Source organism: Protopterus annectens, chromosome 12.part0 (assembly GCF_019279795.1).
Source record: "Protopterus annectens isolate FY-2018-M chromosome 12.part0, PAN1.0, whole genome shotgun sequence".
Classification (NCBI taxonomy): Eukaryota; Metazoa; Chordata; order Ceratodontiformes; family Protopteridae; genus Protopterus; species Protopterus annectens.
The window spans coordinates 215531347-215675525 of record NC_056746.1 but is presented as its reverse complement, the minus strand read 5'-3'; positions in this window follow the sequence as shown (position 1 = coordinate 215675525).

Genomic DNA, 144179 nt, shown 5'->3' with positions numbered 1-144179 from the left:
AGTTCCTATATATTATTAGTGCCACTGGCATATTTCACCGCTAATGTACCACATATGTCATATGTCAAATAGCAACTCATAATCCTTATGATATTACAGGATTTATCTACAGTGTTATAACTGTAAGGTTGGAAAATATAACAAGCAAAGTAAACTTTAAACATGCTATAACTCAATTGTTTCATACTTATTACTGTCAACCCTTCTACATACACGGGAAAGGATAACCTTATATGACCACCGACCATTTTCCTTCTTTTTTCTCTTCATCCTTCTTTTCTCCATTTTTTAATAAATATTTATTTCTATTGTGGCTTCTTTGAATTTAGTGAGGGAACTCAATATCATATTATAGATAATATAGAACATTCAAACCGAGAACATGCCCGATATAGAGACATATTCTCAACTCAAGTGGTCCACGCCATATATTTATAACATTGCAGTCAGAAATATACTAATGAATAAGCAATAACCAGCAGCTTCGCAGCATGTGTGTGTCTTTAACAAGTACATACCTATAAGATATAAAAAAAAATAGATAGCAAGCTCGTCTTTATTAATCAAAAAATGCATATAGCTTGGTATTTACTTTCATAGACAGAAAATAGACTTGTTATTTATATGCATATCATGTACCAACAGCAATATATTGGTAAATGCCTATGTTATTCAATTCATATTTTAATACTTGTCATATTTAAAAAAAACATGACATATATAGATACTATAAACATGATTAATATGAGATATAGCTGACAATGGCTTTAGCATTTGTGATGATATATAATATATATTCAGTATTATAAATAAAAGTACATTGCATGTCTATTTGTAATCTAAGGTTCAAGGCTGATCAATTTAAACATACAAGACAATTTCTTTAGCCTTGGTCATATGATGGGAGTTACTGTCTCTCTACACAACCATTCATTTTCAGTGAGGATGTTCAATATTAGTATAACTTGCCTTTAATAAAAGCATACTTATAATTAGCAGTTCTTTTCTATGTATATATAATAATATCATAAGCAAGTCTATGAGATTTTATTCTTGCTCATTACTGCTTAATGACTGTGCTACTCGACCAATTTAATATTTGCAGAGTATCTTAATAATTAAACAGCAACTCCTTTTTACCTTTAAAATGCCTAATAACAAATAGCCACATTCATGAACCATAATTGACTTACTGTCCTTAAGGTTGAGTACACTAGCTGCAATGTGTTTACAAATATGTTGTATAGTTCCAGTCAAAGACTTAAATATATTAAATTTTCATAAAGTTAAGTTAAATTATAGTAATTTACTTGGGTGATGTTATTAGAAAAGATTGTAGTAAAGTCCGTATGTGTTAACTATTTATACAGTTTCCTCCAAGTGATATACTTCTTTTTAAGCCTTGTGTGCTGTTTATGTATACAATTTGAAATGAATAACAAATGTTACAATATAATAAAATATCATGCATGTGTTGATACCTTCTAAATTTGTTAGGTACTTCAGTGTACTTTCAATATTTGTTAAACTGTAAAAGCACTTTGCCATCTCATAAATATTGTGCTTGTTACTTTAAGTAGCTTAAGAGCTTAAACAACACCCATATTGCCTTGTTTCAGTGCTGACATCACTCACTGTTTACTTTTGTTTTGTGCTGTTCGTACATTTGTAGAGGATTTAACACACACTAATGGATTCTAACTGAAGAACCTCCACTCTAGGGATGGTAAAATAAGAGTTCCCAGCTCGTGACCATGGTGGGAAGCCAACAACAAAGTAAGTGAAGCTTTTAGAGTTTTTTAAACTGAACAAAAGCTCATTAAACTGCTGTTAGTTTTCTTAACATTAAGGGCAGATATACAAGCCAAACAGTTGTTTGTTAGTCAAAAAGGCACTTTTAGCATCAAAGAATAGATAGATAGATAACTACTTTTCAAGGCACTTTTTGACAGTTATTACTATTAGCTTTTATATATTTATTATGTGAATTAAATGCAACAGTTTAGATATTTCATGCAGCTTAGTGTAAATAATATAAAAATAATCATGTTCATTTAAGCACACCACAATAATATGTCAGTGTAAATGCATCATATTCTATACTAGCAGTAAAAGGCAGGTAATTTATAAATTAATTATCTAAATATCATTTAGAGTTAGAGAAATCATGACTGTAAGTATTTACACTGTAGTAAAGAAAGATATGTTACCTTGCTTTCTTTAGGGTTGTTTCCTTTAGTTATAAAATGTCCTGTTTATCCTGTATTTATATTGCTTCAAAGACTGACACATATGTAAAGCATGAATGCTTTTAAAGAAGAATTTTTTTACCTTACAGAGCAAATAGAAAACAATAATGTTTGTGCTTTTCATGTGTCTTTTAGCTTCTTCTTCTTCTTCTTATCAGCAGTGCTCCGTTCATTTTTTTCTGCATGTCTCTTTACCCCAAAGGAGCTCCAATCCATTTCTTCCACTTTATCCAAGGTTTTATTAGCTGAAAGATAAGAGACTGTTGCTTGTAGAGTGTCAAAAGTTTTAGGACGTTTAGTAAACAATATTTTTATTCTTGCAGGGAACAGCAGGTGCACTTTAAGTTGTCTTTTTCTCAATTCCTTTATCAGAGGGAGACATTCTTTTCTTGCAGTTATAACTCCAGCAGAATAATCATTATCAAGTCTGATTATGTTGTCTTTGTATTTAACTGGAGAAGTTGACTATGCTGTCTTTAAAATAAGTTCCTTGTCCTGTGATGAAAAAAACTTTACTATTATTAATCTCGGGTGATTTTTTTATTTGATGGTTGATGAAGCAGCTCTTAAGGATCTATGGGCTCTCTCAATTCCATAAGAAAGAGCTTCAGGCAATTTTAAAACTTCTGGTAACCAGATAGTAAGGAAAGTCACCATGTTATCTCCCTCTGTTTTCTCTGGCAGCCCATAGATGCGAAGGTTATTTCATCTGGACCTATTGTCTAGATCCTCTATTTTATTTTGTAATGAAGCATTTTGTTTTGATAAAAAATGTAGCTGAAGATCTTGTTCTGAGAGTCTGCCCTCAGTGTCATTTAGGGATCTCTCTATGTCAGCTATTTGAGACTTCTGTTGCATCATTATTTCTTGTAGTTGCTGTATTTCTTTTGTAGATCTCTCTTCAAAAGTGTCCAGTTTGGTATTCATTTTGTCAAATTTTACTGATAAGTATTGTATAGCATTTAATAAAGACTGTATCTCCTTTCTCATCATCTGGTCCTGTGTGGTATTCTTAGAAAAGCTCATTTCCAGTAGATTCAGATACCTTCCTTCTTGTTTTTTGACAGGAAAAATAATGATTAAAGCCAAATTTTTTACAATGTAGACTTCTAGTGAAATTAGTGGAAGTAATTCAGCGAAATAGGTTTGTCTACAATATCTAGTTTTTAAAATTTCCTGTCAGAAATATCTTTTGAGTGCAGAGCTGAGAAAAGATGCTGCCAACCAGTCTACATCCTAGCCACACCCCCCCCCCATTGAGGGCTCTTGATAGGTGAAACATTCCCTTTAGATATGGATATGTTACAAAAATGTTTTTATGAATGGCCTTCATACCTGTTGTATGTATATGTACATGAAATGTATTAATTTGTTCCAAATGGATTTTTAACTGTATGCATATTTTATTTATATGTTTTAATATACATATATATATATATATATATATATATATATATATTTTTTTTGTAAAGCATCTTAAAAGCATTTTTATATATGCACATATTTACGTATTTATTCTTGTGTTTATAATATATAGTTAGGGTGTTGACATTTGCACAATGAGTTTTTATATGTGTTTTTATATTTTGATATTATAACTGTTTTGTGCTGACACAGTCATGTGTAGTGTTTCAGACTTGGGAGTGATTTTCATTAATCCAGGAAGTGATGTCATGAAAGATTTCCTATTTAAAACAGTTTACTTCCTTAATTTCCTTGTATTTGATGAAGTTCTTGCTTTAATTTTTGGAACAAAAGCACTTGATTGTCTGAATAAAGAAAGCATCCTTGTACTGAATTGGACGTGTTGGCTTGATTTAAAGCACACATTGGATTATTTCAGGGCTCACTGGCTCTCATTGCCTGCATACTGCTTGTGCGAAGGTTTGCTATCCTTGTTGCTTTACATGGTTTCCTGGCCAGCAACACTACTGCCAGCCATGAAACTGCACTCGTTTACATTTAAACGTGATGTGTGGCATGAATGTGTAATTAGCGATACTGCTCACCACACATCGCCATGCATACATATAAACTCAGTGCAGGCTTTGCACAAAACCTACACGGAGTTTACTGAACCCATTAAATATGTATTTACTATTCTTATATTTGAAATAAAATTATAACAAGCATTTTATTTTCAGACATCACGTTTCTATGTACATTATTTACTACGTATATGCAGTGTTTGTTGGTTTGCAAGTGATTTGACTTTAAGAATGTCTTATAATTTTCGTAGTTAATTAGTCATATGACTGCTTCAGGCTTATTTATTCACTGAGTGTGTTTGCACTACATTTTGATGAAGTCTCTGTGTTTTGAGACAACAGCACTCAATGAATGGTTTGCGGTTTTAAAATAAACAGTTTGTAGTTTTATATTCGGCTGGCATTTTTGGCTCCTTATTCTCCAGAATTTTGTGTTTGTTATTGGCTAAAGACCTGTCTACCCCATAGTGCATTTTTTAATTAAATGTCAGATTATTAAAGCTTCCAACATAACAAAATAGCATAAGGATAACATAAAGGAGCCTTAACAACAACAAAAAAACCTCCACTCCTCATAAGTACTACTTATTCTGGAAAACATTGATATATGCATCGTCACAGAAGCCTGCTTTAAGGCCAATGAAAGCACTCCATCATGCAGGGTTTCAATGCCTACCACACACTCAGACCCACCACCGTTTGATGCAGACACTAAATGTGGTGGTGTATCCTTATTCTTAAAATAAATTTTACCCCCAAACTCATTATACAAGATAATATCCTGGAACTTCTCTAACTTACTATCAGTAAAACCCCTTATTGTATCATGGCTTAATGTAGGACCTTCAATGTTCCCATCGGTCCATGCAGTCTTCCTAAGCAGTATGGAGTCTATATGCACTAAGCTAACACCATTCTCCTAGGAGACTTCAACTAATCCCCCATCAACTGGAAGACTTATACATCCTCAAACATGTATGAACTGAAATTTCTGGATTTCATTAATACAAACTCTCTGGAATAGCTAGTCAGAATCCCAACCAGAGATGATAAAATCCTGAACTTGGTCCATATTAATACTGGATAGTTTGCCCCGTCCACCACCTCCGAATGGTAACCTCCTCATGGTTAAACTAGATCACAAATTAGTAACAGTCATCATAAGACTGGAGCCAGAAGCATCTTCCAGTACCTCAGTATTCACAGATTATGCTAATAGTCTACTAAAACTGATTAATGACCTAGTTAAATTCAAACCCCCAATCCAACTTGAAAGCCTTGCTGCTTATGCAGAATCCTTTACTGCCATGTTCTATGCACATGTAAATAGCTGCATAGACACAGCTGTCCCCCTTACAGGTTCATAGGTTCATAGGTATATGTTAGGCTAATGATCATCAGGGCCTTTATAAGTCTAGTTAGTTTAGGCATAGTTACTGTCTGGCTCTGTCTATCAGAGACACGGAGGCCAGACCAGGGGTGAATTTCTGATTTGCCATCCATTGGTTAAGGTTATGCTTAAATAGAGCTAGGGATGAATCTGCTTCACATGGATGGATAGCCTGTTCCAGAACATGGGGATCCTCTGAGAGACATATCTGTCTTGCCAACATGCCCTATAAAAGGTCCATCAGAGTTGGAGCTGAGCATGCCTTGTATGCCAGGCATATATTGTCTATCAGTAATCTGTAGGAAACTGATTACAGAGATAGGGCTTTAATGTGATCCATATAGGACAATGTTTTATAACCTGGATTCTCCTGGTAAGGAACCTTTGTGGGTATTCCAGCAGTTGCATATGTCTGGTCAGGTACATGCTGAAGGGAGCATTGTATTCTTACTAACTTGGCCACACATTGGTCAAAGTCCAGATTACTGTCTACCTGACTACTGGTTCAACTAGCCTGGGTTGTCATTTTCCCAGAAGGCACTATAATCCATTTCTTGGCATTGATTATTAATCTGTGATTTTGGCACAAGTTATTTGTCTGTGTTAGACCCTCTTGTGAGATATTTGTGTCATGTAGGGACTCTTGGATAGGTCCTGATTTGTGGCCACCTGTGAACTTGGTCAGACATAGGTCCTTGACATTAACCTTTACCTTTGAGAATTAGATACCAAATAGGAGTGATCCCAGTGAAGCACCATGAGTTACCCCATTGATCACCGGTCTCCCAGTGGAGGTGGCCTCAACAATCCAGACTTCCTGGGGCCTATCTGTGAGCCATTTGACAATCCAGTGACTTATGTAGGGATTTATGTCCAGTTTGGTGAGTTTGGCAATTATATCTGAGTGGGATATTGTACTGAATGGCTTAGTTAGGTCAATGTAGGCAGTATGCATCATTTTACCCTCATTCATTGCCTTGGTGACCTTCTCAAAGAGGTTCTTCAGGTTTAGCTGTCATGACGTTTCCTTGACAAAGTCAGACTGGGTTGGGTCCAGTGTCTGAAGGTTGCCTATGTCTTTTTTGATCATTTCCATGATAACTTGCTCCATAATTTTGCATGTTAGACTGGTGAGACTAATGGGTCTGTAGTTTCTGAGGTAGGTTGACGATCCACCCTTATGAAGTGGGATAATTATTGCAGTCTTCCATTCTCATGGTACAAATCCTGTTTTGAGGTTACAATTGAAAAGGGACTCAAGTGGTCCTGATAGGTCATGTTTCAAGTTATTTAGGAGACACCCTGGGATACTGTTAGGAATTACTGAGGCTATATTTTTTGGCTTTAGCAAGTGCCACAAGCTCAGTGAAGGTGGCACCAATGACCACCAGTTTGGCGCACTGCTGTGTGCTGCCTTTGAGGTTACAGACATAGCTATGGAAGGCCTTGTGATTGTCTTTGGGTCTATATTACATAATTGAAAAGTCATTTTGGTGACCAGCACTTACATCAAAAATGCCATACATCGAACTGTTCATAGTGAGACTGCAGTACAGTGAAGGTCGGAAAATTTGCCTTTTCCACACTGTAGTGCAATCTTGAAGTTGGTATATATAACTAGTGGGGGGTGTGGGGGGCTGAGCGAATTAGATGAACAGCATTTTTGATGCAAGTGCCATTTGGTGAACTGACTTTTCAATGATGTAATATAATTGAATATTATATTATATAATACAATTATATTGTAGTATAGCCCCATTGTCATTAGCCTATGCAGCTATATTGACATGATAACTGGTCTTCTTGGATTTAATTTGTCCTCTTAGTTTCCTGTTTAGTTTAATTAGAAGACTGTTACCATTATGAGTTGCTTCTCCTGATTTTAGCCATGACTTTTTTTCCTTTTGTTATAAACCCTATTAATGTTAGGATTCTACCAGTGTGGTTTGTTTTTAGAGTTCATTTTGGACTTACTTCTAGTAGGTACAGCAGCCTCTATACAGCCATTTACATGGTTATACAGTGTCTCTGTGAACAATTCCTCATAGATTGCTGTGAACTCGTGGTTAGGAGGGACACTGAATTTTGATAGATTATCACTAAGTAGGATACAGTTTGCTTTGGAATAGTTCTTAACAGTTTCAGGATTTGCTGGGATTACCAAGTTGATTTTTATTTCAAAGGAGACAGCTTTGTGGTCCAACCTCTCCACTGATGATGTTTCACTGTGGAGTGTGCAACACTGTTCCATATTGGTGAGTATCAGGTCCACTATGTTTTGAACCTCTGATGGGTGTGCACACTATCTGGTCAAGGGTATTTGCATTAATAATGTCCAGAAATCTTTGTTCCTATGAGTTTGAGGCAGTGTACATTTCCAGTATGTAGAGGAATAGCTGAAGTCTCCCATGAATAGGGTATTTGGTTTGCTGGTGAGTTTCTTCAGTAGGCCTAGGTACAAGCAATGGGATTCTTGGGACATCCAGGGTGACCTTTAGTTTGCTAGGATATGGTATGGGACTTTGTCTATGGTAATTTGTACATGGATAAATTCCAGGGCATCATCCTGTTTAACCAAACTAGAGGTGTCCTTGTTGCTAATGTAGATTGAAACTCCTCCACCTTTTGTCCCTGTCTGTGCAGCTGATGGTCTAAATGTGTGGAAGTTACTGAAGCCTTGCACTGCCAGAGTACTTTTTGTCGATTTAAATCATGTTACAGTAATGGCATAAATGTATATCCTCTCCAGATTGTGGAGTGTTTGTAAAGTATAGAGTTTCTTGTTTAGACTCCTAGCACTGAACAGTAACTCCATTAGGTTTCTTTGGGTTTTATTTGCTGTGTTAGTAGGTTTGTCAATTTGGCAGTGCCTGGAAAAGGCTCTAAGGAGGGGGGGTGGATACAATTTTAGCCAATATTCTGAAGCCTAAGAGGGTAGAGGAGCAGACCATCCTTTGCCAAGCAATGTGGTTTATTAACCATGTCCTCCAATGCTGACAAATATTGAATCCCCCTGGAAAGACACCAGAATACTATTATTGAAGTCAATCATCTTTTGTTCCTACTGTGGCATCATCTTTGCTGAAATTAGAATGCTCAAAACAAGGCACATACTTGCCTGAGACACATATTCAGAGATATCAATGATGTGTCTCTTTATGTATTCCAGGGAGGTATGACTCAGGTCATTGACACCCACATGGACTGTGATAAAATCATACTGGTACAAGTGGTGCAGTGACTTGAGTGTGTGCATAACTTGGCTGATCCTGGTTCCAGATAAGCAACTAACTCTTATATTTTTACTTTATTTATTTATTTATTTATTATTTATTTATCCTTTGTTCTCCGGGCTAGCTCTACTAGGCTAGTAACCTTTTTTTCAGGGGAGGCCCAAGGTAGTATTTATACTACTGGGAAAATTTGATCAGGGCATCAGGGAACTTCTCCTACTTGATTTTGTTTCAAGTGGGACCCATTTTGAAGAGGCTCTTCCAGTTTCCATTCCAGGCACAGAGGGGGCCCATAGAAACAGGGAGGCAGATGTAGAGGGAAGGAGATAATGGAGTGGTGAGAGAAATGGAGGAGAAAGCAAATATCAGGACTGGAGAATGTTTGAGGATTCTTAAGAGATGCTTCAAAGAAATCTGTTTCATGGAGATGAGTCAGCAAATGATGGATGTACATATAATTACAACCCTCCATTCGGGAGGGTTGCAGGATGATTTACTTTAAGAAATGGTGATTAAGAATGAGACAGAAAATGAAGGAGACATTTTGGGGGGGGATTGTGGAGAAAATGCAAAAGAAGAATGCATAGAAAATCCTTAAGAATAGAGGTGACATGAAAAAGAAAACACATGCAGAGAAAGTAAATGAAGGCAAAAGGGGAGTAGCAGAACAGAAAGCAGGAGAAAATTATAAACAGAAGTGCATGCTAGACAAAGAAATGGACAAGGGTGAAGTGTGGGAAAATTTAATAACTCATTTGAGTGTAAAAGCAGATGAGGTAAGAGTATTTATTCTTACTAACAAAGATACATTTTGTGACATTATACATGAGACTTTTTTTAATGCAAAATTTTCTTGGAGAATATGGAAAAAAAGAAGGACTGTAACCCATGGAATCTTTATGTAATAAAAGCATTTAACACGGAAACAAAAAAGAAAATTCATGTACAGTTTCAAACAAAGGTGGAAAGGGAGACTTTGAAAGGACATTTGAAAACTTGATGTAAAGATGTACTGGGCATTGCAAAACTTTATGATAAAAGGGGTTTATGAATTGGTGGATGGGATTGTAATATTGTGTTAAAATAGAAAGAGAAAAAAATACATATACCAAGCAAATGTGGAGGGGAATAAGGGTATCATAAAATATTGGGGAACAACCCAAAACATGTTTTTTTGTGGTGAAGAATGACATTTGATAAGTAACTGTGAGAAAAGAAAGTGTTATATTTGTGGAAATGGGACATGATACAAAACTATGAATTGAAATGTTATAAATGTAACAAAATTGGACATTTATGGTTGGGTTGCAAAAATGAAGATAAGAGTGAGGGAAAAGAAAAAGAAAGAAGAAAATGAACAAACAGAAGAAATTTTATAGGTAGTAGAATTAGAAGAAAAAAAATAGATGAGAAAAATAATACAGGACATAGAAGAAGGTTCTGAAATAAGTGATGAGGAAGACATACATTTGGAGGTAGTAAAAAAATAATTCTGTTGGTAAAAGAGTAAAAGACAGAAAAAAGAAAATTTAAAGGGATAAGTACAAAAGAAAAAGAAAGAAAGGAAATGAATGAAAAAGAACCTTTAAAGCTAATGATTGGGGCAGTATAATGGTTAAGGTGTTTGACTCATAAACACAAGGTACAGTGTTTGATTCTCACCTCTAGGAAATAAATTGGATAGGCTTAGACTGCCTTTCTAAGAAAACAAGCCTACAAATTAGCTATGAATTTATGAAACTATGGAAAAGAGACTATGGAAATGTTAAAGTGCTTTCTGTAAATGTGAATTGTATTAAGAATATAGAAAAAAGAATACGGATTTTGGAAGTGGTGCGATACATGTGATGTAGCTGTAATTATATTAGAATACACACGGTTTTTAACAAATGAAAGTTTACAAATAGAGAAACAATGGGGGGAAGATAATTTGGAATTTGGGAAATGAGAGATGTTCTGGAATAGAAATATTCTGCAGAAGTACAGTAAAGATATTAGATGTATCTTTAACAAAAATGGGAAGATTAACCTTTGTAGATTTAAAATGGAAAGAGCAAGTATATAGAATTATAAGATTGAATGCTTATACTAATTGTAGACAAAGGGAAAGTTTAGTTAATCAGATTTTAGACTATGCAGTGATAAATATGAATATTATAACAACAGGAGACATTAATTGTGATTTAAGAGGCAAGCTTAAAAAGAAAGGAAATTAGATAAGAAAAATGTTAGAAGTTATAAGATGTGGTAAGTTAAACTTTTGGGACAAAAATTCATGGACTTACAAACATAGTATATATAGAACTGAAATAGTTTATTTTATAGTATCAAAAGGTTTAATTATAAAAGAAGGAGTTGCAATTGAAATAGGATGTTCTGATCATCTTGCAATATGGCTAGAGATAAAGGAAAACAAGGAATATATAAAAATAGGCAATGGAATAAAAAGGATAAATGAGAAAGCATGGAATGAAGAAGAAAAGAGATCAGTAATATAGTTATGGAAAATTTTTATTACTATGAAAATATTTTATAAAAATTCATATGAATGGTCAATATTTTAGGAAAAATATAATAAAAATATTTTACAGTGGCATTATGATGTGAAACAGTAGAGAAATAAAAATGTAAAAGAACATATAACAGTCACTGGAAAATTGAGAACATAATGATAGAAAGTACTTTGACAAAGAAAAAGAATTATATGAAAGAAATAAGGAAAAATACAAGAATTGTTATATAAGCAAATATATTTTAACAAGGAAAAAGAAAAGCATCAATTTTAGTAAAGGAATATAGTAGCAGAGAAGTAAAAAAATGTAAAAGAAGAAATAGAAAGAACTCAAGAAAAGATTATAAATAGTGTAATTCAATATGTACAACAAATGTTTAAAGAAGAAAGAAGGTAGTGAAAAAAGCATAAAAAGTATAAAAGTTAATAGAAGTAGAGAATAAAGAGTTGGCAAATGAGATTTCTTTAAATGATAGGAGACCTTAATAAGACATTTGATACAGCTATACATGAAATCTTGTGGGTAATAATGAAAGCATTTAAGTAAGAAAGTTAGAAAAATATCTATGTCATAGTATAGTAATAATAATGTAAAAATACTTGTAAATATCTGGTTAAACCAAGAGGTACATAGGAAGAGTGATGTAAGACAGGGATGTCCAATGAACTACGCACTCTTTGCATTAGCTATGAATGTGATAGTATGTGAAATAAATTACATAATGAAGGAAGCAGATTATATCACACCTGAAGGGCTAAGAATTCCAGTTCTGTTAAGATATGCAGATGACATTATAATAATTGCAAAAACAAAATGTTGATAAAAGAAATAATAATTTGTACAAATGAGTGTCTAGAGGTGAAAGGGATGGCTTTAAATTAAGAGTAAAGCTTTAGCTGATGTAGTAAAAATTGGGGTAAACATTTTTCAGTGAATGAGATTTATGTGTTAGGTATAAAATTTGGGAATAAATATGTGAATAGAATTCAGTGGGAACAAAATAAAACAAAAGAAGAAATAAAAAAAAAATCTGTCTTTTCTGGAGAACATATAAATTATCATTCAGAAAAAAGGCTTATTTCATAAATTCAGCACTGCTATGAAAAATGTAGTGCTTAGCAAGTGCATTTATTTTACCAACAGTATTTGAAAATTAATTATTGCAGACAAGGAATTCTAGATTAAACCTGGTAAAAAGATGAGTTTTATATATAAATAAAGAGGAGGGAGGTTTAATATTAATTAACCAAGTGGTATGCTGCTTCCTTAAATTTGTACAAAGTGTTACAGTGGAAAAATGAAAAAGATGAGATATTACTAGTAAAATTGTATAAGTATGATACATTTTGGGGTATGATAAAAAGAGTAAAAGAAAAAATAGTGTATAAATGAGGAAATAAAATACTACCAAGAAAAAATATTTTTATGGAAAATAAAAACTGATGACATAGAAAAAGATAGAAAGGTATGGTATAAGAATGTAATGATAAAATGTTACTATGTAAAAACCATGGGAAAAACCTAACAAATGAAAATGTTAAAGGTATAAAAATAAAGAAGCAAATGGTGTAATCAAACATAGAATGCCAAGAATTTTTGTGGAGAATGATAATAAATAAATTACTACTAAAATGAAATATATCATATAAAAAGAAAAGTGATCTAATGTGTTTATATTGTCAAGAAGAATATATTATGGAACATGTGCTTTTGAAATGTAAACGAGTAAACAGAGTTATGGGGAAAACTGTAAACAAGATTGTTTTGAGGATATAAAAGAAGTTGATAAAATAAACATGTATATGATTAAATATGGGTAGTGTAAAAACAAAAGTAAAGAATGTGTTAAAAGAATAGATACAAGTTATTTTATGTCATCTGGGTTATATGGAATGAAATAATAAATTAAATTATATTTAATTGTAAATGGATTTTAGCAACAATATTAAGAAAAATCAGATGGTGGTTACAGAAAACAGAGTGAGGGTCCAATGGGGATGAAAATTTAATATGATTATAATGAAAATTATGAATATGTATAAATATATTTGTATATGTACATATTTGTACATTTGTAAATATTTGTAAATATGTTGTAAATAAGAGTTCTTTTTGTATATAAGTAAAGGACCCCTATTCTTTTCCATAGTTGTCATGGGATCTTTTACATTCACCTCAGCTACCACCAACTTAAGCAGATGGGGACTTGGTTTAAAGTCTCTTCCAAAGGTTTGCCTCTTATGTGTGCAGCACCCCATGTTATGCTGCACTGTAGTGTCAACAATTGATCTATCTTCTCCTTGTTCAGTCTGGTGTGTGGGGCATCTGTTTGTTGTACAATGGTGTCCCCTATGACAAGAGTCCTGGATAATGTGTTTATTGCCTTATGGACTTTGATCTTAGGACTCCACTGGGTATAAGTGTATGTGTGATGTTTAGTGTTTTTGGTGAATGCATTAGAGATTGCTGGAGATAGGCATTATCATTTATATGCTTAAGATATCTTTGAGGGTTGGGAAAATTTATTTTTAGTACCTCAGCATAAGTTGGTCTATGTGTGTGGTAGACACTATGTCTGGTGGATGTAGTAAGTGTGTTCTTGACAATTTTGTTTGTATGTAAGATTTTTGCCTCCAGTGAAATTGTGTATCTTCATCTCTCACATACTGTGGTTATTTATTTAAGGATTAAATAGTTGTCCGTGAACAACTGCTACTTTGTCCCTGGATGCCTATATCTACCAAGTTGGCTATGGAGACATCAGGAAATTGTAAATCTATGTTGGCCAAACCTGTATTTGGATGGGCTACTGTAGGCTATCGACTGGATTATACAGAGGTCTCCTTGGGTATTCTCTGAGGTTTGGTACTAGACTAGCTTAGATTGTGCTAAGATTTGCTAGTAGTGCTGCTTAATATGCAAACTAGCTGCTCTAAGCATTTCTCCACTCAATGGCTTTGCTTTAGCCACACTAAGTTACAGGTTTCAGTTCTAAGGGTAGTTTTATGAATAAAATTTACTCAAGAATAGTACTAGTTTGCTGGGTGGGCACTTAGTATTATGGATATATGGAAAACAACCGACTGGAAAAGTACTTAAATAGCTTACACAACACACAATAGCAATGAAAGTGGGAAGGAAGGAAGGGACTTTGGAAGTCAGATTACCATAAGAGCCAGAAGCTAGAGACACAACCTTTTAAAACTACAACAGGAAAAGGCTGGGAGAAATGAGAAACAAAAATTGAGCTGCAATTGAAGCAGACTTCCTTGAGAGATCCAATCAAATGAAGCCAATATAGGAGCTCTAGTCCTATGGTTAGAATTTCAGAAACTTAAGCTTAATGCCTCAATAGGGTTTGGGGCAGATACAAAGTACATGGGAAGAAAACAGTAGCAAATTAAACAGAAAGTAAATCCAATGTCAGCTTTCAAAATAAGCCCATGTAATGGTACCCAAATGTAAAGGATCTTTAATAAAAGAAAAAAAAACTCATTGCATTCCGAAATAAGTTTAACTCTCATGATGCTAAAAATGTTCTTGCTCAGCTTAACAGAGAACTCCAGAACCTGATCAAATCAACCAAAGCCAGATATAAGGTAAAAATAGCCATTCATGCAAAGAATTGCTACAAAGCTTTCTTTAACTATGTTAGAAAACTCAGAAACAATGCCCACTATTGTAAAAAAATAATAATAAATAATATAATTTATTCAGGCCTGGAGGACATAGCCAATCTACTAGTGGACATATTTAGCTCAAATGTTACTTTCTATCTTCTCCTATACTCCCAGATCACATACTTGTATATGCACACTCCTCTCTCAAATCTCACAAGAACAATCCTTCTATGAGATCGGATAACATGCTGCCTACTGGCCAGCCTGAAACAGGACTTGACAGATCCCCTATAAAGGTTATTCAGTATCAACCTCCAAACAGGTTTCATGCTGGATAAATGGAGGGCAACAACAGTCATCTTCTTGCACACAGGTGGGGTGTCAATGGTCACTGGTAATTATAAACCCATAAGCATGGCCAGCTTCATCTGTAAGGCTATGGCAAAGATCATTATGGACTTAATAAATAGGGACAAAGGTACCCAGGCCACTTTATATTCATCAAAGGCAGATCCTGACTACTTAACCTGGTCAACTTCTTTGAGAAGGTTACTGGAACAAGGGATGAGGGCCAGTCAGTACATAATATGTGACCTCACAAAGTTGTTTGATACCTTCCCATACACAAGTATTGCAGATGAATTCTCCCTGCCAAATGTAACTCCCTATGTAACATGCTGGATAGCTAACTGGCTCAGAAAGAGAACCCAGGAAATTAGGGTGGGTAGTTCAATGTCCTCTGAAAGACCTGTCAGTAGTGGTGAACCCTAGTGTTCAGTCCTTAGGCTACTCCTCATAAACATTTACTTCTCAGAGGTAAAAAAAATGTTAAGTGTTTATGGCTGACCAAGTCTGCAGATGAAGATGACTGTAAACTTTGTGCCATCATTAACTTCTCAGAAGGCAGCAAGATCCTCTAAGAAGTCCTTTAAAAATAGCTGGTATCAAAATCATGTTCTAATATAAATAAATGTATAGTAGCATCCTTCATCAAGCATGATGTCCCTTGTAAATATCACATGAGCTCCCCTCTGAAATTTGGTTTTGTAGTCTGGAATATGGGAACCTATATAGACAATGAACAGTCATTTGATCATCATTATAAGGAAGGTCTTTCTTGTTTCATGGCTTATATCTATAGGTATGGTGTCCAGGTTCATGAATGTAATCATTCCACTGCACTCTGCTCTTGTTAGGTCAATCATGGAGTATAATGCCCATTTTAGTATGTACTGTCCAGGCACTTGTCACATCTGGAAAAAGCACAATACATTTTCACTAAATAAATCAAGGCCCTAAATCATACATACTTTGTAGACCACCTCAAAGCCTTGTCCCTCTTTCTTGGTATCATATAGGCTGCTAAGAGGTACCCTCTGCCTTGCATATATAGCCTCAACAGATGCTTCTTTCTGACCTATTACACATTCACAAGCTCCATGATTATCTGAACAACTGCTCAAGGGATCTCAATCTTTTCTGCAACATAAATAAGGCATGTTGGAGGGATAGGTACGTATTATAGAGAATACTGCTTTTATGGAACTATCTTTCACCCCCCAAAAAGCAAAGTTCTTTTCTTACTCTATTCAGATCTAAGTTGAATAAATGTATGGGAAACCACAAATTCACAACACGTTTAACACCCGTGTCTCTCGTGGATAGGGGCTACAAGCAAATGTCCCAACATATCATTTTTCTGCCGGCATCTAGCACACAGAAAACAAAAGGAATGAAAATCTACCATAACAATGTAAGGCTAGGCTTCTTAAGAGCCTCACAGATCAATAGCCTAGTAAGTACCTATGGATTTATAAACCTATGATCCTACGGTAACATTTGAAAACATAAGAAAATTAGACAATATGCAGCAATATAAATTATTTGTGTTAGTGCTCATGCAAGGGAAAGGAGGAAGTATATGGAAGGCATCATGGGAAAGAAAAAGGTGAAGAAAGAGATGTTAGCATTAAAGACAGAAAAGGCAGGGGCCTTTACCAGAGAAGATGCTATTGGGGAAGCCAAAAAGGGAAGATGTAAAAAACTTGTCAAATGGGTGGAAAAACTGGTGAAAAGTTGAAGAAAATGAATGACACTTGATTAGGGGGAGTTGTAAAAGGAAAATGTAATCTCCGGTGGCACTACAGGGGTTGGTCCTGTAATATGCTTTTGCTAAACGTATATCTGTCTGACATTAGAATGAGGCTGGAAAACAGGATTAGGATATTTGCAAATGACACCAAATTGTCAGGAGTTGTAGATCATGGTGATGCCAGATTAAAATGTGATTGAAGCAGTCTACCAGGCTTCAATGATAGATGGTAGATGAGGTTTAACATCAACAAGTGTAAAGTAGTCCATTTGGGAAGCAGTAGCCCAGAATTAGTATACAAGATAGAAGTCAGCTATCTGTAAAGAAGGCTTTGGATTAATTGTTATTCTGACAAAGAGGCTCCAGGAACAGAATGTTAAAACACAACCAAACCAGCACAATGATGATCTGCATTAAAAGATGGATAGACCTCATGACAGGGAGGTGACTGGTTGATTTGAAGCTAAAGAACTGTCAGGTTTGGAGACCATACTGAGAAAGGGGAGGCCACTGATATGTTCAGAGGATTTGAAGAAATTATATATATGGATAGACCAAGTATTCTGAGGTTATAATAATTTCAGATGGTGCTAAGAGATACCAATCAATTTAGAGACATTATATGAATCCATGTGTCTGAATCTTGCCAGTGAAAAAGTGATTTTAGTGACTCTTGACATATGATCTTTGTTTACTGTTATTCTCAATAATGTGGGCATATAATGTATTAAACATCATTTTAGTTGTAATAGCACTTAATCTATAGTGAAGATAAATTTGATATGTATGTTGATTGAGTTGATTCTTGTAAACAATATATTTACTTTTGAGAATTGTTACGATCTACAGAAAATGGGTGTAGCTATGAGCACTTTTTGCGCCAATAGCTATGCCAATATGGTGTTGGCCCAATGGGAGACAGAGCACATCTTGAACAATACTGATTACATGGCACACATTCTATATTATAAAATATTTCTTGATGATGTGTTTCTTTTGTGGTCAGGATCTGCACCTGAGTTGATGGATTTTTTAAAATTACATCAGTTTATCCATATACTTTTCACAGTTTACAATGGAATCATGTAGTAATGAGAGTGATTTTTGGGTGTTAGGGTAACTAGAACTTGTAATGGTCAATTTTCCTGCAGTCTTTTTATGAAGAACTGTAGGAGGAATCATATCTTGCACTGCAGGAGTATGCATCCAGAGTTTGTTTTTGACAATATTATGAAAGGACAGCACTATAAAATTTGTAGGCTGAATTGTGATGTTCTGAGATTTCAGAGAACCCTAATGAAATTTCAAAAAGAGTTGAAACAGAGGGGTTATTCAGATAGAGAAATCAGCAGGAATGTCTCCCCTTGTGTCTATGAAAGGAGAAGGAAAGCTAAATCATATTTTTCAGCCAGTGATACTGATGCTCCTTATCTGAGTTTGAAGGCTGATATGCGTAATGTTGGTATTCCACTTTTTTCTTTGACAAATGCCAGTGAGATCTGTGAAATATTTAAAAACATTGGCCAATATTGATGGCTGATGAAAGCATCACATGTATAGTTGGATTTAAACTGAGCTTTTTCTTTAAAACAAAAGGTCTTTGAAGCATCTATTATGCTCTAGGAATAGTTTGCCTAGGAGTGACACACTCTTGAAATCAGAGTGAGACAGCACTTTTAGCTGTAGATCTTGTAATATGTGTCAATATATTGACAGAACTGACACTTTTGCACATCTCTTTCAGGACAGGGAGTTTAAAGTGTCACATTATGCAAGTTGTTCGAGTTGCAATCTGTTTTAGGTGCAAGACATGCCACTATTTTTATATTGGGAAAGCCAATAGATCCCTTAGGGATCACATTAGAGAACATATTTGTGTGATTAATAGGGATGCCAATAGTAATGCCTTAGCTAAGCATATTATTTTGTGTGGATCTAAACATTCTTTTGTTTTTATGGTGCTTCATCTTGTTTATGAGGATCTAAGATTGGGAGATCTAATTAACAGGACTGAGGAAGCTGAGCTTAGGTGGCTATTGAAGCTACAAGTGGATAAGAGTTATGGACTTAATGAAATGGTTCCCTTAAAAGTGCATCTTATGATGTGAGGTTTAGTTAGATGATACATTGTGGCAGTATTGTATCTGCACTTTAAATCCTGAATGTGCTTTGATTTGTCATGTGACCATTCTTTCTTCCAGGACTGGCTAATTAATCAGATTAATTTTTTTGGAAGAGATGTATTTTTATCAATGAAGTTGATGTCATGTGTAGGTTTTATTGATTGTGATTGGTTGCTACATGTTTTCTATCTAAACGTGTGCAATTTGTTTTTAATGATCTGAAGAATGGCTGACAGTGGCGCAGAAGCGCTTATCAACAATAAATTTATTGGTTTATCTTCTAGCCATGCTGTGCAGTCTCTGGTCATGTTTATTGTGTTTTAGTTGTAAAATCATACTCACTTTGGTTATAATGCTGGGACAGTGTATGCTTATACATATATTCTACAGGATATACTCATGCTAATGCACTATTATTGTCTGCGATATTGCATGATATTTCAGATGGGCTATTACAGGGGTGATACTGTATATTGCACACCTTCTGCACTAGGACTGCAGGACATATATACCACTTTTTACTCTCATCTACATAGAAATGCATATTGACTCTAGGAATGCATGCCATACACGTTCTTATCTTCAAAGACTGTACAAGGTGACACTGGTGTGCTTACAAACCTTCAGGCTCCATTGCTGCACATTGTGCATGAGATGAGTTATATACATCTTTACATAAATGTAATTTTGAGACACCATTCTTCAGGGTACAGTTCTGTAGTCATCCATAAGATCAATAGCTGTGATGCCCACCTTTGCATCCATATCATGTCATTTCAGTTGCATTGCACAATACATGGTTAAGTCAACAGTGCTTACATGAATGTGGAAAGTGTTTCTTAGGTACTTTACTTCATAGTGTTATTAGATGCATCTTGCAGTTATCTTCATAGACTGTTATATTGGTCATGTGCCCATCACAGGTGGATAAGGGTAAGTTAGATTTTGGTAACTTTGTCATTACCATTACAATTACAAATACAAAACTGTTAGCAATACTATCATAACACTCTGGACAAACTGTTCAGTGTCCTATGTACTTACAACTCAGATGTATGCAGTTTTGCAGTTTCTTTTTTTTTAACTGCTTACTGAACAAATGTATCATGTTGCCTTTTTCCCCAGGCAGGCATTTTGCATTACCCATTCTTGTTAATGTGTCCACTTGAGATTCAGCTACTAGCTGGCAGTGATATGGGAGGACATGTGTGCGATGGCATATTTGTTATGACAGTGTGATGACAGACTGGGAGGGGGACTCATTTATTAAATTAAAGATTGTTTATTCATTGTTCAGTCAGGAAAGAGGCAGATTGTTTATTCATTAATCAGTCAGGATTGAGGGAAGGGAATCAGTAATTGCTTTGGGGTCACTAGACCACATGAAATAAAACAATATTATGAAGTCATGTTGTACAAAAATAAGGGTCTATATTAATTTATCAAAGGTTAATTTCTGTGAACCTTTCTGCATTGACCAGAAACCACTGAATGTTCACTTCAGCGAATGCTCAGATCCGCAAAAGATTTACATAGGGAAAGGTGGCAGTTGGCCAACAGCAGAATTTGCCCGTTTCCCCACTGCAGTTCGATCTCGGAGTTGATATATATAGTTAGGGGGGTATGAGGGGGCGCAGTCCCCCACTTGGATGTGTTTGACATACTGTGGTGTGTGTTACAGTTGTAGTTTTCGACAACTGCTTCCTTTCCCTGTTTAAATGTTTTTTTGATGTGAATGTTCACTGAAGTGAACTTTCAGTGGTTTTGGGATAATGAAGAAAGGTTTGCAGAAATAAACCTTCAATAAATTGATATAGACCCCAAAACAGATGCTAAGCCACCAGGGAATACCTTTCAAAACATTAAATGGGGATGACAGTGATTGACTGAACTAGAAGGATAAACTGCCACAAGTAGTCACAGACAAGGGACTTAGTGTATGCCACATAGTTCTGGTATGCAAATTAATTTTCTAAATGTAAATTAATGCCCAGCATCTACAATGTGCATATCTAGCATGCATTCTTGGTGAGTTAATTTATATAATGATGCCTAATTGTGCAGATGGGGATATTCATGCCTTACCCCAACTACAGTATTACTCTGTCCACAGATAAATGGTGGGTACTGGTCTTCTGAAACAGATTGGCTGTCCTTATACATGTGCATTGCATAACAGTTATAGCTTGCTAGGACACATGCCAGAAGGAATATCAATCATCTGTTTTGTGCCATTTAGCTGTCTGACTACATCTCAGACTGTTTTAAAATTATATATTGTCCCTGTCAGGCCTGTAGCATAAATTGCATGCAGATAATAAGAATCCTGTTGCTCTTGGGGAACATGCAACCATGCTTTTCTAAAATGTTTAGAATATATTAGGATTATGGGATTGAATCACAACATAAGGCCTGGAAGGTACCAGTTATAGTTTCTTGTGTACTGAGTGCCCACATAGCTGGTTTGTAAATTACCCGCATAAGTGCTTGCATTTTCTTTCTTTCTTTCTTTGCTTCAAACTTCTCCATGCTCAAAATTTGCATTTATTATTCTTCATAGTTAAATCTGTCACTCGTCCTCAAGCCTGTATTGTGAGATTTATACCCAATATCCCAATATCTAGCTTTTTTGTCTACTTTCCTCAGTTTCTTTCCATCTGTACTGCCTCATTTTCAATGCTGAGCCTTGCTTCCCATGTCTACCTGCCTGTCTTCTCCTTTATTCCTTTCCAGGCACTCTCCTGCCAGATGCCTGCACATCTGTGAGTGCATCTTGCTTTATCTGAAATATGTCTGACAGAATTAAGAAATATAGTCACATGCTTTCATGTGCATTCCAGAGAAGAAGAAACAGAAGTATAATATTCAATAAGGATTAAGAAAAAATCTATCAAGGCTCATTTATCTGAACTACAGCAAAATGTATGAATCAACTATGATTTTCCAGTCTTGTATGAGTGGGCACCTATCTTCTGTGCCTCTGTTTTGGGAACTGGCCTCCAATACAACCAACACTATGTAGCCTGCTCTGACGCTGTATCACCATAGGGAAAGTGACATGTGTACAGCAGATATGTAGAGACCAGTGATTACCTATTTACCTGTATTTCTTTCTACCAGTTTTTTAAAGTCCCATTTTGATTCAGTCAGTTTACCTGAACAGGATCACATGACTAAACATTGATGACAGATCACGTCTTCCATAAAGACCAAGCCTATGCAGGTGAAACTGGACATGGTGAATAATGCTTGTAAAAATAATGAGATCCAAATTGGACTCAAAAGCTGATGATAAACTGAGAGTGAAGCAAATTTTGAGAACACGAAACATGACTGCTGGCATTCCTCTTAAACTTTAAGTGCAGAAACTCTGGACAAAGCAAAAGATAATTGGGGTGGGGAACAAAAGCCCCAAAATATGGATGATTTTAAGACTTTGTTCTTATAAACTTAAAAAAAAAATGCTAAAATAACTTCTTTTCTGAAGAATATGTCTAAAACTCAAATGTCTGTCATTATTTAGTGACTTGAATCCTTAGTGAATTGTCAGAAAAACACATATTTTATGACGAATAAACTAAAAATAGAAGCAAAAATCTGGACAGCTGAGAGGTATGCCTGCTGGACAAAAGGTACTATGAGATAAAACCAAGTACAGTAACAATTTAAGTGTCAGGAAGAACTGGATTTGAACGTCTGAAAACCAGAAAAAAACTCAGCTGCAGAAGTAGGTTTTTAGTTAATCTGACAAAGCAACTGATGATAGCACATGCTTTTTTAGGCAACACTTTACTGTTTGTTTCAGTCCATATTTAACACCAGAGACATTAAGTGAGCATTCTATGAATTGGAATTGCCTGACTTCCTTATGTTTCATATCATACTAGGCAACAGAAGAAGAATGTTGCTACTCAAAACAGTGATTTAGAACTGTTTACATGCAGACCTCTCAACTAATCGGGGACAAATTTCAACAGAATTAGGGACAAGTCATGAAAAAATCAGGGACAATCAGGGGCACTTTTAAAATATTAGTGCTATTAACTTGAAACATTGACAGAATCAGAGCATATGAATTAATACACATTTTCTGAAGTAAAAGAGGTCTATAACTCTTAATTATTGTCATTATTCATTAAGTGTAATTCACCACCTTTCCTCCAAAAGTCACTAGTTTTAGGAGGGATTAAGAGGGACAAAGCCAAAATTTGAGTCAAAATCGGGGACATCCCTGAAAATCAGTGACAGTTGAGAGGTATGTTTACATGCAATGGGGTATGAGATTATTACAACCATTATTTCCTTATGGCAGTTATATAGCAAAATGTTTGTAGTAATATATATGGACAAAAACAGTACTCTGGCACACACACACATACACAAGCTTTATAATGATATAAAAAATAATGTGATGCCATGCATGAATAAAACATAGTGAAATGAAGTGTTAGAATTAAACTCATCTGTCTCTGCTCAGTCACCTAGCCTTGTTGGCCTTTCATATGCGAACTGCACACTGGATTACAGGCTCAAGGTAATCTGGCAAAAATGATACTACTGTATTAGCAGTCACAAGAGATTGCTTTATGAGTAAACCTAACTACAACATACTATGGTGTTTAGTGGGATGATGATCACTTCTACTCTTTTCCGAAGATATAAGATGTTTATGCACCTGATATCAGAACCTGTGAAAATCTGGGTGTCTAATACATCTTTACAGAATTCACCAATGGGATACAAACCCTGGAAACATCCATCTCCATGTCTAATCAGGCTGCTGTGCATTGTGGGTAGTCTGGGAATTTGAATACTTCAACTTAAACTTTAAATTTATTAAGGTGCTTTAACTCAAAACACTGTTACACAAAGTAAAACATTAAAATGCAATAAATGAAACAGATCAAACAATTATTGGTTAGATTCATTTAAGGTTTAGTTCCAAAACTGTATTATTATTTATTTTATTTTATTTGTTTGTTTGTCTTTTGATAACCGGGAAAGTCTGATAGAGCCAATGGCCCATTTTAAGTGGTGGATGAAGGGAAGAAAAGCTCCACAACAGATCTAAAATATTTTAACAGTAGTTGAGTAATTATATACAAGGGGAAAAAGCCCCACAACAGATTAAATATTTTACAATGAGTTGGTTAGAAAGGCTCCACAAATACACACATAAAAAATGTTATAGTGGCTGATAAGCAATTATATACAAGAGGAGAAAATTCCCACAACAGATAAAAACACAAACAGATTGAAATACATTTACAAAAATATTAGAAATATATTATGCACCACAAGTTGCAATACACACTGCAGAAGTGGATAGCCTATGCCAAGCAAACTAATGCATAGTTCTTCAAAATATTGACTATATTTCTAATAATGTATGGAGGTGAAAAATAATATAGTATTCTTCTGCCAAAATAGGCAGAGGAATAGAATGAGATGAGGAGGAGTAATGAGCAGGAGGGAAAATTAAGGGCAGGGAGAAAACAATTGTTTATTATTAGAAAGATGAGTATGTTATGGAAGGATACAGGAGATGAAAATTTAGCAACAGGGACAGTCTATGGTGAACAACTCGTATCAGGAACTTCGAGATTCATCTCAGGAAAAGGGATATTTACTGGAACGTCCTCAGGAATTAGAGTATTGAACAACTCACTCTGAGATAAAGAGTCTTTCTCACAGGCTAGGTGCTGTGGTACAGGCTTGGACACCGGCATAAAACGTTTCCAATTCCGCCTAAACTTTACTCCTTGTAATTGCACAATGTACAATCTCGGCTCTGGCAAATACTCTTCACGACTCCAATCTGATCATAACCTTTGCACGTTTTCATTCTCATTATCTCTCTTTCACGTAACGGATTTAGTGGTTTGCTGGACTTATCGTAATAAGACTTCTGGGATAGCCGCTTCTTTAACTGATGGGCTTTCACTGATCTGTTATTCGTAGCACTGGGAACCAATAATCTACTGTTGATTGGTAAGGTAGTTCTCATTTGTCTCGAAAGAAGTCTCTTGGCAGGTGAACCAAGATTTTTATCACGGGGAATATTTCTGAGATTCAAGAGACTCAGGAAAATATCACTATTGTCTCATTTTGACTTCTTTAGTAATTATTTTGCACTTTGAACTGCAAGTTCTGCCAAACCATTTGACTGCAGGTCCTCAGGACTACTTGTAACATGGATAACGTTCCACTCTTCAGCGAATCTTTTGAATTGCTGGCTTGTAAACTGCGTACCATTGTCAGAAATAACTTTGTGCGGACTACTATGGATTGCAAAATGATGCTTCATTTTAGTAATGAAAGCACTGGACGCTAGATTAGGAAGTAGATCAATCTCACACCAAATGGAATAAGAGTCTACTAACACCAAGTAATGTTGACCATTACATTTGAAAATGTCATTGGCTACTGTTGATCAAAGTAGTTCAGGAATCTGGTTTACCTGAAGTGGTTCCTTCTGTTGATGTGGAATTTGCACTACTACATACAGAACAAGATGAAAGTACCCTTGTGACATAGAAGACCAAAACACTAATCCTCTCACCCTCCTTTTAGTAAAATCAGTTCCTGGGTGGCCACTATGCAAGACAGCAATATACTCTTGTTGCAAGGACTTTGGAACAATTACTTTTGGACCTTTCATGATAATACTATTGTCAGACAAAATCTCATCTCTGTAAGGAAAATAAGGTTGCACCTCTTGAGGTAAACTAGATTGCTTTGATGGCCATCTTTGATTGATACAGTTGTTGAGCTTCTGTAAAACTGGATCTGAGGCTGTATGATTTCTAAGCTCATCAAGATTTGTGGAAGAAAAATCTCACACTTCTATGACCTCAAAATTGAGTTTCACATTCTCATGCTCTTCAGTGGTATTCCTGGGTGATCTGGATAAAGTATCAGGAAGATAAAGAAGTTTGCCTTTTGTGTAGACAAGCTTGAAATTGTACTTCTGCAGTCTCAACATCATACACTGCAATCTTGCTAGAGCTGAATGCATAGGCTTTCTCAAAATAGTGACTAGAGGTTGGTGGTCTGTTCGATCTGGATAGGTCTACCATAAATATAATCATGGAACTTTGAACATGAAACATGATTGCCAAGAGTTCTTTCTCTATCTGAGCATACTGTATTTCAATTTGGGTTAGAGATCTGGATGCATAGGCAACAGGTTGACCTTCTTGAAGAATGACAACACCAAGACCAAATTTCGTAGCATCACAGGAAAGAATAACTGGTTTGTCAACATCATAGTATCTGAGAGTTGGCGGACTGGCAATTCTCTGTTTCAGGGCATCAAATGCTCTTTGGTGTTGTTAAAACCATGACCAGGATACATCTTTATGTGTCAGCTCTCTAAGTGGTGCTGCTAGTTGGCTCAAATCTGGAATGAACTTGCCCAAGAAAGCATTGTTGGGCTTGAACATTGTCTGGAGCTGGCATCTCAAGAATAGCTGTTTGCTTGGAAGGGTCTGGTCATAAGCCTGAACTAGTAAACAAATGACCAACATAAGTGACCTCTCGTAATCTGAACTTGCACTGGTCAGGATTGAGTTTAAGATTCACTTGAGGTCTTTCCAGAACTTTCTTGAGGTTTCTGTCATGCTCATCTTCACCATTACCTCCTACTAAAATATCATCTGCTATAATAGCACAAGGATACCCAGAAAAAAATTGCTCCATTGCACATTGAAAGATTATACAGGCAGCATTTATTCCAAATGGTTTTCTCAAAAATATTTACCTGCCAAATGGAGTACTGAACGTAATTAGCAATGAAGATTTCTTATCGAACAAAATTTACCAAAATGAACTCTTTGCATTTAAGACAGAAAAAAAGCAGTGACATTTGGCATCAGGGCTGCAGCTTCTTCAACTGTATGCATTGGATAATAAGGTCTTTTAAGTGCCTTGTTAAAATGTTGTGGATCAATACATATTCTGATATCATCTGAGCTTTTCTTATGAGTTACCACCATGGAAGATACCCATTAAGTTGGTTCATCTACTGGACAAATCACACCTTGTCACATCATTTTATCTAGCTCAGCTTTGACTCTGTTCTGCATAGCTACTGGAACTTTCCGGGATGGAATAACAACTGGGCTGACATCTGGGTCTAACTTCATGGAGTACACAACTGGACGCTTGCCTAGTTTGTCTTTGAAAAGATCAACATAGGTAGAGAAAATATACCGGGTGAAATTAGAGTAGTGGTCTTTTAAAATAACATGATGGAGTTCCTTATTAAATGAAAGCAGTCCCATTTTCAAACTGTCTAATAATGGCTAGATGTGCCTTTTGACCACGTAAAATAACACATCTTAGCTTCTCCCAGCAGAGCAACATGAAAGTACTACTGAGCCTTCAGTTTGAATCTCTTCACCACCATAAGCAACAAACTTCGCAGACTTTGCCAACTCAAGCTTCTCACCAGCACATAGTCTAGCAAATGTTTCTATAGACATAACACTGCACTTTGAACCTGTGTAAACTTTGACCTCTGTGAGTTTTCCATTTATCTGAACAGTACAAAATACTTCATTCTTGCCCACAAATCTACTGCATTGACTGTTTCATTTCATTAAGCACTGACACACCATCAACATAAAAAGTAGGGTCATGGCTCTCTAAATGATCAGCTTGTCTCTTGGAATGTTCCCTTTTAATAAAAGAAGTGTGCCTTCTGATTTACAAAAACCTTTTGAAATGATTCCACTTATTGCACTTGTAACATTGCTAAACATTTTTCATTTAACTGAAACAGTTTCATTAAGACCTGGAGGCAAATAAGCTGCAGGAAGCTTAAGCAACGTATATACGAGCACCAGTATGCTATCTGTAGGGGAGACAAGACCAACGCATTAGCTAGGCACATTAATGAATTCCTAGACCACAGTTTCAAGTTCACTATATTAAAACAAATGGGGTTAGATGAGAGAGGAGGGTCATGGCAAATTAAACTTGAAATGGAAGAACTGTTTTGGCAAATCAAGACTGCAGCTTATTTGCCTCCAGGTCTTAATGAAACTGTTTCAGTTAAATGCTTCCTTAAATTTCTAGCCCTAAAAAGATAATTTTTATACTAGTATCGTTTGAGAGCATGACTTTTTGATTGTGTATTTCTTTATTTAGTGAGATTTAGGTTCACTTGCTCTCACAATGTTTTTAACTAGTGTTTGTTTTTTTTTCATTATTGTATTGTTTATTGTAGTTTAATATTTATTTTTCTTTTGATACACACATGGAATAATCAAAGGCATTCTGAATAGGGTACTGTTGCAATGTTTTCTCAACATGGTTTTTAACAGTGTTCATAACATCGGTACTGTTCATGTTTCCATTTAAAAATCGGTGTTTTTACTTTAAAGTATTACACGTTTTGTATTAATTGATTTATTGGCACGTAGTCTCATTATAAAACTACACCCAAGTGTCTCTTGTTTGTCTGATGAAGGAAGAGTATTGTCTGTTCCGAAAGCGCTTACAACGTTAAATTTTTATTCGGCTCCAGTTTGACTTGGTTTTTCTTGGTTTTACTAATTTGTGAAGTTTTTCATTTTTCGTTTCTATATATGGCGATTTTCCCCTCCCCTGCAAAGACAGCAGGTGTATACACAAATGAACGCTCCCTTTCTATGGCTTCTGAACCAGCTAAATTAAGCAGAATAAATGCCTTTGTATGGTCATCTTTATCAGAAAATGCAGCTTGTATAAAAATATCGTACTCTTGCTCACTCTCCAGCTTTCTGCAATATTATTATCAAACATAAGTGGAGTTGGTTTTCGAAATCCATCAGGCATGCCAACAAATTATGTCCAAACTCACTGAAAAATGTGGCCATTGTAATTATGTATGAACAAGCACACACAGCAGCTTGTAATAACATTCAAATGTACAATGAACACTTTGAAATACTGTACTTGGCAAAATATGCTCTGTAATGTCTGTATTTTGTGAAATAACTACTGCAATATTGCAGAAGCATGCAAACACTTATACACTTCAGACAACTTGAATAGCTTTGATTAATGTGAAAAAGTAGTGCTTAGCAAAAAAATGTGGTTGCTTCCCTTATTTTATTCATTTTATGCGATTCAGACTTTATTTCAAACATTTTTAGTAATTATTTTGAATATTTCTGTTAATATATCATAATATCGGATATTTCTGTTACTTGGAAATTCATTTAGAGCAATCGGAATGCCTTGTTTCATATTTTGCAGATAAAAGTAGCTTGAGCAAGAATTTTAATACCTGAAATTTGTTTCTGGCCTGTTTTGCAAGTTATACTTGCAGTAGGGATGATTCACTCCTATACATTCTTCCAATGTTAACTGAGTGCCTCTCAGTCTCGAACTGAAGAATCTGGATTTCCCTTTGGCCACATGTCCTTTTTAGATATGCCACTTCTGGCACCATGTCACTCGTCCCTCTCTAGTATAGATGATGAACAGGTGGGGTAGTTCATTTATATGCTTTACTACAAAGAAACACATCAGGATGGATAGCAGCATTACAAAATATAAACAAACTGATTAACTGACAGACTACACAGACATACATGCTTACATCTCAACAGCGTACTACAAAATGACAGTCAGGCTCACACGTGCTCAGTATTTATATACTTGTGGAAGCCCCTAGAAGCTTCTTAAAGTGGTACACACACACACACACACACACACACACACACACACACACACACACACACACACACACACACACTGATCTATAGTAAGTGTTGGCTGAAGGGGTAGAAGAGCATACATTAGTAGTACTGTATCATTAAAGTGAGAGCTTCTTTTGATTACTTCCTGCTAAGATATGGAAGTGTTAGCAAATTTAGAGTGAGAAAGGAATAGTTATAGTGGTGAGGTGGTCATGCATCTGTTTTGTGGCTTGTGCATGTAAATAAATAAATAAAATAAATAAATAAGCTGTTCTGAACAGGGGTAATATACTGATAATGACACGTACTAGTTAGTCACCTGGCAGCAGAATTCTGTACCAATTGTAAGTGATCTAACTCAGTGTTTGGAGGTTTGTAGTGCAGGACATCACAGCAGTTCAGTCTAGAAGAGACATGCCTGATCTCTGAGAGGTCATCCTGAGATACAAGATGCTCAATCACTGAGATGTTTTGCATATGGAAACATGGTGATTTCACAACAGTTCATACTTGGTCCCATGCCCACAGTGCAGAAAACCATCTAGATTATGCACCTTATTACCCCCATATAAGATAAAATTAGGAAGCGGGAGAGCAGAAGAATCTTTCAAGGAAGCGTAAACCACCATAGCCTCTGTTCTGACTTATTGATAAGGTAACTGAAAGAAGCATAAGATGTGAAATCAGAAGTCTTTTATTTATTTATTTACATTTGTTGACCGGGCTAGTCTAACTGGATACATGTCCATTTTCAGTAGAGGCCCGGGGAGAAAAGCTCCAAGCATAGACAGAAAAACATTATTATATAATATTAATATAAAAAAGCTATTATCAAGTACAGATAATAACAGTATTGGAATATTTGTGAGAGAAAAAAACAAAAATATTCCCTTCTGAAAGAGTAATACATTTTAAAAAAGTTATAACAGGATATTTTTTTTAGGTAGGAAACATACTACAGTTAGTACAGGTAGGAAACATACTACAGCAAAAAGGACATTGTAAAATTTGAGCAGTATAGTACACTTGAGAAGTGAAGTAGAAGGGAGAGCAGGAATGAGTAAGTGGGAAATCAGTCAGAGTTTGTGCAGGGGCAAAGCCAATGAGTTTTAAAATGTTCTTTGAGATGTTTTTTAAAAAGATGTGTGGAAGAGAGAGTAGAAAGTTCACTTGGAAGCTGGTTCCAGGCTTTACAACACTGTGTTGGTGAAAAGTGAGTCTCCAGCTTTGTTTTTAGATTTAATAGTGGAAACTAGAAGCTTATTGGCTGAGCGAAGTCATAGAGTAAATATATATCCCCTTCACCTTGCACTATTTTGTGCCCAACTAGAATACCAGAACAGTACATGAGACAGAAAGATGTGGCTTTGGTTTAATGTCACATACAAAGGTTTTTCCTGCCTTTGGTAAGTAGGACTGGGTACTAGAGGCAGTTGTTCAGAGCCTTGGCCACTTTTTGACATGCATCGTACTCTTGGTGTTCCCATAATACTTTACATACAAAGAGTGGTGGTGCCACTCCAGAACCAAGAAGAGTTCCCTAAATGGATGCCCAGTATTTTCACTTAACTCACCTACATTTTTTACCACATAGCTGTACAAAAAAAAAAGACACACAGTGATTTATTACATGTCTTGAACCTAACTTTAGCAGCAGATTGGAAATGCTTAACCTGCAATTGCCCATAACTTTTGTATCATTAATCAAAATGGTCACTTATTCCTTACCATCCAGACTAAAATACATGCAATGTACTATTTGTAAACTGTCTTCAATCCAAAAGATACGTTTTTGTAATATTAATAAAATTGATATGTTAGTTTCTGTTTTTGACATTATCTCCTTCTCTAACTGGTAAATAAAAAATTGATATGCTACATAAAAATGCACACCTCAGTTCAATACAACATACGTAGTCCTTTTAATGCAAATAGAATAGTATTTAAAGGAAAACTCCACCTTCTCCTACAGTTTAACTCAACTTGTAGGCTGCTTTTCTCCCTACAGTGTGATTCCAGTACTATGTAGGCACCTGAAACCCGCTTATACTTTATAAAACTTTCATTTCCTCACTTTGGTATCAAAGGAGGGGAAAGACCACCCACTTCTTTTTTAAGTTTAACATCTTCTCATATTAGTTGCAGAGGAGTTTGCATACAACTGCATAACATACCACAGACACAGAAAATTTTGCAGTCAGGAGCTCGGGCTGCTGTAAACAAGATAGGGAGGTGTGAAACTGTTTTCCATTGGCTTTATTGCAGAGAGGAAGGGAACTTACACTGATTCACAGTGCTTCCAATATAGCCATGCGTTTCATAGCAAAACAGAGCAATTTGATTAGTCAATGTTTCAAAGGCAGTCGTCACCTCTTTTGACAAATTTACATAACAACATCACAGTATTGAAATGTTAAGCTTTAAACTTTAAATGTTTGTTGTTTATACTACTTTACATATTAAAATGACTTGAATGTAGCATCAGACATGACTGTGACATTTAGAGAAAAGTCATGAAATATTTTTTCTTGTAATTCTTGTAAAGTATCAGCACATTTACCAAAGTGTAGGGGGAGGGTCTGTCAATTCATCTTGAACTACAAAAAGATACTTTGAACAAAGGCCTTCAATTTAGCAACTGTTTTGGTTGCAGCTGTGTAATTCCTTAGTATAATGTAAAACAATGCCTGAGACATACACAAATGAGGGCCATTCAAGAAATAAAAGAAGCAGTCCTGTTACAGACAGTATATAAGATGACAGTGACTGACACTAATTCCATTTTATCTCAATGGAATGAGAATACATCATTACTTCCTTATGTCTAGCATGACTCATATAAAGCAAATTTGAAATGGATTATGAGAAAGAGAAAGGCTTGAAGAAAAATAAGATCATGTTGATATATCAAGCCCCATTCACAGCCATTTTGCAGAAAACATATTACAATTCTGTAAGAAGCAGTCAGAGTGATTTTGAGATGTTAAAATAACTCAGAAAACAGAGACAGAGTGAAACAAATATTGTTTTTGTTCTAAGCTGGAGTTTCTTTTAATTAGTAGAAAGGAAGAAATAAAGGTGATTTCACAATGGGATGTGGCAGTACACAATGTTTAATCTGATGCAGATTTTGTCTTTACCACTTCTACCTTTCTAAATGATTTCACACACACACACACACACACACACACACACACACACACACACACACACACACACACACACACACACACACACACGTGCATATATGTTTCTAGTATAAGAAGGTCCTGCCAAAAGAATATGAAATTGTCAGTGAACTGACATATTAGAATGTTGATGAATCCTTACCTTGTACTTCTTTAGGACAAATGGTATTGCAAAACAGTTCTTGTAAATAAAAAAATAAATGTATAAATAAATAAAACTACATGATGACACAGTCAAAAGTCATAAATATGCAGCCAAGTGAAGAAAAATAGCTGCATAGTCATCCTGTCATACAGAAAAAGAGGAAGGATGACCTCATGTGTCTCAGATCTCATGCCTGCAGTATGATGTAAGAACAAGCATGTGGGTGTAAGGCGGGGAATCATTCTTATTATAGGACTACAGCTGACAAACAGGACTGGTATCATAATAATAAATATTGGTGCTTTAATTTCCTTTCCACTCAAGAGGATTGACACCTTGCTTCTTTGGGCTTTCCTTCAACACTACTTTGACACAACATTTTTTTGTTTTTTTTTTATCTTGTCCTTGATTCTGAGAAATATGTGCACGATGTACAGAGATCTTTGCTCTTGTTCTGCATGAGAAGCAGTACATGGATGAGACACTACAGATGTGAACAGAGATAATATAATTGAGCATACTTATTAGGTCTGCATATCCCACAAACACACTGACCTAGCAGCACAATACAGTATCTATTAGATCTGAATTTCATTCCCATTAGTGCAGGAATACACAGTAATTAAATTACTGTGCATTCACATGTACGAGTGCCTAAGTTATCATTCTTCTATAATAAGTGTGCTCAGTGTCCACAGCTATCACATACAGCAGTATTCGTGGCTTACTTTTGGACACACACACACAGACCCACACACACACACACACACACACACACACACACACACACACACACACACACACACACACACACACACCGTACACTCAGTGGAAGGCCACTTGAGCTTAAACCTCTCAGGCATAGTAGTTACAATGCTCTAGAAAGCTCAGAGTAGCTATGACTGAACTCACTGGCATTCCCAAGAAGGTTTGTTATCAGATTCATTACATATTTTTTGTGTGTACAGTATGAGTAAATTGAATATTTAGGAGGGTGGAGGAGCAGTTGACTTTGACTGACCACAATCCCTTTTACAATGCTGTTTCTTTTCAGGTGCAATATGAACAAAATACTGTTTACTTTAGGGTGACAAAGTACATTTCTCATATACTGTAGCTCAAAACTGCCTGTTCTCTATACCCTTTAGATGCTTCTCTATTTTGCACAGCATACTATATGACTGCTAGGTTTTTGCTACTTCACCATCCATTTACACTGCTTGGACCTTACCCTAGTCATTAGCTACTGTATAGATGTCCTGTATCACTGCTGGAGTATTCTTCACCTTAGGGTTCTCCTGCTTAAGATAGTCCAATGTACAGCCAGTATATCTAGCCTTTAGACCATGTATGCACCGTGCATCACATGTACGCTCCCTGTACAGGATGTAGGGCATATATAGGATTTATGGACACAGGTATGCAAAATTTATTTTGCTGTGAATCTGAATGCCATCATTGATCGTTGGTCTGAATGCTCTTTGCTGTGCTGATACATAGGCATCAGATAAGTGCCTTGTTGGGACCTTCTTTTTCTTTCTTATTGTTGGTTACCTGGAGTTCATGTTATCTAAGAAGGGAAAACTATAGTGTGGGAGGCAGGGTTCCCATAAGGATTGTCGTGAACAGTGTCATTTTTGTTTGGCTGCTTCTCACGACCATACATCCTGCAGTATTTGTAAGACATTTGTGCCTAAGCCTCTTAGGAGCCATTTGTCTTCCCTGGCCATTTATCCTGAGAACCAGTGACATAAACAGTTGGCCCAGGGTAGCATGATGGAAGCAGTTAAGCCTGAGGTACTCCTGTTAAGCAAGAAGAAGGCCGAGAAATCTCAGTTGGAATCTTTTGCGGTCGAACTTCCACCAGACATCCCTCTAGAAGTAGGTGATAGCTCTGTAGCCCATCAGGTGTCAACATCGGATTCCTCTGCTGTGACCCTTGGGAGGCCAGCATGGATCCTTCCTTTCACACATCCTCTGAGGCTTTGCATGCATGTGTTCTGGATATCAAGGGGGAACCACAGTTAATTATCTTGAAGGGCCCTAGAAGGATTCTGCAGATTCTGGTCAGGGAAGAGGTGCTGAATACTCTGACCGAATTTTGTTAGGTGTCAGAACATCTGGTGTTTGTCAGTGCCGACATGCCTACCAAGAAAAATCAGAAATCCAAACATTATTCTGTTCATCCTAAAAATCTTCAAAGGGAATGTCAGGGGTTTTCTCAGAACCTGTTGAATGCTTTAATGGCCCGGAAGCCTCCACAAGAGGTTTCTGTGCGTACTCCACCTTGGACTTATACTCCTTCTAAAAGGCCTAGGGAACCTGATTCCCAGATGAGGATTTACAATATGATGAGGGGTCTTTGACTTATTCTTATCAGATGTCTTCTTTCTTGGCTTATGGCTCTCATGATGAGGAATCCATTAGTTGTGAGTCTCCTTTGAAGGAGATGTCTTTTGGGGATACAGTAGCTAGCATGATGGAACACTTTAAGTGGGATTCTTCTCAGGTGTCTAATATCCAGAAGAGGTATTATGAGTTGCTTCAGGTTGACATGATTAAACCTGCTGCAGTACCTCCTGTGTTGGCTACTTTGTTGCCTTTATAGCTGCCTCTAAAACTCCTGATTCTCATCCCCCTGCTCCCAAGAAACCTGACAGATTCTACAATGCTCCTGATGATTGTTAATTCCTGTTTAAAAGTCTTTCTGTGGATTCTGCTGTTTTGCCCTATACCAAGCTCCTGCCTTTGGATAAGGACAGAAGCACCGCGGAGAGGATTAGAAGGAAGGTATATATTGCTGCCACCTTGGCCCTCAGGGCAGTTAATTACCAGACCCACATAACCAGATATGCGCTGGCTTTGATTGCCCAGGCTTGTGAGGTTATTTCTGACCTCCCTGATTCTGAAGGAAAGTCTTCTGCTCTATCTATTTTGGGTTCTACCTCTCAGATGGCTTGTCACTCTAGCAAGTGCAGCTATGATACTGCTGATGCCTCTTCCAGAGCTTCTGCCTTTAGGTCTATCATGAAGCATCATTCTTGGCTTCATCTTCAGTCATTAACTGAGGACATTAAGGCCACGCTATTGGATACTCCATTGGATAATAAAATTCTCTTTGGGACAGCTGCTGCTGATATGTTTAAGTCTCTTCAGGACAGAGGTAAAGTTTTGCAGGACCTTAAACATATTTTGATGTCCCTCTTCCCTGTATTCCAGATAAACTATCCTACTAGGTCTGCTTTTGTTCTTAGGCAGCTTTGTCAGGCCACTAGAGGCAGGAAGGGTAATAGGCGAGCTGCTCCTAATAAGTCTTCTCAGGTTCCTGTAGCCCAGAAGCCTCCTTAATCTGACTAGCCTACCTGTCTAACATTTTACCCTACCCCCAACAACCCTCTACCAGGTTCCTTTGTTCCTTCATCTCTCCCTCTGTCTTCCAAACTTCCAAACTGGCATCTCAACACATCAGATTCTTAGGTTCTGTCCATCATTCATGAGGGTTATTTCATGGTATGCAAGTCTATCCCTCCTTTTTCAGGGATTCCTCAAACTCCCTGAGAGCAGATTCCTCATTTCTCAGAGGTTCTTAGGTCCCTGGTAGACCTGGGTATTAGTCAGCCTGTCCCTCCTTCCCAAATGGGGAAGGGATTCTACTCCAGAATGTTGCTGGCTCCTTGAAAGGAGGGCATTTGGAGACCTATTCTGGATCTGTCCATGCTCAACATATTTCACAATGTTTCTTCCTTTTGGATGCTTTCTCTTCAAACCATCTTTCCTTTGTTGCTGCCCCAAGGCTTTTCTGGTGTCCTTCATGCTCCTATTCACCATCTTTTCAGGAAGTTTTTGCATTTCTCTGTTTCTTCCTCTCGTTTTTAGTTATCTGCTTTGCCCTTTGGCCTCTCTACTGCCTCAGGGGTATTCACAAAATGTCTAGCTCATGTGATTTCTTTTTACAGGCTCCAAGGCATTCATATTTTTCTTATTTAGATGATCTATTGATTCAGGAATCTTCTCCCAGTTGCTGGTTACAGGCTCTGGAGTTCACCAAATCTCTCCCTCAAATTCTTGGGTTCATCATCAACTTCCAAAAGTTTGCTCTGACCCCTTGTCAGTATCATATGTATCTGGACTGCAGGATCCAGTCAGTGCCAATGTTGGCCTCTCTTCCAGCTCCAGTGGTTTTTTTCCTTGACAGTTTTCTTTCAGTCTGCTCTTCCTCTGCCTGCCATTCCAGCCAGGGATTTTCTTCAGGCCCTAGGATTCATGGACTCTTCAATTCCAATGCTGTCTTCTGCTAGACTGCATTTGCAGAAGCTTCAATGTTACTTCAAGTCAGTTTGGCTTCAGCATTGCCATCCTCTGGATTTCAGAGTGCCTCTTCTTCCTTGTCTCGAGTGGGAATTTGAATGGTGGAATTCAGCAGCTTACCCTCAACCCTTTCAGCCTCAGGCTCCTTCTCAAGAACTGTGCACCAGTGCTTCATGGGGTGAGGGCATACCTGTGGTCAACTGAAAGTTCAGGATGTCTGCCCCCCCCCCCCCCCAGAAGTCAGACCATATCAACATCAAAGAGATGAGAGCTCTGATTCTTTTTCTTCAGACTTTTCACTCCATGCTCTCTCCAGGCCCTCTGAAGGTTTACACAGACAACACCACAGTGACATGGTATGTCAACATGCAGGGGGGCACAAAGTTTTACCTTCTTTGCAGGCTGGCTCTTCAGGCCAGGGATCTAGCTATCAGTTATTACCTAAATCATCAGGCAGTGTGTATTCGTTCAGAACACTATCTAGTGGCAGACTCCTTGAGCAGTTCCAAAACACAGGCTCCGAATGGTACTTCACAGAGACAGGTTTCTGAACATAGTCTGTCAATGTGGTATTCCTCAGGTAGATCTTTTTGCCTACTGTCTAAACAGGCAGCTCACCTTTTCTGTTTCAGATGCCATGCATTCTGGTGTGGAAGATGGATGCACTTTCTTTCCTTGGAAGGGGATGTTTCTTTATACCTTCCCTACTCTACTCTTTCCCTACTTCCAATAGTTCTGCAGAAGATTCAGCTGGACTTCCTGAAAATCTTGCTAATGACTCCCTTTTGGCCAATATAGCACTGGTTCCCCATATTAATGCATCTAGCCAGGGATGATCCCCACAAGTTACCTCACCAATTGGATCTGCTCACACAATTCCAGGGGTCTGTCATCCATCCTCACTTGTCCAGTTTTCAACTGACACTATGGGTGATAGGGTTTTGATCCCTTTTAGGCATGTCTTTTCTCAGGACATGCTCAGAATTTTACAGAAGGCAAGAGAACCTGTAACCAGAAAGTTTTATATGTCCAAATGGAAAAGATTTTCTGTCTTATGCCATATTCATAGCAAGGACCCTTTTTCAGTGGGAGTCCCTCAAGATTTTCCTATGTGTGTGAGTTGCTCCAGTCTGGGCCCATTTGTCAGCTATTTCTGCCTGTCTGCCCTTGAAACCTTCTTTGGCTTCTTGTTTTGAGGTCAAACAGTTTCTTAAATGTGTCCTACATCTTTGGCTTCCAAGGAAGCCTATTCCTCCTCCTTGGGACTTTAATTTTGTTTTGCAAAAATTGACCTAAGCTCCTTTTGAGCCTGCAATTTCAGCTACTCTGCAATGCTGTACTTGGAAGACTGTCTTGCTGCTTGCTGTTACTTGTGCTAAAATGGTTTCTGAGCTTGAGGTCCTTATGGCCATTCTTCCTTTTTTGTTTTTTTCACAGAGACAGGGTGTCTTTTCATACTAATCCTTCTTTTCTTTAAATCAGGCAGTACAGCTCTCTTCCTTTTTTCCTTCTCCTCAGTCTGCTAGTGAGAGGGTCCTGCATACCTTGGATTTGCATGGACAACTTGGGTATTACTTGAATAAAACTAAAACCATCTATAGGTCTGAAAAGTTTTTTTTTCATCCCAGAACATTGGGTTTGGCTGTTTCTAAGTAAACCATCTCCTCTTGGATATCGAAGGCCATTCCCTTTAGTTATTCTTTTCATGACAAGTGTCTGTCTACTTCGGTTAGAGCTCATTCCACTAGGGCCGTTGCCTTTTCTGATGCTTTCTTCAAGGGTTTGAATACCAGTTCCATCCTTGAAGCTTCTACTTGGTCTTCCATGCATAAATGCTAAGCATTATAAACTGGATATTGTTTGTAGGGCAGGTTTCACTAGGGTAATCTTGCATGGGTTTGTTGAGGGCTCTTCCCAGCCTTCCACCTCCCACTGCTTTTCCTTCGACTTTTATCCTCTTCCTAAGGTGCAGAACACTGCATCAGTGATGTAGAAGGACATAGCACAGTTGTGTAAAATTTTACCATAATATAAGATGTCCTTCTCTTCACTGTTGCAGTATTCAGTCCCTCCCTCCATACCCCTTTTTCTTTTGGGCTTTGCTTTGGTTACCTTCCTGTCCGACTGTCCCCCCTTTTTTATCTGTTTTTTCTCCCTCTAGATGTGAATAGCCTTCTTTTGTCCTTTGGAGGCTGTTCTGTACTGGAGCAATTCAATCCAAGGTAACTGCATCCATATGTAAACTTTATGCCCTACATCTTGTACGGGGAGCATACATGTAACATATGGTGCATACAAGATCTAAAGGCTTTGGTATACTGGCCAGATGTTGGATTATCCTAGGCAGGAGATCCCTAAGGTTAAGAATACTGCAACAGTGAAGAGAAGGACATCTACTGTTATAAGATTTTACACAACTGCACTGTCTCACTACAGTTTGTGGTCACTGTGTCTTCATTAAAATGCCAAAGACTTGTGACTATATTTTATTGGGCATGCTGACATTTCGCTAACTTGAACTTTTCTGTCTGCCTTTCCTTGGCTGTCAGCATCCAGGTGTTACTTGTTCCTTCTGGTTGATGCCTTACGGTACATTTTGATTTATTTGGTTAGTTGCACTGTCAGCTCCTATCATGTTATTAGCTTTTTCTTCACACTGTTTTCTCCCAGTATTTTACAAGTGGGAGACTACTGTGGCTGTTTGGGGGTTTTCATGAACATCATTTTGAAATATTTCATGAATAAAATTACTTAATGTGGACTTGCCTCATCTACTCACAAGACGCAACACAAAATCATTGTCCTTGTTTCCTTCTGCTTTGTGTTTCTGTAGCTGAGCAAACAGTTGCTGTTCCTTGTGAGTGATTGTGCTACACCATAGTTCTGAGCAGAGTTACCAAGAAGGCGATTCATGTTTTCCTTCAGGACCTTTCAGTGCTGCTTTTAATTTGTTGTGGTTATATTCCTGCTGTATCTACTCCTTAGCAGAATACGAAATAAACCACTGCCAGTGATCTGAGTGTAACTGCTGCTTCTCTGGAACTGGGCTATAATTATATCAAGGAGGGAGTAAATTAATTGAAAAGATGCAAAGATGCAAAATTAAGCACGTTTTCTGGGTGTCAAATATTCACACAGGGAGTCGATCTAGCAAAAATTTCTTCTTGGGCCAGCCTTTACCAACCTTGAGCTTAAAATAACAATTGTCCTATTCTCAAACGGCTTAACAAAAATGCCATGTACTGAACAGAAAATCAATGTGCAAAAAACAAAATCAGAGCAGTAACTGTTTTAGTTATCCTCAGCAACGAAATGCAAAATGCCCATTTTGATACAAAGAAAATCCACAAATAAAATATACACCACTATAAAAATACAGCTGCAAAGTAAACACCAGCCACTAACAGTGTACCCTGATCGACCTTCCAATAAATATTGTGCACCACCCAACAAAGTCATGGATTCATTTATTGACTTGAAATAAATCACACACTGCCAATCTGCTGCAAAAGCTATTTATTACCATTTGCAGTTATTTTCTCAGACTAATCGGGATTTTTTTTTTATTTTAAAATGTTACATTCTTAAAATATTTTGGTCTACAGATACCGTCCTACTCACGTGACTACTAACCCAGAAAGTAATCGGCGCATGACTGTTATGGCATCTGCAGATCAAGACTTTGTTTTAAAGAACAGTAACAGGAAAAAGGAGAAACAATTATGGTAAATGAATGATCGATGGTTGGGGGATGTAATGATGGGATTTACTCTCTTGAGGTTAGAAGGTTTGATATCTCGAACTTCACACTTCAAACCAAATCATGCCATTTGGGATTAAATTCTGTTACAACCCCCACCCATGGATTATTCCTATTGTATACTACCCAGAAGTGGCAAAGAATGGGACCATGTTTTATCTCTCAGAAACTTGCTTTCACCCTTGAAGTTTCTTATACTGCACTATTCAGTTTTTGTCTGCAATAGTTAATCACTGCAGTAATCAAGCTTCTTCCTCAGCAGGCTTCTTTTAGCCACAAACTATAAATGCAAATACCTATTTTGGTTGCAAATTTTTTTTTATTTTTAAGTCATTGGAAGGCTACAGCTCTTGGTGCTTCTTGGCAAGATAGTTGCATACCCTGTAGGTAGCTCACAGCCGGTCAGCTGATGTTAGTTATCAAGATGAACAGGAGGCATTTGTGCCTGAATTCATCTGTGATAACATACTGCAGGGCATACATTTATTAGTTTTCCTAAACACGGGCTAGTTAATGTTGCAAAAACTTCTTCGGGGTCATCTACTATGTTAAGGGCCTAATGAAAGAGACAAGACTAGGCTCTACAGGGTCAGATTTAGAGGTTGTCATGGAGTAGCTCTCCAGGACATTGTTGGTGCACTGACCATGCACCTGGGCAATGATATCACATGTAACAAATGAAAATTAATCAAAATACGTCTCTTGTATGTGTGTATAGGGCATCACTGGGTACCAGGTACATTGTACCAGGACTGTGTCATACAAAAAGAGACGCTAATGGATGAGTAGGCTAGTAGGTTGGGGAGGAATACCCACTATATCATTCACAGTAATATGAAAGGTGGCAACACTGGTCACCATCATGGTGGTTGGAGAATTCGTTTCACTGTTACGAGAGGATGATGGGTGGGAGGGAGACCAAGAGCTGTAACACAAGGGAATGGGCAGTTACATAATAATAACTCTCAGCCTAGGAATGCTGGGGAGCCTGATCACTGCCAAGTAAGACGACATATTGTTCCATGCACTATTACCATTCTGATGGCTTTGAGCTATGCCATCCAAATAGCACCCTCCCACACATACATATACACACACAGACACACACACAGACACCGCATTGTCCTTAACAAACTGCTGACCACTGCCTCTGGTTATCTCTAGGGAACTCTATATGCCTGTGCTGCCGAGAGGGGAGGAGCCTGGGAAGTCCAAGATAGGTGAGCTTTCATGAATCATGTTTCTGCAGTGCAGTACCTTATGCATTGTGCAAGTTGCCTGTACCAGATGTAACACTGGCAGTCATCCTGGCCACTGTCCTTCAGTCAGTATGACAGTATTTTCTACAAATGGTAGTAGCATGGCCACTGTCCTTCAGTCAGTATGACAGTATTTTCTACAAATGGTAGTAGCATGGCCACTGTCCTTCAGTCAGTATGACAGTATTTTCTACAAATGGTAGTAGCATGAACCCATGTTTTACCAAAGGCTAGTTTTTCAATGTGGCTTTTCTCTTTCTTTTTTCCTCAAAAGTTAAATTTAGACTTAAATGCCTATCACATGTCCTTCAAGAATCATGTGAAATCTAGTTCAGCCCTTTTGCCCTATCCCCATACGTTTTCATCATTAACATCAACCTTCTGTTTCACATTTTTACATGGGGGCAAGGTGGCATATTAGCTTTAGTCAATGCGACCAAATCGCCCAGAGCCAATGTTTCTATCTCTGAGTGGTTAGCCTTGATGTATCATTAGCCAAATGTCCCATCATGCTCTTGTCCTGTAATGGTCCAATACTGCTTAAAGAGAAGTAGTTTACTAGTGAGAACGATCATAGAGTAAAGACTTTAGACATGAAACCAGCTATCTGTTGTCATGTGAGGTGAGGTACTGATGTCCTTATAACTAGCTTCAATATAAAGCAGCACACCACATGAAAGTAGCCTGAGAAAATGTTATGCAGACATTAGTAGCATGCAACGGGTCAATATGTGCAACTGCAGTTTTTTAAATACGGAGGGGTGGAACTCTTCAGGAATAAAATGTCAGTGTAGCAAAGGATCCAGAGGATGCGGAACATGGCAGTTCTTGCCAGGTTTAATCAAAATGATGAACTACAAAAAACATGCAGACTGCTGGACAGTGCCTCAGAATGAGCATCTTGCTTCTAAAAGTGCTTCAGAAACAACACAAGGATGAAATCTGTATAATGTAATGTAGAGACTGCTATATTTATTTCATCTGTGTTCACTTCAGCTTTTTATACTTGCAACTTAGGTTAAACCAAAAGTGGCTCCAATGTGTGACCATGTTGAGAAGGGACTAAGAAATATAATGTTTTACACTGAAATGCAAAGTTTGATTTATGCAAAGAAGTTAAAAAAAATACAATAAATGTAGGGAAGCAGAAATTATGTATACCTGAAACAGGATGTGACTATAAAACAAATATGCATAAATTAAACACATAAATAAAATAAAAGAGAAGTTAAAGGCATTAATTGGAATAAAGAAGCTTTAATCTTTGTTTTTGATTATCATATTAGTGTATTAAGAAGAAGCAGGGCTTGAGAAATAAAGCTGACAGCATAGACTGCCAGTGGACAAGATCTATACCTCAGATGTTCAGATTTTGCGGAAGACTGTACGGAGTTTCCATATCCTCTATGTGTCTGTGTGGATTTTCTCCAGGTACACTCTGTTTTTGGGAAAAATACATGCTGGTTGAATGGCTTTGATAAAAGTGTGTGTGTGTGTGTGTGTGTGTGTGTGTGTGTGTGTGTGTGTGTGTGTGTGTGTGTGTGTGTGTGTGTGTGTGTATATTGCATTTACCTTTGCCCTTGTGGGCCAAGCCTTGGCTGAAAAGAATCCATAATGCCCAATTCACTTACTCAATTAATATATAAATACATAAATTAAGTGTGAAATATGATTTGTGATGTAAGTGTGCAACTGTTGGTGCTCTGTAGAGAAACACGTGGTCACAGAGGTGAACAAAACACAACTCTTTTAGACATCATTGGTTTCACGTTATTACCTTACTCTTTGTTAACTAGCTTAGACATAATTTCAATGTATTGCTGTACTTTTTGTTAACTAGCTTAGTCACACCAGTAACAGGTATTTGTTTAAGGTCGGCTGAAGAGTTTTCTCTGGTTAAGTGGTGGCTAAGAGTCACAATCTAATCTGCCAATTGACATAAAATGACAGGCTCATTGTAAACTTCAAAAGTAAGATATATGCATTTATGGAATAAAAAAAATCCAAATGTGCATTGCAGCAGGGCCAAGTACTTAAACTCATGAATGGTGACTGACCTGAAACAGTGCTTTTATATGTACAGATATATGGTGAAAGATCATATGCAGGTCAGTAAGGTAAGCTCATTCACAATTTGTTACTCCAACTTAAGCTTTGAGCCAGTTGGGATGGGGACATGCCCAGAAAGAAACAGCAGAGCATGAGTACGTATCAGTGTTAGGCCGTAGTAGTCACGGGTCTCACAAAAAGTTGAGGGGGGATTTAACGAAAGGGAAATGAAGAAAAACTTACCAAGGCAGAAAGTTTTGCCATCCAGTCAGGTATTAAGGTTTTTCTGTTTCTGAGTGGTTATAAAATATCTTGATGTTACTTTAAAAAGCACTAAAATTTCATGCAAGATGTTGCACTTGCCAGACTATTGACATGCACAGCCAAGGACTGATCATACTGCAGATGACTCAGATCCAGCTGTCACCAAGGCAACCCAGCATTGCCTGGCAATATTAGTCTCCTGGTAACCGTGGTCTCATAGCAACAGAATATTTCACTGGGTTGTGGTGGAAGCAAGAGAATGTTTGGGATTTATTTTTAGAACAGTGTGAAATTAATACTCTCTTTTTTTGCACAACTGTCAACAAACATGCACACGCACACATGCGCACGTGCGCGTGCACACACACACACACACACACACACACACACGCACACACACGCGCACACACACACACATCACTATCTAACATGAAGATGTATTTCTTCAATTTATGTTTTCTGTAGGCTATTTGCATCTTAATTAGCTGTGAAACTACTGTGCCATTCATTTTTATCTCCATCAGAACTCTCTTCTCATACTAATCAGTTCAGACCATTTCCTTTTCTTCCAAGGTTCCACACAGCAAAGATGATTTTTTTTCTTTTTAAAATATCACAGTGCTTCTCACCTAGAATAAGACACCTTGCAAATTAATGAATTATAAAATGCTTTTAACATTAATAGGTATTCAATGCATTTATTAAGGGTAAAAGATGACTGTATTCTGACCAGCTAAGGTTATGTTTTGCAAACAATGTCGAGCTGTCAGTTTGCCAACAGAATGCAGTAAAACCTGTATCAAATTCATCCTACTTGTGACACATACCAAGATGAAGGTGAAAGGTATTACAGAAATAAAAATCACATATAATTAGTGGTATAGCAGAGTTCAACTTGCCTTTTGTTTCCTTGCCTAGTTGAGCTTCCTGCTGTCAGTGATCTAACAGGTAACTATTATCAGAATCCACATTCCTATGGATGAATTTCTGTTGCAGACAAAAATGGCACAGAAATGAAAGGCTAAGGTTTGGATAAAATAGTAATATAACAGTTCTGTTTGCCATTTCTAGTTTTTGATGAAGCAAACATTTCATGCTAGATTGTGTAGTAAAGCAGGAGAGTTTAAGTTTAAGCAAAAATAAAATTAACAGAAATGGAAATTTACAGTAATACCTGCACATGTTGCTATTTGTAAATGTATGACTAAAATAAAAGAATTGCTAATAAACTGTTACTTACTAAAATAGTTTATCTGTACCATTTATCAAACACAATGAAAATATGTCAGGATACTGAAGGATTTTAGCAGTACATTTTGTTGCATGAAATCTAAATGGCTTTATTTGCATGCATCTGTATTCTGCAAGCAAAATGAAATAAGGTATACAATAGAAATGCATTGCTGAAGCTAAAATTTCTGAGTTGTATGCCACATTGTGCATACAATGAAGATATGTAAACACACACACGCACGCGCACACATGCACACACGCGCACACACACACACACACACACACACACACACACACACACACACACACACACACACACACACACACACACACACACACACTTGGGTGTGGAAAGGCATTTGGAATTTTGCTTATCACTTGGAATAGTCTTCTTTTCTGTACATCCCCAAAACATAAAAACATAGAATATAAGGAAATCTGAATTAAGTTAAGCTGCAGTGTTTAAAAAACATCTAAAACTATGAATTTAGGAAATGCGTCTGCCCAATAATGCAGTAGAAGACATTAGATCCATAACACTAGCACTACAGGTTTGATTAGTGGCCCAAATGATGGAGGGTCGGCTCAGAATTAAAGAAGGCTTGTACATTTATTTTTTTTTCCTAGTTGAGGGCAAAAGTAAGGATTACTGATAAGACCAATGAGGAAATTAAGGGGACACAGAAGATAGGGATTACTCAATATGAGCACTGTCAAATATCCTAGTAGATAAAGAATATTACTGCATGTCTGAGGTGGGTAAAAATGTAGGCCATAGGAAACACTACATCCTCATGCAGTGTGACATCTTCAGGATACACCTGCTGTCTAGCCATCATTCCTATCTCATACGAGAAATGATTTATATATATATATATATATATATATATATATATATATATATATATATATATATATATATATATATACATGTGTGTGTGTGTGTGTGTGTGTGTGTATATATATATATATATATATATATATATATATATATAGATATGAGATATATATATATATATTGAAGAATAATACCCAATCCACACGATAAATGAATGAAAATGTCCAAAGCTGGAAGGAACACCACCAAATAGCTGTTTCAAAGAACAGGATACCAAATACTCCTTCAGAAGTTTAAAACCAGAAAAGTTTAATGCAATAATGTGAGTGCTTTCGCGGACCACACCTCCGCTTCTTCAGACATAATGAAACAAAAGAATGCTTCTACATTTGTAGTAATAGTTGACCAATCAAACAAAAAAACTAATTAATTAATTAGCTAATTAAAACAAATGAATGACATATTCTTAAAGTAACTCCATCATCATAAAACACTTCATAAAAAAATAATGCAAAATATGTATGTTGATATATATAAAATCAACAAAATAAATATTATACATAATAAAATATAAATATAAATACAATTATGTAACAGCTATTTGGTGGTGTTCCTTCCAGCTTTGGACATTTTCATTCATATATATATATATATATATATATATATATATATATATATATATATATATAAAGTCCACAAAAAACTAGGAGTGTTATACAGAAATAAGCATCTTCTCACCAAAGCAGCAAAGATTTCAATAGCAAATTCCCACCTTATCTCCACCCTACTTTATGCCTCTCCAATATATACCAACCTAAGGCAATGCAATCTAAACAAGCTAGAGACCTGCTACAACAAAATTGCCAAATTCACCACAGGGGCATCCTACCATAGTCACCACTGTCTCTCACTTGCTGAACTGGGCTGGCTTGAACTCCCTCACCTCCTTCAATGGTATCAACTGTCACTCGCCCACAAACTAGTAAACCATCCACTAAATGTCCCATCCCTCCAGAATCTACTCCAACCCTATCGCACCACCAGACCACTAAGATCCAGCAACAAAAATCACTTGCAGATCACTAAAGCCCATAACTCTGCTGGTGAAGCACTATTCTCTTGCACCATAGCCAAATTATGGAACTCCCTCCCACCCACAATTACCTCTGTACCATCATGCACCCACTTCAAAACTTTACTAAAAGCGCACCTAAAAACATGCTGGCTATGCCATTGCAACTCCCACTCTAATATCACCCACCCCATCCAACCACTACCTTTCTTTCCACTCCACTAACTACCTTGATTATAGCAAGCTCAGATGCTCATAAGCCTAGTACTTATACAGCAGGAACTTCTTATTTTAACATTTGTTAATTTCTGTTATGTCCTTTACAGATAAAGATTCTAGTTGTCTACTGATGTACTATGTTCTTCACCTGTAAATATGTTGTAAGTAATTGCTATGTAAATTGTTAATTGCTATGTAATCCAATGTAACTACTGTCTGTCTATTTTAACTGTGGAGCTTTTCTCCCCGGGCCTCCGCTGAAAATGGACCTACGTCCAGTCGGACACTCCTGGTCAACAAATTTAAATAAATAAAAATAAATAAATAAATATATATATATATATATATATATATATATATATATATATATATATATATATATCTTGGTTTACTATCACAATCTTGAAATCTTGAAGCCAAGAATCTTGAAAATCATAATCCAGAGATCATAAGCGAGAAAGATCAAAATTCTAAAAAAAACACAATATTGAACCCTTTAGACTTGACCCTCTATGCTGGATCCATGTTAGTCCTATTTCTTGGGTCCATGCCCCTGCAGGATCCATATTAGTATATGCTCTAGGTTCTTACTGGTAAATGGATTCAATATTCAAAATGTTTAGGCATTTTGATCTTCAGCATTTAATTCTTTCAATGCTATGGTCTTGGGATTATGATTTTTACGACTGTGGGCTTCAGGTGAGTCTACTTTGGTTTATTGAATTTACACTTACCCAAATCTGTATTTGCAGAGATGACTTCACCAAACAGTTTAAAAAACGAAACTATGAATCACCGGAATTTTTCACCAGGAAATGAACCACTTGGCCACCAGGGCAAAATAATAAAATGGACACAAATTAAATCCACCAAAGTGAGGGGCTTTGCTCCCCCATGTGGGGGACTGTGCCCCCCCCCATACACCTTAATTAAATACACCAACTCCGAGATCGCACTACACTGAGGAAAAGGGCAGGGTTCACCCTGGTGGCCAAGTGGTTCATTTCCCGGGGAAAAATTATGGTGATTCATGAGTTCACTTTTTAAAGTGTTTGGTGAAATCGTCTCAGCAAATACAGATTCAGGTAAGTGTAAATTCGATAAACCAAGGTAGACCCATATATATATATATATATATATATATATATATATATATATATATACACAGATAGAGAGAGAGAGAGAGATGCATAGAGAGGCACTTGCTTACAGGGATAGTCTGACTTGAGCATGGTCCTTTTTCAGCGAAGGCCCAGGGAGAAAACCTGCACTATATAGACATTATGGACATCATTTGGATTGTTTCATCTTTTGAATTCAATTTCATTCATGAGCAACAGTTGTTCCATTATTCAGACATGCTTGACATCAATTACATCATTTGCAAATTTTGATTAAAGCAGTTACATGGGTTATCTATGAATACATTTTTTTAAGATAAAGAGTTAGAGTAGCTGAAGAAATGAAGGAGGCACAAGGAAGATGCATGGAATGATATGGTAAAGGAAGGTATAGTTGTAATAATTGTATATTAATTTTTGCACAGCAGAGAGTTATGTCACTGATTTGTATAGCTTTATTAGTAGTGATTTAATCAGGACTGGTGCAGGTACAGAGCCATTTATCTGTCAGGTATTGCTTCAGTTGGGATTTAAAGTATTTCAGGCTGCTGACTTTTCTTAAGTGGAGTAGGATGGCACTCTAGCTATTAGCAATGCAATGCGATGTGAGTACAGGGACTATTCCTGCATCATTAGGTTTATTTATGGAGAGTAATGATTTGTTTGTGGGGTGTAGAGGTCTCTTAGTAGGGAAAGGTTGAACGATGGAGTGAAGAGATAGGAATTTTTCAGGGTTATGCAGTAGTTTGAAAGTTGTAATAAATTGTGAGTACACCAGAGAATTATTTAGTTTGAACCAATTTATCTGTTTTAAAGAGATGCAGTGAAATGATCTATATTGTTGGTTAGCTGCAAATCTGGCTGCTTTATTGTAGCATTGTTTTAGTTTGGTTAAGATCGGTTAGGATAGGAGAGGCATATAACAGGGTGAGGAGAAGAAAAGAAGTGGCTATGTTTTGTCTAACAGAGTCAATAAGGCAGCGTTTTAGTCTATAGAGGCAGCCTAGCTTTTGGTGTGTCTTTTTTATGGCTTGCTGAAAGTCATATTTCAGATGGTCATCTAAAATCACACCTAGTAGTTTGGTATGAGATACTAGCTCTGTACTGGTCATGTTGGATAACAGTATATTAAAGGCAGTGTTTTGGGCAGAGGGAGAGAGTTGGGGGTGAACTGTGATAGTTTAGTTTTTTTTTTTATTCAAGAGAAGTTGTGAGTTGTTGATCCAAGTGTCTGTGGAGGACAAGAATTTCTGAGTGAGTGTTTTGAGCATGGATGGTGTCATAGAAGTACATATTAAAATAGAGTCATTGGCGTATTGTACTATGGTGACCTCACTGGCTGCTATACTTCACTTGTTGATAATTCTCGTTGGCTGCTATGTTTAGTTTGTTGATAAATCTCATTGGCTGCTATGTTTAGCTTGTTGATAAATCTCATTGACTGCTATGTTTAGTTTGTTGATAAATAAGATAAATAGTAGTGGTCCTAGGGCAGAGCCCTGTGGGACTTCAACAGATATAGGAAGGAAAGAGGAGAAATCACATTGTCATTTCACTTTCTTGGGATCTGTTAGTGAAGTAACTAAGAAACCAATAAAGTGAGTAGGGTGACAGCTCACAGGAAGACAGTTTAGTTAGGAGAACTTCATTACTGAATCTATTGAATGCCTTGGATAGATTCAGAATAGGGCTAAGGTTAAAAGACCTGAATTTCTGTTGTGATTTATTATATCTGTAAACCTTAGAAGGGAAGTGGTTTTACTGTGATTGTATCTGAAACCATGATGGGAAGTAGAGAGAAGAGGTTATGAGAAATAATACATGTAATAAGTTAAGCGTGAATACATCTCTCCAAGATTTTGGACAATGTCTATATATAGATACGTATCACTGAAGGCTTGCTAGCTTGAGTTCATTATGGTGTAGAAATACACAACAATAAATAAGTGCTCCTGCTCCAGTCCTAGCTGAATTTACTCACTATACATCACTCACCCCTTCAACCTAAGTCACACCTCACAACCCTCTCCACCTCTTACTTCAGTCCTATCTTTTGCTTTTCCCATTACTTTACCATATCTACTTTCTTTCTGAAGACCTTTCCTCTACCTGTTTCTCTTTCTCCCTACTCACCTAAGCTACCTGAAGAAACCTAACCCTGCACTCTTCTTATAATCTCCATTTCTCTCCATCATTACTTCCTTCTATAACCATAATATGAACACCCTCTGTCATACTAAGACATTACTCAATTTGCATTCACTTTCTCTAATCATGTAATCTCTAATATTTCTATAAGTATCTTATTAGAATTGTCTGCGGTCTCATTTATTGCATACTAATCTATCTAACAAGTAGTACGACTAATGACTTTTTCCTCACATAATTTCTCCAACTCATGTTATCGTTTTTCATTGCACTCTACTATGAAACCTATGTTCTATATTTTTCTCATTGCAATATTTTATCACTCGTGTTTTGTAGTGTAATATGATAGTTTGTGATTTAAAATATCTTTAATTGATTTTTGAAAGATTGTGATTGGGGAGCTTTTCTCCCTAGGTCTCCGCTGAAAATGGGCACTTTCTGGCCCAGTCAGAGTTTTCCAGTAAACAAATGTCACATAACTAAATAAATAAGGAAATGAGGCATAATGTGTGTGCTAGTAAGATGTTAAGTCCTTACTGTCCTACATCTGTAACATACATGCTATTATAACACCACTTGGTCATATCGGTGGACCATAAAAATTATTTTCAATTCACAAAATTCAATTTAGAATAGCAGCTCAATAAACAAAAGCAATTTTGTTCATATGGGTTGCAATTTTTGTCATTCTGTGTAAAACACAAAAAAGACATAATAAGTCAGAGTCCACTTTAGTAAATGAGCAATATTCCAACATGTGCAATTATGTCTATTTAGACACTCCTCAAATCAACTGAATAACTGATTGTTTAAGAACTATTACTTTTGAACTTCAGCTCCGATTCTCAAAGAAAACAGCAGAACTACTCATAGTCCAGTGGGGAGGAGATGCACAATTTGGATTATGAATGCTTCATGCACTTTCAATTCCTGAATTTTCTTCTTGATTCATCCTCAGAATATGGCCATATTGAGATCATGATCCGGACCAGTTATATTCTGCTGTTTTTTTTTTTTTTTAACGTGGAGAATAAACTCTGAAAGCCATAGCAACACTTTCCATATTTTGCGACAGCAAATGAGTGTTTGGGGTACTGTTGAAAGTGTTACAACTGTATATGTGATTCTTGGAACTGTAGAGCTAAAATAATGAAAAAAGAATATATACTAACTCCAAGACTGAGGTACCTTGGAGTATTCCCCTTTCTCCAAGATATAGTGATCTTAGAGACAGTGAGTAAAATAAGAGTCCCATCCCAAATGAAACAAATCCTGGTACAATTCATTGTGTTTCTCTATAAATCTCAGATTATTTATTGAAGTGTCAGAACACATATTAATGGATGTCACACTCCTGACAAGGACGTGGGTGCTTGACCATCGATCTTATAATTAATATATATATATATATATATATATATATATATATATATATATATATATATATATATATATATAGATATAGATATATCTAGGTCCACTTCTTAAGTTCAAAAATCCACAGTCCCGATGTTCAGTCTATCGAACTCAGAACCTCGAGATTGTGGAATCTCGAAATTAAAAAAAAAACAAAAAAAAAAAACCTCTGCAACTTAAATATACTAACTCTGAAATTGCACTACAGTGAAGAGAACGGTGATGTTCCTGTTCCACACTGTATTGTGATACCCATTACCATTCTCTTCATTGTAGAGCGATCTTGGAGTAGGTATATTTAAGTTGCAGGGGGTGTGGGGGGTGCAGGGGGCTTGCCCCTGCAAAAACATGTTTTTTGATGTCTTCTTCTTTTTTTTTTTTAATTTCGAGATTCCACAATCTCGAGGTTCTGAGTTCGATATATTGAACGATGGGATTGTGGACTTTCAAAATTAAAAAGTGGACCCATATAAACACATGTATCTGTGTATATAGTTTAGCAATAACCACGAATGGCAGTTGGTGAGATACCCACAGACAGTGTGACTTGTTCATGATGGTGAAACCTGAGAGATCAAACAGATAAGCCATCTTTGAGGAAAACACAATTAACCCACATACAGGAACAAGTCATCGCTATTATACACCAATATGCAAAAAAAAACCAAAAAAAAAAACAATAAAGCAAAGAACTACAAACCATTCACAATTTATTAAAACAAATTGATACACAAAACAAGACTGAGCATTTTCTTCCTGACAGAGGACTTTTTCAATGTTAAAAACTTTCAGGTTGCATTTTACCTTTAAAAACTCCCTTTGACCAATCCCCCTGGCAGGAATCAACCTCAGTACCTCCTATCCAAAGCACACCTGACAACAGTCATCTGCCTAGTATCTCTAGAGAACAGGTCATCTCTGTACTCGCCAAGGCCAAAAACATGGCCTCAATGGGACCAGATAATATCCCAGGTTGTTTTCTAAACAATCTAAAACAAGACCTAGTGGGCCGCAACAGTAATTCAACTGCACAAATGGCGGGGGGCATCAACTGACCCTGGGAATTACAGACCCATAAGCCTAACCAGCCTCATCTGCAAAGCCATGGAAAGAGTTATCATGGACCTTATCAACAAGCACAAAAGCAACCTCCAAACGCTGGACCCAAGTCAGTTTGGTTTTGTTAATGGTAGGTCATGCTTATTAAACCTGTTAGACTTCTTTGAGAATGTCGCCAAAGCCATGAACAAAGGTAAGACAATGCACACAGCATATCTCGACCTTGCCAAGACTTTTGACACAATTCCCCACTCTGGCATTGTTGAGAAACTCTTCCAGGTATGGATTAATCCTTACATTACTAGATGGGGAGCCAGTTGCCTCACTGACAGAACACACTCTGTCAACATTGGTGACTCCATCTCCACTAGTACACCCATCACCATAGCAAAGGGGTCTGTGCTGGACCCCTTAATGTTTGGTATCTATTTCTTAGAAGACCAGGCCAAAGTAGTTGGCCTCTAGCTCACCAAGTTCGATGCTGATTGCAAACTGGGAGCAATCACTGAGTCCCTCAACAATGTCAATATATTACAAGAAGGGCTAACACAAATGAATGATTGGTGCCAAATCCATGGTCTAAAACTAAATGCAAAAAATGCATTACTATTCCCTTTGGCAAAATGAAATTCCCTACAAATTAAAATATTGACAGCCTCCCACCCCGAGTTCTAACCCATTAGTGTGAGACTTGGGAACACAGGTTGAAAGCAATCTAAACTTCGACCACCAAGTTTCCAGAGTGGTAAGGAAAGCCTTCTACATAGTGTATCTCATAAGCAAGGGCATAGCATTATAACTCCACTGTACTCGACCCTCATCATACCACTAGTAGAGTATAATGCACCATTTTGCATGTACCTCACCAGACACATGCAACAGCTGGAGAGACCTCAGAGGTTTCTCACTAAGAAAATACAGCGACTCCAAACCATGGTCTATGTGGCCAGACTGAAAATCCTGTCAATTTGCTGTATCTTATAAGCTGCTGAGATATGACTTGTGCCTGGTCTATAGGGTAATCTTCATCACTGTCCTAATGGAAATGCTGCACATCCACAAGTCAAATGGTACAAGAGTCACTCACTCTGGGGATCTCAACCTAGCCTGTGACATTAACAGAACATGCTGGAGAGACAGATATGTCAGATATGTCTCCCAGAGTCTGCCACTTCTCTGGAATAGACTTCCTGTTCATGTAAAACAGAGCTCCTCACTGATCATTTTCAGACATAGCCTAGATAATTGGATGTGAGACTGCAAATTGGCCCCTGGGGTGGCACCTATGTCCCTCATGGACAGGGGTAGCAGGTGTTGATCATAAACTCTCTGTTCATAAATTTGTTCTGCAAACTACCCAAAAAGAAGAAATGTGGATACTTGGGATTAACATAGCTAGGCTTGTAAATGCTTTAGGGACACTAGCCTAGTAACCTCCTATGAACCTATGATTTATGGATTGCTTGCCTTAGATATCACAGGATGTTTCATTGTGGAAAGAGGATGAAGAAGAAACTAGTGATATTAATGACGACTGTCCACTAATAACTGAGGACATCACTAATGCATGGTAAAAAGGATATGGTTCTGGGGCCTGATAATGCAAATGGAGTATTTTATATGATATCATAAACTGACAAGCTGTAGATTGTTTTTTTTATTAAAGAACTTTACAATGTAGAGTTGTCCCTGATCAATGAAGTTATTCCTATACAAAGGGTGGCAGTTATACAGTTAATATTTATTGACTGAGCAGTACTAGTTAGCAAGTGCTTTGAGAGAATTTTAATGAATTTAATGGTCAAGGTTGAGAATGTTATTTATCATTATCAGCATATATTTTGCAAGGGTAGATCAGCCATAAAAAACTATTTATTTTTATTCTAAAGTGATTGAAGCTATTAACAATAATCTCACATGGATGTGATTTATTTAGAATTAACCAAAGCATTTGATGCTCTGCCCATAAACCAATAATTAGTTCTAGCAGGAGATTGTGCTACAGGCAGTAGGCTGCCAGGTGGATTAAGAACTGGTTGATGAGAAGGATGGTGGAAATTTGTGCAAAGAATATAGTATCATTATAGAGGAGCTCCAAGGATCAGTTTTGGGTCCTTTTCTTTTTCATATTTGTATGTCCATATTTCCTTCTGTGAGTGGAACTTGGCTTAGCAAATAGGATGATGATGTTAAGATAGCAACATACGTTACATTGGTAAATGTTCACTTGTTTTACAAAAGTACTTGGACAATTTATTTAGATGGGTTCAATTAAATAATGATTTTAATAACATAAAATACAATGTGATGCATTTTGGAAAATCAAATAAGTTATCATTACTCTTTGGACTCATTTGTTATTAGAGAATATGATGACTTTCTAGGCTTGGGAGTGAATGTAACAAGCAATTTAAGTTTCTCAGGCTATTTCAACAATATATTAAAGAGATGTTATTTGACTCTAAGAAATTTATTTAGAACTATCCCCAGGATTACGTAAACTCTGTGTAGGTTTCACGCAGAGCCTACGTGGAGCGTTTATCCATATACGATGTTGCTCATTGTGCGACATTGCGCCATGCATATTAATGAGGTGTGGCTCACACCAGTGTTGCTGCCCACAAAACCTCCACTATAACTGCAGATCATAGCTGTCAACCTTTAGTGCAAGAAATCTGGACAAAGACTAAAATAATTGGGGGACAAAGGCCCAAAAATAGGGACAGATTTTCAATATTGTTCTTATAAACTGAGAAAGTAGCTAGAATAATAGGATTTGTGTTAGCATGCATTTTCTGAAGGCTATGAAGTATGAAACTCAAATGTATGTCATTATGTATTGACTTCAATCTTCAGCGATTTTCCAGAAAACCACAAATTTTACAAGGAACAGTCTAAAAATATTAGGCAAAAATCTGGACATTCTGCAAAAATCTGGACAGCTGGGAGATATGATGAGGATAGCATTTCTGCTTCTCTTTTTTTTTTTTTGAGAAAGAAAGGAATATTGGTGAAGGGAAGTAGGTATATCTTGGTCAGGTAGGTTGGTGAGGTAAGGAAGCAATCACAGACAGACAGGACATACAAGACAACCCACAGGGGTGGTGAAGGACAAAAGAGGTGGATGAACACCATGGTCGGGGTGATGGTGCAGGGATCGCAAACCCATACATGTCAAGCTGGGTGACAGTGAGAACTGAGTCATCACCCACTGAACTGTCATCACTGTCACCTCACTGCACCAATGGCTGCAGTGTCTGATGTCTACATCTCCTCATGTTATTCAGTACAATGATGGAGAGCAGTGTCTCCATCTGGCATAGGTAGGCACCAACTGTGTGGTGACCAGTCCTACACACCAACCCTGGCAGTTCATTGTAGGTGATAAAATCACCACCTATGACTGCTCCTGGAGGGAGCCACTGGCCCATACTGTTGGGCAGAACTACCTGAGGGGCCAGGTAGTGCAGGAGCAGCAAAGGGGGTGCTACCAGGTTGTGTCCCAGACGTGCTGGGCCTTGGTGCTGTAGCTGGTGGAGTGGGTTCAGGTTGATCCTGTGGGGCAGGCCTACCCCACTGTGCTGTGGGAAAAAACAAAGAATAAAAAATTAAAAAAAAGAGAAGATAGGGGTGGGTAAAAGAAAAACAAGGGAAAACTTTAGCAACTTCATATGTGACATACAATGCATTGATACAATTATTTGACTCTATTCTGTTACCTTTACTTTTAAGACTACCAACTCCTAACAAATAACTTTTGTACTGCTACGATTACCCAGCTCATAACAGATGCACACTATACTATAGATTGCAGCAAGCAATCCTTGATATGTGCATATATTGCCCATATGCATGTTCCAATTATTCTGATTACAGTTTACAGCAGGCCATTGGTGCCACTGCTTTAGAGCTCTGATGTTACATTGCAATATCTATGAAAACTTAACAGTACTGCATATTTGGAAAATGTGTATTTTGAGCCCACAATCTCTGATTACTCTCTAATACTGAACTGTTGTTTTGGCCTATAGGCTAATGCATGCATACTTTCCCGTTACACTTGAGAGATGCATACTCAATTTGATACAATGATATAATAAACCAAAAAAAAGGTGTCTTTACTTTTAATACTACAATAGCAGTACTGTTCATATGCATGCATGCCACATGTTTCTCACATCTGTGCCCATTTGGCAGCATAGGTTTGTGCATTCAGTTTTCAGTATGTGACAGCTGCAGATAACAGAGAACAGAATACCATTATGAATACCAATCCTGACTATATCCAGCTTTTAACACTTATAAGTAGTCTCTCTAAATGATACTTACACATCTGTGAGGTGCCCTCAGTCCACATTCCTCAATCCAGTGGTCGAGGGTATCCCTCTCCCTCATCTGTAGTGATTTCGACATTACTCACTAGTGCAGGAAATACTTTTAGCACAGATCAAAGCCCAGGCAAGACTATTCCATGCCTCTAACTTGTAATACGAGCCACAATAGTCCCTCTGCAATACACTGGGCCCATGTACATTCACTAGGAGTCCAACAAACACTTTGGACTCCTTGACATCCCATCTTTGAGCATGGAATCTCTAAACCTCTCCAAGAATGCCTGCCATGCCTACCATAGATCAAGACCAATGTAGAATGACATTTTCCTGCCAAACAATGTTGTGCATCACTTACCATTGCTCAAACACAGTACGCAAAAGTGAGGGCACTTGCTACATGTTTGCAGGACTTCACAGTGTGTTTCTTCATAAGATATCTTTAAAGAGGAGTTTTGAACTCCAGTAGGTATGCTCCCATTCTGTTACCTACATAATGCATGTACTGGAATATACTTACTAATAATGGGAAGCAATGACTTTTACACGTTTATCTATATGCATTCATTAGAAGTATACTGATGACATGGCCTTGTTTCTCAAGCCATTTTAGAGGTACACATGATAGACAATACATGAAAATAGAATGTTGTGTGATAAATATGTACAAATATTTCAGGGACAGGTCCTTTGAAAGCACTTTTAGCATTACAAAGATGTTTTATTAGAAAAATGGTTCATTTGCCTGTTCTTTTGTGGGTGAGAGAGCAAAGAAGAGTTACTGTTATGTCACAAACTAGAATGGACTGTTCTTTTGGGGGGGCACAATTCAGTTACTACTATGGCACAAACAATGACATGTTGCTCTTACTGCTCTCCTTGGTTTGGATCCGGCCTGTTGTTAGTATTTCACATCCGTGGACTGTTTTATATTTTTCCAGTGGGTTACCCTTACTGTTTTATCTGGAAATAGTTACTTTCTAGTTATTATGTGATACTTATGTGTATTATCATTCTGTTGTCTTTTAGGGCACAAACAATGTCAGTGAGGTGGAGACCCCCATTCAGTGAATTGGAAAACAGCATAATTCTTGATGGTATCCACCAACATGTGGCATTTCTGCTGGGAAGAGGTCAGCCCAATATGGCACACAGGCTACAATTATGGCAGCAGATTGTTGATAACATAAATTTTGTCAGTAGCCACAATCGAACCTATGAACAGGTGCACCACAAGGCACTGACATATTTACCACTGCACAGAGGCAGGCAGCTTCAGTTGCCAGAGACCAAAGGGTAACTGATGAAGGGTCTGCTGCAGATCCACTTCTTATTCTCAACAAAGAGTTGCTGGTGAATATCCTCCATCATGAGACCTCACAGCTGAGTGGACTACAGAATGTCCTTGACGTGGGCATCACTTGTTATGAGTCCCAAGAGGCGCTTGCAGGCAGGCTTTGTTATATAACCACACAGGAGAAAGTTGAGCAATCAATACCATGTAGCCAGTGACCACACAATGCAAAATCTAAAACTGTTTATTCTCTCTGATGTCTCGGCACACTTGCCTTCAAGGAATATAATTTTGATAATTTTGATAATTAAAAGGAACCATTTTGGAAAAAATAGATGATATGTGTTTAGATGGACAAAATATTAAAAACAAACTTCTGTATAAAGAAGCTTTGTATATATTAAAATTTGATACTATGATCCCTAAGGAAATTAATGTTGAGCTTAATTGGCGGGTTTTACTTTAATTGTGATTTCAATTGTTTGTCTAACTGAATTTTAACTGAACTGTTAATTGTTTAATTATCTTCATTATATAAGGGATAGGTGTTTGTGAATGTATTATATTCCTTGAAGGCAAGTGTGCAGAGACAGCAAGAATAATATTTTTTGCATTGTGTGGTCACTGGCTATGTGGTATTGATTTGTTATATAACCAGTTGAATACTGTTGTGCAGTAAAATAACTGACATAAACGTTACGTCTGTGTCACATGTCTTTTTTTTGGGGGGGGATGAAGATTGCTACAGTTATAAGCTTAGTTTGGAGTTGTCAGCCACATTATTTTGAAAGTAGACTTAATGCAGATATAGAGGAGTATATGTAGTACCCTGTCTTACTGTTAAATGTGCTGACCTTGCCCTTACCTCTTGCTTAACTTCTTTCAGGACCATCAGGAATCCAGCAAGCTATACCTCCTGCAGATGGTAAGCCAAATAAATGTATGTCAGTACTGCAGATCAATTTAAAGAAATATTATAACGTGTCATTTTGGGCTTGTTGTGTGCACTCCTGTACTGTTTGTAATAGTGACAGCACTGTCAGTTGTTTAGCTGATATTGCACCATAATAGACAGTAGTGCAGGCATTAATGTATTGCTGTGTTTCTTCCTTTTTATCACAGGTGATCATGACAGTGAGAGTGTGGGCTCTGTGCCACCTGATGTTAGTGTCTCAGTAGACACTGATGATGATGGTGGCCAAACTGAGGCACAGTCGGGGGTGCAGAGGTTGAAGCTGACACAGAGGTTGACATTCAGTCACCCCTTCATTTTTCCCAGACACAGCCAGTAGGCCTAACTAGTCCACTAAGCCCACAGATATTGGACAGGTGGAGGATGAGGATATTGATCAGGGAAGTGTGGCTACTGCATCTTCAGTGGCTGTTGACTCTGGCCATAGACAAAGCGTGGGTGAGGTGCCATTCAGGAAGGTTGATAGGGGTGATTAGAGGGGGCCTGCTGTCCCTCCTCCACCTGGTGCAGGTATCTCTTCCAGTGTCACTCAATGTATGCTTAGGGTCATCATGAGACACAGGCAGCTTCTAAAAGGTGCTCCAGACAAATGCTCAGTGTTGTAGATGTGGCACAGTCTGACATGTGTGACTGCCTCCATCGTGTTGCCGATTCACTGGATCAAATGAATGACACATTGGAATGAGGGATATCTGTGATAGCCCAAGGGGTGTCTGTCATGGAACAAGCATTGTCTGTGATGGAACATCTGCTGAGAGGGGAACAATGTTCTTGTGGGTGTAGGTCAGCGACAACATCTGGTGATAGCCAACATTGTCTTGTCCAATCATGCTCCAGTAGTTGCAGTACTTCCACTGCTCCATCCACCCAGACATGGCAGGTCATGGGATCTTGGTCCTGGATGTTCCCATGAAGGGAACACATCCATCAGACATCAGTCACATTCAGGCAACAGCACTGCATCTGACCTTGGGCATGGAGGTGCCAGTGTAAACTCCTGGCAGAGCCAGTTCTCCTGGTCAGGGGTGACAATGATAAACTGCCAACTCTACTATGCATGCTCCATACCTGTCTGACATACCAAGACATAAAACTAGCACTGAGCTTGGCTTCGTTCATGCAGACACTCACACACCACTTTCACATGGAGGATCCCTACAGACACACAGACAACAGTTACATGGTTCAACCTGCCACTTCCCTTTCTTACTGACATACACTCACTGACCTTTTGTGTCAGCCTAGGCCTCCTGTCCCCCCACCCAGCAATACCTTGTGCAAGTGATGATAACTGTGCCATATTCCTGTTTTCTCTCTTTTGGAATCAGGGATGCAAAAGCTTTGTGTCTGATGCACAGGGTGCATAGCTGCATCACTGCTTAGTAAATCTGCATTTGTGTTATTGAACTGATAATTATACCTGTCACTTATATTTACCTTGCCAAGTTATACAGTGGATAGCATCATCATTTCACTGCTTTATGGTATATTCTCTTGTAAGGGTTGTGAAGTCAGAAATTGCAATGTGTGCCATTACTTTCTAACTTTTCTCTATAATGATTTGCCAGTACAAACTATGGTGCACATTATAAGTCATGCCATCACATTCAGATCTCAGGATTGTATGACAGCACTGTAGTGAAATCTCATCAAATCAGTAATAGAATATATTGCTCTCTTTTGCATGTACCTCACCAGACACATGCAGCAGCTGGACAGACCACAGTGCTTTCTCAGGAAGATACCACAGGGCCTACAAACCATGCCATGATGTATGTTTATAGATTAAAATACATGTCACTGTAATCTCTCTGGTACTGGATGAGGTGACATCTGCCTGGCCTCCAAGCCAGTGTCTGATCATGCCCTGGTGGGATGACTGCATATGCAATAATCTGATATAGCTGATGACATCAGCATTGTCTGTTGAGCATATGGTAATAGTGTCCTGCATGCTGGTGTAAAATGCTCACTGTAATGTTAAGTAACAGCTCACACACACACACACACACACACACACACACACACACACACACACACACACACACACACACACACACACACAGACCAAGTTGCCTGCAGTGAGAACAGAACCCTACCTATCTAAGTGCACAGACTACAGAACGCAGTACATTATGCAAGCATGCAAGCACCACAGTACAAGTATGTTGCATGGCTGTAGTTCAGCTTATAGTTGATTACATCAGCAGGTCATATGGGAGACAAAAGGTTGTGAGGGCTGCATGAAATGGAGATGTGGGCTTGTGCAAGTATAAAAATACAGGCAAGCCATGATATTGGAGAAGTTACTGTAGGATAGCACATCTACTCTCCTGAGTAGAGATGTACACACACCAAGTTGACAGCAGTGAGAACAAAACCCCTGCCTAAGTGCACAGACTATAGAACACAGCATATAACACAAGCACCACAGCACAAGTTTGACTTTTACATGACTGTAGGTCAACTTTTATTGGATGACATCAGTAAGCCATGAGGGAGAGAAGAAATTGTGAGGCCTGCCTGGAATGGATCTATAGGCAGGTGCCACTTTATGGGATGGGGCGGTAACTGCAGGATAAACACTTGGTTTTCTGGCTAGACACACACACACACACACACACACACACACACACACACACACACACACACACACACACACACACACACACACACACCCACATGCATGCACACACAACACACACACACACACACACACACATATGAGCATGCACACCCACGTTTGACTGCAGTGAGAATAGAACCCATACATATCTAAGTACACAGACTACAGATCTCAGTGCTTTTTGCAAGTGCCATTGCACAAGTCTGGTTTACACAAGGCTGCAGGTGAACTTATGGTAGATGACATCAGCAGGCCATGTGGGGGACAACAGGTTTGGATACCTGTATAGGCACATGGATTCATAGGTTCATATGATGCTAGTAGCCTAAGAGCACTAGGGTGTGTAGAATTCTAGCTGTGTAAAAACACAAGAACCCCTTATTGAGCATATCTGGATGTTTAAGTTTAGGTAGAGTGAGGTTGTGAGCAACACCAATTAGGCCTGTCCATGAGGGAGCATGCAGCATTATATATTACACTTTGTAGTGTGGTTGATATATGTGTGGAAACAAACACTGAGACCTCAGGGTTGTACTGCTTGGTGGGGAGGGGGCAACAAATGGATGTATTGAAAATATATGATGTATAGTTAGATTATGCCCTTAGTTTGCAATGCTTCCACATGTAGTTTGTATGTCATACAAAGGAAATGGACAATAAACACCAATAATAAAGCATCATATATACCATTTCATAGAACAGTGAGCAGTGGATTTGCGCAATGGTTAACAAAGTATACATGCATGCAAGTTACACTTGTTTGCCCTTAGGTAAGCAGTGCACAAATGCAAGCCACATTGCTAATGTCTGGCAAGCAGAATGCAACAGTGGCAAGCAACTGCATGTATAGGCAGTTGGGTTTGTGTATTTTGCAAAAGTTAAAGCCATGCCTGTCCAAATAACAGGAATACATTTACAGGACTATAATACACAGTATACCTACGTTCATACATTTGATGATAAATGTGACAACACATAGATTACTCATCAGTAAAAGTAATACTGTATGGAATATGCTGCATTTAAACCCAGGACTATATGTATGTCAGTCCTACACTTACACCTGTTGCCACAAGAATGTTGAGGAAACACTTGTTTATGTTGCACTTTATTGCTGTAAATTGTGATGTCACAGCAATAAAACAAAGGTTGCACACACTGTACTAGAACCTAGTACCATCTGTACTCCAGACTGGGTTTTCACAATGGCCAAGGACATTCATAGAATGTCTCCAGTTTCTATTTTGTACTGTCTGCTTCCTAGGTGGTCCACCTTGTTTTGTGCAAACCAGATAAACACAGCCAAACCTGAAACTTATTTATAACCCACTTGCACTGTTGGCACTTTGTGACGCATCATGCAAAAAGTGCAATTAAAAATGAGAAGAATAAGACAAAAAACTTAGTAATGGACACATATAAGTAAAATAAGTGTCTGCTGTCGCATGTTAAGGTACTTTCTGTTCAAATCCACCACTATTTACTTGATTACTGCACTGAGTTAAGAAATACAAGGATATGCCATAATATTATTAAAGAATATATTCTAGGTACAGGACTTACTTTGCAAATGCAGCAGTTCACACAATTTTATTTCAGGGCTAAAATTTCCTTGCCTCTACTCCCATGGTATTGAAGTATTCATGAAAAAGCAGAATGGAGGTTGCATGCATGCTTTATACATTGTTGAATAGCTCCACCTTACTGAAAATCACATGCTTATGCTGTAATTACCACCTATGAAAAACATCTGCTGCTTTATGAATATATTAACTCTGTTGGAGCTCATTAGTGTGGGATGCACACATATGCCCTGCTACATGCACCAACCCTTAAATATGCTAAACACAGGTAATCTTATTATTACTTTTCCCCGCTCCTATGATATCAAGCAAACATGCATCTCAAAAAGTGAGGGAAATGTTGCAGACCCTGTACTAGGGCCCAGGGCCATCTATACTCTAACCCTATACATGCACATACTGCCACAGGAATACTTATGTGACAAGCACCGAGAAACCTCCTATTCATTCCTCCATTTCCTGTGGTTGCGCTATGTGTCGCATCGTGCAATGACAGAAATGAAAAAAATATTTATTTAAAGCAGAGACACCACATTTTAACAAACAATAAAGAGAATGAAACAAAACTTGTGGATTGTGCACTGTTTACATACACCTTCACACTTCACAGACCTACATGTACACCTCTGTAAGTATAACCTGACACACCTCTCTGATGTCATCATTCATTGTTGCCATCCATTAAAAATGAACACTGTGGAAGTGCCTACATAAAGTGAACATCCCTACATAGTAACAATATTTTGGGATTCAACAATTCTAATGAGTTTTGACCTCATTTGCATCTTCACTGTGCTGACAGCCCTGAATCTACACAGTTGGTAACCATGTAGGTAGAGAAACTGAAGGGGAGCCCAGTGTTGTACACTCAAGGGAGGGTATTACTTCACTATATATCTGCACAGAAGAATACAAGTTTTAATAGAATTTGATTCTATTCCATCAGATATATACTGCATATCCTTACATGACAGTATGGATAGTCTGTTTCATGGAGTTTACACTTTTAGCTGTCTACATTAGTTATGAGTATATTCTTCATTTGGGGTGGAGGAGCAAAGCTACATTTATGTCATGGCACTTATAATGGAATTATTGCTATTGTTAATTTAATTTTCTAGAGTCCACCATGTCTAATAATGTCATAATGTGTGTGCGGTTACATGTTATGGTCAGTTTTGTACAAATCTAGGGACTTCTACTTGTTCTTGTTTCCCTGTTGACTCCTTTCCATAGTTGTATTTGGAAAAGTTTTGAATACATGTGCAACAAGAGCACAGAGTCTACATGATTGTTTTACAGCTTGCTGAATCACTTCACCATGTTGGTTTGCTTCATTAGCATACAATTCAGCTGCTTATGCTGTAATTTGCATGCCACAGAAATTGCCTTGTTTGTGCATGAGTGTGTGCTGCTTTACTGAATCTAAAAATATTTGTGGTCATGATCAAGCCACGATGTGCACACAGTGAAAAATGAACATGTAGACTTTATTGAATCCCCCCTATATCTTCTAGACATTTAGTTCTCGGTCTGTGTTGGGTTCTTATTTTGGCACTGAGGTTAAGTAGTAAATCGCAAAAGAGATGGAAGAAAGAGACAACACACCAAGCTTCAGGTAAAAGCAGTTTAATAAAAAAAAACAACTTTAATAAAACATAAATTCAGTTACTTTCAAAATGCATCAGCTTAATCACCAAGCAAACTATATGAAGGACCCTCTTTCAACTATGCAAAGTTGCAGCTGCTCAGCCAAGGTGGTCTCTGTGTTAAGCAATCAAGTAATCAATCAAATTAAATCAGGTTCAAGCTTAATTAAAAAAAATTAGATCAAAACTACAACTGATTTCAAAATGAAAACAAATAATTTCCTTTTGTGATTGTCTAACCAAAACCCAACACTAATTTCAGACATATTTTGTCTAAATAGTGCTAGTGTTATGCAAAGTTTTTTCATAAGGCAAAGTGTTGGGTCGGGGTTTGGAACTGGGACAGAGCTAGGGTTAGGGTTATCATGCACTAGTAAGGATTGACAGGGAGGCTTCACCCCCACCCCCACCCCCGCACCACCATACCTAAATCTAACCCTGCCCCTAACCTCAACTTGCAGTTTTTACTGAATGGTTGTCGGTGTGACCTTTTCACATTTTGGTTTGGATGTTAGTTGGGATATCTTGAGGAAACTTAATCTTTATGGGCATCAGCTGGGTTTAATGACCCTGCATTTCTGAAGTATAGCCAAACTATCCACTTATGCTGTGCTAATGAAGTCAGTAAAATGGCTGAGACATGCATGTCCACAGCTAGAGAGGTTTGGTATTAGCGGCCTGAATGTAACCATAAAGACTTAAACGGTATGGACATTAAGAAGCCATGTAGCTGAAACACATTATGGCCTTACATGGTCATTTGCATATATACCATGAGCCTCCATTACAGGAGATTTATAGTATCACAGTGAAAATTCTAGCTTGGCTGGGTTTTTCTTAGTTTTTACTGAAAAAAATGAAACAATGCATATAAGGCACATACATATTTGGAGAAGTGAAAGGACGAATAATAGTAAGATTGAAAAGAAAATTATATGCAAAGTCAAAGGAGAAGTATGTTTATCCCTCTCTCCTAAAGGTTTCCAGAAGCAATGCATTTCTAGTTCTCCTCTAGCTTGTATAGCAGAATTGTAAAAGGCCAGTTCAGGTATAAAATAATTTGCATGGTGCTTTATCATATCACAATGATCACAGCATTGGAAAGTAATAAATGGCTGCTTTTCTGTGAGAAACCCAGTACATGTGTATATGAATTTAAGACAATAAGTGCAGCAGTAATCTTACTAATATCCATTCCAAAACCCATATGAAAACCTTTTGTGCTTTCTTCTGACAAGGCCAAATGCACATACAAATAAAGTCAGAATTCCTTTATGTTTAATTGGGTTACTATCCTATGAAGAAAACTTTACCAGTAGGCCTATAAGGAAAAAAAGTGTTTTTCAAAGATAATGACAAAACACCAACAAAGGATTTTGCTTGCCCACATAACAACCCATGTGGCCCCCTTAGCTATACATACACACACACACACACACACACACACACACACACACACATATATATATATATATATATATATATATATATATATATATATATATCAACTGAAATTTGTCGACATCTGTTTAGCTAACAAAATTCAGTTGATTAAACAGATGGTCAGCTGGTGTGTGTGACTGCACAATTCGCGGGGTAGTGAAATATGCCCTTTCTCACAGATTGTATATTCTCAGAGTTAATATATATTATTAGCAGGGGGTATGGGGGTGAGGGGGCATTGCAATTCTACAAAAAATTATGTTTTATTATAATTTTTTTAAGTTGAAGTTTAGCATGAGCCGAAATTATCAATCAGTGCATGTGTAGTAGCATGTCAACATTAGCAAAGTTGATGTTTTGTTGTCAACTTTGTAAACACTGACATTTGGGTGTTTTGTTTAATTTCAGTACACCTGTATCTATATCTACATCTACATCTATATCTATATCTACATCTATATCTATAGCTATAGCTATAGCTATAGGTATAAGTTAACTCCATTGTCAAACCACAGGTGGCTCAAGGACAAACAATTTAAACTCCTAGCAGCATCTTGTACAATGAGTAGCCCCTCTGTAATTAGAAAACTTAGACTAATCACTCCCCCTAGAAAGTACCATACAAAACACAAACACAAAATGTGATCAGATCGAATCTCATTCTACACAAATTAAAGCAATAAAACATTTCCCCAAATTCAACTACATGCTTCAATAAGAACTCCAAGACCAATTCAAGAAAACTGCATCAGCTCTAACATGTAAATATGGCCATCAGCATAGATGCAAACACAGAATTCACTCAAAAGGCAATCCCCAAATTTCTAAAAACACAACCTTAGCTTAAGATAACAATTACACACAAAAACTGACAAAAACACACTCAGTTTTCAAAAATTGTACAAACAACACAATCATCTCCTTAAGAAATGTCTCATTTGCATCTACAAAACCTACCATACAACTGCTTTTTCTCAAATACTTACATTCTGCCTAATCAGAATGCTATTTTTCATTGGTGAACTTCATGTTACAATCTTTAAACAACAATTGCAAATGCTGGCATCATATATTTTAGCAGTTTTCTTTTTTCACACCATAAGCTACAATATTTTATTCCCAGAACAAACATTTCAGCTGCAATAAATAAAGCTCTTGCAAAAAATTTGCATTTAATCTTCTAGTTCAAAACACACGTACCTGCTGCACCGTATGGAATTGATACTTCCAACCCAATAATATCACTCCTTGTAGTGTGTAATAGCCAAGTAAATAAGTATTGTTTCTTAAAATGCTTTATATTGTACAACTAGCATACATCTTTGCATCTTTTTTTACAGTTTGGTAAAGAGCCATAAAATCATGGACTTCTACCTAAGAAGCTTAATCCTTCCAATTTACTTGGAATAGAAATTTTAATCAAATATTACAAACATCCTATAAAGACAAAATAACTCCCAGATAGAAATGAACAGTACCAATACATAAAGGGCTCATAATTTATCTACACTGGGTTACTAAAGCAGCAAACCATAGGTACTTGAAGTGTAACATATTGCTTAAAACCCTGGCTGCTTTGCTACATTTGAAATCTTACAGAAGCATATTTTTACCATTATTATTAACAGTATACTAGACTAGTATCATAAATACCACACTGAAAGAGCAGGACAGCATTCAGGTTTGGGGGCTGGCATAATGGTTAAGCTGTTTATCTTAATAACACAAGGTGTAGGGTTTAATTCTCACCATTGGTCATTGGCTACATGTTTAATAGTTTGCACACTGATTGCCTAGTATTTACCTAAGACTGAGTATTCTTTACTATAATATCATATTCTGGTTGGGGTTAGCATAATGGTTAAGGTACTTATCTCACAGACATAGGGTACAGGGTTTGAATTTCATATTTGTTAGCATGGCTAGGTTTAAAAAAAGTCTCCCAGAGGATTGCAGCCTACTAATTACCTATAAATTATTTTAGGTTAGTGACAGTATTTTGGTTGGATTGTTTGTATAATGGTTAAGGCGTTTACTTAACAGACTCAAAGTACCGGGCTTGATTCTTATAATTAATCACTGTCTGGTCATTAACTAGGCATAGAACAGTCTGCAAACTGATTACCTAGTATTTACCCATGCACCTATGGATGTGGGGTGATGCCATTATTCAAAATATCCAACAACTGCAGAGTTGTAGCGATCACTGACAACTTACATAAATTCATAGATTGTTACTAGGCTAATGACCTGGGGGGGGGGGGCATTACTAGCCTAGTCAAGTTTTTCTGAAAGAATAATGATGTCCTGTATCCAAATATTGAGAGCCAGCATTTATAAGTTACCTCTGTCCATAAGGGACATGGGTGCCAGGCCCATGGTGAATTTCCAAACTGTCTGGTAGTACAGCTCACATAGAAAAGGCTATAAAACCTACTTCTAGCAGCAACGCATAGCCAGCATCTCCTATGTGCACTCTTTGACATCAAGAAATCTAACTTAAACTGGCTTAATCAAAATAATCACAAATTAAACTAATCCTTTCATTCCAAAAATGGACATATTTTATAGATGAGCCAACTACATGTAACCTAATGTAATCTTTGCTAGATTTAATCATCACTAATAGCATTTAATCTGCATTTATTCTGGTAATGAAGCTAATTAATGTCTTAAATGATCATCTCCCAATTACTGTACTTTCATTGGGTCTTTCAAGAAAATAAAAAGTCAATCCTCATCACATCTTTTAGATCTTTCTCCATGTCAAACAGTTGCCAAGCATTCATAGACTTAGCTAATTTAGACCAGTCTTTATTTAATGAACGACATCCAACATGTCTACTCCTTATTCTGCAATATGTGCTGAATATCCAAAGCAACCTTTAGCCAGTTACCAACAGTAGACTAAATGGGCCCCGTGCTGCAGATGAATAAAGTCCTTACTGTGTCCCAGACAACCTGCATCTGATTAGTGGTGTGGGAGCTGGAGGGGCCACAGGGCAGATAATGGGAGTGACAGCTTATGTTAGCTCGCCCATCCTTGGGGGAGGGAGACAGCCTAAGCTTGTTGCAATATGCAGTGTATAAGTCTGGCCATTACCATGCTGTATGAGCAATGACCTGCTTAGTCTGTACATTGCAGAAGTGAGGAAGTGTGCATGCACATGCTGAGGTGTAGATGTACACTGTAAAGGCCAATTGCATGCCAACCCCATGGACATCAGTGAACATGAGCAGGGAATGGTAGGGTTAACCAATAAACACACTGATCTACCATAATGGCTGCCATCTGACTCTCACCCTATGGAATATATAGCCCAGAGGGCTCTCAGCCGAAAAATGAACAGGTTTATAGGGTGGTCAGGAAGGTAGTGCTGAATGGTCTGTAAAAGAGATGGTCTGCTCTGTGCAAGGCCCTTAAAAAGTACTGTTTAACTAACCATATCTTCATAGAAAGATCACTTTTAAATTCTGTTGATATCCAACCTAATCCTACTACCTGCATACTAAATACTGTTTTAGATCCAACTGCAAATGTTCCTCTCATTCTGAATTGTCTCATATCTGGCTCATGTTAATGTTAGAAATATTAGAAATAAAATCTCTCTCTCCTTACAAAGCTGGATTTCAGTTTATTAATCTGGCATCCTAGGTGTATTAGAAACATTGCTTGCATGTGATGCTCAAAACACTTATATCAACTTGCAGAATGCAGCTTATTCAGAAGGAATGGAGGACATTAAGGTGTTGGGGTGTAACCTCACTTGCTTTCTGGCAGACATTATCCCTTACTACATGTATAGGGAATGATGGATAATCATCCTTAAAGTTAACCATGTTGAAACTCTTGCTGTATAGCAATGATTTATGCATCCCCCAGTCTCCGATCTCTCAGTCGTAGAAGAACCCCTAATCTGCTTGGAATATAACATTAAATCAGAAATAATGATTATGAGTGGCCTGAAAACAGAATGGAAGTGGCCCCAGACAAGATAACCATTCAACATTTCAACTTTTTGATTTCCTGTAGTTAATCAACACAACCACAAGAGCTGAAGTCTTCTGACTATGAAGGCTACATTGACTGGAAAATCTCATTAGTATAAAGCTAACTTTACTGAGGTAGGAATAACGGCTGAAAATGCCAGTAACCACTCACCCATTTACTCATCTGAAGTCAAGCAAATGCAACCAATGCCAGGTATTTCTGCTGCTTTAGAAACACAAGCAAATTTGACTTGAATTGTTATGATCATTTCCTAAAGCAGATTAGTTAGTTACTTTGGTGTGGTCTAGGCCTATATGATATTGTTTAACACAACATCTCAATGTTCTTGAGGAAAACATAGCACCTGTCTCTTTAATTATAGAAAGACACCTCTTCGCTCCTTACCATATCTTCCTGGGACAATCACCTCTGCTGCTACAGACAGTATTTAATCACTTTCCTCTACCTCAGCTGTTCCCACTCCTTTTTATACTGCTATACAAGAAAATGTATGCTGGCATGTGTAGCTACCTTTATTTAAGCTTAATCTTATTTTTATTCATATAAGTTAGGGTGTGATTGCTGTAAACAGACTCCTATCAATGTGTGCACACTTTGTATTTGACTTTCATGATGTTTGGCATTTGCTTTTTAGTTAAAGTTATTAATGATTGCTTATTGGTCTAGGTCATACCTAAAAAATTTCCTTAGGCCAGTGCCCTTGCCTGGATAACATATTTTTATTTTTCTGGTTTGTTAACCGGGTTAGTCCTATGAGGCTTGTAGCCTTTTGCAGGGAAGTAAATAAGCCCCAAAGGAGAAACATGCTAGTAAACAATAATACGACCTTTAATAATGAACAAAAAGCACTCAAAAAACTTATAACATTGACAAATATACTGAAAAGACAAAAATAAGACGGGCATGTAACTGATCTCCTGATCAGTTACATGCCCATCTTATTTTTGTCTTTTCAGTATATTCATCAATGTTATAAGTTTTTTGAGTGCTTTTTGTTCATTATTAAAGGTCATATTATTATTTACTAGCGTGTTTCTCCTTCGGGGCTTTTTTACATTCACTTTTGCAGGGAAGACCTGAGGTGAAATTTATACTACCAGGGGAAATTTGTCCAGGGCATTGGGGAACTTCTCCTACTCTTGGTAGATGGGGAAGACTTTGTGTGTTACACATCTTGACTTACTGTTTCCTGTCCAAGCAGGGAGGCAGCCAGGAGAAACAGGGAGAAAACATGACTGATTCAGCTTTTGCTGTAGCTGGAGTGATAGTTGCTGAAAATATAGTTGAAATGGTAAAATCACTACCAGAAGTTTTTTCCTGATGATGTGGGTGCAGAAAAAAGGTTAAATTGGAGGAAAATGAGACTGTGGCTGAAACAGAAGATGGATTCAGAGGAAAGCCTTCAGAAGAGATTGTTTGAAGGAGAGACAGTTACCTCTGAAAATGCATAATTGCAACCCTCCAACTGGGGTGTGGGGTGATTATTTGGAAGAAATGGTAAACCAAAGTGAGAGAAAATGGACCAGCAATTTCATGGAGTGACATCATGGAAAAAAATAGAAGAAAAAGGAGAAGTTACTCTACCAGAAAAAGTTGCAGAGACAAAAACTTATGCACAAACTGTTGGAGAAGGAACAAAGAAGAAAGAAGAAAAAAAAAAAGTATACAGTACATGTGAGCAGTAAAAAAGAAGAAAGTTTGGACAGGTATGAAGTTTGGGACTGTCATAGCACCTCTTGCTGTCAAAGCAAAAGAGGTAAGAACATTTATTTTAATTAATAAAGAGACTTTTTGTGACTTTATATTTGAGATTGGGCAGGCCATGGACATTTTTGGGGGTGAATCAGGCCACAGAATTTTTTGAGTGAATATAAACAAAAGAAAATATTTATCCATGATCAGAATATTTGGTTCAAGCTTTTTACAGACAAGCAAACAAAAATGAATAATGATCCAGTTTAGAACTGAAGTTGAAGCAAAAGAATTGAACAAAAGTTTGTTAACTATATGTAAATAAGTAATGGACACTACAAAAATATATGATGAAATAGGACTATGGACTGGGGGATGGGAATATGGAGTAATACTGAAAATGGAAAATTATAATGTGCATGTACCTTGTATTATTAATGTTCATGATATTAGGACTTTTGTGAAATACAGAGGTCAACCAAAGACTTGTTACTGTTGTGGAAAAAATGATCATTTAATCAATGAATGTGATAAAAAAGATGTTATTTATGTGGTAAAATGGCATAATGCAAAAAATGTGATTTATAGTGCAAAAAATGTGGAAATACAGGTCATTCATGGCTAGAATGTGAAATGAATGCGCAAAAAATGAAAATGAAGTTATACAGGCAAAATAGAAGAATGTGTTATACAAGAAAATGTACAAAAATGATGTGACTGATGAAGAGGTTTGTGATGCCCATGCACTGGCCCAGTAATCAAGGAGCCTCAGTCCTCACCACTAACACCAGTGAGGGGTGTCCACATTGGGATGGATAACAAATACACATACAGCAAAGTACAATTTCCCTTAAGAGCACACAGAGATCACAGTCGGTCTGGGGCTGGTTTCTCCCTTTCTCTCCAGATCCCCAGTAAGACTCCCCACTGGCACAGCTATAGGGTACAGATCTCAGCCTAGTAGTCAAGCCAAAACCTCCAGTGCGCTCTCTGTCCAACCAGTGCCTCATGTCCCTGCCCAAGTAGCTGACACACATACATACACACACACACACACACACACACACACACACACACACACACACACACACACACACACACACACACACTTTGTGATTTGGTTTATATACAAACACACAGACACTCCTGGGGAAGGCTGGCACAGGTTCTCCATCTATGCCCCTCCTGCCAGGCTGTTAGGTTGTAATCACTGCCATCAACTACTCTTATCAGCTACTAAAAAGGCCCTTACCAAAGGGTGCCCAATTTATACTGTGTAATATTATTATCCAAATAATAATAAAAAAAACAAAATGCTGTATCAGCAAGAAGAATTTCAAGTTTGAATTTAATCCAAGCTAGTAATACAATCCAAGCCAGTAGTACTTGTTTTTTATTCTGTTTTTGAGTTATCTGCTTGCTGCTACCTTCGGATTAGTATCCAAATAGTAAGTGGACGAACAGCAAGGCTTATTGGAGTGGGTTTGGACAGTATCACCAAATGCATACAAATACTCTAGAGCTTCAATTATCTCTACACAAAACAGCCACAGTTGAAAGGTTTTAAATATTTAATAATAAATAATAAAAACGCAAGACAAATCTTCTCAATGCAATACAGTGCTAGTCAAGAGTTCAGAAATCACAGGAAAATGCTTACAATAATATTGTAGAATACTCTGACATATAGAAAACAGCTAGACTAAATCAGACTAAATTCCTATCCAACTCTAAGAGCAATCACAGTTTTAAATACATTTACATATAGAGCAAAGGCAGAGTACTGGTGAGTGTGGTCAGTTCTTCAGACAAAATCCAAAATGCTCTGAGTCTCTCTCTCTCTCTCTGAGAAAGTCTTAAAAATAATACATCATTGCTAACTCATTTTAGACTACATCAATCTTCTCTAGTTCCCAGGATAACAGAAACTCAGAGTTTTAACATTTCTTTGATCTTGCACCTTGCCAGGAAACTACAGCAATAAAAGTCATTATATATGCAAAATCTGGCAATTAACTCTTGTCTCAAAACAGTGGAAGGAATTCCTCAATCCCGACATTATGTCTCCGATCTTTCAAATCAAACAGTCATGCAATGCTTGACTTATCAGCTTTCTTATAGCAGAGTGCACTGTGGTTACATTTTTGAAGTTCAACATTTAACACAGTTTTCTTACATTTAAGAGGACAAGCCTGTGGATTATATTCATATTTACAATGACAGAACTATCTACAAAATTCTATCTAGCTAGGCTGGCAGCCTTCACATATCTTCACATATCTTCCCCCCGGAGAACTCAATCTAGTTTTTCAAGTGACCCTTGAGAAATGTTGCTTGAGAGGGTTTGGTCTATCTGAGTATACCTTACCCCATTCCCTGTCTTGAGAGCACATCTGCATTGGCATTGTTAATGCCACTGTGGTGCTGCACTGACATATATGCTTGCAACCCTAGACTCCATCTTAGAAACTTGGCATTTTGCTGGCTGGCTCGGTGTAAACATGTTAGGGGATTGTGATCTGTAACTACACTGAATTTTTTTCCATACAGATAAGGCTGAAGGTTGTGCAGTGCCCACACTGTGGCTAGATATTCTTTTTCAACAGCTACATAGCATTCCTACCTGGGTTGAAGCCTATGACTGAGATAAACCACTGGGTGCTCTTCTCCCTCTAAGGAAATTTGGCTAAGTACAGCCCCCATCCCATGGTTTGAAGCATCCACATGCACAACAAATTCTTTGCTGTAATCTGGACTGGCTAACACAGGGGTCCTCCCAAAGCTTCTTTAAGCTTCTGGAATGCCTGCTCACATGCTGGGGTCCACACTACCTTATCTGGCCTGTTTCTCCTTGTCAGGTCTGTGAGGGGAGCAGCTATGGTACTATAACTGGGGATGAACTTTCTGTAGTACCCTGCTGTCCCTAAGAGTCCCCTCACCTGTTTTTGGTAACAGGTGCAGGCCATGCCTGAATGGTTTCCACTTTGACAGGTTCTGGCCTGCTCTTACCACTCCACACTCTATGTCCCAGGTAGAAGACCTCTGCTATACCTACCCGGCATTTGCTCGGCTTAATGGTCAACCCTGCCCTCTGTAGTCTGCCCAGCACCTCCCTGACATGTGGAAGGTGTTCTTGCCAGGAATGGCTGTAGATGGCAATACCATCTAGGTAAGCAAGGGCAAACCCTCCTGCTCCTGCTAGGATATGATCTACCAGTCTCTGGAAAGTCACTGGGGCATTTTTCATCCCAAATGCATTTTTATGAACTCATACAAGCCAAAGGGAGTCACAAAGGCTGACCTCTCTCTAGTACTGGGAGTCAAGGGCACCTCCCAGTAACCCTTGGTAAGATCAATGGTGGTAAAAGACTTAGCCCCACCCAGATGCTCAAGGGCCTTATCTGTCCTAGGCATGGGGTAAGCATCTGACTCTGTGTGACTATTTAATTTCCTGTAGTCCACACAGAACCTGATCCTGCCATCCTACTTTGGCACCAGCACCACTGGGAGGTCCAGGGACTGTTGGACTCTTGAATTACCCCAGGTTCCAACATCTCCTGTATCTCCTCCCCCAGAGTCTGTTTGACTCCTTCAGCCACCCAATAAGGGGCCTGCCTAATAGGTCTTTGGGGTCCTGTATCCACCTGGTGCTGCACCAGGTGGATGCACTCGAGTTTCCCAGTGAACATTTCCCCAAACTCCTGTAACTCTGCTTGGATTTCTCAAACCTGGGTAGGAAATAGCTGCTGGGACATTGCTACCCCTTCCACTGAGGTGTCAGTCCAAGCCTCACTGAGGAGATCAGTCATCAGATCTCCCTCAGACTCCTCCTGCAATCCACTGCAAATACTCAGCACAAGGGCCTCCCTATCATGGTAAGGTTTTGTCATGTTAACATGGTACAATTTGTGCCCATGCCTCCTTCCTAGCAGTTTTACCATGTAGTTAACATCACTTACCTTTCTTACCACCTTGTAGGGTCCCTCTCAGGCTGCTTGCAGCTTGTTGTTTCTGACAGGAATGAAACCGATTACTTGCTGCCCTACATCATACTCTCTAGCTCAAACATTCCTGTCATACCAGACCTTTTTCTGCTGTTGGGCATCTGCCAGGTTCTCCTGGGCTAAGCCCATGAGTTCCCTGAGCCTTGTCCTGAGGTTTAGGACATATGCCACAACAGACTCCTTGTGAGATTCCCACTTACCTTTCCACTTATCACTGATTAAATCTAGAGGTCCCCTCACCCTATACCCATGCAGCAACTCAAAGGGTGAAACACCTGTGGATTCCTGGGGAACCTCTCAGTAAGCAAACAACAGATGGGGCAAATACCTGTCCCACTCCCTCTTAAACTGGTCTGCAAATGCTCATAGCATGGACTTGATTGTACAGTTTAACCTCTCAACAAGACAAATAGTCTGGGGATGGTAGGGGGTAGTCTTTAGGTGCTTCACCCCACAGTACTTCCACAGACAAGCCAGCAAGTCTGACATGAAATTGGCATCTCTGTCAGTCAGTATTTCTTTTGGGAAACCTACTATGCTGACAATCTCTAACAAAGTGTTTGCCACCTTTTCTGCCTCAATGGAGGACAAAGCCACTGCCTCATGGTATCTTGTAGCATAATCTGCTACCACTAGGATATACTTTTTTTCCTGTGGAACTTGGGGTACTCAGAGGCCCCACAATATCCATAGCTACCATCTGAAATGGCTCCTCAATCACAGGCAAAGCCATCAAAAGAGATTTCACCTTGTCTCCTGCCTTGCCTACCTTTTGGCACTACTCCTGCAGTACCCTGTTACATTTCTGGAAATCCCAGGCTAATAGATGTTCTGCATAATACATCTCTTTGTATGTTTTATGCCCATATGACCTGCAAAGGGAATATCCTGGGCTATGGCTAGAAGCACCAGATGGTAGGCTCTAGGAACTACCAACTGCTGTATTCTCACCTTCTAGCACTCCCTCAGGGGTCCACGCTCTATACAGTAACCCTTTGCCCCAGTGTACAGATTCCCCCTGCCCTTGAGAATCAGGTGCTTCACTAGCTACCTGCCTCAGGCCTTGCAATGTAGGGTCTGAGAGCTGAGCCTGTCTCACCTATCTTTGTAACCCTTCCCAGCTCCCCTACCACAGGAAGTCTGGCATCCTTTGACAGCGGTGCCTCACTGTCAGCCTGGGTACTACTACTCACCTCTATCTTTGCAGTCACTCTGTCCAAGGGAACATCAGTACCCACAAGCAGCTGTGGCTCACCTTCAGTGTCACTGCTACAAAGTAGCTCCCTCCCTGAAGTAACCACCTCACCAGTCCTGGCTTCAAGTATGAAGTCTGTCTGGGTCTCCCCCAGGCTACCAGATCCACATGCTTGTCTCCTAGCCTGACTGCGTGTAACTGCATAAACACATGGTACTGCCTCATCAAACTCTTTCCCTATCAGGACATCTGCAGGATGGTAGTTTGGTATCTCTGTTGTTTCAAGACCTACTATTAGTATTTTGTCCTTCCCACTTACTGGCTCCCTCACCTTTGGCTCCCCACCTTGACTCCATGGATATCTGTATGCCACATGGCCCTTCTGGTTGTATTCAAAACATTTAACCCTAGCTCCAGGACGTGTACCTGGACTAGTGGCTTCCCTTGCTGCTAGCAGATTCTGTTGGGGCAGTCTGGGCTGCCCACCATGGGTTCCTTTAGACCCATGAGCAGTACTGGGGGTCTCTTTCCTGTGCAGGGATGCCCTTCTTGCTAGGTGTAGGTCTCCCTTCTTCCCCAATTCATCTGAAGTAGCACATTGTCTATCAGCTAACCAGATCCTCATGTCCTCAGGCAAAGTGCTAAGGGCTTGTTCCGTCATCAAAAGGTCTGCCAGCCCTTCAAAAGTGGTAACCTGACATCCACTCACCCACCTATGAAAATAAGTGCTCAGTTCAGCAACATATTCACACACACTTTCATCTGCCTTGCGTCTATGCTCACTAAATGCTTTCTATAAGCTTCAGGTGTTAGCTTAAAAAATTCTAACACATTTTTAACAGCAGTACAATCAAAAAATCATGATCCGAAAGTTTAGATAACACAGTTACAGCTTTATCATGGAGTAAGGGGGTCAGGAACCATACCTAGAGCCTTTGGTCAACATCATACTGTTTACATACCCTTTCAAACATATCAAAATGATCCCACTCTGTAAACTGCAGAAGAAATTTACTGACATGTTGTGCTTCTGAGGTCTAGTTAATCCCTTTCCCAATACCTCCATGACTCTGTTGAAGAGTCAGCATCTCCTTTTTGTGCTGCCTCTGCCTCTCCTTTTCCTCAGCTTCCAGGCATAGCAGTTGCTCATTCTCCTCAGCCTGTAGATGTCTCAGTCTCTCTGTTGCTTCTGTTTCCAAATGCCTGGCCTCCAATGCAAGTTTCTTTAGCTCCAGATGGATTTTTAAGTCCACTGCAGAAAGGTTGAACTGTCCATTCTCTGAGTGTTGTACATCTCCATGGCCAGTCTGATCACCCACCTGATTGCTGTTTTCTGATGCAGCTGTGACCAAAACTGCAATCATGTCTGTCTTAGTCAGGTTTCCATGCACCACTCCCTTAGCCTGGCACATCTCAGCCAACTATCTCCTTGTCAGTTTGCTATACTCCTCTGCTATCATGCTTGCCTGCTCTTCCTGACTAACTAAGCTAATAGTTGTGATCTGAACTCTGAATATTCACTGCATGGCTGATTTAGAGTACAAAAACACCTTCAGTGATCACTGTACACAAGCTACAGGAATTCACTATCCACTCCCATACAAGCCAATTGCCAATCAATTAATATGTGGTTTGGATATCCCACCACTGCAAACCAATTAATATGTGATGCCCATGCACTGGCTCAGTGATCAAGAAGCCTCAGTCCTCACCACTAACACCAGTGAGAGGCATCCACATTAGAAGGGATAACAAATACACACAGAGTAAAGTACAATTTCCCTTAAGAGCACACAGAGATCACAGTCAGTCTGGGGCTGGTTTTTGACTTTCTCTCCAGATCCCCAATAAGACTCCCCACTGGCACAGTTATAGGGTACATATCTCAGCTGAGTAGTCAAGCCAAAACCTCCAGTGTCCTCTCTGTCCAACTAGTGCTTCATGTCTCTGCCCAAGTAGCTGACACACACAGACACACACACACACACTTTGATATTTGGTTTATATACAAACACACAGACATTTCTGAGGAAGGCTGGCACAGGTTATCCAGCTATGCTCCCTCCTGCCAAGCTATAAGGTAGTAATCACTGCCACCAACTACTCTTATCAGCTAATAAAAAGGCCCTTACCAAAGGGTGTCCAATTTATACTGTGTAATATTGTTATCCAAATAGTAAGTGGGCAAACAGCAAGTCTTACTGGAGTGGCTTTAGACAGTATCACCAAATACATGCAAGTACTCTAGAGCTTAAATTATCTCTACACAAAACAGCCACAGTTGAAAGGTTTAAAAATATTTAATAATAAATAATAAAAACTGAAGACAATCTTCTCAATTCAACACAGTGCTCGTCAAGAGTTCAGAAATTGCAGGAAAATGCTTAAAATAATACTGTAGAATAGTCTGACATAAATATAGAAAATGGCTAGACTAAATCTGACTAAATTCCTATCCAACTCTAAGAGCAATCACAGTTGTAAACAAACTTACACATAGAGCAAAGGCAGAGTACTGGTAAGTGTGGTCAGTTTTTCAGACAAAATCCAAAATGCTCTGATTCTCTCTTTCTGAGAAAGTCTTAAAATAATACATCACTGCTGACTCATTTTAGATTACATCATTCTTCTCTGGTTCCCAGGCGAACAGAAACTCAGAATTTTAACATTTCTTTGATCTTGAACCTGGCCAGGAAACTACAGCAATAAAAGACATTTATATAGTTTCATAGTTTAGTACTAGGCTATCTGCCCTGGGGCATTTGTAAGCCTAGCCATAGTGATGTGGCTTTTGCCACCCCATGAAATGGTACAAAAATGCACAGAATAGATTTAGAATACTGTGCTTCTGTCTAGTAGTGACACAGTGAAGGTCCCCTTATATAATAGAATTAGCTTACTGTGCCCCTGTCTGGTAGTGACACAGATGTGATCCCTGGGGTAAACTTACGATCTCCCATCCACTCATCAAGATTTCTCTTGAAGAGAGTCAGTGAGGGGCTCTGCCTAACATGAACTGGGATCTTGTTCCAGAGCATGGGAAGCCTCTGGGTTATGAATCTATCCCTCCAGCATGTCCTATTCATACTTGTGCCGAGGTTTAAGTCTTTAGCTCTCGTGGTTCTGATGGATTTGGATTTTTTTGAGGTGGAGCATGTCCATCAGTTCCTGATTGGACATGGCCTTGTATGTCAGGCAGAGATCACCTCTGAGCAGGCGGTATGCTACTGAATAGAGCTGGAGTTTCTTTAGTCTGGCAGAATAAGACATATGTTGGAGACCCTTGATCCTCTTGGTGAGGTACTTTTGTGGTCTCTCCAGCTGTTGCAAATGCCGGGTGAGGTACATGCCAAATGGGGCATTGTACTCAATCATGGGTCTGATGAGGGAGGAGTATAGGGTACAATGACATCCTTGGATCTGGATGTGAATCCCTTCATGATAAGGTGTGCAAGGTAGAATGTTTTTCTAACCACTTTGGCAACGTGGGTGTCAAATGAGAGGTCGCTGTCAACTTGGGTCCCTAGGTCTCTGATTACTTTTTCCGTACTCAGTGGGTTGCTGTCTATGTGATAATTTGTGGGTACTTTGTTTTTCCCAAAGGGGATGACTATACATTTTTTGGCATTTAGTTTAAGGCCATGACTCCGGCACCAGTTGTCCGTTTCTGTGAGGCCTTTTTGTAGGATGTATGTGTCCGCTGGTGTATCGACTATGGCACCTAGTTTGCAGTCATCTGCGAACTTTGTCAGCCACAACCCTCCCATGTTTGCTTTAACATCTGAGAAATAAATGCCGAACAAGAGGGGTCCCAGGACAGATCCCTGTGGGACACCACTTGTGACTGGCTTTGAGTCTGACATTGCTCCAGCGATTTTAACTTTATGGGTTCTGTCCTTTAGCCAGTTTGCAACCCATCTAGTGACATAAGGGTTTACGTTTAAGCTGTTGAGCTTATCTATGATGCCTGAGTGGGGTATTGTGTCGAAGGCCTTAGCCAAGTCCAGGTAGGCTGCATGGACTGCTTTGCCCTCATCAATGGCTCTAGTGACTGTTTCGAAAAAGTCAACCAGGTTCAAAAGGCAGGATCTGCCCTTTACAAAGCCGAACTGGGTGGGGTCAAGTGTCTGTAGGTCCCCAATGTCTCTGTTTATGAGTTCCATAATGATTCTTTCCATAGCTTTGCAGACCAGGCTGGTTAAGCTTATGGGGTGGTAGTTCCCAGGGTCTGTAGAGGTACCCCCTTTGTGGAGTGGGACCACTGTTGCTGTACGCCAGTGTTCAGGTACATATCCTGTAGTAAGGCTAAGGTTAAATAGCATTTTTATGTGCGGGTTTAGCTCCTCTTGGAGTTCACGTAGCACGCAACCCAGGATACCGCCATGTCCCATTGATGCTGTGTTTTTAGTTTTGCTGAGGGCGGCTCTCACTTGGACATTTGAGATGACAGGGAGATTACATTCAGCTGGGATAAGTATTTCTTCTTTTGGGGGTGAGGGAGGGGAGAAATTTGCACTGAACCTGTCAGCCAGAATGTTGGCAATATCTGTGGGTTCAGTGTATTTTTTGTTGTTGTGAACTAACTCTGAGCATATCTGAGGGTTTCCGCCCAGGTTTCTAACATAGCTGAAGAAGGCTTTGTGGTTATCTTTACTGTCCTTAGCGATTTTTCTCTCAAAGCTGGCCTTGGATGTTTTTATGAGAGAACTTAGTTTTCTGCTAGTGTTGATCAGAGATGTCTTCCCTTTATGGGATTTTGCTCTGTCGTGCAGTAGCTTCTTTCTTTTGTTATACAATTTGTTAATAGCTGAGATCCACCAGACAGGACGCTTGCCTTTGGTGGAGAGGGACTTGGATTTATTTGGGATTGCATGATCCATGCATTTTTGGAGGTGTCCATAGAAAGCATTTGTGAAGGATTCAGCATTGTGGGATGTGGTATCCACTGGCCCAGTGGGCTTAAAGGATACCATCTCAGTCTTAAAAAGAGTGAAGTCAGCTTTTGAGAAGTTTTTCACTGTGGTCTTTTGTGCTGGAGGTGGAGGTGGGATATGTATATCCAGGGTGATTAGTTTGTGGTCAGATCTCACTAGTGAGGGGTATACCTCCGGTGTGGAGCATTTTGTCCCCATGTTTGTGATGATCAGGTCTAGTATATTATCTCCCCTAGTGGGAGAGGTGACTAGTTGTTCCAGTGCATTTGAATTTATGAATTCCAGGAACCTTTGGGCTAGGGTGTTAGGGCTAGAATAATGTACCCAATCTATGTTAGGGTAGTTGAAGTCTCCCAGTATGATGGTATTTTGTGATACATTCATATCCTCCAATGTCTTCAGGAAGGCTGAGTGGGGTTCCTGAGATTGGGAGGGTGGTCTGTAACATGCTACCAGTTGTATAGCAGTTTTGCCTATGGTTAGTTGCACCTGTATGGTCTCCGATGCTTCATGTGTTGCTACTAACCTGGAGGTGTGGGTGTCCTTGATGAATATGGACACTCCTCCTTTGTGGTTCGGCCCGGGTTTTGGGGCCAAAAAGCATGATACGAGGTATAGCCTGGTAGCGCTGGGGTACTCTCAGGAGTCTTGAGCCAGGTTTCAGTTACTGCACAGACGTCGATGTTCTCCATACTGAGGAGTGCATCGAGTGCCTGCATCTTGAGATTTGGACTTCTGGCATTGAGCCGCATTACCCTTAGTTTTTTTCCATTTTTGTTTTCTAAGGAGGTGGGTTTGTCTTTTGAGCCTTGCCTAAAAAAGGCACTATGGGGGTGGCAAGAGCCTTAGCCAATATCCGGAAGCCCAGTGGTGATAGGTGCAAGACGTCCTTTGCGAAGCAGCATGGCTTGTCCAACATGTCATCCCAGGCAGACAGACATTGGATCCCCTTAGAATGACACCAGTACTTGAGCCAATTATTAAAGCTGATCATCTTGTCTTTGTATTGTGGCATCATTCTTGGTGAGGGCAAGATGCTGCTCAGGGTCAGGGTCATACCAGCCTGGGCTACATAATCAGAGAGCTCCTCTATGTCTCTTTTCATGTAGTCCAGGGAGGTACGTCTCAGGTCATTCACGCCAGCATGGACAATGACGGAGTCATATTTGTACTTGCTTTGGAGTGACCTGAGTGCATGTGTTATGTGGCGGATCTTAGCTCCCGATAGGCAGCTCACAGTCACCCTCTCCTTGTTCAGCCTGGTAAGCGGGACATCAGTGTGTCTGACTATAGAGTCACCTGTTACTAGTGTATCAGGCATGGTGTTTGGCCTTAAGGGCTGTGATTGATTGACACACTGATTTATTGAAGTATGTGTTGCATGTGTTTTGTTTTGAAGTGGTGGATTTTTGGATGTCTGCTTTGGGAGCCTCTGTTGTTTTGGTAAGTTTTTTATTAGAGCCTCTGAGTATGTCTTTGTGGTTTTATGTGTTTGGTTTGCAGTTGTGGTAGGTCTATGTGGGACTGGGTTTGTTGTGTGTGTGGTTACCATCTCCTCCTGTCTGGTCATGCCAGCCCTGAGTTGAGAGAGTTCAGCCTCCAGTTTGGCAGTATAGTTGCATCTCTCACATGTATTTATGTTTGTTAGGAGGAGGAGAGGGTTGTCTGTGTACATGAGACAATTGTAGCATTGTCTCAAGATACCCAGATTAACCAGCTGAACTGGAGACAATGCCAGTAATCTACCACTCGACATGCTAGAGCAGTATAAGGGAGTGCTGTGCCTTTAAGGGAAGTGGATATACACAGGGGTGGTAGGTGGATGTAGTGCTTACTTAGTACGAGAGTGCTTACTTAGTAGAGAAGTTTTGAGAACAACTGCTAGGCTTATAATATAGTGAGTAGTCTGATTATACTAAGAGTAGAGCTTCCTTAAGGGAAAATTTGAAGAGCAGACTTGGCGGAGCCAGAAGAAGTTTAACCTAGTTTAACCGGTGCTGCGCTATGCGCAGAAACGCGCAAAGCCATGCAAACGTGGATTTTAAACAGGGAACTTCAAAAGAGCTAGAAATGGTCCAAAACAACCAATTACTACAGCTCTTGTGCTGAGGTCACTTCCTACAGGGACAGGTAGGCTGCTCAAGGCTCCCCACTCCCACTGGTGAGCAAAGAAACTTCCCTCTATCCAAGTAAGGTAATGGACAACACAGGAACTACACCACAGCCCAGAATACAGCAATGCCTGTAAACTGGTCTAAACTAGTCGAGGAGAGGCGGGAAAACAAGGATTATTTTTTGGGGTTTTTTTTTGTTTTTAGATAGAAACACACAGAAAATGCAGAAACAGTAATAAATCAGTTTCACAGGCTAGCACACTTTAGTGGGCAGCCTCAACAGTTAAATTAAACCAACAAACAAACAAACTTTCGATCAAATTTGACTAAAATGCAACTTTAAGTGCAGATATTAAAATAATTCAGCAAACAGCTAAAAATACAGTTTAAGCTTGTTTAGGATAAGCTAGAGAAGCTATTTCAAGTAAAAAAACAGTGAAGATACTTAAATCCAGAAAGTAGTCACTTTTCTGAGTTCTCTGTAGCTAGGACCACTCTGCAGGACCACGAGGAGCTTGTCTGAGTAGTATAGCCAGAAAAAAATGCCCAGAGGCGGATTTTAAACAGGGAACTTCAAAAGAGCTAGAAATGGTCCAAAACAACCAATTACTACAGCTCTTGTGCTGAGGTCACTTCCTACAGGGACAGGTAGGCTGCTCAAGGCTCCCCACTCACACTGGTGAGCAAAGAAACTTCCTTCTATCCAAGTAAGGTAATGGACAACACAGGAACTACACCACAGCCCAGAATACAGCAATGCCTGTAAACTGGTCTAAACTAGTCGAGGAGAGGTGGGAAAACAAGGATTATTTTTTGTTTTTAGATAGAAACACACAGAAAATGCAGAGACAGTAATAAATCAGTTACACATGCTAGCACACTTTAGTGGGCAGCCTCAACAGTTAAATTAAACAAACAAACAAACAAACTTTTAATCAAATTCGACTAAAATGTAACTTTAAGTGCAGATATTAAAATAATGCAGCAAACAGCTAAAAAACAATTTAAGCTTGTTTAGGGTAAGCTAGAGAAGCTATTCCAAGTATAAAAACAGCAAAGATACTTAAATCCAGAAAGTAGTCACTTTTCTGAGTTCTCTGTAGTTAGGACCACTCTGCAGGACCACGAGGAGCTTGTCTGAGTAGTATAGCCAGAAAAAAACACCCAGAGGCAGATTTTAAACAGGGAACTTCAAAAGAGCTATAAATGGTCCAAAACAACCAATTACTACAGCTCTTGTGCTGAGGTCACTTCCTACAGGGACAGGTAGGCTGCTCAAGGCTCCCCACTCCCACTGGTGAGCAAAGAAACTTCCTTCTATCCAAGTAAGGTAATGGACAACACAGGAACTACACCACAGCCCAGAATACAGCAATGCCTGTAAACTGGTCTAAACTAGTCGAGGAGAGGTGGGAAAACAAGGATTATTTTTTTGTTTTTTTTTGTTTTTAGATAGAAACACACAGAAAATGTAGAAACAGTAATAAATCAGTTTCACAGGCTAGCACACTTTAGTGGGCAGTCTCAACAGTTAAATTAAACAAACAAACAAACAAACTTTCGATCAAATTCGACTAAAATGTAACTTTAAGTGCAGATATTAAAATAATGCAGCAAACAGCTAATAAACAGTTTAAGCTTGTTTATGGTAAGCTAGAGAAGCTATTTCAAGTAAAAAAAACAGCAAAGATACTTAAATCCAGAAAGTAGTCGCTTTGCTGAGTTCTCTGTAGCTAGGACCACTCTGCAGGACCACGAGGATCTTGTCTGAGTAGTATAGCCAGAAAAAAATGCCCAGAGGTGGATTTTAAACAGGGAACTTCAAAAGAGCTAGAAATGGTCCAAAACAACCAATTACTACAGTAAAATCTAACAATTAACTCTGGTCTCAAAATAATAGAAGGAATTCCTCAGACCAGACATTATGTCTCCGAGCTTTGAGATCAAACAGTCATACAGTGCTTGACTTATCAGCTTTCTTCCAGCAGAGTGCACTGTGGTTACATTTTTGAAGTTCAACATTAAACACAGTTTTCTTATATTTAAGAGGACAAGTCTGTGGATTATATTCATATTTACAATGACATAGAGTTATCTACAAAATTCTAGCTAGCTAGGCTGGCAGCCTTCACATATCTTCACAAGACTGAACAGGAAACTGAAGAAAGTAACAAGGAAAAAGAAATAAAGGAGATAAGTGGAAGGAGCTGACTGGCATACAGTAAGAAATAAAAAAAATAGTTTTAACAGGGAAGAGAGTTAAAAAAAGGAAAAGAAAATTAAAAAATATAATGTTTAGAGAAAATAAGAAAGGAAAGGGATAAAAATGTATCATACTAACTGTTCTTAAAAGCTGAAAATATTAGTTTTAAATGTGAACAGTATGAAAAAACTTAAGAGGAGAATCGATATATTACAATAGTGTGCTGCAGGAGATGCACACATTATTGTTTTAGAAGATATCAGATTATTCACAGAGGAAAAAGGAACACAGACTAAAAAACTTTGGAATGGTGTGGTAGTTTGGAACATGGGGAAATAAATGTGCTTATGCATATGTATATTATGTCAAGAAAGCATTAAATATAAGATGTAACCATAGTGGTAGTAGAATGCATTACTGCCATAGACTTGAGATGGAAATAATATGTGTATAGAATTATAGTTTTATATGCATATGTAGCAAAACAGAGAAATTATGTTTAAAAATCATTTTCATCATCACTACTATTATTGTGGAATGTAAAATGTCAGTTGTAGTTCACGGTTAATTACTCTTAGACTGTACAGTTGCTATATTTTATTATTATTGTAGAATGTAGAATTTTTTTTACTACAGAATGCTGCATAAAGCTGTATGACTATTGATATGTATATGTATATGCTAATATGTTTGCCTGTTGCAGGAGTTTTTCTCCCCAGGCCTCCACTGAAAACTAGCTCTTTTAGGTCCAGTGGACTTCCCCGGTCACCAAACTGAAATGAATAAACAAATAAAAAATATTCTTGAATATGTCTGTGTAACTATGGCCATTATAGTGGGTGATTTTAATTGTAATTTAAGAAAAAATATGAGCAATTGTGATGTTAAAGTTGTTAAAGAAATTATAAGAAGTGGAGAGTTAAGTGTATGGGAGAATAACCACTGGACCAACAAAGGAATGAAATTTGGACAGAAATTGATTATTTTTTAATATCTGAGAGTTTAAAGGTAAAGAAAAAGGAATTACATATGCTGTATTTTTGGATCATGTGGTTATATGGGTTAAAGTACAGGAAAATGAAGAATATATAAGAATAGGAAAAGGAATAAAAAATAATTTATGAAAATGAATTAGATTTAGAAGAGAAAAAAGAACTTATGGAATTATGGAAAAATCATGTGACTATGAGAAAGTTTTATGAGAACTGGACTGTTTGGTGGCTTAATTTTAAAGACAAATATAAAAAGCTGTTTTTAGAATTTATAAGGAAGAAAAGAAAATCAGAGATATAAGATATTAAGTCAAGAAACATTCAGAGACTTATTAGAGAAGAAAAATTCCTGTTATGAAAATGAAAGAGAAATATATAAAATTAATCAAATTAAAATTAACAACTTGTTATATAAACAAAATATTGTATACAAAGAAAGAAAGAAGAGGTAGCACCATATTTGACTAAAATAATAAAATAAGGACAAATAATAAGAGAATTAAAGAATAAGGAAGGTAAGCAAATAAGATAGCAAGAAAGAATACATGAAATAATTAAAGAATATGTAGTGGAATTATTTGTTAAAAGTGAAGAAAACATAGAACACATTTATAAAGGAGAAAATTAAATAACAAAGATAATGACTAGAACAAAAATTAACTATGAAAGAATTGAATGAAATTCTAAAATATATTAAAGTGAATTCTGCAACAGAACTGGACAGAACTGAATATGGTATGTATAAAGAAATGAAGGAGTGGCAAAAAATAATTTTTATAGAAGTTATAAATGAATGGTTAGAAACTGGAATTAAAGAGAAAGAAATATGTACAGGAGCTATAACATTTATATTTAAAAAGAAAATAAAGAGGAGATAATTGGAAACCTATAACATTCAATAATACAGATTATAAGATTTTCATGAGAATAATAATGAAAGTGTTACAAAACATGGATATAATATATGACTAAAATTATTCAGAAGAAAAGGAAAAGGAAGTCATGTGTTATTATGGATAATAAGAGAAATAACTGATATCATAAATAAAATTGTAGACGCAAAGGTTATGCTAGAGGATATAAGTAAAGCTTATGATAATATTTAATATAAATCATTATGGGGAATTTTGCAGGCATATGTAACAAAAAATATTACAAATAATATACTCAGTTTATGAAAGGAACTATGTGAAACTAAATGTAAATGGCTGAACTGAAGAATAAATAAAAATAAAATGTAGAATAAAGCAGGGCTGCCAGCTAGTAGTGTAAGTTTTCATTAGTTATGAATGTAATAGTGAAGGAAATTAATACAATGTCAAGTAGCAGTGGATACAAAGTGATAGAGGAAGTACAATTGCCAATAATGTATAATTATGTAGATGTATTGTACTAATTGTTAAAAATAAAGTATGGATGGAAGAAGTAAATTAAAAAGTAAGTATAAATTAAAAAATGGTTTAAGTATAAATAAAGAGAAAAGTAAAGGATTTGGCTGGAAGGTATGATAGTTGGTATTGCATTCAATGAAAAATATATAGATATATTAGGGATAATATTTGGAAAGGATGACTACAGACAACAGCAATGGGATAATGTATTCAAAGAAGTAAAGGATATGACTATTTTTGGAAACCATATAGATTTTCATATAGAAAAAGCATACTTGTTGAACACCATGGTAATAGGAAAAATACTTATGTTGCTAAATCTGTATGATTCCTATTATGTTTGAAAAGGAACTAATGATGATTATATTTTCTTTTATATGGGGTTCTCGATTGACTCCGGTCAAGAGGGATTCTATATATGAAAGAAGAGCAAGGAGGCTTGGGTTTAATAAACCCAATAGTACATGCGGCATCTTTAATTTTATATAAGGTATTAAAAGGAATTATGGAGGAAAATAAAAACTTGATAGAAATGATACTATATTATCAATCCAAAGAATTGTGGGAAGGAATGGAAGTTAAAAAAAAGAAGTAAAAGCACTGTGAATGAAGAAATGAAAGAGTACCAAAACAAAATTGTGCTATGGAAAATAAAAAGAATAAATATGAGAAAAATAGAAAGGAATGGTACTTAAATATCATGAAAGCATTTTATTTCATTGATCCATGGAAATATTTAGAAATAGATCAGAAAAAAAGCCATAAAGATGAGATATAATAACTATAAAAGATTAAAGAATGTAATCTTTTTATGGAGATTGTCTATTAGAAAATTGATGGTTAAGGCAAATATGCCATACAAAAAAAACAAGATAGAATATGTAATAAATGTGGAGAGTTTGAGACTACTGAGCATGTGTTTTTGAAATGTAAAAGAGTTAATAATTTGTGGAAAGAAATATGTAAACATAATAGGGTGACAAGTTTGATAAAATTTGAACAAATAAATATGGACATAATAGAATTTGGTTATTATGGTGCATGAAAACAGGAAAAAGTGAAGAAAAAAGACAGAGTAATATTTTATGTTTCATGGACTATATGGAATGAGAGACTAAATGAAATCAAATACAATGGAAAATGGACTTTGACAAAGATTCTGGAGAAAATAATGTTTTGGTTGTGGATAAAAGAGTGGGGTAATGCTTAAATTGAAGTTTAATATAGCTGGGAATTTATTTTCTGCTCAATATCTGAGTGGTTTGGCTGGCTAAAATCAACTGTATTAGAAGCTGAAGTTAAGTACAAACTTGCAGTTTTAAAGATAGTACTGTATTTTATTTTTCTGTCTATTTAATTGTTCAACTTAATTTTGCCTGACTGAAATATATTTTTGGTGACTGAATTATTTTCTATATTTTCTGGCATTGCTTTCTGTTCTCATCTGTCCCAAAACTTATTTTGCTGTCTATTTAATTGTTTCACTGAATATTGTGGTCTGTCTATCCCTCTGCAGTTAGACGGGGTTATTGCGGTTCTCACGTCTTTGTTATTTGATATTTAACTCTTAGCCTAGAGAGTTTCTCTCTGCTTTAAGTGTTAGCCACATAGCTGGGAATTTATTTTCTGCTCAATTTCTGAGTGGTTTGGCTGGTTGCAATCAACTGTATTAGATGCTGAAGTTAAGTACAAATTTTGCCTGACTGAATTATTTTATATATTTTCTGGCATTGCTTTCTGTTCTCATCTGTCCTAAAACTGTTTTCCCCCCTCCCTCCCACCCTATTCTTGTGGTGTTGTTATAGTTGGTGGCTTTGCATTTGCCTGGCCCTACTGTAAATTTGTTGTGGGACACCCCTCCCAGTTTAGTGTTCACTCTACTTAATACAGAGAGAACATTTGAGAAGGCCAATGCACTTCCTCTCTCCTTGTACTTTACTCAAAAAAATTGCACTTTATTCATCTGCTTTTACTGTATTTGTGTTTCTTCCTACTTTATTATCTTATTTTGCTTTTGCCTATTCTTAAAAGTACTCAATTGTATTTATTCTGCCGCATTTATTACTGCTTGGTAGTAGCCTGATTAAATTGCAACTGTTATTCCAAGCCTATTGGTTTAAGCACTTTGGCTTCAGACCATTTGTTTTACATTAAGAAGGTTTGTGGTCTGCACTGTTGTGGCAGGACAGGTAGCTTATGTCCTTCTAAGTTGGGAATTGCTGATTGAAGGCTCAGTGTCTGTTATTCTAAAAGTGCATTAGTTCTGGTTTAAGCACTTGGGCTTCAGGTCAGTTATTTTACATTAAGAAGGTTTGTGGTCTGCACTCTTGTGGGAGGAGAGGGTACATTCTGCCCTTCTGAGGTGGGAGTTTCTGGTTAAAGGCTTATTGTGCCTGCTTATTTGAACTGCTTCTTTCTGAAATTGGTACACCTTGTTTGCTGTAGCACAAGACTAGATTCAGACCTGCTGAATCTAGCTTTGTTTGTATAACTTGAGCACTAATCCAGGCCATCTTTTTCTGGAGAAGGTTCCCCTGCACCCTAGTGGCATGAGTGTGCAGTTAGAACTTGTCTGATCAAAGAATGCTGGAACGGGGTGCAGTTTTTAGCTTTTTATTGGTTAATTGGTTAATTTGTTTAAATCAGTTTGCTCCTTTGCAACTGTTATATTAAAAAAAATACACTTTATGCATCGCCACTTAGCTAGGGTTAAAATATTGCCATAAAGTCTGCTCTTCAAAATTTCCCTTAGAACTAGCCAGTTTTTTAGTTTTAGCACTCAAATCTGTTTCTTTGAGCTTAGCACTTGTTCAGAACTCATTTTAAGCACTTAATAAGCTACAAATTACTACAGCACTCAACTTTCCTCACTTGTCCAGAGGAAAACAGTTTTTGATACTTAATAAATAAGCACCTCTCCAGGCATGTCTATGGGTCAGCTCCCGGTATTTTCTCCTGTCTACCTGATTAATCTGGGCATCTTGGGGCAATGCAGCAATTGCCTCATGTACACAGACAACCCTGTCCTCCTACCACCCAACACTACAACCTGTGAGAGATGTACTTATATAGCCAAACTGGAAGCAAAGCTCTATTCACCCAACACTGGACTAGACAGTCAAGAGAAGAGGGTAAACACTTGTACCAAACCACACTCATCACATAGTTCCTCAAAACCTGCACCACCAAAACACAGACATAGAAACACAAAACACACACCTACATTCATGGAGGCTCTCAATAAAAATCTGCCCAAGCTACAGAGACCTCCAAATCAGAAACACACGCAACCTCCACCCCCAACACAACCCAAATGACACATAGCCCACAAATCCAGTATGCCACCCAACCACAGCCCATAAGGCATAACAATGTACCCAACAGTTTAGTCATAGATGACTCTATAGTCAGGCACACTGATGTTCAACTCACCAGGCTAAACAAGGAGAAAGTTACTGTCAGCTGCCTGTCAGGTGCCAGGATCTGCTACATAATGCATGCACTAAGGTCACTCTACAACAAGTACAAATATGACTCTGTTATTGTCCATGTTGGTGTGAATGACCTGAGACATACCTCCCTAAACTACCTGAAAAGAGACATGGAAAAGCTCTCTGATCTTTTAGCCCAAGCAGGTATGACCCTAGCCCTTAGTAGCATCCTGCCATCATCCAGTATGATACCACAGTACAAGGACAAAATGATTGACTTCAACAATTAGCTAAACTTCTGGTGTCATTCTAAGGGGGATCCAGTATCTGTCTGCCTGGGATTACATGATCGACAGACCACGATGCTTTGCCAAAGATGGCCTGCACCTGTCGCCCTTGAGATTCCAGATACTGGCTAAGGCTCTTGCCACCCCTATAGTGCCTTTTTTAGGTAAGATTCAAATGACAAATTCACCACTGTAACAGGTACAAGCAAGCAAAATCTGAGGGTAATGCTACTCAATGCTAGAAGTCTAAACCTCAAAATGCACTCAATTGAGGCCCTTCTTAAAATGGACAACATCGACACCTGTGCAGTGACAGAGACCTGCTTCAAGGCTCCAGAGAGCACCCTCTGCATTACCAGGCTATAATTCATACCACACCTTTCGGACACCTAACCTGGACCAAAACACTAAAGGTGGAGGCATGTCCATATTCATTAAGGATATCCACACTTCCAGGCTAGTTGCTCAGCATAATGCATCCAAAATTATCCAAGTGCAACTAACTCTGGGCAAGACTGCAATCCAAATTGTAGCTTTCTACAGATCCCCCACCATGTCCCAGGATTCCCACTCTTCATTTCTTGATACACTGGAAAATATTAGGGTACAACCCAACACTCTAATAACGGGCAATTTCAACTACCCCACCATTAACTGTGAAAACTACTCATATACCAACTCTTTTGCTCAACGTTTTCTGGAATTCATAAATTCCAATGCCTTGGATCAACTTATCCACACCCCCACCAAGGGCAGCAATATCCTAGACCTGGTCATTACCAACATGGGTGACCGGTGTTCCACACCAGAGGTTTATTCCTCGTTGGTCAGATCTGACCACAAGCTAATCACCCTAGACAACCTAATCCTGCCCCCATCCACCATTAGGGAAACCACTGTAAAAAAAATTCTCCAAAGCCAACTTCACACTTCTTAAGACAGAAGTGGCAAACTTCAAGACACCCATCCAGATGGACAATAGAGGTACGACTGCTGAATCCTTCACAAATGCACTTTAAAAGCACTTATATGAGTTCATGCACCATGCTATCCCTAACAGAACCAAGATGCTATTCTCCAAAAAAAGGAAGCCAGTCTGGTGGTCCTCTGCCAAAAAACAAACTCTACAACAGAAGAAAGAAACTGCTGCAAAAAAAGAGTAAAATCCCATGATTGGAGGAACAAACTCATCAGCCTCAGTAAGAAGCTGAGAACCCCTCATAAAATCCTCCAAAGCTAGTTATTAAAACAAAATTGCCACTGTTTCTAAAGACAGCCACAAAGCATTCTATAGCTATATCAAGAATCTCAATGGCAACACTCAGATCTGCTCTGAGTTACAGCACAATGGCACTAAATATACAGAACCAACTGATATTGCCAACATCCTGGCAGATAGGTTCAGTGCTAGCTTTACCCCACCTCTCACCTCCTAAAGGACCCATCTCTATACTGGAAGAATGCAAAGTTCCTGTAATCACGGCTGCACAGGTAAAAAACACACTCTCCAAAGCCAAGAACACAGCATCCATGAGACCTGACATCCATGGGACATGAACTACAGTACAAACTGGCACCCCACCCAAGTACCATGTTCAATCATAGCCTCACCTCAGGCTTTGTGCCCACTGAATTGTGCACAGTGATAGTTATCCCACTCCACAAAGGGGGATCCACCACAGACCCAGGGAACTACCGCCCCATTAGCCTGACAAGCCTAGTCTGCAAGGCTATGGAATGTATCATCATGGAACTTATAAACAAAGACACTGGTATTCTCCACACTCTGGACCCCACCCAGTTCAGGTTTGTAAAAGGCAGATCATGTCTCCTAAACCTGAAAGACTTCTTTGAAGCAGTTACCAAAGCTGTAGATGAGGGTAAGGTTGTTCATACAGCCTATTCAGATCTCGCCAAGGCTTTCAACACCATCCCCCACTTTGGAATTATAGATAAACTCACTAAACTAGGTATAAATCCCTATGTCACAAGATGGGTTGCCAACTGTCTCACTGACAGAATGCACACTGTGAAAGTAGCAGACTCCAAATCAGACTTCAGACCAGTGACAAGTGGAGTACCACAGGTTTAAGTCCTGGGGCCTCTCCTGTTTGGTATCTATTTCTCTGAAGTACAGGCTAACACAGAAGGTCTTTAGCTAATGAAGTTCACAGGTGACTGCAAACTAGGAGCCATAATCAAAACTCCTAACGATGTGGACATCCTGCAAAAGTGCCTCACTGAGACAGATGCCTGGTGTCAAAGGCATGGCCTCAAGCTCAATGCCAAAAAGTGCATTGTCATCCCTTTTGGTAAAAACTCTGTACCCATGAACTACCACATAGGTGGTAGTCTACTTAACACCAAAAGTGTGATAAGAAACCTCGGGATACAGGTAGACAGTAGTCTCTCCTTTGATAATCACATTGCCACAGTAGTCAGGAAATCCTTCTACATAGCACACCTCATCACAAAAGGTTTCTCATCCAGGAAAAAAGAGGTCATTGTTCTCCACTACTCAACACTCATTAGACCCATTATAGAGTACAATGCTTCTTTTGGTATGTACCTCATAAGACATCTACAACAACTGGAAAGGCCACAGAAATACCTCACAAAGAGAATTACCATCCTCAAACAGATGCCCTACACAGACAGTCTCAAAACCCTCCAGCTTAACTCTTATCGCATATCACCTACTCAGAGGTGATTTTTGCCTAACATACAAAGCTATGTCAAACCCAGAGCTGTTGGACATGCTTCACTTAAAGAAATCCCAATCCCTCTGAGCTACACGCTCTAGGGACCTAAACCTTGTCACTACAATAAACAGAACATGCTGGAGGGATAAATTCCTGTCCCAGAGACTTCCCATACTCTGGAACAAACTACCTATCTATATCAAACAAAGCTCCTCATAGCACTCTTCAAGAAAATTCTTGATGATTGGATGGGAAATAGGAAATTCACCCCGGGGATCACTTCTGTGGCTCTGCTCAACAGGGGCACAGGAAAATAATTTTCTTGGGTGGCGAAATCCAGGGTACCTTTTTGGCTAGGCTTATATAGGCCCTAGGGCTAATAGCCTAGTACCTACCTATGAACCTATATTTCATTATTTGTAAATAGATGTAAATACTGTAAATATGTAAATATGCAAATCGTATGTAATGTATATATCAATAAAAAAATACTCGTTGTTGTGAGCAAGACCCATTTTGCAGATGCACTTCCTGTTTCCATTCCAGATGCAGAGGTAGCCTGGAGAAACAGGGAGGCAGATGGAGAGAAAGAAGGAGATACCATACTGGTGATAGAAGTGGAGAAGAAAGCAGACATCAAGACCAAAGAATGTGTGAAGGATTCTGAAGAGATATTTCAAAGAAATGTGTTTGATGGAGATAATTTGGCAAATGGTGGATGTATAATTACAATCTTCTAGTCAGATGGGTTGTGGGATGATTTACTTAGACATTTGTGATGCAGCAGAGTGAGCCACAAAATGAAGGAGGCATTTCTTGGGGGTACATTATAGAGAAAATACAAAAGAAGGATGCAGAGACAATCCTGAAGAATAGTGGTGAAATGGAAATGAAAACATATATAGATTAAGTAAAAGAAGGTGATGGGGGAGTAGCAGAAAAGAAGGCAGAAGAAAATGAAAAACAGAAGTAAGTGATAAAGATTCAAGGTAAAGAAGACAGAAATGGACATGTATGAAGTATGGGATAATTTAATAGCTACTTTGGGTGTAAAAGCAGATGACAAAGAGTATTTGTTCTTATAAACAAATGGACATTTTGTGATATTATATTTGAGACTGTTTTTTCAATGGACGTTTTTCTCGGAGAATATAAAAAAAGAAAGACTATAACCCATGGACTCTTTATGTGATAAAAGCATTTAACAGGATAACAAAAAAGAAAATTCATGTACAATTCTGAATAGAGGTGGAAAGCAAGACTTTGAAAGGACATTTGAAAACTTTATGTAAAGAAGTAGTGGATATTAAAACAGTTTAAGACTGTGGATGTAATTGTGATATTGTATTAAAAATAGAAAGAGAAAAAATATAAATATACCACACATGAAAATGTGGATGGTAATACGGGTATCATAAAATACTGGGGACAATACTTTTTTGTGTGTAGAAAAGAAGGAGATTTTATAAGTAACTATGATAAAAGAAAATGTTATATTTGTGGAGAAGTGGGGCATGATGCAAAAAAATATGAATTGAAATATTATAAATGTAACAAAACTGGACACACATAGATGGATTGGAAAATGAATATAAGAGTAAGCAGAAAGAAAGAGAAAGAAGCAAAATGAACAAAGAGAAGAAATGTTAGAAGTAGTAGAACTAAATACATTTTAGATGAAAAGAAAATAATAAAGAGGACACAGAAAAAGACATAGAAGAAGGTTCTGAAATAAGTGTTGAAGAAGACATGAACTGGGTGGTAGTAAAAGAAAAAATAATTATATTGGTAAAAGGGTAAAAGACAGAAAAAGAAAACATAAATGGATAAGTACAAAAGAAAAAAGAAAGAAAATAAATGTAAGAAAAAGAATGTATACAGCTAATGAGTAGGGGCTGGTATAATGGTTAAGGTGTTTGACTGACGGATAAAAGATACAGTGTTTTATTCTCACCTTTTGGAGAGAAGTTGGCTAAACTTGGAATGGCCTGTTAAGAAAGTTAGCCTAGTAATTAGCTATGAACTTATGAAACCATGAATCTAATGAAAGGGGAAAAATGAAAATTTTTGAGTGTTTTCTGTAAATTTGAATAGCATTAAGAATATAGTAAGAATATGATTTTGGAGTGGTGTAATACATGTGATGTAGCTGTAGATATATTAGAAGACACAATATTTTTAATAAATGAAGAAAGGTTACAAACAGAGAACTATGGGGAGGAAAGGTAATCTGTAATTTGGGAAATGAAAGATGTTCTGGAATAGTCACATTCTGTAGAAATACAGTAAATATATTAGATGTAACTTTAGCAAAAATGGGAAGGTTAACAATTTTAGATTTAAAATGGAAAGAACAAGTATATAGAATTATAACATTATTGGCTTATTCAAATTGTAGTGATAAATATGAATATTATAATAACAAGAGACTTTGTAATTTAAGAAGCATGCATTAAAGAAAGGGAATGATATAAGAAAAATGTTAGCAGTTACAGGATGTAGTAAGTTAAACATTTGGGAAAAAATTCATGGGCTTACAAAAGGGGTATATATAGAACTGAAATAGATTATTTTATAGTATCAGAAGATTTAGTTATAGGAGAAGAGGAGCTATTTGAAACATGATTTTCTGATCATCTTGTAATATGGCTAGAGATAAAGGAAAACCAGGAGTATATAAAATTGGAAAAGGAATAAAAAAGATAAACGAGAAAGCATGGAATGTAAAAGAAAAGAGATTAGTAATACAGTTATAGAAATATCATATTACTATGAGAACATTTCATAAAAAAAAATCAGTGACTAGTGAGTGATATTTAAGGAAAAGTATAAAACATGCTTTCTTTTTTTACAGTGGCAATATGATGTGCAAAAAGCAGAGAAAGAGAAATATAAAAGAACATATAATGATGCAATGAACAAATTAGAACATAATGAAAGAAAGTACTTTGACAAAGAAAAAAATACAAAAAATGTTATAGAAGCAAAGAAATGTTTAAAGAAAAAAATAAGGTAGTGAAAAAAAACAAAAAGAGAATAAAGAGTTGGAAAAGGAGATTTCTTTAAATTAATTTGATAAAGTATTAGGACAAGTAAATATAGATCTGGCTGCAGGACCAGATGGAATAGGGTATTAAAAGCATAAAAAAATTAAGTAAATGGCAAAAAATGTTTTACAACTTTAGAATGAATGGTAAATAAATGTTTTATATATAAAGAATTATGTAGTGGAATACTAAAACTCATATGGAAGAAGGAAGATAGAAGATAGAACACAATTAAAAACTTGGAGACCAATAGTATTAAACAAACCTGTCTTTTCTGGGGAAACAGATAACTGATTCATAAAAAAGACTTATTTCATAAATTCAGTACTGGTGGGAATGATAGCATACTTAGTAAGGGTATTTATGTTGCCAACAGTATTTCAAAATGGATTATTGCAGATAATGTTATATATATAGAGTTCTAGATTAAAGTTAGTAAAGAGAGGAGTTGTGTATGTAAATAAAGAGGAAGGAGGATTGGGGTTAATTAACCTAGTGGTATATGCTGCTTCATTAAATTTGCACATAGAGTTAAAGTGGATAAATGAAAAAGACGAATGATTCATAGTAAGACTGTATAAAAAAAGTAAACATGAAAAATAGTGTATAAATGAAGGAATAAAATGTTACCAAGTAAAAATATTTTTGTGGAAAATAAAAATTGATGATATAAAAAAAGATAGAAGAGTATGGTATAAGAATGTAATGATAAAACATTACTATGTAAACAATGGGAAATTTTAACAGATGAAAAAATTAAAGTTATAAAAATAAGAAGCAAATGGTATAATTAGAAAGTACAATGTCAAGATTTTTTTGTGGAGACTGATAATAGATGAATTACAACTGAAAGGAACTATGCCATATGAAAAGAAATGTGATAAAATATGATTACATTGTTAAGAAGAAGAAACCATGAATCATGTGGTTTTGAAATGTAAAAGAGTAAAAAAAGTTATGGGAAAACTATGTAAAGAAGATTTTTTTCATAGGTATCAAAGAAGTGGTTAAAATAAACATGTATATGATTAAATGTCGATATCATAAGAACAGAAGCACAGAATATGTTAAGAGAAGAGATACAAATTTATTTTAGATCATAATTTATGTTATATGGAATGAAAGAATAAATGAAATTATGTTTCATGGTGAATGGGTTTTAGCAACAATATTAAGTAAAATCAGATGATGGTTATGGAAAAAGGAGGGGGAGTCTAAAAAGGATGAACATTTAGTGTGATTGTAAAGGAAATTATGAATATGTATAAATAAATGTGTATATCTATATATTTGTAAACATGTTGTAAATAAGGGTAGTTTAACATCTCATCTAAAGGACAACACACTCCGGAGTGCAATGCCTGTTTTATACTGCAGTGTCAGGAATCAACCTACTTGATGTAAGAATAGAACCCACAGCCTTTTGCACCAAAGGTAAGTATGCTACCTGTTGTGCACTGACACTGTCTAAATATGAAATAAATAACTGTCAAGTATAGGTTCAAGGGTTCCTAGATGTATACTAGGCTAATGACCACTAGAGCCTTTAAAAGCCTAGCTGTGCAACCCAAATGTGACCCCCAAATTTGATTTATATCTGATTTATAGGGGGTAATTTACTGACTGCCTCTGTCCATCAGAGACATAGGAGCCAAACCAGGGTTGAATTTCTTATCACCCATCCATAGGTCTAAGTTGTGCTTAACTAGGAATAGGGAAATTCTCCTTCACATGGATGGGGAGCTTGTTCCAGAGAATGGGAATTCTCTGAGAAACATATCTGTTTTTCCCACATCTCCTATTTGGGTTGCAAGCAAAATTTAGGTCTTTTAATCAAGTAGTTCTGGTGCTATTTGTTTCACAGATATGCAAAAGATTCATCAAAACAAGATTCAGGGATGCCTTGTGTGCCAGACAAAGATCACCCCTTTGAAGTCTGTATGATATCAAGCAGAGATAGGGTTTTGAGGTGATCGGTATAGGACATTGTGTTTACTCCCCACATTGCTTTTGTAAGGAACATTTCTAGATGATCCAGTTGTTGCTTGTGTCTGGTCAAGTACATAACAAAGGGGGCATTATACTCTGTGATGACCCTGATAAGGGCTATGTACAAGTGGTATAAAGACCTCTCTGGACCTAGATTCCATGCCCTTTCTTATAATCTGAGCAACACAGAAGGATTTTCTTACTATCTCGGACACATGTTGGTTGGAGGTTAGGTTACTGAATATATATGAGTTCCCAGATCCTTGCTTAAATATTAACATTTAAGGGTATTTTATTGATGGCATAATTACCTGGGGTGGCAGACATATATGTTCATAGCTGTTTACTAGGCTAATGACCACAAGGGTCTTTTTAAGCCTAGACATGCATTTTAAACCTCTTTCAAGTTCCTGTACCATTGATAAGTGTAAACAGTTGGTTGGTAGGCGAACCATTTACAATCAGGCCCTGGGAGATGAACCATTTACTGGCTGCCTGTGTCCATTAAGAGACATTGGAGCCAAACCAGGGATGAATTTCCTATTTCCCATCTAATTGTCCAAGTTACACTTGAATTGGGTTAGGGAGGAACTCTGCTTCACATGGATGGGGGAGCCTGTTCCAGAGAAGGAGTAATCTCTGGGATACATATCTGTCTCTCTAGCAGGTCCTAATTATATCACAAGCAAGGCTTAATTCTTTAGAATGAATAATTCAGGTGCTGCTTGCTTTGTGGATTTGCAGGAGGTCCATCTAAGTGTGGTCTGACAATGTCTTGTCTGACACACATAGATCTACTCTCAACAGCCTGTAGGAAACAGAATACAGGGATAGGGCCTTGAGGTGGTCTACATAGGACATGTTACTTATACCAATATTCTTTTACTGAGGAACCTCTGTGGATGTTCCAATTGTATTAATTGATAGATCTGATGAATTCTGAGTACAGAGGAACAAAGACTTCCTTGGACCTAGATGCTGTACCTTTGTTTATAAGTTGGACAACATAGAATGATTTCCTCACTACTGTAGTGGTGCAGCAGTAGTGTTGTCGCCTCACAGCAAGGGGGGCTGTGGTTCAATTCTTGGCTGGGGTGCCTTCTTTGTGGAGTCTGTATGTCCTCCCACATTCATAGACATGCATCTGGAGCATTTCTCCCTGGGCTTCTGCTGAAAATTGGCTTCGTTCCAAGTCAGACTTTCCCGGTTAATAAATAAATAATGTCTATGTGTATCCTCAAGTCCCTGACTACTGGGTCAATGTTTAGGGGTGTGTTGTCAATATGATAGTTACCAGGGGTGAATGACTTCCCAAAGGATGCTATTATGCATTTCTTGGTATTTAATTTTAGTCCATGGCACTGACACAAGTTGCTTATATTTGTCAGCCCTTCCTGGAGAACATTTGTGTTGGTGGGTGATTCAATGACAGCTCCTAATTTGCAATCATCTGCAAATTTAGTCAGCCAGAGACCAGTGACATTGGCCTTCAGTTCACAGAAGTAAGTGCCATAAATGGAGCAGTCCCAGGACTGATCCCTGAGGGATTCTGCTTGTGACTGGCCTCTTTGTAGAGGTGGACTCCCAAATTCTAACTTCCTGGGATCTGTCTGTGAGCCAGCTGGTTATCCACTGGGTGACATAAGGGTTTGTACCTAACATCTGAAGTTTGTCAACAAGACCCAAGTAGGATATTGTGTCAAATGCCTTGGCCAGGTCAAGGTAGGCAGTGTGAACCATTTTGCCCTCATCAATTGCCTTGGTGACCTTCTCAAAGATGTCCACCAGGCTGAGTAGGCATAACCTGCTCTTGATGAAACCAAATTGGGTTGGGTCCAGTGTCTGGTGGTTTCCTATGTCATTGTTGATCATTTCCATGATAATTCTTTCCATGGCTTTGCATTTGAGACTAGAAAGACTTATGGGTCTGTAGTTTCCGGGGTCTGTAGATGAACCACCTTTGTGGATAGGGATGACTCTTGCTGTTTATAAGGCATGAAGCCTGTTTGGAGGCTACAGTTAAACAGAAATTCCAAAGGGCCTGATAGGTCATATTTCATGCTATTTAGAAGGCACCCCAGGATATTGTCTGGGCCCGTTGGTGCAATGTTCTTGGCCTTAGAGAGAGTATTAAGGACCTGTTCCTTGGTGAGAGCAGGGGGAGTTATATTTGATGGTATTTCCTGAGGGAAGGTTGAGGGGGCAAGAGGGGTAAAGTTGGAGCTGAATTTGTCGGCCAATAGGTTTACTATATCTTGTGGCTCAATATTGGTGGCTCCATTTACGATGATCTCTGCACACAATTGTGTATTGCCCTTGAGGTCATGGACATAGCTAAAGAACACCTTCTGGTAGTCCTTGGCCTGGGAGGCAAAATTTTACCTCAAATTTGTCTTTGGTATACTTTACTTGTCCTCTTAGTTTGATGAGAGTGCTTTCATCCTGTTGGGTGTTGCACCTCTTAATTTTTGCCATGATTTTGTTCCTTCTGTTATACAACCTGTTGATGTTGCAATTCCACCAGGGTGACTTGTTTTTTGAATTAGCTCTGTACTTCTTCATGGTGGGTACAGCTGTCTCTATGCAGCTATTAATGTGCTTGGATATGTTTTCTGTGAACAGTTCTGCATAGGTAGCAGTGTTTTCAGAGTTTATGGGGGCTTGAAATTTTGCCAGGTTATCACTTAATAGTTGTAAGTTAGCCTCAGATTAGTTCCTGAATATTCCAGGGTTAGCTTGGGTTCCATGAATCTCTGTGTCTGTATGTTTGGTGTCATATATGACTTCCAGTTAATAGTGGGGTAATTAAAGTCACCTATAAATATGGTATTGGGTTGGTTGGTAACTACACAGACATTTCCAAAAGGTGCTATGAGGCTTTTCTTAATATTGAGTTTTAAGTCATGGCTTTGGCATTAAGTGTTTGTCTGTATCAGACCTTCCTGAAGAGTGTTCTTATCTTGGGGGGATTCAATAACTGCTCTCAGTTTGCAATCATCTGCAAACTTGGTTAGCCAGTTGTCTTTGACATTGGCTTTGATATCTGTGAAAAAGATGTCAAAGAGAAGCAGGCCATAGAGCTCTGGGGAACTCCACTGGTGACTGGCCTTTTTGTGGAGGTGGTAACACCAAGTCTAACCTTCTCAGTCTTATCAGTGTTCCAACTAGCTACTCAGTGTGTCATAAAGGGGTTTATATTTAGTTCTGTAAGTTTGTTGACAAAGCCAGAGTGGGTTATTGTATCAAATTCCTTAGCTAGATCTAGGTAGGTGTTATGCAGTTTTTCCCTTATCCATTGCCTTAGTGACATTTTCAAAGATGTCCTCCAGATTCAGTAAGCATGACCTTTCTTTGACAAAAAAACAAACTGGGATAGATCCAGTGTCTGGAGGTCTTCTATGTCCTTCTTGATAATTTCCATGATAAGTCTTTACATGGCTTTGCATTTAAGACTAGTCAGACTAATGGGTCTGCAGCTTCCAGGATTTGTTAAAGGTTCTCCCTAATGAAGAAAGATTACCATTGCAGTCCTCCATTCATGTAGCACAAAGCTTGATTTTAGACAATAGTTCAATAATGACTCCAGGGGTTTTGATAAATCATATTTTAGATTCTTCAGGAGGTATCCTGAGATGTTAATGGGGTCCATTGAGGCCGTGTTCTTGACTTTAATGAGTGCAGTCAGTACATGCTCCTTAGTTGTAGTTGGAGGGGTTATTTGTTTGAGGATATTATTGGAGGGATGGTTGAGAGTGAAGGGGGTAAAGTTGGAACTGAATTTGTCCACTAACAGGTTTGCTATGTCACCAGGCTTGTTGAATGTGGCATCAATAACCAGCAGTTCAGCATATTGCTGTGTGCTGCCCTTGAGGTTTCTGACTTAGCTGTAGAAGGCCTTATGATTATCTTTCACCTGGGAGGATATCTTAACCTCAAAGTTGGCTTTGCTTGACCTAATTAGTCCTCTTAGAGAGAGTTTTTCTTTATGGGAATTATCCTTTCTTATTTTGCCATAATTTCTTTCCTTTTATTGTATATCCTTTTTAATTTGGGATGCCACCAGGGCAGTTTGTTTCTGGGGCTAGATCTGTTCTTACTTTTGGTAGGTACAGCAGCCACTACACAGCCATTGACACGGTTGTCCAGCGTTTCTGAGAGGAGCAATTCAGCATAGGCTGCTGTGTTGTTGAAGTTTGGAGGGGGGCATTGAATTTTAACAAACCATCTTTTAATAGCAGGTAATTTGTCTTAGAATAGCTCCTGTTATTGGTTTTAATAGGATTAGAGTTGATTTTGATTTCAAAGGAAACAGCTTTATGGTTGGATCTTACCAGGCAGGATAAGAAATGGAGGGGAGGGTGCAGCACAGTCCCATATTTTTTTAGCATGTGGTCCAGTATATTGGAGTCTCTAGTGGGCATATTTACAGTTTTGTCAAGTATTTTTCTGTAATTACAAAGCCTAGGAATCTCTGTGCCTGTAGATTTGAAACCATGTAGGATTCCCAATCTATAGAGGTATAATTAAAGTATCCCATGAGTAGGGTGTTAGGTTGAATGGTATGTGTCTCCAGTAGGTTCAAGTTTACATTGTGAGCTTCTTGGGACATGGAGGGTGACCTATAGCTAGTTAGGTTATGTTAAGGGATTTTTTCTATGGTGAGCTGCATGTGGAGGAACTCCAGCATGTCATCCTATCTGACTACCCTTGTTATTGATGTATATTGAGACACCTCTAGCTTTAGCTCTTGTCTGTGCAACTACTGGTCTAAAAGTGTTGAAGGCCCTGAAACCTTGCACTGTTGGGGTAGTCCCTGCTGCTTTAAACCATGTCTCGGATATCTATATTCTCAAGTATAAAGAAGGTTGGAGGGAATGTAGTTTTTTTATTTAGGCTCCTAGGATTGAGCAGTAACAACTTAAGGTTCCATTGAGATGATTTGCTATATCAGTTGTTGTTGTGTCTTTCGGCTTTTCCTGGTTAGGGGTCGCCACAACAGAACTCCGGTTTGCTAATGATTGGCAGTAGATTTTTACGTGCCGAGTTGCCAGCCCTGACATACAACCTTCAACGAAGGTACGCCGATTCATGCAGTAGGTTTGTCAATTTGGCATTGACTAAAAAAAGTCACTATAGGGCAGACAAAGCCTTAAACAATATTCAAAAGCCTAGAGGGGAAAGATGCAGACCATCCTTGGCAAAGCAACATGGTCAATTGACTGACCATGTCCACCCAAACTGACAAATTGGACCCCTTAGAATGACACCAGCAAGACAGCCAGTTGTTGAAACCAATCCTTATTTGCTCATATTGTGGCATCATCTGTGATGGTAATATGCTGCTCAGTGCAATTCTCATTCTAGCCTGAATCACATAGTCTGAAAGCTCCATAATGTCTTCATATAGTCCAGGGAGGTATACCTCAAGTCATTTACACCTACATGGATGATGATGAAATCATACTAGCACCTGTGGTGGAATGGCTTGAATGCATGTGTGACTTGGTGGATCTCAGCTCCAAATAAGGTACTAACTGTTATCTTCTCCTTCTTCACCGTGGTTTGAGGGGCATCAGTATATCTTACAATGGAGTCCCCTATGATGAGGGTCCTCTGAAGTCTGTTTGCTTGCCTTAGGGGTTAGTGTCTTTGCTTTTTCTAAATGCCTTTGGTCTTGCTGAAGCATAGCTTTGACAGTGAGTAGTCTAGGTGATTTTTGTCATTTAGGAAGATTGTTTTTAGGTGCCTCAGCATATGTTAGTCTATATATGTGCTGTGTACTATGTGATGTGGGTATTGTGTGTGTGGTTTCAGCAACTTGATGTGGACTTGTATGTGAGAGTTTAGCTGACAGTGTCATTGTGTAAGTATACCTCTTGCATAATGTCCAATTCTTTAAGGATTAAGTGGTTGTCAGTAAACATGACACAATCACTACATTTTCTCAAAATGCCAATATCCACCAAGCTGGCTACTGAGAAGTTAGAAAATTGCATATCCATTATGTCCAGTCCTTTGATTTGTGAGCTACAAGGAAATCGTATATTGTGTTTAAAAGTCTATTAAGGGTGCTTTGTTTATGCAGACTAATAGGGCTGCTGTTTTGGGGCAGATTGAGCTAAACAGTATTAAATTCTATTAACTTTTATGTTTACACGATACTGAATTCTACATAATCTGTAGGTATTGCAACTCAAGACCCAGATAGCTGCTGTAAACTTGTTGGTGCACAAGGTATTTGCACTATATTGCTGCTTCACAGGTTACAGTTTTATGGATTGTTCTAGACAGAAAATATTCTTTCTAGGTGTTTGCTGCTGTAAAAGGCACTGCTAACCTATGCAAATATGCGACATTTATAGCAGCACAGCAGTGGTGCAGCAGTTAGTGTTGTCACCTCACAGCAAGAGGTTCTCCAGTTTGTTTCTCGGCTGGAGCACTTTCTGTGCGGAGTCTGCATGTCCTCCCTGCAGTCGAGTGAATTTAAAGACATGCAGGTAGGTGTGAGCATGTGTGGATGTGCCTTCTTTGAAGTTTGAGCACCGGGCTGGCAACTCGACATCGTAAAATTTCACTGCCAATTATTACCGGACCAGAGTTTCGCTGTGGCAACCCCTAACCAGGAAAAGCCAAAAGACAGTTTATTTATAGCAGCACAGAAAAAAACAGAAAATTAAATAATGAACCCCTTGACCAATAAAATGACTACACCATGAGCCCTTTCATGTATTTTCCAGCTCAGATAGACCAGGCAAACACCTCCTGCCACAAGATGAATAAACCCAGTCCTCTTGATGTAAAAACATAGTAGTAGAATCCCACAAGTGCAATGCTAACTTAAGCCTTTTAAACAACAAGCTGGGAATCCCTTGCTGAAGCTAATTTCAAGGCCGTAACAGTGAAAGGAAGAGCAATTTTTTTAAAAACACCAAAAAAAAAAAAAAAATTCAGTGAAATCCACACATAAAAGCAGGAAACAAAAGCAATCACTCAAAATAACTTAAGTGCAATTAAACAATCAAAGGTACTTAACTTTGTCAGGATGGCACTGGAAACAAATAATACACTTCTGGAATGCAGGCTAGGACTTCAAGCCAATAACACTGTTTATGGAAAAATGCAGTAATAAATGATTAAGGCACAAATCTGGTAGTGGGCGTATGTAGTTCTGCCACAACTGTGTGTTAAATTTTATTTTTATTTTATTTATTTTACATTTGTTTACCGGGCTAGTCCAACTGGATACATTTCCATTTTCAGCAGAGGCCCGGGGAGAAAAGCTCCACATTGAAGTTAATACAAACAAGTCATTTACATAAAGAAAGTAAGTAGTTAGTAAAATACAAACAGAAATAAGGTTCAATCTAGATTATACCAGTTGAAAATATATACTGGGAAGGACACTTACTCTAATTTTATTTACATTACAAGATAGGGGAGTTATACTTTAGTAAAACATACATGAAGAGTATAATTGATAAAGTAAACTGCAAGACTTTAGCCCAGCAGGGTTTAAAATACAAACAGATAGCTTTTACAAGTTATTCTACTTGTGATAATAGAAGTGCAGAATAACTAAGGTCCCTGAACAAACTAAAATAATACAATCAGATAGGAAAGAGCAGAAAAGTACAAAGTAGTATCACCACACAGGTCACTATAAGTGCACTTAAATATTTAAGCAGAATTTAAATAATTAAAAATATTTCATTATTTTTCCTTTTTTGAAAAAAAAAATAGTTACTCACAATTCCACACCTCTCCAAGTCTTGGATAAAAGTATGAGAATTTAGCATCTTGTGTATCTCACCAAAAATCAAGTCTTGATATCAGAGACCATGTATGCGCAATAAGTCATAAATTCAGGTTACACAACATCCTTCTGTTGTAGCATGAGACCAGGAATAACGGTAAAGAACATATAAAAAGAATAGACACTATAATTTATTGTCTCAATGATATCTCAGTCAGAATAATCCCAAAAAGATGGGGTGGAGTATTAATACTTCTTCTTAATACTGGACATTCTGTTGCTACAGCTTCTTTTCCTCACGTTAATGTTGACCAGAATGCCAGTTACTTTGTTCCTTTCATTATTCAGAACAAACTGCTAATATTAACTGTTTAGCCACTCCCATCCCCTCTTTACCCTACTACTACCTAGTTCCTCTCTTTCACGAGGTCATTACTTCCTGGATCTACAAACTTCCATAAAGATTCACTAGACAAATTACACCCACATTTCAAAAATTGCCTGCCAAAGCAATATCCTTTCCAGTTACAGTATTGAATCAGTCTGTTAAATAAGGCAGGGTGGCAACTATCTGCAAGAAAATCTTCACTGTTGCATGAAGATAATTCATGTACACTGATAAATAATTACGGTGTCTTTTACCATCTCTCAGAAGTCCTTGAGAAGTGCATATACTTTCTAGTACTTCACCAGATTCTCTCTAATACCCTTATCTCTAAGTTTCATAGTGATTCTAGGCCTCACCATAGGACAGAACTGGTTTACTTGGTATAACAGAAGGCATCAGACAATATCTCAGTATAGGAAAAAAACTGTTGGATCCCTCTTTTAGGATTTTTTAAAGTACTTGATCCAATCAGTCATTGACTGTTATCAGTCAGTCTCTGTTCTTACAGTTTATTCCCTAGCCCTTGCAGATGAGTCTCTTATTATCCTGAAGGCAGAACTCAATCTGTCAAATCGAGCAATGCTCTCTCTTCTTAGCTTCCATCTTCACATTAGTTTGTCCTTGGCATCTTATTATTCTCTATCTTTATGAACAATATGTTAGATCTTTGCAATGGAGCTAAGCTGGTCAATTGCTCAGATGTCACTATTGTTTTACTGACATCCGGCACCATTTGCAGTGTCCAACTGGAAATGCATAGCACTGGCAGCAATGTTCACTCAAGGTTAATTCCTGATGGCCTTCACATCATTGTAAGCACAACAAATCCAATGTTTTTCATTGTCAGCAGCAATATGGCCATCAGTGCTAACCCAGTGGAATGCAACATTTAAAATTATTTTTTTCTTGATAACTCTATTGTTGAGCAGGTCACTTCCACAAAAAAATAAATGTTAGGCATTATAATAGATAATCAAAGTTACTTTTTAATGTTCTTTTAACAGATTGGTGAAATGGACCATAGCGGTCTCTTTTTCAGTCACAACCTGGTTATATTAATAGCAAAAAAATATAGACTATATGTATAAATATAAAAACACATACTCAACAGTTTTGGGCAACAATCTTAATGTAATAAAAGTTATAACAAAGCCATAATGCTGCTCTATCAAGCAAAGTACACCCACAAGACCTAAATGCGATAATTTTGCGTTAAAAGGGGTAAAGGTATTATATTACAATCAACAAATATCACCTTTCTCTCACTGTCTAAGCAGATGACATGGTTATCCTTCTATCCCATATTTCACATTCAACTGTTCAAACCAAGCTTCAGTCTGACCAGCACTCCCTTAATGTTTGGCCATAAGCTACCCCTTAAGCACCCAAAACAAAAAGTATATCTGGAACCTCACAAAAGCTGAAAAAATCCTAAAAATCTCAGCATAGGAAATCTCAGTGGTATCCCAACAGAAACAACCACATCTTTTAAATATCTAGGACCATAGCTGGACTAGTTAGTTAACTTCCATAATCACATTGAAAGCACCAGGAAGAAGATCTATTCTCTTTTATTCCTGTCCTTGAAAAATCCTCTCTCTCTCTCCAGGCCAGCTAGAGCTGCAATAGGCAAATGTGTCCTCCTTACTCAACTTGAATACAGGCTCCCTATCATAGCCAGAGCCTTTAAACAAAACTCATTCACTCTGCAGTCCATTGAAAGCAAAATGTACTGACTCGTTTCCATCTCCCCCCTCAGGTTCATCAGTGTATCACCCCTTCCAAAGCCAAATTTATCCAATTCACCTAGAAAGTTGAGCTACTTCTAGGGTCTCCACAAAGACACCTCTGTTCATTATGAAATGCAACAAGAACTCAGTCCATATGTGAACTGTAACCATTTATTCGTAAAGCCATAAAGCTTAACAAGAGCAGTGCTTTCGTTTTGAAGAGGACTTTTTCAAAACATGAAATTGAACTTCAAAAGTTTTGAAAAAGACTTCTTCTGGACAAAAATGCTTAACTTCTTTTGTTAAATTTTATGGCTTTACGAATAAATGATTATAGCTCATGTCGGGACTGAGAGCGGCCACGGTGGTGCAGCGGTTAGCGTTGCCGCCTCACAGCAAGAGGTTTTCAGGTTTCATTCTCGGCTGGGGTGCCTTCTGTGCTGAGTCTGCATGTCCTCCCTGTGGCCGTGTGGGTTTCCTCTGGGTGCTCTGGTTTCCTCCCACATCCCAAAGACATGCTGTAGGTGGATTGGACACTCTAAATTGACCCTAGGCATGAGTGTGTGCATATATGTGCCTTCTGTGGAAGGTTGGGCACTGGGCTGGCAACTCGACACTGTAAAACTCCACTGCCAATCATGAGCGGACAGGTGATCCACTGTGGTGACCCCTAACCGGGAAAAGCTGAAAGAAGAAGAAGTTCATGTCTGGACTGAGTTCTTGTTGAATTTCATCTTGAGTAGGTGTGTTTTTGTACTTATCACTGTTGTTTCACCTCTAGGCATTCCTTGGAGTGGTTTTGGCTACTTCTAGGGTCTCTTCTTTTCAAACTTCTTTAGCCAAGTGTCTTCCTAACTCTTGCTGCCAAATTCCATAGTAAAACCACCCCTAAAACTTCTACAACCTCTTCTGATTAACACCCTCACTACAGACACCCCAAATCAAGCTGCATTGTACCAACTACTCCTTCTCCATTCTTGCACCCCAACTCTGGCAACTCTCCCCCTCATCTAAAAGAAATTCCCTGCTTTAAAATCACAACCCAAAAGACACCTCCATCAAAAATCTGACTGCTAATGCTTTTCCACCAAGCACATCACCCATCACTTCCCCACCATCTACATCACTTCTACTTTGACTCTCTGTTCTCACCAGCTACTTGTCTCCCATATTTACTGCCAAAATGAATCCGCATTTGTTTTTCTTCTTTGTTAATAATATTTTCTTATTGTCTCAGTTGTCTCTGGGATTTTCTACTCTCTATGAATTTACAACATGTTTGTGAATTAGTTGTTTTATTTTTTTATGTGAATTTCTTTTCCTGGGTTTTGCCTTCATATTGTACTTTGTGATCAGTGAGCCAGCTCAGTAAACAAACTAAAATAAATGCTTTTCCTCAGAAAATGTATGTTGGAGGGGTCATAATTCATCTGAAAAAAGTTTCTGACTTATGAGTCAAAGAACTACGAAATCCCACGGAGACCTTGCCAAGAGCCAACAAACCACACCAGGCAAATCTAAACGCAATTTATTAAGTCACAACACTGTTGTGGCTTCCTCAGAGACATTAAAACACGTAAAAAAAACTCATAAATAGTGAAATACAGGAAATGACATAAATTGAGATTCACTAAAGCAGGATATTACAAAACGCAGGCAATGTCACACAGGTTAAACCAACTTGGACTCATGTTAAAATAAAGAAGTTTTTTTTAAAACTTCTTTTTAAAAGTTCTTTTTTAAAAAAACAACAAAGTTGTCTACTCACGTCTATCCCAAAAAGAATTTTAAATTAAGTTGTGGTAAACCCCACAACTTCGTTGGAATAATATACATGAGTTTACATTAGATAATTAAAACAATACGACATAAGAATGTATGTATATATTAACAAGTATTTGTAAATAAATAAAGTGGAAAAGCAGGAGTGTACCTATCTTAAATAACTCCTTAATTTCAAAATGGGGGAAATGTTGCAATTGACGTTAAGTCCAGGATGCCGAAAGGCATCTAGTCTCAACTGCCATTCCAATTCGCGATTCTCAAGTATCAACGAAAATGGGCCCTCCCGGATTTTTAATGGAACTTGGTCTATGGCCATAAAGTGAAAACTGTGACCTGGGTTAAGGTCAATGTGCTTAGCCAATACGTTGTCACCTTTTCTATTTTTAATAGCATACATGTGTTCATATATCCGGTCACGGACCCTACGGTCCATTTTACCGATGTAAAAAGCGGAGCAACAATCACACAAAGCTATATAAATTATTGATCTACTCTCACAGTTTAAAGGAAAACAGATGGTATATTTCTTTTCCCTAATAGTGAAAGTTTCGCCTGTTTTTACCCTATTGCACCAATTGCAAAATCCGCAAGGGTACATACCTTTCCGTTTATTGAAACTATGTTGGGACATGTCTCTTTGCAGCAATTCCTTAAGATTACTATCCCTTTTGAATACAAACACAGGAAAACTCCCCAATTTTTCCACTAAAAAGGTATTATTGGCAATAAAATGCCAGTTTTTCCGTATAATAGATAAAATACCTTTAGAATTTTTAGTAAAAGTTGTGACGAAGCTCAAAGCGAAGTCACGTTCTTCACCTGGTGTAGGTGACTTTACTATTATGTCAACGCTCGTGCTCATAATAGGAGTACACCCAGGATCAGTAGGATACTGGGAGGTGGGGTGGGATTGAGCCAATAGAGGTTTATAAATGCCGTTAACCCTTTTGGAATCAACCTCTTGTATCAAGTCATTCAGTAGTGAAGCAGGATAACCACGGTTTGTGAACATTTCTCTCAAAAGTTCACATTCTTTCCTGAAATCACCAATTGTACTGCACATTCTCCCTGCCCTTACCAACTGTCCTTTTACTATAGAACGTTTTTGTTGGTATGGATGAAAACTAGAATAGTGCAGGAAGGAGTTGCAGTACGTTGGATTCCTATACACAGTTGATGTAATAACTTTGTTTTTTACATCCTTCACTAACTTGACATCAAGATAGTCTATCTCAAATAAAGAGAAATTGGATGTAAATTTCAAGAATTCTGTTGTTGAATTCAATGAATTTACGAAAGCATCAGCCTCTAATTTGCTACCTTTAAACATGATGAAGATGTCGTCAAGGAATCTGGTATAATATTTCACAAAGCTCATCAATTCAGTTGCCTTGTGTAAAAAGTTAATCTCCCAGAAACCCATAAAGTAGTTGGCAACACACTAAGCCCGGTAGGCCCATGAAAGTAATCACCATTAAAGATGAAATAGTTAGAAGAAAGGACTATATCCAGTAGTTCGGTTACCAGATCCACTTCTAACCTAGAGGCTCCGATATCTCTTAACAGGAGGCCTATCCACTCGATAGCCTCCTGATGTGGGATCAATGTATATAGATCTACCACGTTGATGGTCAAAAAATTGCATTCATCGTCAAAAGGTATTGCATTAATGTTGTCTAAAAAAGACCAAGAGTCCTTACAAATACTAGAAATGGATTTGATGTATTTGGACAAAATGTTATCAATAAGTTTAGAACACGGATACGTGATGGATGACCTCCCATCAATCAGAGCTCTCATAGGTGGATTGTTGATATCCTTGTGGATCTTGGGGATACTGAACATAACTGGAATTTTTGGTGAAGTGATATCAATATAATTAAATGTATCAATATCAATTTTCCTTTCAAGAAGTAAATCCCTAATCCTGTGATATGCTCCATTAACCTCGCTCATGGAAGACCTAATGTAAGCTGGGGAATTCAGAACATTTAACATTTTTTCATTATAAGTAGGGTCATCAAATAATACGAGGCCACCTCCTTTATCCGGTTTAATCAGCCTTAAAGGTCATCTAAGAGAGAAAGTTGTTCCTTAGTGATGTTAGTAGTCCCTCTATCAACATGATATTGTGTGTTATTAAGTTGATGTCTAAAATCAACCTCACAAATACTCTCAAAAAGGTGGAGGTGAGCATGAAGTGGGGGGTTAAACACACTAGGTAATTTAAGAGATGTCATAGATATATCTACGTCATTATTAGAGGCTGATCTAGATGTACCTGAATCATTATTGAACAGCAGTTTTAGATTTAACTTACGGACAAAACATTTAAGCTCAATAATGTCCCTAGAAATATTACTCTGTCTGCTGGGGACAAATGTGTTAGTTCAGCCAGTCCATCATCCAATAGAATATCAGTAAAATTATAAATTTTAAAATCCCCTTTCCTATTGGTGATTATCACTGGATATGCTGTCTCGAGGGGTCTATCAAGTACACCTGGTTCATGGAGCAAGTGTACACCCAAGTCTGACCCTAGTTGTTCCTGTTCTTCCTCCTGTTGGTGTAAGGCCTGTTGTTGCGTTGGCCTAAAAAATGGTTGTTATCAACCTTTTTTCTATTTGGATTTGTATTGGGGTTATTAGACCCACCATTATTTCTTGAAAGGCCTTTAATTCTATTACTCCGTCTAGGGCCAATATCAACCTCACCAGTGTTAATCTCCCCAATAGTGTCATCGACACCAGTATTATCATCTTCGGGGTCAATCAATCCAGTGTTGTTTACTACATTGGCAGGCCTACTGTTAGTAAGTTCTAATCTAGGGTATGCACAATCACTTTGATAGGAAAGCCTATCTCTAGTCAATTTTTTAGATTTGTTAACTTTTAATTTAGATAACAATGCGTCAATGCTCGTTAATATGCGACTGTAATCATATTTGTACCTAAAAAAGTCCAGATCAGCTTTGATCTCATTGTCCAAGATGTTAATTTCTCCAATTAACAAGTCAATGTATTTAGCATAATGTTTAATGATCAACTCTAAAAGTTGTACACCCTGCTGCTGAAAAAGAACTTTCAAATCCGAGAAAAAAGTCGGGTCCACCAATAAACCAGAAGGTGAGAAGTTGTTCCGTAGACCCTTAGGAACAAGGTTCTCAGCAATACACTGTTTAAAGTATGCAGATTCAAGTTGCAATTTTTTCAACTTGAGTAGTTTAATGTCAAAAATTTTCAATTTGTCTGCCATACCCTCATTGTTAACACTGCTCCGCTCACCACTGGCCGAGAGTGTTCCCTGTTGTACAAAAGAAAAGATACCAGTATTCGATATCCATTCTGTCAAATTAGGTATGCCATTGCTGCCTGTCGCCAACCCAGCATGTAAAATAGAAGCTCCAAAAGCAGGAGCGTCAGGACTAACATTCAAAGCGCCGTCATTTCTGTTGTTTGCAACGGCGGTAGAATAACTCAACGGGCGTCCTGTTCCAGCAACGAGACCAGTTCCACCGCTAGTGCGTGACACACCACCCACTGGTGTACCAAGTGATCTTGGATTATCACTTACAGATGTGAGTTGTACGGCTGGTTGCCCAGCCGGAATAAACACTTCAGGGCTATCCTCACCCTGTCCATTCAAGCAAGCAGGACCCGATAGCACCGTTGTTCTACCAAAAAGAACGCCATGCTGCATAGCGTCCATGCGAGAGTTAAGCTGGTCAAGCCGTTGTGAAAGGCTAACCAACAAACCAGCGACATCCACGTTTTTATCCTTATTTAAAGACACCATCGTGTTGAAGAGCTGAGGGCTGCACGGACTATCAGGACCTCCCATGGCCATGTTGAAACAAACCAGGATACCAAACAAGAAGAAACCACTGGAGCCAACAAACCACACCAGGCAAATCTAAACACAATTTATTAAGTCAAGCGTTTTCGCCACAACGCTGTTGTGGCTTCCTCAGAGACATTAAAACACATAAAAAAACCTCATAAATAGTGAAATACAGGAAATGACATAAATTGAGATTCACTAAAGCAGGATATTACAAAGCATGAGCAATGTCACACAGGTTAAACCAACTTGGACTCATGTTAAAATAAAGAAGTTTTTTTTAAAACTTCTTTTTAAAAGTTCTTTTTTAAAAAAACAACAAAGTTGTCTACTCATGTCTATCCCAAAAAGAATTTTAAATTAAGTTGTAATATACATGAGTTTACATTAGATAATTAAAACAATACAACAAATACTTGTCAATATATACATACATTCTTATGTTGTATTGTTTTAATTATCTAATGTAAACTCATGTATATTATTCCATCGAAGTTTAAAGACACCATCGTGTTGAAGAGCTGAGGGCTGCACGGACTATCAGGACCTCCCATGGCCATGTTGAAACAAACCAGGATACCAAACAAGAAGAAACCACTGTATTTCACTATTTATGAGGTTTTTTTATGTGAGAATTTTAAATATACATGAGTTTACATTAGATAATTAAAACAATACAACAAATACTTGTCAATATATACATACATTCTTATGTTGTATTGTTTTAATTATCTAATGTAAACTCATAAATTATTTTGGGATAGACGTGAGTAGACAACTTTGTTGTTTTTTTAAAAAAGAACTTTTAAAAAGAAGTTTTAAAAAAAACTTCTTTATTTTAACATGAGTCCAAGTTGGTTTAACCTGTGTGACATTGCCTGCGTTTTGTAATATCCTGCTTTAGTGAATCTCAATTTATGTCATTTCCTGTATTTCACTATTTATGAGTTTTTTTTACGTGTTTTAATGTCTCTGAGGAAGCCACAACAGCGTTGTGGCGAAAACGCTTGACTTAATAAATTGCGTTTAGATTTGCCTGGTGTGGTTTGTTGGCTCTTGGCAAGGTCTCCGTGGGATTTCGTAGTTCAGTGGTTTCTTCTTGTTTGGTATCCTTATGAGTCAAAGACCCAAAGTCATGACCCAAAATAAATAACTTCTGTACTCATTGAAACATATATATTGCCCCCTAACAAACTATCTCAAAAAATAGCCACTTTCTTTACACACCTCTAAGGTTCAGTTGTGAGAAAAGTAAAATAATTAATAACCACAATAATATACTTCAGCTGGTTGCTTGTACAGACTGGCATACATGATATACTTTTCACCTGAAAAGTCATATCAAAAAGATGGATTTAGGGCACCTGGTTGATGACCAGCTATGTCAACATCTATGTGGTCAAAACCATTTGGTCAACTGACACGGATGTTTGACAGTTGTGAGAGATCAGTAATCTTCTGGGTAGGAGAATATTCCCTTTCCCCCAGTGACTGTGCAATCTCCAAGCTAATATATATATATATATATATATATATATATATATATATATATATATATATATATATATATATATATATATATAAAATTAGCAAGGAGTGTAGGGAGAGCTGGGGGGGGGGGATTGCCACCCTGCAAAACACTTGCATTTGGTTTAGCCTGCTCTAAAGTAAACCCTGTAAAATGCACGGAACATGTTGACATTACAAGTTTTGATGTAGCAAAATCAATTTTTGGGTATTTGACGTAGCTGGTTGTTCAACCAGCAACTCTTTATCCAGAGATAGAGAGGTTTTATGAATATTTCTGATATTTGGTTATAAAGAATGTAAGATAATTAATGACTGTGTAGTGTGTTTCAGCAGGTTGCTGGAAAGATATATGGAGCCCTCTGACAAGCCATATCAAAAAGATAACCACCTTCTTTGTACATCTCTGAGGTTTGTGATAAAAATGAAAGGATGGTCACAGTAACGTACTTCAACTGGATGCTTATAGAGAAATGGACCACCCCATAAATGGCCATAGGAATTAATTCAACAGGGATCATGTAAATATATTATGCTTTTTTATCAAAGTATAATGGAATCCAGCCTACATACTCCACCAACAAATGCTACTCTGGCCTGCTAAGCTTAGACAATAAGTCAGACCCAAACAGAGAATCCATCTCTCTGACCAACTGTGTGGCACAGAGAGATGTTGTAGGATACCTGAATTTGAATAGTGATTCAGGCACCTGTGATAGGTGGCAGGGGAGGATGGAAGTGAATGGCCATTGTCAACTCACCCATTCTTTGATGGAGTAGGTACCTCTGGCTCACTACTAGCAGGAGCACTAGGAATTTACCTTGTGGAGCTCAAAGAGACCCCATGCTACCAAGTGCAAGTTGTACAGTTAGCTGAGAGGAATTCAGCGTGTGAAGTCATGCTTCTTTTTGTAGTCAGTTATAGTTGAGCTCCTTTTGAGCTACTGCAGGGAATGGGGTGCTCCACTAGGGGTTAAGGTAGACAGCTCCACAGGACTAGCAACCTGGCCCTCCCTACTATCAGACTGCCACCATGTAGCAGATAAACTTGTTGGAGATTCCTTGGTAGTAACAAATGGGCCATAGGGATTTCATTTTACCTAGAGCTCTGTGGCGCCTGGAACTGTGGAATAAATGGACATTTTGGTTGCAAGTAGAGGAGCCATCAAGCCTGATGCCACAAATACCTTTAACCAGTCAGTCCACTGTATGACTCTGGCCTCAAAACCTGTTGCCTGAATGGATATGGTTAAACACTATTGCCCGGGAATTGAGGAGGAGAAGTGAGCTGACTGTAGACAATTCCAGCATTGTTTGCATGCAGAACTAAAAAAGAGAAATGAAGTGTTTTAAGAAAATCTAGACATGCACACTGGTCACATTGGGCATAGAATTGCCTCAAGCATCCAAACAAATGTTAGAAACCCTATGACATGGTAAGAAGATTTTTTTCCCATTTGTTGTGATTGTATCTGGTGATTGATGGTGACTGTACAACAGTACTCACTGTACCTGGAGATAACCCACAGAGCAGCAATGATGGGGATACAAGCCTGTAGATGTGACTGGCAGGGAGTCAGTATATAAGATACTGGCAAGGTGTTAGAAATAGCATAGAATGCTGGAGGTGCAAATATTTAAGAGCGAAATAACACTCACTTCTGCAAAACATAGGCCTGCTTTGATTCAAATAAATATTGCATGTTTACCCTAAAATCAATTTTGGGAAATATAACAAACTGAAGTTATGATGGGAGAACTAATCATAGTTCTTCACAATCCATGCAGTCTTGATGTTCTACTGCTTAAAAACAGTGTAGGAGTTTGAAATGTGTCATCCTCTTCCCCTACAAACAAACACAAAGCCAACAATATGGTCATATTTAACTTATTGACACTTCTGATTAGACAACTGACAGAATAAGTGGCTATCTTTTTGAGATGACTTGTTAGGGGGCAATATATGTATCTATGAGCACAGAAAGTATTTATTTCTCCTGAAAAGAAACATTTTGTCAGATGAATTATGACCCCCCCTTAACACACACACACACACACACACACACACACACACACACACACACACACACACTTTAGACTTGTAAGCACTGCAGTATATTGAACAAAGATAAAGTTACATGTGTGTCTTTATGTATTAACTCACCAGCTAAGTACGTAATATATTATTTTGAGAAATGTGGTGCAATATTTCATATGGTTAGAAATGTAGGACTATATTAATAGATACTACAAACAACCTTGTATATAGCCATTTTAGTGTGTTACCCTTTTGCCTTTTTACTAGAACAGGGCTGAAAACCTGTAGGTAATTGGAATGACTATAATTTACTGGAAACATTACTGTGGCATAAAACGTTTAGGGTCTTCTGTACAGGCACATACTTTCAGTCTAAGGGAAAGCCATCACTGTGGACTTTTATAGCTTTGCTGGCTTTCTCCTATGTACTAGTGGCTTGTGAAAGAATACAGTCACGCAAGCAGCATAGCTTCTGCAGCAGACTAGTTAGCCTTTCTGCTGATTTAGTGGCTTCTTCTCACTCCTGCTGTCTTTGACTGACTGACAAAGATTTATGTACTACCTAAGAAATGAGGGTGGTGGTTGGGAGGCTGGCTTTCTACATGTTATGCAGGCTAATAACTTATTACAACTGTATAACATGTATGCTTCTAAATGCCACTGGGCAGTCTGCAGAAGAGTCTTCTCTAGCAATATAGTGGTCTGTAGAAGCTAAAATGAACATTTCTCATAACATGTGCATCTAAGAGCTATGTCTCTGCTCTGACTTCTTTAGTTGAGTACAGTGGAGATACAACCCTGGTACTGAGAGGAACTTAATTTTTCTAAGCAGCAGACTCAGAGTTGTACATAGAAGGTAGCTATCTTTTTGATACAGATTATCAAGGGACTCCATATGTCTTTTCAGCAACCAAAAAACAAACTGCAGTGTTGGTAGGATGTCCAGTATTATCTCGGAGAGCCACAGTGTATAAAAGTCACAATCACCAATTTTATTATCTTGGTTCTTTCCAGCAAACTGAAACATACTTCATGGTAATTAATCCTCTGACTTTCTTTATAATCAAGGTTTAGAAATATTCATAAAAGGAAAATATCTTTGGATTTAGGGCAGATTGTCAAATGACCAGCTACATCGAGGACCAGAAAATCAAAGTTATGTCAAAAGACGTAATGTCGACATGTTCTCTGCTTTCTCCAGGGATTACCCTGGAGCAGGATAAACTTAATGCAAGTGTGTTCCCTCACTCCTACCTTCAGTGATAGGCGTCAGCTGCAAATTGCTCATTGCTAAGGACTAGAAAAAATTTTGTTTAAATCAAGCTGATGATGTTTTGGCTTCTTTTCCCACCACTAGTGAGAGGTTATAAAAATACTTATTTGTCAACTGCATGAAATGAAATGAAATAGAAAGGAAGACATTTTTCTTGTTTTATTCTATTGCAGTAGGCTGTTTGCATGCATCATGTTATTGTTTGTCACTTTACCGTAGCTATTACACTGCCAATACTTTTGCTGGTGCTGACTGAGAAAACATTTGCACATAGGTGACTGATCTTGATCCTGTCACAAAACTTTGTGCCTCATGCAGGACTAAAGAAAACACTTGAGGAGAGGAGGGCAGGAGGGTTTATGGTCGCATCTTTGACTCATCTTACAATACTGAGCTATGGCCAAGCCCATCTCACTGAATAGGAGCCTGGTAAAAGTTTTATTAATTTGCACCAATGTTTTTAACTTCAGTGTTAGTTATATTAGATTAGGAAGTACATGAGGTACAGCCCTTTACATTGACAGTGCATGGGCATAGACCTCACATAAGAAAATGTCTGCCAGGTGCATGAGACACAAAAAACAGGTTGAAGACATAAACCATATTGTGGTGGGATAAGATAAATTATGACTAATGAAATTATGGGTAGGGGTACCCATTAGGGTGTGAGGAATAGCAAGCTTCAGGAAATTGTGTGAGCACTGTGCAAGGTGTACTGAACCCTTTGTCTAGGACTCCATTTCACCTAAGGCCAGCCCTGAGAATGAGAAGGTTGTAGTAACCACTGGAAGGACTGCCTGTTACTACACATCAAGGCAAAGAAGCATAAAATGGAATGTAAAATGTGCCAGATGAGATAATGAAGACATAACACATGTATACAATAAGGGGGTTGAAAGAATGGTAATTCTACCACTAGATACCAAGGAAATGGGGTTTATATTTTTATTTTTGTCAAATAATTCTGAAACATTATTTAACAGAATGCTATTAACTTTTTAAGAATATGCTACACACATGTATATGACTTTGTACTGAGTCTTAAAATAGATGGTTGGCAAATTAATTCAATGTATTTACTGCTGTCAGATTTCTGTGGTTTCTGTAGTTGTTTTATTGGTAATAAGTTACGCCTTGGTAATGAAAAAATGTGTAAACTATAAAAAAGAAGGAAGAAAAAACAGTAATAAACTATTATTATTGCAGAATCCACAAATTGTTTTGATCAAACTATTTTAGACGACTGTGTTCATAAATATGAATTTCATATGGGCAGTTTAAAAACATACATGTTATATTATCAACTTTTAGCCAAAAATATACATTATGGTAGACCCAATGAATGAATAACACTTTACTGAGTCTGCTGTATTAAATGCTCATTTTACTGGATACTTCCAGAGGTCTGAAGTCCAGACAACTAAGCAACACTGTTTCACAGTTTGCCAACTCAGAATTAGTGGAAGTTTGGACAAGAACAAGCACTTGGTATTACAAATTACCAATGGCTTCCTTTTCTTCATGTTTCTGCAGTAGTGGAGTTAGTGTATATAAGAAGTACAGCGTAGGGGTACAGCACTCGATATAGGAGTACAAGAACATTGCCATCCCTTGCAAAAATGGCAACTGTTTAAAATCTTGGGATCCATATCACTGGGTCCCAAGATATGAAGACCAAATGAGAAAAATTCTGGACTGACATATACTACGTCTGAGATTGTCATTTCTCTGTCTATTCCCTTTTCTCTGATGTGTGTGGCATTTGGTGGGATATGCTCTACTGGCTCCTAACTATATATTCCATGATTAGTTGTCCAGGTGCCAATTTTAATGTAATATAATGTAATCACACAATCTTACTCAGTGTTACATGTGACTGTTTCTCATGATTTAAACTCTAAGAGTGCTTCACATTCATAAGCCAGACTTAAATTCAAGAGGATTTCTTAAGCTACTTGCACAAAAAATGAATAGTGTTCATGTAACTACATTCTGTCATTTTATGGCATACATCATAACACTGAAAGTCTTACATATGTGCATGCATGCCGCAATATTATAACACATTATAATTACACAAATCTATCCAAAGGCCATCAGGATCACTGCATCCTACATCTGCTGCACACTGGTCTGTTGATGGTGGTGGTCAGGTATTCAGGGAGGCTATGATGCATTATTCTGATGCTGCTGTGGGGGGTGTCCAGGGTCATCAGCTGCAGGTTGTGGTGTCAGTTTTCTGTGTGTTGGATTGAAAAGGATGAAGCAAGCTGTGAAAACCTGACATCTTTTTGCTGGGGAATATTGCAGGATTCCAACAGTGTGAACCAAACTGTGGAACCTCAACGTGACTGTGGTCAAAACACTTTAAATGATACTCTGGCCCTTTTTGAGGCCATTTAAATCCCTCCTGCTGTTATGTTTGTGGTTATCAGATCAGCCTGACTTTTAAAGACCTAGTGTATGAAGTCAGAGAGCCACAGAATGGCAACATGATTTTCAAGAGAAGTATGTGAAAACATATCTGTTACATGACCATTTGTATGAAAAAATATCAAAAATGTCATGAAGCAGTATCTATAACAGTACATATCAACAGGCACATCGCTGCTTGCAGGTTTCTTGATGACAACATGTATGGCATCCCCTCTGCCAAGTATAATTGCAGCAAACTCTGTCAGATCCATGCATCACTGATGTCTGCTCCACCAGTGTCTATGGCATCTGAATATGCACCCTTGCATGTGCTCCACCAGTGTCTGTGGCATCTGAATATGCATGGCATCTGAATATGCACCCTTGCATGTGCTCCACCAGTGTCTGTGGCATCTGAATATGCACACTTGCATTGAGCATTAGGCAGTTAAAAGGTCCAAATGGATTATGCCTGTATCTTAGTAGTATGTCTAGTAGGCTGGCCCTTTGGAATATGTTTGTTGTCTGAATTATCACCACCACCTTTATTATTTATATTAAAAGGAAACTTGATTACTGCCTTCTCTATATACTTCTATCCTACTGTACAGGTTACACAAGACATCCATTGTTTGTGCATATATTTGGAAATAATCCATTTGTCCCTCCTGAGAAAGATGCATGGCCATATTTCACCAAATGCAGAGATGGCACATGGCCTAGTCTGCAGAAGTCATTACTGCACTTACTGCAGTCATAGCAAATATGATACAGAGTTTCATATCCATATCCAAGATTCTGATAGTATATTGATTCCCACTCTGTGGAATGGGATTCCAGATGTTTGAAAATACTTTATGAATTGCATTCCAAACTGCCAGCCATGTACAAGGTTAATTTGGACACAAATGTGTGTGTGCTTGTATGATTCTGTACTGTACAGTAGAGTCCATATAAACATGTAGCATTTTGTTTTAGTGTGGAATTTCAACCACAAATTGATTTTGGAGATTCTGCACATGCAGTAGGTTTGTAAATACTGTCCACAGTATTCAGTGTGACACTGCAGACATTCTGCTATTAATAAATATGCGCTGATAAATATTGCTTCAAATTGTATCCTGACGTGGATGAACACAGCAGGTTTTAATTACATTGAATACTCACAACACAAAATTTAGGCAGCTCTCTGTAAATGACGGCATCAGATAATTATTATATATAGATATATATATATATATATATATATATATATATATATGTATATATATATATATATATATATATATATATATATATATATATATATATATTTTTATATATATATATATATATATATATATATATATATACATATAGGTATATATATAAATAATCTGCCAACCCACTTTTGCCAATGCATAATTTATTTTGCATAGAAAACACTGAAAATTATTCCTTATTACTCTTTATATCTATAACAATTTAGAAAGGGTAAATATAAGAAAATATTTTTTTCCTGTTTTTTCTTGTGAGGATAGCCTTCCCCCAACACACACACACACACACACACACACACACACACACACACACACACACACACACACACACACACACACATATACCCCTGAAAATGGTTTTATCTTCCCCTACTTCCCTTAAACTTAGTTACTCTAACCACAACACTGCTAGATATCAAGAAATTGACTCCACACTAACTAACTAACTAACTAACTAACTAACTAACTAACTAACTAACTAACTAACTAATCTCTAACTTGAAAAATAATAATTTTCAATCCAACTGGTATTAGGACAGTTGTCTCACATTTTTGCCTCTGATGGTAATCTGACTTCCAAAGTCCCCCCTTTCCTTTCTCATTGTTATTGTCTGTTGTATAAGGTATTTATTTACTTTTCTATCTACCACTCCAGGAGACCACTTTTGAAACCCAATCCTTAAACCATAATATCCCTCTCTAATACAGGACAGGACAACATGAATTTGCAATTTCCAAATGTCTCTGTAGCCATCTTGGTAGATCCGGCATCCTGAGACAATGTAGCAATTGTCTCATGTACTCAACCAGTTAATCCTTAAAGACACTAATACAATATGTTGTTGTTGTTGTTGTCTTTCGGCTTTTCCCAGTTAGGGGTCGCCACAGCGGAAATCCGGTCAGCTAATGATTGGCAGTAGATTTTCACGAACGCCGAGGTGCCAGCTCGACATTCAACCTTCAACCTTCAACAAAGGCACGCCCATTTGTGCATGTCTTTCGAATGCCCACCCAACCGCGGAGAGGACATACAGACTCCACACAGAAAGCACTCCCGCACTCCAGTTGAGAACTGAACAGGAGAACCTCTTGCTGTGAGGCAACAATGCTACCGCTGCCCCACTGCAGATTTGTGAGAGATATAAATACACTACTTTCCTGAAGGCAAAAATAGAGGATGTGAAGAACACAGTTGTGTTGGGGCATACCTCTCAACTTCTTAGCAAGAGAAATCTGAACAAAGCTAAAAATAATGGAAGCATGGGAAGACAATCAGGGACATATTTTAAATATTACTTTTATAAACTTGGAAAGTTGTTAGAATAACAACTTTTGCATTATTGTTCATTTTCTGAAGGATATGAAGTCTGAAACTCGAAAATCTGTCATTATTTAGTGACAGTAAATCTCAATGATTTTCCAGAAAACCACAAATTGTATGTAGGACAGACCAAAACTAAGAGGAAATCTGGACAGTCTGTAAAATTTGGGACAATTGAAAAATATGAATAGGGGTAAAATTTATTTATGCATGTATCTAATCATATTAAGTGTATACATAAGTTGGTTTGAGGACCTTTTTCAGTCATGATCTTCTCCACAGCCAAGAGGCAGAAACATACACAAGCAACAATCAACCCGTGGCAAAGACCAAAAAAGAGTGCAAAATAGTTACAAAATCAGTACGATGCGAATGGATTAGGAGTAGTGCTAAATGCAAAGACAGGAAGCAGAACTCAGCAGTAATAGTAAACGAAAATCTGAACTGCAAATAGTAGTCTGATAAAAAAATGAGTTTTCAGCATAAGGAAAACAGAAAAAATATAATGGCTCTGTTACCCAGGTAATATTTGCAAATTAGTTAAATCATATTCAGTATTTATACTCCATACACAAGTGGATTAAATTCCACAAAGGAGGTTTTGTATGTTGAGTAAAAAGAGAGTTATGCACTCAGAATGGTCAGACAGTTTTATCTCCAGTCAGGACCCATCGATCACACATCACTGATCATGAAAAACTTCCAGATCAGGACTGATCTTCCATGCAGGACCCATGGTAGTGCCTGTTCCAGTTATTCACCAAGTTGTGACTTAAGATTCAGAACCAATGGGAGGTGAGTCACAAAAATGCAATATAACAAAAAAATTACAGACTCTAAGAACAAGCGCAGCAGCTGAACAACTAAAGAAATGGTAATTAGACATTATCATTTATAGCAAGTGTACTTAATAGGTTTTAGCTACATTTTGATAAGTCTTCTAAACTGTAGGGAAGCAGTACACTTTCTGATATCTGGGTGTTTTGAACTCCAACTCAGAAAGGCAGTTTTGGAAATAGTTTTTTTCTTTAATTTTTAGCAGAAATATAATACCCATTTACAGACTCTGCAATATATTACCAAAAATAAAGGTTGTGGGAAGAAAATGAGATTTTTTTTATTGAAAAGCGTACTATGTAGTGCAAATATAAAACAGCTCAGAGGAGAACTAAAAATTACATATGCAGGCAAAAGGAAGGAATATTAAGACATCATTTTAATATCTAGTGTGTGTAAATTTAAAACAGCTTCATCTCACAGTTTCCCTGTAATATTCTTATTTTCATAGTAACTAACACAGAACAGCTGAAAACCTGGCATTTAAGTTCATTATCACATATGTATGACAGAGAATATGAAAATTAAGACAGTTTCCTATTTTATTAATCTTTACATCTATATCCATTAAATATATTTTTATTTACAAGTTTTGGACCCAAAAATCTGAAATGATCTAATTTTGCAGTGATACTAAAGTAAGTATTAATGCAGAGAAAGAAAAAAAATTAAGGCTTTTCATTATGTGAATAGGATCAGATTCATGAAAGCCTACTAGTCGCACTAAAGCCTGTTTGAGCATCAAGCAAGCTGTTTGTGATTCAGAAAACAGTATTGCATGTTGAGCTCAGTTGCAAAATAAGGATCAGTGGCCAAAAATGTTAATGAGCGAATAAAGAGCTGAATCGCATGTTAATGAAGCAAATAATCATGACAGGGCAGTTGAGAAATATATAAAATGAGTGGCCTCCACGCTGTGCTCTTTTTAACTGTTTATTACAAAACATGTTGGAATACAGCCACAAGGAAACTTTAAAATGCTCGGGGTTTCTGCAGCCAATATAAATTTGTATGTACAAAAGGATCTAATACAATGCATAGTTGCTGCTGGCAGACCTCAGCCCAGAAAGTGTAGGATGTTTAGACCATGTTTGACCTAGCATGAACTAAATTTATGATATATAAATAATAGTGTTACAGGGTGAACAGGGATACCATAAATTAAATAGTGAACATCTGCTGTCCTTACCTGAGACCCCATGGGAATCATGAAGAAACCATCCCAATGGAAACTAAGGTATGTGTAGCTTTATATATACACTAGCTACAAGGGCTTTTCAGAGACCCAAAGGGGACACAATGGGGTTGTCACAGGCCCTGTCTCAAGAATGCATCACCAGTTTCACAATGCAATACTGCAACATGTAGAGGAGTATATCTGGTTTCCACATACCCCAGAGGAGAGAGCTACCACCATGCAAAATGTAAATGCCATAGCACATTTTCCTGACATGTTGGAGACCATAAACTGCACCCACATCGAAATAAAACCTCCATCTGGTAAAGTGGAAAGGAAGCACATAAACAGAAAAAGCTATCACTCTATCAACTGTCAGGTGGTCTGTAATGCACAAGAATTTATCTATAATGTGTGTACAGGTAACCCTTGCAGTTTCCATGACTTTTCCATATGGGACACCTGTGACTTGTACCTAATGTTTCTATGGGTGACTTTCCACAAGGATATCTAGTGTGGATGCAGGTTATGCACTAGAATCTTGGCCCATGACTTTCATGACAAACCTACACGACCCACTTAGCAAGGTTATAATAATGCATATGCTCAGGCTAGAAATGTCATATAAAATAGTTTTGGCTTGCTTACATCATGTTTCCAATCTCTAGATACATCTGGGAGTGCCCTGCAGTATGACCCCACCACCTCTGACAAAATGCTGACAGCTTGTGCCACATTACGTTACATCATTCAGGAAACAGTTGCAGCAGGGAGGCAAACAGATAGGGGCACAAAACACAGATGAGGAGTCAGATGAAGAAACAGCAGCTGGGGATGATCATGGCAGATGGTGGCTCTTACAACATGCTATGGCCCTGGCTAAGAGGCAGTGAACAGTGTACATACTCACCACCTAAGTAAACTTCAAAATTAGCTAAGTGTATACAAACAGTGACAGTAGTGCAAGATAACTTACCATCCTTTTCTTGTGTTCTGGCTGGTTACTGTTAACATCAGACCTAGGTAACTCCGGACTACAATATCAGCAGCATTAACAAAAGTAAGTGATGAACCTCTAATGAAGAGAGAAATCACCCTTATGCATATGTATGTACTATACTTCACTAAAACAAAGTGTTGATCAAGTGTACAGGAATGCTAGCAGTAAACTATATGGGTGATAGATGCAACACAGCCAAAACAAAACAACTATAAAGCTATTACAGGTATAAAATGGATTATCTCTGCATATTTATATGACGTGTGTCAAGCCAAAGTAGGCCTATGGCAAACAAACCCATAGAGATCTGGGCAATGTCACCATCATCCATATAGGAAGATGATCAAGAATAGTTATAGAACCTTATAACGAGAAAAGAAAAGGTAAGTAGTTAAGACACAAATAATGAGTTGCAATCCAAAAGACAAAAAGGAAAATTGCATTGCCCCAAAACATGATTGCCCTGCTCTGTGCTATGCAACAGACATAGTAGCACATCAGACACCCCAACAGGAACTAGGGCGATCTCACCATCATCTGCACAAGGGGCTGAGAAAACAGTAATTCATAAGTATGAATACTGCACTACTAACACTACTACTACTATTACAACTACTGCAAGTATGAGCAATAAAAAGAGTAACACTGTGGGACTTAGAAGAAAAATTGAATTCAGTGCATATCATGAGGAATACAGACATCTGACTAAGCAAGCAATTATCTGTCCACTTTGTCCATCAGACACAGGCAACCTAAAATCACAAAGAAATGTGCAAAAGGGCAGGGCACAGTCATCTTCACTTGCGAAGGGTGGGGAGGAGTGTTACAGGAGGGCAAGCCTTACAAAAAAAGAAGTGTGTGTGTGTGTGTGTGTGTGTGTGTGTGTGTGTGTGTGTGTGTGTGTGTGTGTGTGTGTGTGTGTGTGTGTGTGAGAGAGAGCGAGAGAGAGAGAGAGAGAGAGAGAGAGAAATAAGATAAGAGCAAGCATGCACTGTTGAGGGCAGTAGCTCCAGATGTAAAAATGTCAGTATTGAAGAGTAACTGTGGTGTGTGTGCTTGCTGGCATGGGCCACATGTGGTGTACTGTGCATGGGTCTGCAGAAACACAGCCAAAGCATTTGTGCTAGCACTTCATCCTGTCATCCTGGACAGGTGTAATCTGTACTTGGTAGAGAATTCAGTTCACCATTGCCACCCCAACCATGTGAACTACCTATGTCATGAGTTGCACTGCTAGTTCCATGACCCTGGCAAGAAGTCTGGATACTACTTGAATGTGAATGATGGCTGTTTGGTGAGCTCTCATCATAACTATGCCAATGACCACATGGTATTCCATGTCTGGGTGTGGATACTTCAATTACTGATGGAGACATGGAAGTGATACCACTATGGGAGAGGAATATGGCATGGCCACAACAGCAAACATCTTACAATGTGCCCGCTCTTTGACCTTATTGATGCTGACGCTCCCTCAGCAGACATTGCATAACAATCACTGCATGATCCAGTGTGTCATTCATCTGATCCAAGGAGTCACACACACATGGTTCATGCAGTCTTGTATGTCTGAATGCATGACATGTAGTATTTTAACATTCTCTTCTAAGGCCTTTGTAGAAGTTGTCTGTGTCTCCATGATGCTCCTGCACATACATTGGGTGGCAGATACTGACACACCAACAATAAGGGAAGGTCAGTAAGCATGTCTTCTATAAGCACCTCTACCAACACCCCTTTGTGGTACTTTACCCTCACAATATCTAGGGGGAGATTCTGCCAGCTCTGCAACTGGAGTAACTACACTTCCCTGATCAACTGTGTCCTTCTCATCCTGACCAGTCTCAGATGGCAGTGTGTCATAGGTATGCACAGGCATAATAACTGTATCCTAACTTTGGGGAGAGAATGTAGGAGACACATCCTCTATGTCAGACATACCCTCTGCAACTCCAGACTGTGCCTGTTCATCACTACCATCAGTCAGAGGCTACTGATCCTCCAACATCAGGCAGTATGAGTGCCCCAATGCTGATGTCAGCCTCACCTGTGATTACACCAAAAAAAAAAAAATAAATAAATAAAAAAACAGAAATATAAAAAGAAATAATCAGAATATACTACTTAAATCAGAATAAACAACAATAGATGCAAATGTAAATAGACTTTTAAAGTAAGGTATATATACAGATCTATATATAAATGAAGACAAATAAACAATGCCCATACTATGTGAAGGTGGTTGTTGGACTTCAATGCCAGATGTCCTTAGACACACAAAACTGAAACTGATAAACAGAAGATGACCACTTAAAACATATTATAACTCTACACAACATATATATATATATATATATATATATATATATACATATATATAATTGGCATACCTGGAGCATCATTAGTGTAGACCCTGTGGATGTCTTCCATCTCTGCCCCCATGTCTACCACAACACTGGGTAAATCCTCTGAGCTGTCTAGATTCCTTACAATCAACAGGAGCTCCTCTGTATGTGGTGGTTTGTAACAGGCTCACCACCAGTAGCTCCTTTTTTTTTTTTGTGCCACAGCCCTGGCAGTACTTATAGCATTCTTGATCATATCACTGGCCCTTTGTCTAGTAGACATGTAGTCGTGGCCATGGCCACCTTTAGCATATACATCATTGACTACCTGCAGTCAGACATGGTCATAGAAGGGCTTATCATCTGAGTGTTTATCCAAGATCTGTGCCCCATGGAGACAGAGGACCTGTACAATTTCCTCATTCTCATAATCTGAGAATGCAGGTCTTTGTGGCATGTCTGGTTTAGGTGACATATGTCTGGAGTGAAGTAAAAAAGAAATACATCAGACACAACACCACACAGGCTGTGTGGTTACAAGCTGATGTAACACTGGGCAGAAAAAAGTCATTATAAAAGCATCACCATTTAAAAATGTGATTATGAACATCTAAGCAGTCTCCATTTCTCCCCATTCCCCCAATAATGATAACACAACATCAGAATGGAAAAAAAATGATGTCATGGATATAGAACAGCATCAGCACTGAACAGTTTCTCATTGTCACTTTAACCTACATAAGCTTCTCAAGTTGAACATGTGTCAATATCTACAGAAAATTTTGACAGAAATCTATGAAATATAAATAAAGGGAGCACTGGAGTAGCAATTGTTACACCTTCATTACAGAACTTTGCAAAGTGTAGACATTAATCATTTTGCTAATAAAAAAATTGCTAAAATAATTCTGTAAGCAGTAGTTGCATAGATCATAACATACCTAACAGAAATTGTAAGACAGTTCTCCAAAAAAGAGCAGCAGTTGTAATAGCCAGCAACGATAGTTTTGTTTGGCCGCACTTAGGAATTCAGGCAAACCTTCCTTAGCTCAATGGAAGCTCAATGGAAGCTCTAGAGTCCCAGGTTCTGCTCATGTGCTGTAGGTTAAGCCTTCTTTTTTTTTTCAAAACAGGTTTATTGTTTTAACATACAAGAGAAATATCATAACAATTTTATACAAGTAATTAAAAATAGATATGATTATAACATTCAACAAAACAACTAAAGTATTTACAAAGACATCCACTACAATCAGATCAATTAATTAAACTAAAATACCATGCTATTTAAATTAGGATTTTTTTAACAAATTTTGTAAATTATCCCATACAATATAATAAGATGTTTTTCTAGTTGTTCTTGACTTAATTGTGTTTATTTCCATATGGCACACTATATTCATAACATTTTTAAATTCATTGAATGAAGGAGGTGTATCTGAAATCCAATTTCTGGTTATTATTTTCCTAGCCACTGCTAGAATAGACCATAACAAGGGAAGCTTAACCTTTTTAACACTTTGAGGTACAGATGTGTTGAATAATATAAGAGATTTAGAAATAATGAAATTATCTGTAAAAAGAGCCTGCAAAAATTCATTAATTGACTTCCAGTATTCTTTCAATTTTATACAGTCATAAAACATATGAGCCCAGTCAGCATTAATTTCTACATTACATCTCTTACATAGATTATCTTTATTATTTATTTTATTCATCATCAAAGGTGTATAAAAAGATCTATGTAAAAATTTCCATGTATAAAGTCTCCAGACAATGGAAGACATAGTTCTATAAGCAGATTCCAATATATATTGTTTATCTTGTTGATTTGGTGGGTCCCCATTAATAGAAGTGAAATAATTCCAGTATGTATCTACACTGTAAAAAATTTCTTGTCTGATAATTTTATGTATATATGAAAGTTTACCTTTATCAGAAACTTTATGTTGTAAATTTAATATCAAGTAATCAATCAGTGTTGGAATAGATTCTTTAACTGTTATAGACATTAGATCTATTTTATTAATGAGATGTTGTCTAAAGGTCTAAACCTCTAACCAGCAAGTTTCTCTTAGATCAAATTCTTGTTTTAAGAAATCTAGATTTTTAACTTTATTATCAGATATCAACTGATACCAGTACTTTAGATCATTATCTATAGCTAAATAAGTTCCTTCAGAAGTAGATGACAAAAGCATACCCTGAGTATACATTATAGGGAATATAATAAAATTCCATTCCCTATACTTAGGATGCATGAATATAAAGTTACGATAGCTAATAATAATATTTAATGGGTAACAAACCATATGTTTAGGTGTAATAGGTGAAGTACAAAATTCCTTTAATAACCATAACATGGAGTTATTTACAATCATATTTTTATGTGTTAAGGAGATTTTCATGAAGTGCATACTAATTAGCTCCCAATAATCTTTCCATTTTGACATATGACTGATCTATTAATAAAGTAATAACTTTTACAATAGAAGAGATAGTATATAAATTAAAGTCTGGAAAAGAAATACCCCCTTGAAACCAGCTATTAGTATGTTTCTTTAATGCAATCCTAGGTCTATTAGGTGCCCATAGGAAATTTAACATTAGTGTATTCAGTTTCTTGATAATTATTTTTGTAGGTGGAAGTATTATTGATTGTATTAAGTATAAAATCTTGGGGAATATTATCATTTTAATAATTGTAAGTCTCTCCTCCATAGTAAAAAACATATTATTCCAGGTATTAAAAAGATTTTGTATATTAAGAAAACAGGTATTATAATTATTATATATAATAGATTTAATATCTTTAGATAGTATTATACCTAAATAAGTTATCTGACCTGAATTGGGTACATATTTAGTAAAATCACTAATGAGAATATTTTTTCGTGTATATATAGGTAGTATTTTAGTTTTTTCTTCATTGAATATTAAACCAGAAATACTTTTAAAATTCATCATTTTATCAAATAGAGACTGCATAGAAGAATTAGATCCTGCTGATGTAATTAGAACATCATCTGCAAAAGTTGAATTTTGGATGTTGTATTTTCATCTATTTCAAAACCTTCTATGTCAGTACTGTTTCTGATCAAATTAGCCCAAGGCTCCATTACTAAAGTGAATAATAGTGGAGAAAATGGACATCCTTGTTTTGTACCTTTAAAAATGGGTATTTTTTGTGAAACATATGTTCCTACCTTAATATAAGCCAATGTTCCTTTGTATAAATGCTCAATTAGATTTACAAATGCATCTGAGAAGTTTGTGCACTTCAGTAAGGTAAACAGATAGTCCCAACTTATTGAATCAAATGCTGAACTTATATCAGGACTAATAAGTGTTAAATCTTTCTTTTTCCTATTTGCAAAATCAATTAATGTTAAAGTTCTTCTTATATTATCAAAAGTATTTCTATTTACAATGAAGCCTGTCTGATCTATATCTATAATGCCGGGGATGATTGTCTTCAATCTATCAGCAAAAATACTCATAAACATTTTATAATCAACATTAAGTAATGAGATGGGCCGATATGAAGTGCATCTAGTTGGATCTTTATTAGGTTTTAAAATTGGCGAAATAAATGTATATTGCCAAGATGGGGGGGGGGTTATTAACTCAGTTTGGGCCAAAATAAAAACGTTATGTATTAATGAATATGTACTTTTAGAAAGGATTTTATATATCTCTGGTATAATACCATCATTACCCGGTGCTTTGTTTGATTTAAGCTTATTTATTTGTGTAATAACCTCTGTATATGAAATACTTTTGTCCAATAGTTTAATCTGTTGTTTATTAAGCTTTTTATTCATGTTTGTGGTTATAAACTCCTTTATTTTATCTTTAGGTTCCATGTTAATGTTATTATGGTTAATTTTGTGAAAGTGATTTCTAAATTCATCTAGTATTTCTGGTATACTAGAAACATTCTTCTTTTTCCCTAGAGAAAAGATTTCTTTGATATGGTTTTGTTTATTCAACCTTTTTGTTTTATTTTTAAGTCTATGTAAGTATTTGGGCCTTATTGAATAAGACAAAACTTGTATTTCTCTAAAGTTATTTTAACTTTATGAGTTAAAATTTCTTTGTATTTCTCATTTAGTTTGTTTATTTCTTCAATAACTTTCTTGTCCATAATATTTTCTTTATTATTATGTTTATAAGAGTCTAATTTACTTTGAATATCTAACAATTCCTTATCCCAAGATTTCCTTTTATTATTATACCATCTGATACTTTGTCCATATAGATATGATTTTAAGGCATCCCAAACATAGACAATGGAGATTCAGGAGTATTATTTATGTCTAAAAAATGTTTTACTTCTGAAAGTATATATTCTTTATAGTCTTTTAGTTGAGTTAAGTATGCTGGTATCCTTTTGATCTGAACATTATGAGTATTTTTTATCATGAATTCAAAAACAATTGAATTATGATCAGATATAGGACATGAAATGATTTTGGAATTAATTAAATCTGTTAACATCTGGTTAGAAATAAAGACCCTATCTATTTTTGAATAAGTTTTGTATCTGTTAGAAAAAAAGGTGTATGGTAATGATTTTGAATCTATCCGATTATTAATATCATTCAAATGATAAGAATTAGCAAAATCATTTAAATATTTTGCATTAGATGTAATTCTTCTTTTTCCTATAGTGGTAGTATCACTTTCATGTAGTATACAATTAAAGTCACCAGCTAAAATAATATCTCCTATAGAGAATGATATGATCTTATCAAGATGATGTTTCACTGTATTATTACCAATTCCAGGTATCCAATATACATTAATTAAAGTGTAAGTCTTCCCATTAATTTGTATTGTAACCATACAAAACAGTCCTTTGTCATCCTGATAAGACTTAATGGTTTTAGGAATGGGCATACTTTTATTCCATAAAATAGTTTTTATGAGTGTGCTCTGAACTAACCAATACTGTATATTTGTTTGTGGCTAGTTTATCAATATCTTTTTTCAAGAGATGGGTTTCTTGCAGGAAGACTAAGTTGGCCTTATGTAAATTAATGTATCTTATTAGGCTTGCCCTTTTACACGGATTATTCAATCCATTAATGTTTAAAGAAATTCCTTTTAAAGATGTCATTTGGCATTTTTAAAACTTAAGAATCTTATGATCAAAATAACAAATAACAACATAAGTAATGTTACATCTCCTCCTTTAGGTGTACCTTTAAATATAGCTGTATTTATTGAATTTCTTATGGGATTTTGTATAGGATTCAATTTTGTCTGTAGTGACAATGAGTGTACAAAATATATTGTGGATGTCAAAACTATATACATATAACAATGAACAAGTGAAAATAATGTAAGGATTAAACCTTGCATCCAGCCTGGAGTTAAAAACTCCAACTTAGAGTAGTATTTACCACTCAAGTTAACCCTCTACCCTAAGCAGCAGTACCTCAGCTGCCACCTTATCAATTTAATACTGGTTATATTTAACTTAAATTAACAGCTTTCAATTCAATTATCTAGCAAGACAAGACTACACATTTGATAAAACAGCATCATATAAATTAAAATAAACTTTTTTTTTTTAAAAACCATTCATACTACTATATACATCTATGTAATATAATACACTTGTATTCAAATAGCATTCAAATAATCTTGATATTAGGAACCAAAGGGAGAGAGAGAAATAAAAAGAGAGAGTAAAAGAAAGAGAGAAAAAAAAAAAAAAAAAAAAGAAAAGGAAGGCATATTTACATATTAATTTATTCAAAGTATGTAAAAATAAGTTCTAACATTCATTTAAATCAAAAACTTTAGCTAATATTGTTCAGACATTACATATATTAAGCTGCATCTATTTTCTGTCATGTAAATGCAGTCAACAGCTTCCAAAAAAAAAACCTTGAATTGCTTGTATATGAGCATTTTACTCATACTCATTATTGTCAATAGAATAAAATATTATATTTATAGAAATTGTTATAAATCATACTGCATAGCTATGCAAATTCTCAGAAACACTTGCATTATTGTAAAAGAAGCCATCTGTATTTTGTATGTCTATACTACTGCTTTAAAATATATCACATGACAATTTCTTCCAGAATAGAATTATAAAGTTATTTATGCTTGTCAATCAGATGAATTAAATGAGTTATAGTAATGTATATGTTTGGAACATAAGTTTTTAACACAGATTAGTATGCTGCAATCAAGTAGATTTTCAAAACACTTGAATAAATGTTTCATTTTCTATGCCTTCTAAAATAAGACATTTACTTACTACAAGAAACTGCATCATTTAAAATCATTATAACTGACATATTTTATGAATTATAACATAGATATTTAAGTAATTATATAAAATAACTCACATTTAGATGTTAAAGAGTTCATTTTCCTTCACATAGTCACATTTGCATCAGTTCTACTTCCTGGTAGAGTGTTCTTCCTGAATCTGTGATGTGTCAGTCAAATTGACTGCTTTCAGCTTCCCAGATTGCCTCCTTAACATTTTGGCGGAAACTTGTTAAAACTAGTGACAAACATTCATTTAGCAGTGTAAATGCATCTAAACATGACAAAACCTTCGCAATGCATTTTAGTTATTACAGCCTCTATGTAAGTGAAATTAAGCCCAAAGTTATTAATAAGTAATAAAACTCAATATTTTTGTCCCAACTCAATTTTATGCAAATTTTATTATTTACTGTGTCTATATGATCAAAAGCATTTCTATATATTAATATGAAAAAATAAAGAGAAAGAATAAAGAAAAGAAAAAGAGAGTAGAAAATAAAAGAGTGTAAAGCAGAAATAAAAAAAAGTAAGAGAAAGCTATAAGAAGTATATACAATGGAATATTACTTACTGTTTATATTAATAGAGTTAAAAATAAAACATATTATTTACTATTATTTAGTTCTAATTATTATTAGTTAAAGCATGACAGATTATTTACAAACAAGCTATTCTATTAATCATATTTTCATACCCACTACATAATCTAAATAGAATGTCATTGTACTGACCTTACTTCTTTTTCAGAAAGAGAAACAAATTGAATAATAGCTTGTTATTTGTTCCTCAGATAAAAGATTAATAATCTAATGTTATTGCTAGATCTATTTTTTTCAGGTCATAATGTTGATTTCCTCTTCTTGTTCATCCTTGGCCACGCCCCCATTAAGCCTTCTGACCACACTGAGTATATCTGCTTAAGGTGCCTGCCATACCTCTCAAGTGTACCTCTTTTGACTTAGGAGATAACCTTTATACCCCCTATTACATATTGCTAGAAAAAAATGTGCCTCTAAGTACAAACTGTCTGTAAGTCAGATCAAGTGTATACGGCATCATGTGTTTTCTTTTTGTTAGTTTCATCTTTTTAAGTGCATGTCAATCCCAAAACAAAAAGCCACATTTTTATTTCACTGTACAAAGACTGAAAATGTTTTGGTGTACTTGCACCTGAATTGCACTTAATTTCAAATGTGAAAATTAAAACACAAGTCAGTAGTAATGATTACAGTAAAAGCACACTTTCATGTGTATGGTGTTGCAAATAGTTCTATCATCCTTTGCATGACACATGGCAGTGTCATCAGTGACTGTCAGTGAGTGACTATCGTGTGAATGATGGTTCACTGTGAATTCATTTCTCATGTGCAAAGAGTTTGTGTCACTCCTGCAAGTGAGACTGTGCTGAACTGAACTTCCAGCACTGGACTTTAGTGACCTGACCTAGAAAAAATGCACATGTTAAGTAACTATCTCAGTGGCTCAAAAGGTGATGCAGTAAGCTCTAATGAACAACAACTGTGCTGGTTTGAATCTATATTATAGATTATTTTAATGTAGAAGTCAGAAATAAGTTTTATTCAGTTTTTTTTTGTTTTGTTGAACTGAATACAGACCTGAAATACGTTAAAAAGATAAACATTTTAACACGATGTTCTAAATAAGTTAACTGTCATCTGTGTCCAAGTATGCTAATCATAGCACTAATAATAATAGTAAAATAGTAAAGTTGCATGTATATGATGTGATGTTGGGTTAATTGGGCAAATGTATGAGTCGACCTGATGGGTGTCATAGATTAAGCCTTCTGACCACACTGAGTATATAAATTAGGAGTCAGCCCATTATCATTCTTGAATCACTCAATCTGCTTAAGGTGCCTGGCCATACCTCTCAAGTGTACCTCGTTACGAGGAACAAACCTCATTTGGGGTCTTAAAAAGTTCATGTTCCTCAAAGTTCCTCAATGTTCCACATTGAAAGAGTCTGTCACACATTCAGTGTTAGGAATTTTTTAAGTGAAATCCATGGTAAATAGAAATTAATCATATTAATTCATTAAAGGATCTTCTTTATAAGCAAAACAAGCATATTTTAACCATCCTATGGCCTTCCTAGTTGAAGTTGTTAGTAAGCCATTAGTATGTGTTCCACATTTTGCCCATTTGTTCCACATTATGAGGTCTAGTGTTCCTCATTTTGGAGATGGAAGGTTTAGAGCTATGTGCCTGGCAGGTAAACGTGGTGTTAGAAGATACACGATGTCATGCACATGCCTGAGCAGTACAAGAGTGAGTATTCAGAACTGTGGCTAGGCAATGCCTTGCAAGTATGACTCATTTGCAGTTGTGAACTTTAATTCTTTATTACTCCTGCTAATCTTAGGTACATTTACAGAGAGTGTGTTAGACAGAATAGGCCTACTGACAAAGGTTTCATGTATATTTACTGACTTAGGAGATAACCTTTATACCCCCTTAATTACATATTGCTAGAAAACAATGTGCCTCTAAGTACAAACTGTCTGTAAGTCAGATCAAGTGTATACGGCATTCACATACAGACAAAATAAGTCAAATTGATTGTAAAATATAATACAGTAATGTTACAAAGAGATCAAAATACACAAAAAAATAAATAACACACTCTTGTATTGCTGACATTTGTTTGTACTTTCACTTGCATCAAAATCATAACTTCTGCTGTTAAGGTACAAATGTCAGGTATGATAACATGCCACTTGTTCTCTAAATGTCAAATGTCAAAATTACATCTGAGTATACGTGCTTTACTTTCTCAAAATCACTTTTTATCAGTGTAGATGTGGCAAAACACTGCTAATCATACCAACATGCCAGTGGTAATGCCAAGGTTTCATGGTTCCAACCTAGAGAGGGGATGTCTATGTGAAGGAAGGCGTCCTTCATATCAACATTTTAATGTTATGATACCACAAATTCAAGAAATCATCACACTGATTCATGTGTTTTCTTTTTGTTGGTTTCATCTTTTGGTAAGTGCATGTCAATGTTCATTGTTGACTGTCAGCAGTGATTATCAGTGAATGACAGTTCACTTCCCAAGGCAAAAATCGCACAATTTTATTTCACATGTACAAAGACTTAGCCACAGCTCTCACAGATGAGACTGGTGCCGATGCACTTCCGTCAGCATTCTGGACAGTACTGAGTGCAGAAAATCTACGTTATGCAGTTTATCTCAGTGGTGCAATCTGTTAATAAAGTATCTGCTGAACAGCAACCCAGGGTTTGAATCCATATTTGGGATACTTTAATTTTAAGGGGCCACAAGAAAATGTTTTGGTGTACTTGCACCTGAATTGCACTTGCAATTTCAAATGTGAATATTAAAACACAAGTCAGTAAAGGATAATAAAAAAGATAACTCTGAATTGTGTCACCTACAGCAATCATAGTAATGATTACAGTAAAAACACACTTTCATGTGTATGGTGTTGCAAATAGTTCTAGGGCTACAGGATGAGGCAGTACAATTCGCAACATGATGATGTCAGAAATATAGATATTTCATCAACAGTTTATAAGTATGTCTGAACATGTTTTCTAGAAAGTAATACTTTTCTTACCACAGGTGTACATTGGAATGATATATGCTGTGTGTAACATCACCTCTCGTAAATGTATGTATGGCCCCTTCATCAGTACAATTTATAACATGAATGCTTGATGAGGTCTATGAAAAATATAAGTTTTCATGTGGCAGTCACTGATAAATGTCAATGTTTCAGAGTCATAACATATGTGCTGAGTTTGCATCTACATATTCTTACATGTTTGAGAAAGTAGGCATCCTTACTCTCAAAATTTTGCTTGTGTAAGGCCACAAAGTTGATAAATCCTCACTCTGATCTATAATTCGTTTATTTTGTGCTTCATCCTTTGCATGACACATGGCAGTGTGCATCAGTGACTGTCAGCAGTGACTATCGTGTGAATGATGGTTCACTTCCCAAGACAAAGACTCATGAATTCACTTCTCATGTGCAAAGAGTTTGTGTCACTCCTGCAAATGAGACTGGTGCTGCTGAACTTCACTCAGCACTCTGGACTTTAGTGACCTCAAAAAATGCACACGTTAAGTAACTATCTCAGTGGCTCAAGGTATTGATGCAGTAAGCTCTAATGAACAGCTCAAGCACTGCTGGGTTTGAATCCATATTATAGATTATTTTAATGTAGAAGTCAGAATAAAGTTTTGTCAGTTTTTGTTTGTTGTACTTGAACCTGAAATACACGTTAAAAGATAAACATTTTAACACGTGTATTTAATGGATGTTAAATAAGTTAACTGTCATCTGTGTCAAGTATGCTAATCATAGTATAATTGCATGTATATGATGTTGCCAATAGTTCTTGGGCAAATGTATGAGTCATTACAATTAGCAGCATTAGGTGTCAGGGAAATATAAAAGGATCATCAACACATTTCAAAATATGTCTGAACATGGCTTTAGTGGAATAAAATTTGACATTACCCCAAGTATATATTGTACTGATGTATGCTGTGTAGAACATGGACAGTCAAGTCTTTATGGCCACCTCCTCAATATGTGTTATAACATAAGTGCATCAGGTGTTGAATGAATATAACAGGTCATCACACAAGTTTGCATTATACAAGTTTATCTTTCCTTTGCAAAACAATTTGCACATATCACTATCAGTATGCAAGAATGACTTTAAAGTAATGTCACTTCATGTCTTATGGCAAAATCTAAAAAATACATGGGCTAAATCATTGCAATCAGTCTTGCAGATATGCTTGGCCTCAAAAGGAGTCAGTTAGCATTACAGAGATTGCTAAAATCAATGCAATGGAAACTTTTTCACAGGAATACAAATATGCCTTAAAATATTAATCCAATAAAAATGCCTAAAGTGCAACACATAAAGACTTAGCAGAATTAGGTCTATCTCCATTCATGTTTAAATTTGTACACCTCAACTTACATCCTGGGAAAGTCAGTTATCCTCTGGCATAACAGTTAATACACAGAATAAATCCATTGTGCTTCCTTTCTTTGTCATGCATTTGATTCCCAGGTGCTATCAGTCATAGTTTGCAAAATGTATGTTCCACTAAGGCATTATGTCCTACTAAACGTAGATTTACCTAACAAGAACAGTGTATTACAGCAGCCTCACTGACAATGTCTTGTCATATTTATTTGTGGACAAGGTTCTAGTTAAGATTGTAATCCACCATCCCAGACAGCATGCCCAGAAGTGCCAATACATCATTTGAAGTGTAATTGGGATATCATCATTAAAAACAGTTGATGA